General features: G+C 44.0%; 2 long non-coding RNA genes across 2 annotated transcripts; one reads left to right on the top strand and one right to left on the bottom strand.

Moving 5' to 3' along the window:
• The first annotated feature begins 27,230 nt into the window (after window positions 1-27,230).
• On the top strand, window positions 27,231-101,598 carry LOC309522204. The gene is made up of 3 exons (XR_014214976.1): window positions 27,231-27,381; window positions 70,970-71,073; window positions 101,505-101,598. It is a non-coding gene; the product is annotated as an uncharacterized lncRNA (long non-coding RNA).
• Window positions 101,599-124,902: 23,304 nt separating this feature from the next.
• LOC309522162 lies at window positions 124,903-141,646 on the bottom strand. Its single transcript, XR_014214932.1, has 2 exons — window positions 141,542-141,646; window positions 124,903-125,343 (listed from the first exon to the last, which is right to left on the bottom strand). It is a non-coding gene; the product is annotated as an uncharacterized lncRNA (long non-coding RNA).
• Window positions 141,647-144,179: the final 2,533 nt, after the last annotated feature.

Here is a 144,179-nt window from a genome sequence, read left to right as displayed (position 1 = left end):
GGCTTGGGGTTCTAATGTACAGACAACCAGCTCTTTCGTGTCAATTAAAAATCTCACTGTCCTGAGCTGGCACCAGAAAAGGAAACAGTAATGAAAAGCCCAGTAGAATGGGCCAAAAAGTAGTACCCTACTGGGAACTGCAATAGGACTGTCATGCTGGCAAGCATTGCCGCAAAACTGTGTTGCCCAGTGATGTTTAGTGAAGCAACATTCAGATTTCCCTATTTCGGGATCTTTTCCTGGCTTGCCGGCTGGTTTCGCGCAGAGGATTTGCAGAAGGATGTTTTGTGTGGCAAGCATTCAGATGGTAAGAAAACCATTTAGAAGTCGTAATTCAGCGTTCTGGCATCTGCCGCAGGCCCACAGCCTGTCTAAACGAATAACAGCCCTGCATCTCGTGGAGAGTCGGTGCCGCCTGTAATTCCTCTCCAACAAATTAGAATAGCCTTGCTGTTATTAAATGTTTCTAAGGATACAAATCTCTTTTCCATGCTCTAAACCCCAAGCTGAAAGTAACAACTGACAATGATGTAAGTGTTCATTTTTAGGTAGATTAGAGTCCCTCCTGGGCACCTCCAAACAATTTCCTGTGCTGGATTTTTTGGGATCCAAATCTTTCACTCTGTGGCTTAAATACGGTGTCCAAAAGGCTCGCTGAGAAAGCTGGGATTGCAAATATATATGTGCCTGCATTTCATCACCCCACTTACACTCACTGTGTGCACATCATCAGCCCATTGTGAATAACATTCAAGGAATATTGATCTGGGCACCATTGCTTTATCATATATAGAAATAACAAACTCAATTCTCCTAGTGTGGATTTGTATGTATGTGAACGGCATAGGGCTAATTCCGTATCCAGGGCAGCTGTATGCTTACTGGATGCTTGTGAAACATGGAACACTTATAAAGGCCATCTCCAACTCCTTGAAAAATTACATCAATGATGTCTCCAAAATTTTTTACACATCACTTGGGAAGACAGGCGAACTAATACCAGTGTACTGGAAGAAGCAAAGATCACCAGTGTTGAAGCAATGATTCTTCAACATCAACTTCGTTGGACTGGTCACGTTGTGCGGATGCCTGATTATCGTCTTCCAAAGCAACTACTCTATTCCAAACTTAAAAATGGAAAGTGTAATGCTGGTGGTCGACAAAAGAGGTTTAAAGACTGTCTCAAGGCAAGTCTAAAAAAAATGTAGTATAAACACTGACAACTAGGAAATACTGGCCTGTGAGCGCTCCAGTTGGAGAACAGCCTTTACCAAAGATGTCATGGGCTTTGAAGGCACTTGAACTCAGGACACAAGGGAGAAATGTGCTAAGAGGAAGGCACGGTTGGCAAACCCTCACCATGATCAATTCTGGCCCAGAAACCAATGTCCCCACTGTGGAAGGATGTGTGGATCCAGAACTGGCCTCCACAGTCACCTACGGACTCACTGTTAAAGCCATGTTTATGGAAGACAATCTTACTCGGCTACGAGTGATCACCAAATATAATGAAGAAGAAGCCACATGAGACCCTACCTGCCTGCGCATACTTTGCTGATTTTTTTTTGGCAGTCTGGGCCAAATATGTGCTTTTTAGTTTTATTTTCTGATTTCTGTGTGTTTGGTAGAAATTGCTTTGCATTTTTATTGTTACTTTATAGCTACTTACCTGATAACCTGTAGCTGGTAAAATGACTTCCAAGTAATTGGTCAATGTGAAGTTTTTGTAAAACTGGAAGATTTGGGTTTTTCATTATTTGGTATTCTGCAAAATATTCTGATGGGCATGCTTTGGCAGGTGGATTAATACAAATGTTTGTGGACTTGCTTGCATACAGCTGGATATTTTTCAGGAACTTATCTCTAGGCGCCAGGCAAAAGCATTCCTCTTCTCCCAAGCCTTTGGCTAATTAAACAATCTATGGCCTTTTAAGCTGGGGGGGGAGGGGAAGGGGGCTGTTGTTTTTGTTTGTTATTATGGTATGTATTTTTGTGTTTTTATATTGTGATGAGGTTTGTATGAAAAGTTGATAAATAAAATAAAATAAATATATTCATTGTTTGTTTTTAAAAAAATATCTAACTTTTATTCCATTGAAGCTGTACTTTTAAGCTGTAATTATGCTACGTTGAGAGAGTTTTGCAACAGAAAGGCTGTCAAAAAATATTTTAAAATAAATAAATAAGACTAAAACCCTTTTGCAGGTTCGTTAAACCAAGGATAACCATAACAACTCAGCTGGAGTTATAACGATTCCTGAGCGAAGCTGCTTGCCTTAGTTCTCAGAATCATACAGGCCCCGGATTAGGGGCTTGCCTTAAAACTGTGGCTTTGCTCAATTTGTTCTCTAGGCACTGCTGGGAGACTCCCCCTAACCCCAAGCTGTGATTTGGCTTCGTTCTGAGCTGTTCATGTTTTCCCCTTGTGCCCATCACGGCTCCCCTGCTCCGCCTGTTTTCAGAAGCAAAGCTGAGCTTGCAAGCTGTACTTGTGTGTGCAGAGGTGTAATACAATAACTCCAGAAGTAGCATGGATTTTGTGTAACGTGACTCTGCTATTAAAAAAAAAATCGAAATCAAAATAAAACCTGTGTCCAAGCCTGCCTTGCTAGAGTCCCTGAAGCCGGCCAGGTGATAATATTAAAAATTCCAAAGGCAATTTAAAGTAACCGCTTGCATTCCGTCCCCCTCCCTGCTTTCCTAAACTGTTATTTTAGATCCTCTCGGTGGATCAAAAGCTGAAGAGCCCTTCAATCAATTCTAGATCTTCTGCGTCCCCTTGCTGTTTGTCAGTGTTTGGAACCCTAGCCATCTATATTTCCCTGCCAAGGGTTTGTAACCAAGAGACCATTTTGGTTCCTTAACAGCAGGGGCGTAGTAACAGATGTGTACAGCTCTGTTCTCATGGGTTGCCCTAATCCTTCTCAGTTTTGAAGTGTGGAGGTGGGGGAAAAGGTACGAGGGAAAGAAAATAAAGTCCTTAATTCCCCCCCACCCCCCTACCCTCTGGAGCTATTAAATTGCAACTGTTCATACCAATCCACATTGCTGTGCATAGCTGAAATCCTCATAATTGGCCTGAATATGATTAAAGAAATCCCTCACCCTGGGGGCTTTTGACTCTGAATAAGTTCAGTTCATTTTGCTGACTGATAAGCGTTGTCACGTTTGATCTAACATCAAAAGTCTAAAGAGAGGAAAAGCAACCCAAAGTTTAGAATTTGCAGGAGGAGGGGAAGGAGAGGGAGAAACCGAGAAGAAAATGTGTTGAAGTTATGTGAGACCAAACAATTATACCTTTTCACACTGTACTCATTGAGTAAACAGCAACGGTTTTATTCCGGGGTGGTTTTTTTTGTTGATCAATGGTTGCCAGTGAAGAGGGAGGGATGGAGGGGGATTTCTCAGATGGTTGGTCCAATTCCATAAAAAGTATATAAAGGTAAAGGGACCCCTGACCATTAGGTCCAGTCGTGGCCGACTCTGGGGTTGCAGCGCTCATCTCGCTTTATTGGCCGAGGGAGCAGGCATACAGCTTCCGGGTCATATATATGTAGCTCATACTTAAAACAGAAGCACACTGATGTGTACAGCGATTTATCTTTAATTGTGAGGTGCTTCATTTCCCCACACTTCAATGCAGGTTAAGTACTGGTGGGAAAACAGACACATCTCACAATCAAGATCTTTCCTGCCTTAAAGTGTGATTTCTAAACACGGCAAATAATTGAAACCGGCTATGTGATTCTGAAAGTTGCAAACACAAATTCCTGCAGTAGGGAAAATAATGTTGTCTGCATTTGCTCTGGATGTTCCTGATGTGCCACGGTGCATAAAAAGATATGAAATGCAATGTAACAACTTTAAAAAGTTATGTTTTTGGTAAGTTTGTCTTTTCAAAAGTGTACTCTTAAAAAATAAAATAAAACATTTTTCAAAAGGGGTGGCGAACTTGATGGCTGCTGTAAAATCTGTACTGCTTCATAGCTGACAAACACAACAACTTCTAAACATGTCCCACAGTATTTTTCTGATTCATGTTACTACTGTGTGTGTGTGTGTATCCAGTTTATAATCGAATTGTGGAAACTCAAGCAATTTCCATGAAATAGTCTATCTACCTGTGCAGCAGATCCAACCCTGCTGGCTGTAGGAAGCTTTAGGGGGAGAACTGGGGCAAGCCTGAGCCATCTCATTATCTCTTTTAATGTGAGTTGGGGCTAGAGCAAGGAATCTGGAGTTTTCCAGTTGTTGCTTGGATGCCATCTTCCATCAGCTCCAGTCAGCAAGGAATGATGTGTGCCGTAGTCCAGCAACATCTGGATCTAAGTCTATGGGGCTGAGGATAGCTCAACACCCCCCAAAGTATGCGGGGACAGGGCTGAGCCCCCCCCCCCCAATCTTGAAGGCCCAGGCCTCCAGGACCTCCCTGTTGTGGTGGAGGACCCTCCTTGCACTGCCAGTGGACCCTGCGAGGCCTACCCGCAGTGTCAGGGGGCCTCATGGCCTCCTTCTGAGGCATGTGACATCAAACATGTGTCACACGTGTGACATCATGCACATTTGACAGACATAAGCACTGGGGTTGTCCACCCTGAGTCGAGGGCATATTACATAAAGGATTTCTTTGGAGGAGACCAGTGAGTATAGCCAAAGGTTGTGGCTGCTATCTCTGGAGACACAAAGAGAAGCAACCTCTGTCCCCTCTTACTGAAACTACCGTATTTTTCGCTCTATAAGACGCACCAGACCATAAGATGCACCTAGTTTTTGGAGGAGGAAAGCAAGAAAAGAAATATTCTGAATCTCAGAAGTCAGAACAACAAGAGGGATCGCTGTGAAGGAAAGCAGCAATCCCTCTTGCTGTTCTGGCTTCTGGGATAGCTGCGCAGCTTGCATTCGCTCCATAAGACGCACACACATTTCCCCTTACTTTTTAGGAGGGAAAAAGTGAGTCTTATAGAGCAAAAAATACGGTATTTGTCTCTGCCTTCATGGAACAGCTCACTGACCCTTAAACTGCTTGGTATTGCTTGCATGAAAAGTGCGAGCCCAATGGTGCTTCTGATAAAACATGGAAGGGTCTTGGGAAATGACACTGAGGACTAAAAAAACAAGAAATGACGGGGGCCTTGATTTTTTAAAAATTAGTGTGCCAAGGAAAATTTCCTTTGCCAGTAAGCATTAACATTTCACATGAGATACAAGAAGGGCGATAACAAAAGAATTGTTACCAGCTGAAGTGAAAACAATCCTAACAGCAACATCTTTTTATATACAGATGGCATAGTCTTCGTGATTTCTCCTAACAGTTCCTAAATCTGTATTTGGCAGTTTTCACTAGTCATCACTTGAAAAAGAAAAAAGAAAGAAAGAAAGAAAAACTTTGGTGTTTGCTTCTCCAGCATAATCATCTAGCATGTTGCTATTTGGAATACTACATAATTGTTTCTTTCTCCTTTAGCTTTCTTTCTCAATCCATTTGGATTGCAAGTTAGGAGGGAGTTTCACATGATGCATTACATTTTTTGTAGGGATGGCAGGATGTTTTTTACAAGGAGGGAGGGAGCCTGGGTTAGAGCAAAACAAATTATAGCAGGTGACTATAGAAAAGCTGCCCTGTGATTACAGGAAAAGTGGGGCAAAAACTGAGCTTGGAACTCCGCTATTCCTGCAAAATATTTTCGTGGAGGGAAAATCCTCCACATTCACAGCCCCAAAGTGCACGCCATTAGTACTTTTAGACCAATGAATACCGTGTCTTTCCAATAAATGTGAAGTGTCTTCACAATAAACAGCAGTTGCCTCATCCCTGAGGACTCCTGCTCAGGAGCAAGCCCCAGTGGAAACACTCAGTCCGCAGGAACCATACTAGGATTGTTCTGTAACTTTTCTGAGATATGACTTTTAACTTCCCTGTGATGGGACCATGGCCTAGTCCCTGCCTCTCTCCGTCTAGTCTACCTCATAGGGTTCTTGCTGGCAGCAGCGGAGGAAGCCACTCAGGTGCCTGGGGCGGTGTGCCCAGGGGCAGGGCGAGCTGCCCATAGGGGCAGGGCACACTGTGGGGCCCCCCCCGGAGTCTGCCTGCCTCCTCCCACTCAGCTGCCCTCAGTGGCGTAGCGTGGGGGGTGCCAGGGGTGCCAGCCACACCGGGCACAACATCTGGGGGGGCGCGAGTCCAGAGGGAAGGGACAAGTTCCTTCCTCCGCCGGGCTCCCCGCCGCCACCGCCAGCCTTGCGCCCTAGCGCGCGCGCCCCCCGCTGCCGCTGCCGCTGCGCTCCACTCACTGCTCGCAGGAGGAGCAGCCGCTGCAGCAGCGCCAACACCGCCACCGACGCCTGGCCGGGCACGGGCAGCCTCCGCACCCCGCCGCCGCCGCCATCCCCTCGGCCCAGCCACAGGCGGCGGCTGCTTCTGCAGACTGGGAGGGAGGAGAGGGAGGAGGGCAGAAGGGGGTGCCGCTGGCTCCGGCTCTCAGCCGCGCGCGGGGGGGCGCGAGGACGGAGCACGGCTGGAAGCCCCCGGACCCTGCTGGGAGGAGGGGGCTTCGGCTGCCTCGGCCCGTGGGGGCTCAGCAAATAATAAATTTAATAAATTCCTGCTGAGCCTTTTTGGGGGGGTCCTTAGCTCCTTCGCTTGCCCCCAGCCCCAGTGGCGTAGCGTGGGGGGGTGCAGGGGGCCGGGCGCAACATCTGGGGGGCGCGCTCGCACTTGAGTGCTAAAATCCACGGGTTAGGGGGCGCAAATTACTTGCCTTGCCCCGGGTGCTGACAACCCACGCTACGCCACTGGCTGCCCTACACCTGGGGGGGGGGGAGACAGCGGGCAAACCGTTTGGGCAGCAAGGAGCCTGTGGGCACCCAAGCTACTGCTTCACTCCCAGGAGAGACGCGTGACTCGGGCACGCTGCAGGCCCCACGGTGAGTGCCACCTGGCATGTCATCACCCCCCTCAGTGGTGACACCTGGGGTGGACCGCACCCACCGTACTCCGCTTTCTCCACCCCTGATTGGGATTGAATGACAAGCGGGAGAACGATGTACGCCACCTTGAGCAACCAGGAGAGAAACGTGGGGTGTACATGCAGCCAGCCAACCAATAAAATAAGGGTCTGTGGAGAATTTGCTTTGCATGCCAATTGTCCCAGCTTAGATCTGCAGCATCTCAAGGTAGGGCTGGGAAAGACTTGAAACCTTGGAGAGCCACTGCCAATCAGTGTGGGCAGGGAATGCTATGCTAGATGGAGCAGCAGTGCCATTCAATATAAGGCAACCTCCCATGTTGTTGTTGTTGTTAAATTATTATTTAAATTTGTATACCGCCCTATACCTGCACGTCTTAGGGCAGTTCACAAAATAAAACTTATATATATATATATCTATATATATATCTATATATATATAGACAAATACATAATCAAAATAAAAACAACCCAATAGGGACTTCCGGGTTGGCGCCATCGCTGAATGGCGGACTCCCTCCGAGCTCCGGAGGGAGTCTGCTCGGCAGGGGCTGGGTCCTACCGCGCCGGCGACGCGGGGACCCTTAAAAACCACGGGCACGGAGCCCGTGGACATGGGGACTCGGCTGGTACCGTCAGCGCCCTCCCGACTCGTGAAGGAGCCTTTTTAAAGGCTACGGATCGGGTGCCGGGGAGCGGCGTGGTACTGTGAGTCTATCGCTTCCCCTGCCGAGCGCAGCCGCATGCCATTCGTCGGAGAGCGCTGGCTTCTTCCATTTGAAATTCGGACATTTAACAACAACCCGTGAGTAATTGGGTAACCGGGTATAAAAGGAGGAAAAAAAGGATTTTTTTTTTCGGATTCGGCACGAGCGGGGGGGATCTAAAAAGGAAGTCAGTCCCCTCCCTGATTGTAAACATGCTAAAACAAGGACTGAGAAACCAAGATCGATTCAGAAGTTTATTGCTGACAAAAATATCAACTCCACGATGGGATACTACAAGAATTGTGCTGGAGGAGAAAAGTCGAGGGTGAGAGGGAAAAGGCAACCCCCCCCCCCTGGGAACCGGGGCGATTCGGAGAACCTGGCGGAGAGAGATGGAGAGTTTGACAGCTGTCAAAGTAGCTGTCAAATCTTGAGAATACAAAGAGGACTTTGTTACAAGTATTTTGCTGGTTAATTTTGATACAATTGGACATAAATATGGATACAAAATGTCGGGGGGGAAAAAGAAACAACAACTTGACTTTTGGATTAGAGGACACAAAGTTACTGCAACCCCCCTAGAGGGGCTTTGGGACATTACAAGTGGCGTATGTGGAAAACTACTCTGGGATGTGTACTGGTCTTAGCTTCTGGGAAAGTAGCAAAACTGAAATATTGTTTTGTCTACAGAGGTGACAACACAATAGAATCTTTCTATTGAAGCAAGGTAGGAACTGGACGTAAGTTTCTGTTCCTGAATAACAAACCTCTGTAGAGATACTAGATTTCAGAATAAGAATGGTTTTGCAGCTGAACAAGATAGAAACCTGAGAAAGTGAGAAACAAAAGAACAAAGGACCAACTACGCCACGGAAAGAACAATGGGAGGAGCAAAAATGACCAAGGGAAATTAAAGGCCTCTATTAGACTGGATTTTTGAAATTAAACATTATCAAAACAAGCAAATTTAAAGAAAACCGGCAAGATGGATTGAGAAAAATTTGGCTGTGGACTTGAGACCTCCAGGCCGACAACATACAGACTGATGGACATGGGGAATCCAAACCGGGGAAGGGAGGGGGAATTCTAGAATCCAAAGGCTATGTAACCAACTTTTGGAATCTTCTTCTATCTTCTATCTTTTATCTTTCTATATAACTTTGGTATTTTGATTTGACATGTTTTGGGGAAAAAAGGGGGAATTCGTGGAAGGAAACGGGGTAGATCTTGGGGGAAAAATCTTTGTTCTATTTTGTTAAAGATGAGGAGTGATGTTAAGATTGTAATTTAAACTGGCTAATAGGTACAACATATTAGGTTTAAATTGGGAACGAGAACTTGTGGAACCAACGTAGGGAAAGGGGAATACAGTCGGGAGGGGAAGGAGGGAGTCCCAGAAAGAAGGTTACGAAAACAAGGGTTTAAAATTGGTCTTTCTTTTTCTTTCTTTTCTCTATCTTTTCTATTTTTTCTATTTTGTTATTACTGAAAATTTTAATAAATATGATTATAAAACAAAAAAAAAACAAAAAACAACCCAATAGAAGAAGAAGAAGAGTTTGGATTTGATATCCCACTTTTTACCCCAAGGTGTCTTTTATTTGCCTGGCTGAACAGAGTGTTTTCTTTGAAGAACCAGGTATTTTTTTTAACGGGATATTAATTGTCCTGCTAAGTATGCAGCTGGCTGCTTGCTCTGCTGCTGCTTTCAACTTCCCAGATTCTTTCACATTTTGGTCTTATGAGAGCCTCATGGCAAGATTTGATCAACAGGCAGTGATAGAAATCTGTTTTAGTGGACGAATGCATGCATAGCATTAACTATGCCTGAAGAAGAAGAAGGAGGAGGAGGAGGAAGAGGAGGAGGAAGGGGAAGAGTTTGGATTTGATATCCCGCTTTATCACTACCCGAAGGAGTCTTAAAGCGGCTAACATTCTCCTTTCCCTTCCTCCCCCACAAGAAACACTCTGTGAGGTGAGTGGGGCTGAGAGACTTCAGAGAAGTGTGACTAGCCCAAGGTCACCCAGCAGCTGCATGTGGAGAAGCAGGGAAGCAAACCTGGTTCACCAGATTACGAGTCCACCCCTCTTAACCACTACACCACACTAACTCCCTCCCTCCCCAACACATTTTAAAAGGGCATCACACATCAATCAGGCCTGTTAAAGAGGAACGTTTTTTCCTGGTGCCTAAAGGTGTATGATGAAGATGCCAGGCGAATCTCCTTGGGGAGAGCATTCTGAAGACAGGGAGCCACTGCAGAAAAGGCCCGTTCTCATGTAGCCATTTTCTGGACCATGGAGGGCCTCAGAAGTTGATCTCAGGGTCTGGGTAGATTCATATGGAAAGAGGCGGCCGTTGAGGTATGGTGGTCCTGAGGCTTTAAAGGCCAAAACCAGCACTTTGAATTGGGCTCGGAAACTGCCAGTGCAGTTGGACCAGGATTGGTGTAAACACTCAAACTGTCTTGCCCCGGTTAGCAACCTGGCCACTGAATTCTGCACTAGCTGAAGTTTCCCAAACTGAAGGATATAGCTGTTGCATAGATGTTCTGTGTTTTGGGGGAGTTATAGTGACTAGAAGCATCTCTGGAAGCCCTGTTTATACATCAAGATTCAAGGAAAGCTTTTTGAACCCAGAAGCCCTCTTCTAATGCTCTGTCTGTATGCTCACTGAATGCATGGATGGGATCACTGCCCTGGCCCCACCTCCACCAATTCAGTGGAAGATACATGTGCAATGTCTTTTTGTGATGACGTTTGGTTTTTGCAAGCACAACGCAGACTAGCCAAAATAAAATTGGATCACAATATAACAGGAAATGGTCTGCTTTTGATATGCAGTAGAAAGGAGTACAGCTTCTCAGTGAATTTAGAGAACAAAGCAGCAGTATAAGCTTTCGTGTGCATGCACACTTCTTCAGATACTTAGTTGGTCTCTAAGGTGCTGCTGGACAATTTTCTTGTTTTTTTATTTATTTTGACTGCGACAGACCAACATGGCTACCTCCCTAAAGGCAGCAGTAATCCAGGTAAAGCTGGGATCATTTTTTGTGCATCACTTCAGCAAGATGAATTTCTGCAAAAGTATGGCTCATTATCTCATAATTTCCCTTTGTAGCTGAAATATGTCAAACCTGATTAGATTCCTCACGGGCTTTTTGCAGTGAAGTTTAACTGAGGGGAGAACATCTTTCCCATACTTTCCATAGCTGATTTAGTTACGTGCGTGTGTGTGTTTTAAAAAATAAGTAAATAACTAACTTATGAAAGTTATTTATACCTCAGTACTGACTGTCCTGAAAATGCCTGTCCCTTTGGAAATATGATTCAGATGCTCTGAACCGAAGAAGCATTTTCCTTTTTCCTGTGTTAAATATGAAACAAAAGACAACTGCAAAACACCTCATTAAAAAGTATTCCTTTGTTTCCCCCACTCTGCATGTTTGACAAAATAAATTATACAGTCATGGCAGTTTTTCCTATGTAGGTGGTCCATTTCATGAGCTGGCCTTATCATGACCTCCCAAATACATCAACATTCATTCGATCAGTTCCTTTAAAAATAAAAAATAAAAAGTTAGAAGGGGGAGTGTCCATGCTGTTGCATTATCAGCAATTTCAGCATGTCTGTTTAAAAAAGATTACATGTACCATAGCTAAATGCTTCCCCTCAAGGGGGCGGAGAGTTCATTTGGTTAAAGCTAATTCTTCATGCCTCTTTGGCACCCAGGTTTTGTGCTGATGAGCCTATTGTGCAATTCTGCTTCCATAACGTCCTCTTCCAACAAGAGTGTCCATGCCTATTGCTGACTTTGCACATACAGCCCTTTCCCACATTCAACTGAATGCCCTGCTATTGATGGACATGGTTGGAGGGGGCATGCCAATGGATGGGGGCTTGGCTGGCCACTCTGGCCCCACCAATTCACTGAGCACATGGGCGCTTCATCAGGAGCAGCCTTACGTATTTGATCAAGCAAGCATTGCTTTAGTCATTGACTGATGATTTTTACATGCTAGTATTTTGTACTGTATTTGTGACAAAATGAATTTTATAAAGAATAAATTGTATGGCGGGGGGACCCAGTGGTGGAGCTTCATGCTCCAGTACTGGGGGCGGAGAGCAGGCAGGGGCATGGCTGGCGTGCATCCTATGGGCGTGGTGCACATCCTGGGGGCGTGATACATCGCCTTCAGGGGCGTGGCACCCAGCGGGGGGGGGGGCAGCCGTGATGGCACCCCACTGGGATCGTGGTCCCGTGGGTGGTGCGCTCCCCTGCCCCCCTCTTCTTCCGCCAGTGGGGAAACCTATGTCATGTAATGCAAAACTTTGCGCCTCCAATTGAGGTCCCAGAAGCACTGAATTAAATTTGTTAACTCCTTTTAAAAGTGAGCGCCTCTGTGTCTTAGAGAGGACAGGTGGAAGTTGGAGGTGGACTGGTTGTTTTGCTGTTGTTTGCTGAGTGTGGACAGTTTGTGAGGACAGGCAAGGAATGGACTGATAACTTCATCCCTGCTACGAAGGAGGCTTTGAAGCAAGAAGCAAAAAAAGACCAGCTCTTGGGCTCAAGGGAGAAAAATGCATTGTATTGGACTTGATATGCATAAATACTGCTGCTTGTTAATAGCTGCCATCCTGCAGGCAGCGAGTCGTCTTGAAAGTCTTGTGTGTGGAGTCTACTTCATCACTCAGCTTTTGAGTGTGAAACCTTTGCATTACTCTGCAATAGCTAACATTGTATATACAAACGAGCCACCAAAGCTGATTCGCCATAGATGATGCTTCCATGTTACCCAGTGTTTATAATTGCACTTTCAGCTGCAATTCTGTATATTAATTCATAGATCAACATTGGTACCGCCAGCTTGTCAGTGCAAGCACCATCACTCAAACCTCCCACCCCACCTCTTTGATTATTTGCAATAGTCCACTGGCTTCTGAAGTGGGGAATGCTAGTAAACTGATATTGCCAGCTTCCTCTTTGGAAATTTTTTTCAGTACAGACTTGGATATTACAATGGATGTGCTTATAGCTACAGGAGGGCTGCAACTCAGACTACCTGGGCAGGAGATGCTGGGGAAGATGAAAGGGAAGCAATACATTGGCATTTCGTTTCCAAAGTTGCACACTAATGCCCATGTGCACTGGTGGCATGATCCCCACCTCAAATACTACATTTCATATCTAGAGCTCCTGGGAGAGGGAGAAATCTATTAGGTAAACATTTCAAAAGTCCCTGAAAGACAAAATAGGCACAGTGTTTTGCCACTCGTAGGGCTGTTGAATAGGAATAGTTGGAGGATATGCAAGGGTCAGTTGAGTACAACAAATTTCCCTAGTGCAACTGTTGCATTGAATTGCTTTGTTGGATAGAAAATGCTGGATACAACCAAATCCTTTTAACAGTATGTTTTTAATATTCCTTATTGTCTGCTTGAATTTTGTGTGTGCATAAGTTTGTGTTCATTTTCCTCTTCTCATTCTCTAAAGGAAACCACCTTGCCTCTAATAGCTTCCTTGAATCTGCTCCTTGAAACTTATTGGCATCCTCTTGGTACATTTCCTGATCTGCGATACATATTCCAGCCAAACTTCTATTATTGTGGCTTTGAATAACCCCCCAATTTTTGGCTTTCAGTTTTAACCAGTTTCCTTATAGCCAGCGGTGTGGCCCTATACCGAGAAGATGGTGCACATCTTTCCAATCAGAGAAACGATGTGTGGTTGGCCAACGTGATTGAAGGTATTAGGAATTGGTTGCAGGAGTGAGGGTATTGGTGGCGAGCATTTGGCTCGAGTGGCGGTTAGGCATTGGAGTATTAGGTTGAAGGTGAGGGAAGGTAGTGGCCATCGCCTGCCCCTCATAATTCAAGGGTATTCCATTAAAGGAATTCGGGGGGGCGTGGTCTCCATCCCAAGCCCCAGATGGGGGTCTAGGGCCATGGCACGACCCCTAGCGGTGACCCTGGGGGAGTTCCTAGTTGATGTACATCAGCAGGGCTCCCCCTACTGGTGGTTAACCCTTCCAAGACTCCTGCAGATGGGCAGGAGTCAGATATAGTCGTGTGGTTTCCAGTGCCTAAGCCAATACCACTCACATTCTGTAACCAATAAAGTTGTGGCCTTTTTTGCCCATTAACCAAAAATACTATTTCATGTGTATTTATTCCACTTCCTGGGAAGGTTTGGGACCTTGCCACACAATTATTGTGGCTTTGAATAACCCCCAAACCTTTGGCTTTCAGTTTTAACCAGTTTCCATATATTTTGTTCGACGTTTCCTCTTTTGACGTCAAATGTGATTTGACACATTTCCACTTAAATATATGTTGGATTTGATGGGATCGTGGCCATTGTTTTCAATCAGTTCAACAACACATCTCACTGAACCAGCCTCTGTCTGTATCAGCCAACTATACCTGTGCCCTAGGTGTGATATTAGAGTGCGAAAAACCTTGGCAATTGTCTCTAATATGTATAGGATATTATTTTAAAGATAACTATACAACATATTAGTCTTTAACTTATATGTAATTAACCAAGGTCTTTCTCTGCTTCTCTGCTGTATCAGATAAATCTAAAGAATGCACCTCAGTGGGTCTGTTGCTGATCATTCTTTTCAGGTTCAGTGATTCTAGAGCAACATTACCTCCCCTTTTAAGTCTTGAAAGTCAGGAATGTGGTTTAGGGGGAGTCTGTTCCTAGGGTATGTGTTTGTAGGGAAACCTCAGTTCTGTAGCACAGATTCTGCCCAGGTGTAAATCAGCATACCTGCACTGAGAATCAATGCTTTTTACATCAGCAGAAAATTCAGCTTGTAATAGTTCTTTTTTTCTTCCTGTTATTAAAGAGGAACCATCTTTATAGGCTTTTAAAAAGTGTTTCATATCCTCGAGTTTCAAGAGAGCAATTCAACACTTGAGTACACTGGAGCACTTAAAACAAAGTAAAGGAACGGTGCCTGATAATAGACATGAAAAATGTTTGCAAGGAGAAAACAGAATGTTCAGTCTGACACCAAATATTGAAATGCCTCGAAGTGGGGGAGGGAGTATAACTGGGCTGTTTTTATGTTCCAATTGAAAGCAGAAGAATTCATATTCCACTTTCTAACTCTCCCCAACTGACACTATTCATGCTATGATAATGTTGTGCGAGGAGAACTGTGCCGACTTTGGCCTTCATGTGATCTGCAAAGACTACTGGGGCTGTCATTGCCCAATGATGTAATTTCACTTGTTCATGGTAAAATTCTGGCCTTGTGATAGAGTGCTATAATTCAGTTAGCTCCATCGTGCTCATTCAGAGAAGTGATTTTGAATTTTTGATAGCATAAGCTGCATGGAACTAATTTGGGTTGGCTTATTTTGAGTTTGTGCCCACACAACCACATTTGTTTCTTTAAAGGCGAGCCAGAGGTCAGCCCACAATTCTGATGAAGCTGAATGTGATGTGCCCTGACTTGCAACTGGGCTTCCCCAGAGTAAATGAAGCTACTCATCCACTACTTGTTGAGTACTGTGGGCTCTGCATATGTTTGGTTTCGGACATCGCCAGACCTCTACACAGGGCCTATTTGCGTGACTTGAGAAATAATCTCAAGAGCAACAATGGACTCATTTATTAATGAAATATTACGAGGCCAGGAATCTGCAACACTCAAAGCCAATCTCTGCAATGTTGCTACAGGTGGGATAAATTATAATAATCACATGACTCATGCAAACGTTTGATTATATGATTTAACAAAACCTGTCATATTTATATGCTTATTAATTTCCATGGGTGAGGTGTTGGTGGTTTTCTGGAAGGGGGTAAGGTGCCAACTCATTCCTTAACCTTTGACCTTTCCCTGCCTTTTCACCTCAACATGCATTTCCCTTGCTTCAGCCTTCCCCCAGTTTCTCTCATCAAATTCTTCGTGCTTCCTCTTTTCATTCTTCCCCTGCCTCTCTGCCATCCCATCCACCACTGCTGTGGCACAGCAAGGGTGTGCAGTGAAATTTTTTGTAGGGGAACCGTTAGGGCCAGAAGGCACCAGCTTGCGAAGGCAATTGGGTGGGCATGTCGTGCACATGATGTTGCACACATGAGCATTGTGCCTCCCTCAGTAAGCAGGGCAAAAGCTGCCCGGATTTGGGAAGGAGACACCAGGGGAACATTTAGGGGACAAGTCTAGTTCCCCATGTCCAATGACTGCATGCCACTGCCAGCTAGCACCAGCCTTGGACTGTTACAAGCTGCCCCAAGTGGCAAATGCAGTGATATAAAAAAGGGGTGTGAGTGTGACAGGAGTGAGCTTGATAATGATCCCCTTTCTCCATCTTTCCAGAGCCTCTTCCAGCCTGAAAGGCTGCTCATGGATTGGAGAGATGGGACATCAAAAATGCCCTATGTTTTCCCTCTTTTTGCTCCCTAAGCTAGGACCCTGGAAGGAGGTGGAAGCAAAGTGCTTTCTGAAATGGTTGAAGTAATGGCAGTTCATTGGGAGTTACCCGAGCTGGATAGTGTCCTGTGCCGTATGTGCAAATTGATATATCAGGTGAGATTAAGGAGAGATGGAGACATTAGCAGGCAACAGGTGGGAGCAGATTGTCAGGAGTAGGAGTCATATAGGGAATAATACAAACTGGGGTCTCGTCTTGATGGCATAACCACTTCTCCTCTCATTGGGCATTAGCAGCCACAGGTTTTACATTTTTAAAAACTATATTTCCACAAATGCAGACTAGAAACAGTACTCAGTTAACCTTCTGTAGATGTTTCTGTTTTGTTGATGTGGCTTCATATTATTATCATTACTTGCTGGTTGCTTTATAAACTGTTTTCAAAATTGCTTTTCTTTTGATGTTTCTCTCTCTCTCTCTCTCTCTCTCTATATATATATATATATATATTCATATAATGTTTCCAAATTTAAATTTATTGTAAGCTATCTTGGGTTTTTAGACCCGAAGATTGAATTTGGTCCAGTATACCTGAACGAGCATCTCCACCCCCATCGTTCAGCCCAGACACTGAGGTCCAGTTCTGAGGGCCTTCTGCCGGTTCCCTCACTGTGCGAATTGAGGTTACAAGGAACCAGGCAGAGGGCCTTCTCGATAGTGGCACCCGCCCTATGGAACACCCTCCCACCAGATGTCAAAGAGAAAAACAACTACCAAACTTTTAGAAGACATCTGAAGGCAGCCCTGTTTAGGGAAGTTTTTAATGTTTGACAGACTATTGTATTTTAATATTTTGTTGGAAGCCACCCAGAGGCCTGGGGAAAACCAGCCAGATGGGCAGGGTATAAATAATAAAGTATTATTATGATGTTTGTCTTATCTTAGCGTCCGTAAGCTTTGTTCGTTGTGAAAAGAAGATGTGAAAAGAAGAAATGGTGAAGCTCCGTGAAATTGTGTACGAGCAGCAGAGTAAGTAAGAACACATTGGGATAAAACGAGGAAGCAAGAGTCTGTGATTGCATCCTGCCTGTCACCAAGGCAATGTTGTTTTCTGGGCTCCAACCAGGGACCATATTAACAATGGATCACCTTCCCAGTCTTTGTGTCTCTCACTCATCACGTTTCGTCCGACAATTTATATCGGTCCTTGCAACACTCAGCACTACTTCTGGGCAGGATCAAGTCCACTGTATTAAATTGTGCAACACTGTATCCTGTTGCACGCATGAACTGGGGGTTTCACTATTTTGCCTCGGCTAAATTGGAATCCCTAATTGTAAAATGTTTTCCCATTGGGAAGGCTTTTTCATAAACATGACTTGTAAAATGTGACTCACCATTCAGTATAAATGCTGTAACAGTTACACTATGGTCTAATATGCATTTTGTTTAACTTTATGTGACACAGTATAGCTGTTAGGATGTATGTTTAATTTAGGTTCCCAAAAGCGTATTAATTACAATGGTTATTTCGTCTTATATAAATAACGCAAGGCTATTAAAATGTGTTTAATGAGGATAGGCAATATTATAAAAGACATGGCATATAAACTACAACACTGTGTAAGACCAATAAATAAATGCCAACCAATTCAAATATATATAATTATGGGAGGTTAGCCACTATGTAATTGACAATGGTTAATCTTTAGGTAGGTTTTAATAATCACTTGATAATTATTCAACCTACAATAATACTGCAGATCAAGTCTAAATTCTCGTTCCTTTTCCCCACTTGATATTTTGCACATTAACCATACTATGGGGAGTTGTGCAGCTAAAGTGTTGAGACTTATATAATCTGAATAGGCGCCTTAATTAACTGTGTTTTCCTTGGCATTGGAAGGAAGAAACACAGTGTCATGGATCTGAACAGAAGCCCCCAAAGTTTATTGACAAATGAAAAAGCAGGCAGGTTCATGAACCGTTCCTGGCTGTTTTTGCTGGCACAGAGTACAGCTGTTGTGATTAGAATTAGAATATTCTGGATGGAAGGAGGCCTGCAAAGAGAACACTCTGCTTTCTAGAAGAACACATTGGGGTAAAAAGAAGCAGAAAGAGTCTATGAGTATATATTCTATGTGTATTACTGGCTAGGTTCCATCTCATGCATCTTGTTGCATATCACACTTCAAATCTTTCAATATACTCCATTTCTCAATAGCATTTTATGGCTTATGTGTATGCACACTTTAACTTCTAAACATCTGAATATCTGGGCTGCTTGTCATATACAGGGTACTGGGTGGAGCTGTGGTCTAAACCACTGAGCCTCTTGGGCTTGCAGATTGGAAGGTCGGCGGTTGGAATCCCTGTGACGAGGTGAGCTCCCCTTGGTCTGTCCTGGCTTCTGCCAACCTAGCAGTTTGAAAGCACACCAGTGTAATTAGATAAATAGGTACTGCTGTGGCAGGAAAGTAAACAGCATTTCTCTGTGCTCTGGTTTCTGTCATGGTGTTCCATTGCATCAGAAGCAGTTTAGTCATGCTGGCCACAGGAACTGGAAAGCTGTCTGTGGACAAACAACGGCTTCCTTGACCTAAAGCGAGATGAGTGCTGCACCCCATAGTCACCTTTGACTGGACTTAACCGTCATGGGGTACTTTACCTTTTTACCTTACTTGTGTTACAGACATCAGTGTTGCGTCCAGCAAGAATCATCCCTCCAATGACTCTAGCACTAAACCAAAAAGGGTGGAGAGGAGAGACCATTCGTGTGAATTTAGATTGTGGATCGGAAGGTTGGTGGTTCGAATCCCCCCGATGCGGTAAGCTCCCATTGCTCTGTCCCAGCTCCTGCCAATCTAGCAGTTCGAAAGCACGCCAGTGCAAGTAGATAAATAGGTACCACTGTGGTGGGAAAGTAAATGGTGTTTCCGTGCGCTCTGCTTTCCATCCCGGTGTTCCATTGCACCAGAAGTGGTTTAGTCATGCTGGCCACTTTACCTTTTAACGTTTACCTCAATATATAAAAAACTACATAAAGCAGCCTACGGCCATGGCCTCTCATGCTTCCCATGCTATAGTTCTTTTTTAAATACTAAAAGTGCAGTTGGTCTCCACTTCCATAGGGCCAAGACTGTAGCCCAGCTGTTATTTGGAGTTGCTATTTGGGGATGTACCTGACAGAGGTACAAGGGGGTTTTCTGACAAGAACCCATCCACGCCATATGGGACAGCTGCATGTTCCAGCATTGTCGGGGGTTGGACCTAGATGATTCTCAGGGACCCAACTCTACAGGTCTGTGTTTCTATTTAAAGCACATGGCTTCCATTAAAGAACCCCGAAAACTGTGGTTTGTTAAGGGGAATTGAGAATTGTAGCTGTGTGATGGGTAAACTACAGTTCCCATGATGGTTTGGTAGAAGCCAAGGGCTTTAAATATATGGTGTGGAGGCGACTGACATTTTGGAACGCTTAAATGGGTAGGGGCAATAGCGGAGGAAGGGGGTGCGGTGGGTGCGGTCAGCCGTGGGTGTCATCCCTGTTAGAATTCCTGCTCCATGACTGCAGTCATAGGATTTTTGTCCATCACACGACGGTGTATGTTTTGACTCCACAGAGTGGGAAGTGACGGAGACAGGATGTTTGTGTTACTGTGTTCCGTGAAGTATGACTATTGTCCTTTGTTCTTTTTCTCGTTGCTGTCTGATGCTAGAGAGAGAGGGAGCCATGTTGCAGTGCTCCTTGTGTTTATATGTAAATAAAGTAGATTAGCCAAAATGCTGAGTTGCTGAGGTCTGTCATGCGCATGATGCAAAAACTCTGCAGATCTCTAAGTGTGCCGGTGTCTGTTGGCATCAGTCGCTGTGATATTCGGGCAGAAGAATGCCCAAGAAGAATGCCAGGAAGGAGGGAACATGCCAGTCAGGCATGTGTATCTGCCAGGGTCCTACTCGAGTGTAGGCTGAACTCCTGACAATCCCTGAGGGGGGGTGACATCACCACCCCACCCCTAGGACGCTTGAGGCAGGCGGCTCGCCCTGCCCCCGCGGGTGGCTAGCCCCGCCCCCACGGGCAGCTAGCCCTGCTTCCTGGGAGCACAGCATGTGCGCAGCTCCGGGTACCAGAGCAGCTAGCTCCACCTCTGGGTAGGGGAGGGCACTTCCAAATCTTGAGGCAAATTTGAGCATTTATCTGGTAGACTGATAGGTGTTCTGTTATAATTCTGCATGAAAGGAAAGGATGAGTCTGTTACTAGAAGGGTAGCCTTTATTTATTTATATTTTTTTAAATGTAATCGAAACAAGAGCACAGATAATCCCAGAGTGAGTTTGGGCTGGATGTATAGTTTTGTACGTCTTGTATTATGCTTCATGCTATCTGTAACATTCCATCTTGTTTGGGGTCTCTTACTCATTTCAGAGAGGGATTTTCTATGACCATATGAATAAATTTGATAAAATCTGATTTTCAACTTTAATTATTCCTCACCATCGGATTGTAACTTAATCTAAGATATTTCATAGCAGCAAGTGCCACAATCATTTTGGGGAGGGGAGGAAAACACAAACAGATATAGTAGTAACTTATCCACAGATGGGTGAAGCAGTCTGTTCTTAGTCTGCATCGTTTTCACATGTGTCGATCCATAAATCTGTTCTGTCCTGTTTCTACATTAGACTGATTATATATATATTCCACACAGAAGAATGTGCACTTTAATAAACATGTTTGAAAAGTATTTCCTTTCAAAATAACACAGCTTAAATATGTTTCAATGCAAGTTTTGAACCAAGAAATATATTTCTTTGCCAAATAGAATAATAATGCGTCTGTCCTGCTATCCTCGCATGGCACTAACCACCCCCTCCAAAAAATTAATAATAATTCTGGTTTATGGACTGATTGAGGAAAGATTCTTACATCATTAGCCCGTGAGAATGACTGCTGGTGTTTAAAATAAAATGTTTGTCAACCAAATAAGATCACTGGATTTTAAAATAAACACACAGAGAGAGGCGGGTGGGGGAGAGAGAGAGCACATGAAACCCTGCAAATGGTTACAGTCCAAATTGTGTTGGGATGATTGCCAGGGGTTACATTAGCAGATGAAGAAACACTATACCTTAGTCCAGGAAGTGCAGAGCAGGTCAGGTCATCTGGTATCAGAACGTACAAAGGCCGTATTTTTCAAGCATCCCTCAACCCAACATGATAGTGCATATGTGGGAATGACAAAAACCAATATGCCATTACATGCCAGGACTGTATCAAACCAGGACTGAGAAGACCCGGGTTCAGATCCACACTAACCTATGCAGCTCAATGGGTGACCTTTGAGCAGTCACTACCTCTCAGCCAGGGTCGCCAACTGTAAGGAGCCCTGGGTCTTCAGCACCCACACTGTAGGGCTCCCGGTGCAAGTTCTGTTGCCTTGCAAAGCACCAGAATTCATGTCCGAGACCTTGCAAGCCCTTGGAAACTGACTTCTGTTGCCACCGGAAGATGAAGAAGAAGAAGAAGAGGAGGAGGAGGAGGAGGAGTTTGGATTTGATATCCCGCTTTATCACTACCCGAAGGAGTCTCAAAGTATGCATTCTCCTTTCCTTCCTCCCGCACAACAAACACTCTGTGAGGTGAGTGAGGCTGAGAGACTTCAGAGAAGTGTGACTGCCCAGCAGCTGCATGTGGAGGAGCGGGAAAGTGAACCCGGTTCACCAGATTACGAGTCCACTGCTCTTAACCACTACACCACACTGGCTGTCAAGTTCCAGGGGTGCGTGATGTAATGGCATCAGGGCACAAGCGCTGGGCACCCATCACCTGGGACCCAAGTCAGTGCCCCTTCTCTCAGCCAGACCTTATACAGAGAAATGTAGTGAGGATATTAAAAGGGAGGGGGTAAATATCATGCATGCTCCCTAGATGAGTGCAACAAAAAATGAACCAATAACATTTTCTTCATTATTTGGATAAGATTGTGCAGAGGACCGGTTGCCCAGGGTAAGAGAGCTTGCATTGTATAGTTGGGTCATCTGTGTGGCCCCTGCCAGGAGAATCTTACAACTCCCCTCTTCCAGATGAAGCAGAAGTGCAGGAAAGATTCCCCCTAAACCATACAGTGGTACCTTGGTTCTCAAATGCCTTGGTACTCAAACGCTTTGGTTCTCAAACGCTGAAAACCCAGAAGTAAGTGTTCCGGCTTTCAAACGTTTTTCAGAAGCCGAACATCCGATGCGGCAGTCAGCTCTTGTTTCCGGGGCACCTGCACCAATCAGAAGCTGCGCCTTGGTTTCCAAACATTTCAGAAGTCAAACGGACTTCCGGAATGGATTATGTTTGGTGCTTTTGTTTTTGCTATTTATTTTGCATTTTTGTTTTTGAGGCTTTTTCGGTGAATTTGTTTTTGTGTGGAACCCAGTATGGCCACTGATTGATTGATTGTGTGACTGCAGAAATGGATAAAAGCATCCCCATCCAAACAATGGCTATCATCAGTTCAGGTAAGAAAAAATAATAATTTTCTTTTTTATTATCTACAATACAGTCTTATTTATTTTATACTACAGTACATTGATTATTGCTTTCATTTTATGGATCAATGGTCTCATTAGATAGTAAAATTCATGTTAAATTGCTGTTTTAGGGGTTGTTTTTAAAAGTCTGGAACGAATTAATCTGTTTTGCATTACTTTCTATGGGAAAGCGCGCCTTGGTTTTGGAATGCTTTCTTTTTTGAATGGACTTCCAGAATGGATTAAGTTTGAGAACCAAGGTACCACTGTATAGCAAAATACTAAAGACAACTGGCTTACCAAGCAGCCTCACTGCCCACCACTCCCTTGTTTTGCACAAAGACCTTTTTCATCCATCCATCATCCATCCATCCAGCTATTACACACGATGAGAAGATGCAGAGAAAGCTGTGTGGGAGAGAAAGCCTGCCTAGATACTAACTGAAGCCACAAGTCTACATTTAGTCACAGCCTTAAAGTGAAGTACATGAGAAGTTGCTGACTTAATTGCATTACGCTCTGCTAGGTGCTATGCAGGTTGTGCCTAGGACTGCTAGAGACAAAGAGGTCAGTAATGGCTGATCCCCCATTTTTTGAAAACATAAAGTCCAGCAGTTACCCAAATCTGAATCCAGCCTTAAGCAACAGGTCCCTTCTGAGGTAGATAACAAAAATAAAGAGAAACATGACACTATTTATATTACCAAAACTTAATTTTATGTGGTGTAAGTTGTTGCTTTTAAAAACAACAGCAGCAGCAGAAGGGGAGAATAGGTAGCATTACGTAGTGGTTGAGGGATGTACCATAACCTTCAAAAACTGAAACCCCCATCTTCATATGATAGAAGACCATCTTCCTCCAGTTTGAGGATTCTGTTCTCCCCTTCTATACATGTAAAGGTCCCCTGGACTATGGAGTATGGCTCTCATCTCGCTTTGAGGTCAAGGGAGCCGGCGTTTGTCCACAGACAGCTTTCCAGGTCATGTGGCCAGCATGACTAAACAGCTTCTGGCACAATGGGACACTGTGATGGAAACCAAAGCACAAAGAAACACCGTTCACCTTCCCACCACAGCAGTATATATTTATCTACTTGCACTGGCATGCTTTCAAACTGCTAGGTTGGCGGGAGCTAGGAAAGAGCAATGGGAGCGGGGATTTGAACCACTGACCTTTTGATTGGCAAGCCCAAGAGGCTCAGTGGTTTAGGCCACAGCGCCACCCACATCCCTTTACCTTTTTATATATTAAGGGGGAGTGAAAAATAATTTCCGAATAGGGCTCTCACTTGTTCCAACAGATAACCATCCGCCTACCACTTGGAAATGGATCTGCACCTGGAGAAAGTCAAGTTTTTAGGTCCATGATAATTTATAGTGTACTTTTCACTGTTGTAGTGTAAAGACGATTGCTTTAAAGCCAGTCTAAGACTGACTTTTACTGTAGACAACAATACAGCGTCTTCTGCACACACTAATATACTAATGGATGTGCTTCCTAGTTTAGGGTCATGAATCTCAGCTGAATGTGATCTTGAATACCAGATCATCAAACAAAGGAGGAGTTGGTACGAACATCCTACACAGAGAGACACAGACACACCGATGCAACAATATTCTTTGTAAGCTGACTTCTTGGGCCACATCTGAGTCGCAAAGATGTCATTGTGTAGAAGCACCTAATAGAAACAGCAGGTATTTGTCCATTTGTCAGCCCTCTCTAGTTTCTTCCACAAACAATCACATGGGACTATGTCAAAGACTGGCTTTAAATCAGCAAAAGCTAAAATTCACCTCTAGGCAACGTACAACCCAGTTGTAAGAGAAAGTGCCAAGGCTTTGACTACCAATTGACCTCTGCCAGGAGAGATAAATTGAGGCAATGGAGGTTCCTTCCTTAAGAACGACCTGTTCCAAACCCAGGATATTTGAGCTGAGTCTTCAGTCTAATTGTTTAATTTATGACTTGTGTGTATATAGCATAAATCTTACTAATTACTGATCATAAGTGAATTGGCTGATAATTACCAGGTTTCACCCAGTTTCCGTATTATTTTAGGTTTACTCCAGTTTACCAGTATTCTTCATTGGTTTTTCATAGCTGTCAGCCAGTAGAGGGGCTCAGTGTGAGTTGACCATTAGCACTTCAGGAAGGAGACCTTTGAATTCTGGTTCTTTTCCTGACTTTAAATATTTTATCAGATTTTAAATGTCCATAGGTGTAACAGTGGGGATACAGGTGAGTATAGCTGAAGATCAATGAAATTTATCTCGAGCTGTGGAAAGCCAGAAAGTGGCTGAACTACCACAGTGTGACTTCTACTATTAGTAATTCTCAATATTTGCTAGTCCTATGGGCAACAGGAATAGGTGAGAGCAGCAGGAACAGGCAGGCTACCAACCAGAATGTGTTGATTGATTGGATAGATACATTCAATGGATGTATTTTGCTCTACCCTTCAAATTTGCTACTTTAAAGGCAATTTTCAAAATGCTATACCATCACAAGTGCCATAAAAAGAGGGCCGGGATCCAAAGACCTGCTTTCAAGTTTTACATGAAAAGTTTCCCCCACCTTGGTGGAACGCTCTGTCACAAGAGACTAGGGCCCTGCAGGACTTGACATCTTTCGGCAGGGCCTGCAAGACAGAGCTGTTCCGCCTGGCCTTTGGTTTGGACCCAGTCTGACTCTTATGTTTCCCTCCCCTTATGGTTTTGATCTATGGGCTACTATTAAAATGAGGCTGCATTTTAAATTGTACTTTTAACCTGTATTTTAAATTGGTCCCCCCCCATTATGTTTTTATTGTATTTTTACTGGTGTTAGCCGCCCTGAGCCCAGCTCTGGTTGGGGAGGGTGGGGTATAAATAAATTATTGTTATTACTACTACTGCTGCTGCTGCTGCTGCTGCTGCTACTACTACTACTACTACTACATATCCAATGGTAGGTATTATCCTCCTTTCTAAATACACAAACATGGATGATCAAGAGCCAGTCACCTTGGAAGCAAAATCACACAGGGAACCATCATATGCAGTGGCGGAGAGTAGGCGGGGGTGGGGCTGGCGTGCATCTCGGGGCGTGGCGCCCAGCACCACGGGGGCAGCCATGATGGCACCCCACCAGGATTGCACTGCCGGGGGTGGTGCGCTCCCCCCACACTCCTCTTCTTCCGCCAGTGATCTTATGTTGGCCCATCTAGTTCAGTATCAGGGTCACTGGCTAAATTCAGCCTGCCAAGCTTCCCCTATTTGGCTCATGAAGCTCTCTCTCCCCCCCCCCAAAAAAAAACCCCACACCCACCTGCTCCGCACCTGATGTCATATGTGACATCACATATGGGTGTGTGGAGATGCAGTTGAATCCTGCGGCTGGAGAACAGGATACAGTTCCCTGCACTTCAGCTGATTGCTGGGAAGTTCAATTCTGCTTTGTGAAGTTTTTGGGTGTGTAAGAGCTGAGTAAGGATGGTTGGGGGGGAGTCGAGCGCCGCATTACTGGCAGGGAAAACGGAGGCTTTCTTGCTGCTTGGCTAGTCTCTCCCCCCCCCCCAGTAACATTAGACACCTGTCCTTTAAGAAGGCCTTTCCTGCCTTGGCAAGTTCTAGAGCTGGTATGAATTCTTTTTTTAAAAGAAGAATGGATATTAGTTAACACTGTTAAATTAAATCTGATTTAGAAAAGAGAGGCTGTCATCATGTGCACGGTGGAGAAAATAGGAAATAAAGGAATGCAGACCAATTTGAGGGCATGTCTGAACTTCCCGGGAAGGCACTGCCATCCCACTCGTCAGGTGGGAAAGCGCAGCAGATGAAAAGATGATCTTTGTTTCCACATTCCGGGGTTGGCAACGGGTGTTTGAAGGCATGTCTCCAAATGCATTTGTGTATTGTGAAAACTTGTTGCTGTCCTTTCTTTTAAAAAATCCCTTTCTCTCTTTCTTTCTTTCTTTCTTTCTTTCTTTCTTTCTTTCTTTCTTTCTTTCTTTCTTTCTTTCTTTCTCTTTCTAGAATGATATGCCTGTTCCAGTCCACCCTTTAAAATACCATAACAGACTTCTTTAAACATTAGCATTCAAAAGTCTTTGGCTGGAACAATAGGAAAAGTTCAAAGTTCATCCCATAATCATAAGCAGACATCTTTCTCACTCCCTCCTCCCTCCTCCCACTCCCCTTTCTTCCCTATCTTTGCGGAGGATAGACTTAAGTATCTCCCCCATCCCCGCTCCTCAACCCCGCTCACTCCTCTTCCTCAAGATGATCTCTCATTTCACAATGCATTGTTTTGTCCACAGCTAACAACTTTTGGTTAGGTTTCTGACATTCCTTAAAAAAAGAAAAAGAAAAGAAAAATTAAAGCAAGAGATTTAGAAGCTCAGACTTCGAACGCTCCAGCTTACTCAAAGCATATGTTAGCTTGTGGGGACCTCACAACCACACTCCGAGGCGAAACTCTTGCCAAATCACGTTATGCTACTAGAGCTGCTTATTTGAATTTTCCCAGTGAGGCTCATGCAGTGTGCTGTGTGCTGTGCAGAGAACGAGAGGAGCTTGTAAGACTCTGTCCCTTCCACCACACAAAGCCCTGCCCACTCTTTCTTTTGCAAAACCAAACATTCCTTCTTGTAATCCACAGTTTGATATCTGCTCACTTAACACCATTGTGTTGGGTTGTGTGTGTGTTTTTTGGTGTGTTTTTTTTTTACAGTGTGCTTTCCTGATGAAATCAGTCCCCGTTTCCAAAAACAAAACAAAACAAAAAAAGTTTGAGGCACGCAACAACATTGGACTGCAGGTACAGCTGACTTGCATCGAGCTACGTGGCTTTGCTTTCGGAGGCGGCATAGACAGCCGCACGCTGTGCCTGTAAATCTGCAGTTTGAAATCTGAGCACAGTAGCCTTCAGAGACCAGAGCTATGCTAAACTAACTCTCCATGCTTTGGTTCTCAGGCAATGGAATGTTAGTACTTTCTCTGCTCCATTTCCCCCCACCCCTTTCATTTTACTGCTTATTAGCAAATAGGCGTATTATGAATACCAGCAAGCAAAGGGCTTCTTCATCCTTGTTTTAAACCAATTTTTACATTGAAACGTGTGTGTGTGCGCGTGTGTGCATGCATGCTTTAAAAAAAGAAAAGATCTGTAACAGGAAAGTAACATCTTGAAAAGGCATTTGATTGAGCATACATGCCTGAATCTAAGCAGTCCAGGGAGCATGTATGGGAAAAGGGATTAAAAGGCAGGAGATGGAGCGGGAAGCCAGGGCAATTGCCTTTTCAAGTTCTAGGCATTAGAGGGCAGTTCAAACACTCCAATCAGTTATTTTTTTTTTGTATGTGGTAGGGCAGCAGAGTGGAGTTCCCTTTAGCCCCTGTGCCTTTTGATTATTGAAAAGTGGGTGGCACACATGTACATGCACACATATATACAGACATTGTTGCTGTTGTGTAGCTGTTTAGTCATGTCCGACTCTTCGTGACCCCATGGACCAGAGCACGCCAGGCACTCCTGTCTTCCACTGCTTCCCGCAGTTTGGTCAGACTCATGCTGGTAGTTTTGAGAACACTGTCCAACCATCTCATCCTCTGTCGTCCCCTTCTCCTTGTGCCCTCCATCTTTCCCAACATCAGGGTGTTTTCCAGGTAGTCTTCTCTTCTCATGAGGTGGCCAAAGTATTGGAGCCTCAGCATCACGATCTGTCCTTCCAGTGAGGACTCAGGGCTGATTTCCTTTAGAATGGATAGGTTTGATCTTCTTGCAATCCATGGGACTCTCAAGAGTCTCCTCCAGCACCATAATTCAAAAGCATCAATTTTTCAGCGATCAGCCTTCTTTATGGTCCAGCTCTCACTTCCATACATCACTACTGGGAAAACCATAGCTTTTACTATACGGACCTTTGTTGGCAAGGTGATGTCTCTGCTTTTTAAGATGCTGTCTAAGTTTGTCATTGCTTTTCTCCCAAGAAGTAGGCGTCTTTTAATTTCGTGGCTGCTGTCACCATCTGCAGTGATCATGGAGCCCAAGAAAGTAAAATCTCTCACTGCCTCCATTTCTTCCCCTTCTATTTGCCAGGAGGTGATGAGACCAGTACAGACATACATGTACAGACATACATGTGCATAATTCAGCGAATTAGAGAAAGCTTGTGCAAAACACTGACATGTGCAGATCTGCCACATCAACAACATGTTAAGCTGCTCCATTCTGGGGTGGGGGTGGCCTGCATCTGACCACTGTCTGTGCAGGTTGTTTTCCTGGTTGGGGTGTGTGGATGCTCTTTTGCAGTGAATGTATAGGCTTGATTCATGCTCATCTCTTACGATTGCTATCAGAAATGCCTCATCCAGTTGGGTGGAGCTGCAATGCTATCTTCCCAGTCAGTGGTGGAGCGTCTCCTAACGAGGGGGTGGCATTCCTCGCCCACTGCCGCAAAGCAGGGTGCACTCACGGCAAGACTTGCAAAAATGGTGAATGAGGAAGTGGGAGAGAATGTGAGGGTGGAGATTCACTCCGGACAATCTATCAGGGTGCTGCCAATGGCTTCCAGCTGGTTGGCCAGCAAAGTATAAAGACAAGGAAAAGTTTCTTACAGTCCTTTTTTTATTTCAGTCTTTACAGAGAGAGGCTATAGAACCCAGCCTCTTAGATAACAGCGTTTTCCCATGTGAATCTCCACCCACCATCTCTCCCACTTCCTCGTTCGCCACTTCTGTGGGTGCTGCTACGTGCCCTCTGTCTTTGAGCTCTTTGCTCTCCTACTTTTAAGGCTCACTGGGTTCTGGGAGATGGAGGTTCTGGAATGCTTTCTACTGACAACGTGCCAGCCGACTGCTGCTCTGGCTCTGCTTGCTCCTCCTTTCCCATTATTTCTTACAGTCCTTCTTTATTTCAAACTTTACAGAGAGAGGCCATAGAACCCAGCCTTTTGGCGGTTCACTCACTGTGAGAAGTGGGGTTACAGGGAACCAGGCAGAGGGCCTTCTGGGTAGTGGCCCTGTGGAATGCCCTCCCATCAGATGTCAAGGAAATAAACAACTATCTGACTTTTAGAAGACATCTGAAGGCAGCCCTTCAGATGATGGTGGTGGTGGTGGTGATAATGATGATGATGATGATATTGGGAGCCACCCATATTGGCTGGGGAAACCCAGCCAGGTGGGTGGGGTATAAACAAATTATTATTATTATTATTATTATTATTATTATTATTATTCCCAACTTTTCCCCTCATCTACCTCTGAGCTGTGACCTTCCACAAACCCTTGTAAATCTATACTGTCTTCCTCTTCCTCTTCCCTGGAAGGGTCAGGATTGGGAGGCGGTCTCCACCACTCCTCTTCCCTGACACTATTTCACTTTAGGTCAGGAGTAGGAAGCCTGTGGCTCTTCAGTGACTGGCCTACAACTGCCATGATCATTGACCATGTTGGTTGGGGTTGATGGGAGCTCAATAGCACCTGAAGGTTCCCCACTTCTGCTTTAGATGAATTGCTGGCCATTAATGTAGGGATCAAGGCCCTCCTTTGTGTACATTGGATCTAAGTTAAGGAATTTTCATTTTAATCCAATCATGTTTTTAATGGATATCTTTGTTGGTTTTGCTTTTATATGTTATATGCCACCTTCTTATAATACTTCTAATGAAAGCACAGCTCATATATTTTGTAAATAAAATAAACAAGTATAAACTATTTCACCTCAGCTAAGACTTATCAACACTTACCTTTCCTTCGCTCTTTCCTGGCACAGTTTGCAATTTAAAGCTCTGTGGCTGAACACCCTCTTTCGTTCCAGAGCTTTTCCTGCAGGAACCTGCTCTTTAAAGTTGAATCGGAGCAAACGTCAATCCACCGGAAAAACAAATTGATGTTTGCTCCAATTCAGCTTTAAAGAGCAGGTTCCTGCAGGAAAAGCTCTGGCAAATGTATGGACACAGAACATTAAAACACAGACCTCTGGTTAGAAAGAACAGGGCAAGACGTAAATGTGGCTAAGATAAGCCCTGACGAAAGGCTACCCACACAGCAAATTAGGTGGGGGAAATTCTGGACTGTACCACTTCATGCTGTAGGTAGAGCCAGTGCTTTTTTTCTTTAAAAAAATGTTAAGGGGTACTCTCATTTTGACTCAAGAAAATCACCATTTTATAGTTCAAATCGTGAAAAAAATAAATACAGTAAATGGACAAAAGTACAAAGAGTCACAAAATGCTTAGGGGTATGCGTACTCCTGCGTGCCCCCCAGAAAAAAAGCACTGGGTAGAAGAATACAATTTGTGTTAACTGATTTTAATATTGTATTTTTAAATTGTTGTAACCTGCCCTGGGACCTTGTGGTGAAAGGCAGGGAAGAAAACAACATAACTAAACAAAGAAATAAATCTCTGCATAAAAAATCTGATGGGTGCTTTGGGAGAAAGAATGAGGAAGATTCCACTATAAAAGAAGATTCAGACCTGAAGCCATAGTGCCCCCCAAGTTCTCTCAAGTTTGTGACTGTGAAAGCTAGAAGGCTGGAGTTCTTCCACAGAGCCATGCATGAAATATTGAAATGCAGCTTGCTGAGAATATGGGGGCCAATGAAATCCAGCCACGCTGCAACACCCATGAAAAACCGCAAGTAAGAGAGCAGAGTGAAAGTGGATGCATTTTAACATTGGCCTGTATTTGTGGAAAATATATTTTTTCCTGTAGATTACATGCATCTCTAGCTGTTACGGAATGCAAACATTTGCTGTAGAAGAGCAAGGTCACCTTGTTCCGAACAGTGAAACATCAAGACTCTAAAATATTCCAAAGTATGGTATTAAAGTCAATACCAAAACAAGGCAAATGTTTGCCTTTTTTGTGTCAACAGCTGTGTGTATTCTATTGAAATCTTTCTAAGGGTGTAGTTACCCTATAAATGCGCATAGCAACTTGTGACAAATTGGTTAAGTAAAGAATCAGAATCAAGAATCAGAATGATGTATTGTTGATTAACGTTTTGTCATTGCAATTTAGAAAAGAGCAGAGATAATAATGAGACCTTCTCAGCAGGATCTGGTTAAGAAACAACTGCATCCAGACTCTATATTACAGAAGGATGAATGCTAAACGTAGCCAACCTCCCTCCCTCCCTCTCCCTCTCCCTCTCACACAGAATTCATTTCCTTTCTCTGGACACAATTGATTCTTACACTGATACTTTAAGAGTACATTCTGCATCTTGAGGGAGGGTTCATTGTTGCAAGGAATTTTATTAAATAATGCAGGGAGGAAAATCATTTTGAGTCTCTCAAGATGTAACTAATGTGAATCACAAAGAGATGGCTGATTGCTCTAATTCACATCCAAGGACTCTTCCATTTTTTATCCTCACAACAGCTGTCACTAAGGTGGGTCAATCTGTGGGAGATGGTGATTTGGCCAAGGCTGTCTGATTAGCTTCATGCCCGAGTAAGAATTTAGCTATGAGGTGCCATAGTCTACCTTCAAATCTGCCCACTGCCCTACAGTTTAGGAAAGGAGGCTGGGCCCACGAACACTGCCTCAACACTACTGGCACATGATATATGTTTAATTATTTCATGAAAATTATACATTGTTCAATTATTGTTGTTGTTTTGAAAAAAGAAAACTTCTCCAAGTGGTTTACAGTGACAAAACCCAATGAAATCACCATTAAAATAGTTTAAAACAACTATTTAAAACATTCAACAAACCAACAATAGTAAGGTAAAGGTACCCCTGCCCGTACGGGCCAGTCGTGTCCGACTCTAGGGTTGTGCGCTCATCTCACTCTAGAGGCCGGGAACCAGCGCTGTCCGCAGACACTTTCGGGTCACGTGGCCAGCGTGAGGAAGCTGCTCTGGCGAGCCGGCACCAGCACAGCACACGGAAACGCTATTTACCTTCCCGCTATAAAGCGGTACCTATTTATCTACTTGCACTTAGGGGTGCTTTTGAACTGCTAGGTGGGCAGGAGCTGGGACCGAAAGACGGGAGCTCACTCCGCCGCAGGGATTCAAACCGCCAACCATACGATCGGCAAGTCCAAGGCACTGAGGTTTTACCCACAGCGCCACCCCCGCCCCCAAACCAACAATAAGCTTTAAAAACCATCAATAAGCTTTAAAAAAGTTCAAATACACATCAGTGTTCTACGCATCTTGTTTAGAGAAAAATAGTAGCTGCTGAAAATAGCAGCTGATGAAGAGCAGACATTCTTTCTAAGGAATATGTTCTTAAAAGATTTAGTTACTTCTACAGACAGCTACACAATTTGAGATCATCTGTGTTCTGAGGTTCACCTTTTATAATAGCAATATGTCTAGTTGCGTGTTGAGGTCCCCCAAAACCCCTTCCCCAATAACTCACACATCACACGTAATTTTTGTTTAAGGTTTTTGGCATAATTTTGGTCACAACTTTATTTAAATACAAATTGAGAGTGGTTGCTTAGGCATTGGTTGACTATCTGTCACCCCCCGCCATGGGGGACAGCACTGACTCCCTAGTCAGTCCCGGAGGAACAAGGGACAGAGTCAGCTGGAGCTGCGTCACAGGCCCTCAGCTACTCCGCGCTTGTCCCTTGAAGCTTACGCGGCCCGCACCCTGCCGTCAGGGTTTGGACGAAGGGGATGGTAAGCTTCAGAATTCCTTTAACGGAATACCCGTCAGCAGCAGCATTGGAGGGGCAGGCACAGCCAATCCATACCCCTCCATCAACCAATTTTTAACCAATGCCTAACCGCCAACCTTACAAGTTGTGACGATTTGCTAAGCAGTAGGCAAAACCCAAAAGGCACGCACTAATCAGCCGATTGGAAAAATTCCTACTGGGCCCCCACACCAAGGCGGACGACCCCATGACAGGCAGAGCAAGGTCAAGGCGCAAGCCCCAGCAAGGGAGGGCGGGCGGGAGATCTGGTGTCCACAGCAAAAGAGAAAGAGAAAGCTGTGGACCCTGCTTATATAAGGCCATTAATCCCACCCCTAAATTGGCAACATCAAATTTGCCCCAGCAACAACATCCTCCCATCTGATCCCAGGCCTCTAGCTATCTATGGCCTGGCCACTAAAATGGGGTTTTGTTCGGCCCCAACCGCAACACGTGCTCTCTTTTGATGTGAACACGCTTTATAGAATGTCCAGTGTCAAAACAACTCTGTTAAATGCAGAGGTAAGCTGGAAAACTCCAAAAACAACGAGATAATGTTGGGCATTCCAGCAAACCCAGGTTTTCTACAAGTGTTCATTTGACAGGGCGCTGCAGTTAGCACTGACTCATATACTCATATACTCATATAAGAGTATATTTGCAGCTGGTCTCATTCACACATTACATTTTAATTTTTACATTTAGGAAACCTTAGTTGTGCACCTAAAAGTGAGATGTTAATGACATGACCCCGGAGACAATTCCTGCCAACCTTTGGTAGTATCAGCACTGTGCTACAACATGGGGAAGAAATGACAGAAATCTTTCTCTCCAACTGATATTTCATTTTCAGACACACCAAAATTGAAGGTTATTATGAAATGAAATGAGGTGCCAATCAGGTCATTTAGTGCAGGAATTAGCAAAGATCAGATTTTTCCCAACATCCCTAGCAAACCACTGTAAAACCCATTCATTTTAGCAGGGGATGTACAAGATAACTTCCCTTGTAAATTATGCCCAAAGTTAGTGTAGTGCAAAAGAAAAGAACTGGCTTCTGCTCAATCACTTGGCATTTTAAATTTGCTAAAAAATGCAGCAGGATTTTATTTGGCAACTTCTGTTTTTACCTTTCATTTCAAAATCTCTGTCAAAAACCGAGGAGGCCATTGACACTCAACTGGCTCAACTCCCAAACAATCATTTCTATATTGAGGCTTAAAAAAAGAAAGTAAGTAACTGAAAAACATGATGATAGGCTGTAGAACAATTCTCAGTGTGAAGAAAACTGTTAACAAATGTCCAGAACACATTGCAGAAGCTAAGAATGCACAGCTGGAGAAGTGTACTTGTCTCCAAGCTGTATATTCATAATTTGTGAATTTGGAAAGCATTGCAACGGCTGAGATTTGCTAGCAGCTGATATTCGCCAGCTTTGCATGTATTTCTCTCCATTCATTGCTGAGAGTTACAGATGTTCTCTCCCACATGAATCACACCTGCAAGCCTTAAAACAAGTTTTTTGTTTTATATATAAAAATGGAGTAGCAGATGCACCAGGCTTGAAGGCTCATGAAAAACTGACAGAAAAACATGCCTTAATTCCACCCTCCCCCCGGTTCCAGACATTATTCTTGTGATACCATTGCAATGACCGCCAAAGTTTCAAAGTTTTAGCTAATTTTATATTCTAATACAGGCCAGTCCCTTGAGACGAATGGGGGGGTTGCTGAACATGTTATGGCTGCTGAGTAGAAACTGCATGAAATTGTTCCATGTAGCCAGCCATTTGTTTGTTCTGACTAGAGCTCAGCCAACATTTCTCATAGGAAATTTGGGGGCGGGGGTGGAATGCCTAGGATTCTTATTTTCTTACCTTAAATAATAAAGAAGGCTACTTCATAGAATTTCCCCTGAATATGCCCCATCTTTTGTAGCTGCTCTCAACTCCCTGCCCCGCAAAACTAACACGCAGTGCCTCAAAATGGTGCCAAGGTATGGGCTGTGGTGGAGGATACAAAATGGTGGCCAGGCTGCCAAAGCAGTTTTGGCTTATGCGGCAGCACACACAAAGTCCTTAGGGGAAAAGAAGCTTGCTACTACCACTGCGAATGGTGCACCCCATCGCTGAGAAACCCTTGGGATAATTTCTTCTCCCCGTGAGAAATTTGGTAAAATGGTTCTCTCAGCTATCTTCTCAACAACAGGGTGGAGCATGTCAATATGCTATTTGTGCAGAGAAGTCCAGATTTTCCGGGCCAAATGCCCTTTTCCAAAGACCCGCAAAGCGCGCAAGCAGCCCATGTGTCATGGCCCAGGAGTCAGCTTCGGCTGCTGAACAGCAGCCTGAAGGGGGAGAAGGCAGAAGGACTCTTCCTGCAGCTGATCAGCCTCCACAGAGGAGAAGGCACTGCGGAGAACTAGCTGGCACTGATGAGAACCAGTGGCAGAGCCAGCTGATCTGGTGCCTGGGATGGCACACATACCCTGCTCCCAGGGGCGGGGCCAGCCACCCATGTGGGCGGGACCAGTCGGAGCAGGATGCTCCGTGGGGCCTCCAAGGGGTCTGCCTGCCTCTTCCCACTCAACCACCCTACAGCAGAGGGGGAGGCAGCGGGCGGACCGTTTGGGGCAGCATGGAGCCTGCGGGCGCCCAAGCCACCCCATCATTCGTGCCACCCAGCATTTTATCACCCCCCTCGGCAGTGACACCCAGGTCATACCGCCCCCACCACACTCCCCTTTCTCCACCCCGATGAGGACCAGCTGGCTTTGGGCGTCTTTTTTAAAAATATTTTTTATTAGAAATTTCAACACAGTAATTTATCCCAAATACATCATCCTCATCCCCCCCCCCATTTTTCCCTCCCCAAGAAAAGAAGACCCCCTCCCCCTAGACTTTTCTCAGCTCCTCTTTCTGGTTTCTCGGCACATGTTATTCTCTGCATTTTATAAAATTGTAAAGATCCTTAACTTATCTATCTGTATATTACCAATAAAAAGTTTGTAAATGTTTATTCAAAAGCCTGCCAAGGAGTCCAGTTCATTTTGTTGTTTCTTTAAGTACTTTGTAAAAGGTTCCCATTCTTCTTTAAAGTCACAGTTGTCCTTATCACGTAGTTTGTGTGTCAATTTCACCAATTCTGCATAGTCCATCAATTTCTCTTGCCACAGTTCTTTAGTCGGGATTTCCTCCTTTTTCCATCCTTGTGCTATTAAGACTCTTGCCGCCGTTGTCACATACATAAAGATATTTTTCAGTTTCCTTGGCAGGTCTTTTCCTACAGAGCTTTCAGCAGCAGTCAGGTGCCTATGTTTCCCAGCCCGACCTTGCTGCTGCCTGCTCTCCATCTGGACCCTTGGCTCTGTGGCCATCCAGATTCCCTGACCTCTGGGCTGGATCCTTGGCTCTGTGAACATCTGGATTCCCTGACCTCTAGACTGTCTGAATCCATATGCAGATTCTGCTCTCAGGCACGTGTTCCTCAGAGGTTCCTAGCCGCTGCTTGCTCGGCAATGGGACTTAGGCAGGGCTGTGACACCTTGTGGCAAAGTTCTCTGCATGCATGGATAACATAAGACCACAAGAAGAGCCTGTGGGGCCAGGCCAATGGCCCACCCTGCTCTTACAGTCACTAACAAGATGCCTGCGGGAAACCCACAAGTAGAACCCAAGCACATACTTGCCTTCTGGGTGGATGTGAAATGGGAGATGGCGGCAGCTTATGTTGTGTTGCTCTTATGATTCAGTACATGGGTTTACTCATGACTGCTATTTCACTATGCCCGTGGATGGCGACTAAGAAGTTAGGTAGTCCAATGCTCCCAGTTTGTCTCTTGTTTCAATGTGAAAATACTTACAGTCAGGCCTGTTGGCACCAATCCAAAGCAGACCATTTGAAAAGTGGCCCAAACCACCACAAATCTTGCATTTCAGAAATGGAGCACATTTGCTCGATGTCTTCGTTACAAATTTAAACAACCGTTTCAAAACTGGTTTAGCTGCCTTAACTCCCCAGGTAGCCAAAACAGTACTGTGGAGGGCTAGGAATCTCTAATCGGAAACCATTGAGAATGTCACAAACTGCATGTCTTAGTGTTCTTGTACAGAGGGGACAATTAAATCAGTTTTGAGTTTGTGGTGTTGAATATTTTTTTTTTTGCCTTGCCTTGGAACAAGGAGTCGTCACCTCACATCTGACAGAGAGAGGGAGAGAGAGATCCGCTTCTGTGTGGTCTAGAACCCGGCTCATCAGAAAGGGAAGAGTGTGGCTCGGCAGCTGCTAATTTATTTATTTATTCTTGCATATGTATTCCCTCTCCCCCCTTTTCTTTGGTCCACCAGGAGCTCTCAAAGCAGCTTGAGGCCTTAATGGAGTGACTGAGTACGTCATATGTTTTGCTTACCAGGGAACCTCATTACACCTTCTTCCTTTAGCAGCTGAGCAAAAGCAGCTTCTCTTGCCGCTTGCATGCTCCCAGTTTGTCTCTTGTTTCAATGCGAACTTTGAAAAAGATAAACCAAGGTATGCCACTGCAGAGCTCACAAAACCATGTGCAAACAGGGGCTTCTCTGTTAAGGACAGAGCCTGGGGATTCTCTGCATGTGAAGACTCTTAACACACACTGGGATTTCCTGCAAGACAATGAGCAGGGAATGTGTTGTGCACTTTGAGAATGCATACCTTCCAACATTTCTCCGACGAAAATAGGGATGTTCTATTCCAATAATAATAATAAAATAATAATAATAATAATACCCCACAGATCTGACTGAGTTGCTCAAGTCCTCTGGGTGGCTTCCAACATATATAAAGCACACAATAAAACATTTACAAACTTCGCTATACAACACTGTCTTCAGGTGACTCCTAACGGTTGTATAGTTCCTTATCTCCTTGGCTCAGGGGTCGCATAACTCCAAACCCTCCAACTTTCCTCCAGTGAAAATAGTCCTAAGGAAAAGCAGGACATTCTGGGATCAAATCAGAAACCGGGATGGCTTCTGTAAATCTGGGACTGTCCCTTGAAAATAAGGGAAACTTGGAGGGTCTGAGAATGGTTTGCAGTGTTGGCATGAAAGCAGGAATGACTTTAGTGCAGAGATTTCCTTTGACGTTACCTTCTCTCATGCAGTGGGAACTCGGGGCTTATCTGTACTACAAACATAAGGAGGAATTCAATGTAGTGCTAAGCAGATTACTTCATAAGCACAAGCATTTCTGCTTTCCTGATGGGATGATCTGCCCTCATCTCCCCCTGCATGCTCTTCTGGGGGTTTTCCCCAACAAACACCCCCAAACACAAGCCAGTTGTGGAAGAGGGGGCATGTGGAGGGAGGAGAGAGGCAGGAAGTGGAAGTCACTCCACTGGCTTCTGCTGCTGGAACCAGTTAGTACTTCCTTCCCTTGTATTGGTTTCTGGCTGCAAAAGTGTCATGTCTCTCCTCAAAGAATCCTGGGAATAGTGGCTTGTGGTGCTAAAAATTCTCTGTTCTCTGTGGTACAGAAGAAGGAATGACTGTTAAACTAGTTTAAGTCTGTGCAGATTCCTCCTGCAAACTTAACCACAGTCTCCAACATATTCTCCAATGAAAATAGGGATGTCCCATTCCATAATGATAATTTTACTATTTACACCCCACACTGGGCTGCCCCAACCACTCTGGGCAGTGTCCAATATATATAAAAACATAATAAAGCATTAAACTTTTCCCAAAAAAAACTTCACTATACAGGATTGCCTTCAGACAGCTCAGGAGTCAGATAACTCCATACGCTCAAACATTTCTGCAGTGAAAATAGGGGCACCCTAAGGAAAAGCAAGTGGAAGGACAGATCCTGAAGCTGAGGCTCCAATCCTTTGGCCATCTCATGAGAAGAGAAGACTCCCTGGAAAAGACCCTGATGTTGGGAAAGATGGAGGGCACAAGGAGAAGGGGACGAGATGGTTGGATAGTGTTCTCGAAGCTACCAGCATGAGTTTGACCAAACTGCGGGAGGCAGTGGAAGACAGGAGTGCCTGGCGTGCTCTGGTCCATGGGGTCACGAAGAGTCGGACACGGCTAAACGACTAAACAACAAAAGGAAAAGCAGGGCATTCTGGGATCAAATCAGAAACCAGGACGGCTTCTCTAAATCAGGGACGTCCCTGGAAAATAGGGACACTTGGAGGGTCTGACATAGATATTCCATGTCACTTCCGGTCTCCGAAGCCATTATAGTTCAACAGGACTGCTCCTTTGTCCGCCTGCCTGCCCTTATTACCTACCTTACGGATGCCTGAAATGAAACGAAACAGGACAAAGCTGAGAGTTATTCATGGGATAGATAAGAACATACTCTCAGCAGAGGCAGGCTGTGAAAGAAACAAGGGGTGAACTTATCTGTCAGAAACAGGAAGTTCTGCTTCATGTCTTTTCAGTGCATTTGAGGGAGTGAACTTCTTTTCCTTAAAAAAAATAAATGAGGAAAAAAAACAATATATGTATGCACTCTTAGTTCAGGGGGTGTAGTATATTGTGGTGTGGTTTAAGACTGGTCATGCAAGCCCAGCAAGTGAAATACGCCTTCAAGCTTAGCTGAGGGGAAAGTGATTATCATTGTGGCAGGCAACTTGTAGCAGAAGCAATTTTGCCCTGTCTGGGCACAAGACTCTGGGTACAATTCAATACAGTGGTACCTCGGGTTAAGAACTTAATTCGTTCTGGAGGTCCGTTCTTAACCTGAAACTGTTCTTAACCTGAGGTACCACTTTAGCTAATGGGGCCTCCTGCTGCCACCATGCCACGGCTGCACAATTTCTGTTCTCATCCTGAAGCAAAGTTCTTAACCCGAGGTACTATTTCTGGGTTAGCAGAGTCTGTAACCTGAAGCGTCTGTAACCCGAGGTACCACTGTATAGCAGACTCTCCAAGTGTCCCCATTTTCCAGGGGACAGTCCTGGATTTACAGAAGCCATCCCGGTTTCTGATTTGATCCCAGAATGTTCTGGGTTTTCCTTGGGATGTCACGTCTCTGTTTAAATTGGAGAATTATTGGAGGGTATGGAGTTAAGGAGATAAGTAACTCTACAACCTTTAGAGGACATCTGAAGACTGCCCTGTATGAGAAGTTTTTAAATGTTCCATGTTTTGTTATGTTTTTATGTATGTTAACGTTGGTAGTAACACACATGCATGTTATGTATGGTAGTTGCTGCTCTTGCCCTCTCGTAGGGGGAAGTTTATTCTTCTTGATTTGCTGTGTGTTAGGTCCTTTGCCATTTTATTGCTCTGCTACCCTGTCATGTTCTCACTTGGTGCTCACATGATTTTAGAAACTCTGCAGATGTCCTCCATTTGCAAACTCAACTCAGATTCTCTTAGCGCCAGTTCCTTTTGTTTTAATCAGACACAAACTGAAAACAAATCAGATCATCAACATGTGATCCTCACTGTTCTCCAATCCACAATTTCTTAACTTGGGTTTTTTAAAAATAATATTTTTATTTAAACAAGACAGGCAAAAGGAAAAAAGATCGCACCACTATTAACACAGTGCAAAACAGAGTCTCAGACAACAACAACAATTTTATTATTTATACCTCGCCCATCTGGCTGGGTTTCCCCAGCCACTCTGGGCAGCTTACAGCATATATAAAAATATAATAAAAGCATGAAAAACCTCTCAATACAGGGCTGCCTTCAGATGTCTTTTAAAAGCCATATGATTCTTTATCTCCTTGACATCTGAAGGGTGGGCATTCCACAGGGAGGGCGCCACTGCTGAGAAGGCCCCTCACCACAAAACCTCTCACCACAGAGGGGAAGGAGGAGGAACCTGGAATGCAGAACACATCAATCCAGAGATTTAGATACAATATGAATGTTCACGGAGGGGAGTGGGCAACATAGATTGTTATAGGAATTATATATATATAACATAAATGTTCAGAAATATACAAAGCAAACACATACATAAGTATGTAAACCATCTGTCTGAAATAGTACAGGATCCTGAAGCCATTTTGACTCTCCCAAATTGACCTCAAATATTTCTCTACAAGGAGGAAGGAAATGGAAAAAGCTTTCCAATTGTCTTTGGACTGTAGGAGCTCACACTTCCCTGTAAATACAGTCTGGCAAGTATCTGTTAAGCTGAGCACACTAACAATATGCGTAAGAGATTCAGGAACTAAGTATTTACCATCTCAAAGGAATGGCCAGGCAACCCAGAAATGGCAGTCAGATAAGGCATTATCAGGTATCCTGGCAGACAGGAGAGAAGCAACACACTCAAATTTCTGCTGGGGACCACCTCTTTCTGTGAAGTATGGATGATGTTTTTTGGGGTGGTCTTGAGTTACAGGGTAGGCAATTTCAAAAGTCTATATAAGAGCTTGGACACCAATGTTCTGGGTTCCTCTCCTCCATCCATGTGGGGGGGAGTGGGGGACCCTGTTGCAACAGTTTAATAAAGATCATGCTTACTAGTTGCTTTGCTTCTCAATATTCTCCAGCTGGCCTTTGTTATTTTCTCCTACCAATAGAGAACCTACTTAAGGACTCTATACGGGCTCTTAGATACCCCATAAGGGAAAGGGAGCAGTATTTTCCTTACAACTGTCACACACCGCCCCTATCTGCACCACCCCAATCTCTGAGCAATGTGAGGTTCCAGGGGTTCCAGGCAGTTGACCCAGGGACAGCAGAGTCTGTGTTGTCTTTATGATATATGGTTTTTATACACATATATGCAACCTGAGCCTACGATGGAGGAGCTCACATTAACACCGTATTACGGGGTCACCAACCTAAGGCCCATGGACCGGAAGCAGCCCACAGAGGTTGTTTGACCAGCCCACAAGCTGCCCTTGAACTGAGTTGCCTGTTTGCGTGCTGTGCTAAATTGGTGCGGTGCGGGAACTCGCTTCCCCGACGCCGAAAATCGCAGGTGCGCACGCTCCATGGGACCGATTCAGCCCAAGCAAGATAAACCTTGCTGCCATAGAAGGTTTTGTTTCTCTCATCAGCACAGCCTTGGATTCAAGCATAAGTCAAGCATGGTTCTCACTCCTTATCTTCGGCCTGCTTCTAGCCCAGTTCTCTTACACACCCGGCTCTGGCTTTTGTCCTTCTAGTTTCCAGCCTTTCTTATATTAATGGCCGATACTTAGGGGCCATTATGGCTCTTGCCTGGCTACTTGAACAATGGGATTCTCCATTAACCCTGGCTGGATCCAGAAATTAGAAGGGACTCATGCAGCCTACCCCACCAAACACACAACACAATTTATATTTATCTCACTACGTAAATAATACAATATTTGAGTACCCCTCACTTGTTCAGGGAGAGGGGGGCTAGTTATTTCTTGCTTTCTAACACGTTTGAGTGTTAGATGAGGGTGAGACCAGGACACCTATTTCTAAATAAATAGCCACACCTCTGAATGTGTGCCACCCATATTGCCTTACAAGGGAAACACAAGTTGATGAAGAATCTTTGGCTGCTCATATGGATTTATTCCCATTATTCTGAAACCAAATAATTGGTTCGTTGAAAGGACCCAGACACAATCCTAGGCACCAGCTCTTTACAACAAACACAACTTTTTCTTTAAATATATCATTTCTTGTATTCTCTCCCCCTCCTTTTTAGCCTCCACCCACATTTTGCTCCAGTCAACGAATCTGAGACGCATCAGATCTTGAGCGTTTGCTGGGATCACGCCAACATTCATAAAGTCAGACCGTGCCTGCCTCAATATGACTAACATATGGTCTTAACAAATTTCAACAGCACTGTATATAAAAAGAGAGCTGATCCAGAAACTCTTTCTGGTGTGTGTGTGTGTGTGTGTTGTTTTAAATCTCTTTTCCCCCTCCCCCGCTTCCACCCGTCCCCCCTGCTGGCTTTCCGTGTGGCACTGATTGTTGCTAGGATTTGGTCTTCTTTGAAACCGCTAGAGTAAATGCTTATTATTTCTCCAAAATGAAGATTTTTTTTTATTTGCAGATTTATGTCTTTACTGTTAGATTTTGTGTCATTGTCTCCCAGAAACAGGCTCTGCACATCTTTGTGGTGATTATAGAAAATGCAGTCATGCTTTTTTCCTTATGTGAAAAGGAGCTATAATATACTCTTGGCTCTGAGTCTTTTCAAAAACATTTTCCAGTAATAAAAACCCTGTAGCAATATCCACAGAAAAGCACTCAACTTCTATTTAAACATGAACCCTACATAATTCTCTCTCTCTCATATATATTGCTTAAATCCATTTTTATCCAGAAAGGTACACTATTTTGTAGGGAAAATGAGTTGCAAATGTTGTTGCAGTGGGTAGATTAAGTTGTTTAAATACTGGTTCACATATATTCTCTTGCACTCTTTTGAATAACCAGAGCTACATCTCTGTCTGTACATACCACTACTTCATAAAAAGCACTTCTGTTCATTAACTTAAGTCCTACCAGACAGCCTCTAGTTTTAAAAGCCATCTGGTGACTGATAAGAAATGTAAATACTTATCTCCCTTCCTAAGGCCAGTGGATCATAGCCAAATGGAGGATGAAAGCTTTAAACATGCTACCATCTTGGTTGTAATCTGCTGTTACACTGGAAGCGAGATTAATAATGCAATGGGGTGGGGGGTGGGGGAGATGTCCAATTATCTTTCCTATTCAGCCTTTTGAAAAACTTCTGGATTGGAGAACCTGTAGTCTTAAGGCAAATGCATGCTTTCCCTCTGTGCCCCTGGGTTTACTGATAACGACTAATTATACCTGCACAAACAGAATATGTAAACAGTGCTCGGAAATTAAACATTTTTCAAACAGCATATTCTGTAATATGCAAAATATGTGGAGGTTCCCTGTTTTCTGCCAAGGCGGTGGGGTGGTATCAGGTGCTGCTTGTTTCTAGGATTAGACTGATGATTGTTTACCAGACCAGGAGTGGATTTTTATGTGTGGAAGGAATAGACTGTTGACATCTGGAAATCCTGTACAAATGAGTGTTCAAGTTAGTTTTCATGGTTAGGGACTGGGTGGTACATCAATATATTGTTCAAAAGGGGTTTGAAGCCCATATCGTGAGGTCGGTTTCATAATTTTTGACCTGGCAATATATTGCAAATCATGCTCTGTGTGTGTGTGCAATTTTCACAATGTGGGAAAAACTGTGAAGCCAGCCAATGCCTTTACATAGCTCTATCCAGTGCTATTTTTCTGGGGGATATGCAGGGGTATGTATACCACTAAAGATTTCGTGAAGCTAACAGGAGAAGAAACTATTTTTTTAAAAAATTAGTTTCTTCTCTAGCATGGTGAATCGTCAGTTCCGTCGCTACCCCCAATGACGTCCTCATTCCCTGTCACAGTGTTTCTTGATTCTCAGACAGAGGCGAGCGTTTAATGTGTGAAACAGTGTGGAATGTGGATGTATGGTGTTTTACTGATGAATGCTATTGTGAGCTGTCAGCTGTATAATATGAGGTAATGCATGTTCTTTGTACTTTTGTCCACTTACCTTATTTCTTCCCCTCAATTTGAACTATAAAATGGTGATTTTCTTAAGTCAAAATGAGAATACCCCTAAACCTTTTAAAGAAAAAAAAAGCACTGGCTCTATCCTTATTTCAGACATCATAATATATCATGATGTTTACCTGGTGATATAACACAATGTTGAAAACCAGATATCCCTCAGCCCTACTAGGGACTTCAGCAGGTAAATTTTCTCTCTCCTGTTGTGGTCCATTTTCTCTCCCACCAGTTGGCCCCTAACTAACATCTCCTGGTCAGCTGCCTGACTTGTTCTCTTAGACTTTATTCCCCCTGCTGTGAGACAGAAACAAGAGAGTAATACAGTGGTACCACCAGTTACTAATGGGATCTGTTCCGGAGGCCTGGCCGTATCCCGAAATCCTCATAACCGGAGGCACCCTTCTGCGCAAACGCACGGCGCACAGAGCACTTCTACCCATGCGTGCGCGGCGAAACCCGGAAGTATACAGTTCTGGGTTTGCCACATTCAGAACCCGAAAGTTACGATACCCAAAGGTGATGTAACCCGAAGGTCTACTGTACAGGGTTTTGATGTAGAAAAAACAAAAGGCAGCAGGAGTTGCCTGAATGAGTCTTACAATGCACCATTCAACTGTCTTAGGTACTCCACTCTTGATTTATGTAGTGTTTACTCCTCATCCTTTTCTTCTCCTAAAGATATCCCACCAGGCAGCAGAGGTTTGGCACCAGAGTTTTCCCTCTTCCTGATGGGCTCCCTTCCCAGGTTGACAAGCTCAACCCACTAGAGTCCATCTTCGCATGCATGGGAAGTCACTAACTCAATGAGGGTTTAAGACCCCTGAGCTACCCCCCACCTGGTTTAGCTGGCCGGTCAAAGCTGTTTTCCGGGGTATGGTTGCTGCCACATGCTGGCAGTTTCTAGGAGCCACAGAGAAGTGAGTGCAGGGTGGGGACCAAAGGTGGACAAACTACCCCTGAAGGAGCACAATGGGTCCCCCACCAGAGGACCTATAAACACCCTATGAACTCCCAAGCTGACTTTACAACAATAAAACCAGTACACATGAGAAGAGTGTTCAATCCACACTAAGACAGCTAATTAAAGTATAACTAGATAAATGCATTTACATGGAACAAAAGCATCTTAGCCATCACCTAAAACCAAACATTTTGTGCCAATCACTCTCTACGCATTTCATCTTTTGACATTTTACTTTCTGTTGTTGGCTTTGCAATTAATTACCTTGAAGTGTGTTTACTTCCACTCCAAGATTATTAGTGGTTGCAATAAACCAACTAGGTGCTGTACGTTTCTTGCTGCTGTTTGCTTCCCAGTCCATTTATGGTTCTTATCTTATGATCACATGTTCTTCCAAAGAAGGAAATTTTTCAAGTAGGCTTCTGATAATCCTAACCCTTGAATGCAATGTCAACAACAATGGTCTCATCTGGAATCAAAAATTCTGCGCAGCTTTTCTCATATTGTGTGTCCAAAGCTGAATCAAGTTTGATCGTTTCCCAAAACCGTTCCCTAAAACCTGTCCTATTTTTATTTTATTTTTTATATTCTGCATTACTGTTATTCTTAAGGTTACTGTTCCTTAGTTTGCTTCAACCTTCTAAGTTTGTTATTTATTTTCGTAGTCCAGAGATAAACTGAAAAGCATTTTTGCCACTCGTTTTTACCTTGGGCTAACAAACAGTGTCTTGGATTAAAAAAACATGTGAACAGAACTCTGCTTGTGAAACAGGGCTCCCAGACCTCTCCCCTCTGAAAAGCTGAGAGTGATGGTCAAGGAACTCTCTTGAAAGATACTGGATGTAGTATAGAGAGCTGCGTGGAGGGAGGGATAATTGATGGAATTTAAGAGAGTGCGCCTGGCTCATGCAGAAGTGCCGTCTTGCAGACCACCTTTGGGCAAATGGATTCCCCATCCATATCAAACACTGATAGTGAAGGCTATGGCTTACAGGTTTCAGCTCACAACTTCTGAGTAGATCCTTGTAGCAGGAAAGGTGAAACCTCCTGAATATCTGTAGAACACATTTATAGGGTGTGTGTATATGTGGTTGATTGGGTAAGAGAGAGAGAATGAGAATCCTTAATTCATCAACAGCCTTGGCCCTGTATACCTGAAGGAGCAGCTCCACTCCCAACATGCAGCCTGGGCACTTGAGATCCAGCTCTGAAAGCCTTCTGGCTGTTCCCTCATTGTGAGAAGTGAAGTTATAGGCAGAGGGCCTTCTTAGCAGTGGTGCCCATCCTGTGGAACAACCTCCTGTCTGATGTCAAAGAGGTAAACAACTATATAACCTTCTGCAAACATCTGAAGGCGGCCCTGAATCAAATTTTTTAATGTTTGATGCTTTATTGTGTTTTTATATGCGTTGGTAAGAACAATAAAATTGTTGTGGTTGCTGCTGCTGCTAATTTCCGTTGTGGAGCTTTTAATATTTTGCTATAACTCTCCATGGATAAATTGCTGACTTACAATTAACATTTTTTGCTGTTACAAATTATACCTATGGCACCTTTTTCTTTTGATTCCTTTATTTCAAATTTGTAATAACAACAGCAGCCAAAAGAGCAATGAGTTTGTACTATCATGCTCAGAGTATTCCATTTAAATTAATGGGCATGTCTAACTTGCATCCATTAATTTCAAGAGGTATGCTGTGAAAAGCATTTAGTTGGAAACACTGAACCACACAGTTATTTCTCAAACCTTATGGGTATAGTTTATGAATCGTGAGTAGTTTCTAAGCTTTTTTTGCTGTGTCCTACAGCAGGGAGGAATGATTTCTATAAGGAACTAGTCAGCTTCACCAAAATGCTAAGAACATGCAACGACAGTACAGCTCGCTGGGTCTGAATCTGCAAACAATGATAAGTTGGGGAGAGGAGGGGGAAACCCCAGACATCACAGACCCCGTGACAGGTTGAGGAGACATTTATTTATAATGACTGAGAGGCTCTCATTAAAATGGAACCTCTCACCATCTGGGTTTGGGTTTTCCTGATGTGGGGTCAGGATCCTTTCAGTGCTCGAGATGAATAGCGAAGCGTAATTTGCGTTGGATATTGTGGCCAAACTGCAAACATTTTGTAGTTACATTTGCAAGAAAACCAACTCTAACCACAGTCCCAGGGCACAACAATGAGCAAACTCTCTCCAGCTGCACTACTGTCTGCAGTAACCCATCTGAGCGGAGCACTGACAATCTTGCCACTTTAATTCTCAGTCTTGTCTCGTTGCTGGATGGCTGCCATTAGAAACAGCAGTGTAACTTCATCTGCAGGAAAATGTTTCCCTCTGCCATATGGGGGAAACACACAGAATCAGATGAGGAAGAGCCTTTGGAGGGCGGGGAGAGGAGGAAATCATCAAGGTGGGGGTGGGGCATAAGGGAAGAGAGGGTGGTAAATTTGTCCAGATTGAGAAAGGAATCAAGATTGACTTCAGAATTTTTCATGTTATGCTACTGAGAAAGGGCTTCTGCTTCAGCAGAACTGTCTGAGGCGCAATTCATATATTACTACAAAGGGAGCCTAAGAATGTTTAGATGGAAGAAACTTTGAGACCTTCCCAGCCGCTGGGAGATGTGATGTTTCTATGGGAGGAATCTGTGCTATTCAGCACCCCATGATTCCTTTATTGAGACAAATAGTGCACAAAGTGTGACCTTCAAGCTGAGTGTTGCATCCATCAGTCATATATTGTGGCTCACTTTCTGATTCCAAGACCAAAAAAGAGAGGAGCAGTAATAGGTTGTGCACCTGGCTCAGCTACAATACCTGCCTGCTAGGCTGCATTCAGATTGCGGAATGGAAGTCCAGGACTGATCTAGGTAAGATTGGAGTGAGGTGGGGGAAAATAATGGGGCAGTTGCTCCCACACTGCTGTCATCAGGTTGCAGGATGGCTGGAAGGGGCTTCTGACACTTTAAGTCACTTGGTTCCTTGCATTTCCATTTGTCAAGAAGCAAATTTTCTTCTCTTCTTTGGCAATCACTCATAGCCCAGTAATATCGTCTTCCATAAACATGGTTTTAACAATGAGTCCATAAGTGACTGTGGGGGCCAATTCTGGATCCACATGTCCTTCCACAGTGGGGGCATTGGTTTCCGGGCGGGAGTTGATCACGGTGTGGATTTGCCAAGCATGCCTTCCTCTTAGCACATTTCTCCTTTGCGTCCTGAGTTCGAGTGTCTTCAAAGACCATGGCACTTTTGGTAAAGGCTGTTCTTCAGTTGGAATGCTCACAGGCAAATGTTTCCCAATTGTTGGTGTTTATGCTACATTTTAAAAAATTTGCCTTGAGACAGTCTTTAAACCTCTTTTGTTGACCACCACTTCACTTACTGAACTCAAAGTAGCAGTGTCTCAATGAAAGTTCCATGAGTCCGGATGTCAGGGCCTGGACTGAGGAGGAATGGTGGAGACTGCCCTGCCTCCTTCTGCACTTTCTGGAGAAGAGGGAGACAGTATAGATCAGGGGTCAGCAAGGCTTACCTTGCCTGGACTGGTTCACTGCTACAGTGCCCCCTCCATGGGCCGGATTGCGGACATGCAAGAGTGAGCGTGTTGGCAATTTCCGGCGTCTGCACAGACACAATTTCTGGTGCTGCGAAAGCGAGTCCCCACGCTGTGCTGCATTGGTTCAGTGCAGTTCACAGGGACTCACAGAATGGGTGGCTCAGTTCGGGGGTGGCTTGTGGGCTGGTAAAACGACTCCCATGGGCCGCTTGTGGCTCATGGGCCTTAGGTTGCCGACCCTTGGTATAGATTTCCAACAGTGGTTTGCAGAAGGTCACAGTTCAGAGGCTGCAGAGGGGAGAAGCTGGGAAATATTTGGAGAGGAGCAGGAAGAAGAAGAGGCACCAGGGTAGAGACAGCAGACAGGCTCGGTGTCTTTAGAAAGCATTCCTGACTCCCCCTCTCCCAGGACCAGATGGGCATTGAGCATGGGTAGGCAAACTAAGGCCTGGGGGCCGGATCTGGCCCAATCACCTTCTAAATCCGGCCCGCAGACGGTCCAGGAATCAGTGTGTTTTTACATGAGTAGAATGTGTCCTTTTATTTAAAATGCACCTCTGGGTTATTTGTGGGGAATAGGAATTCGTTCATTCCCATCTCCCCAAAATATAGTCCGGCCCCCCCCACAAGGTCTGAGAGACGGTGGACCGGCCCCTGCTGAAAAAGTTTGCTGACCCCCTGGCATTGAGAGTAGTAGAACAGAAAGTTTAGAGGCAGACAGCTCAGATCAGCCAACGTAGGGATGACGTATAATAGGAGAGACGGAGGGGGTGAGGCTTTACTTGGAGTAACACCATTATCCAAGAGAGATCACATTTCTATGTCTCTCTCTGTGAATATTAAATAAAAGACATTGGTAAGAGCTTCTTGTATTTCCATTACTGGCAGACTGCCGTGAGGGAGGGAGATCGGATTCCCTGAAACCTGGCACCAATGGTCCTCTTGGACAGGAAGGAGTGTCAAAGGACTTCCTGTTTCAAGTTGAGCCTTGCTTAAGGATGGGCAAATATGTCCATTTCAATTTCTATGGTATTTTCACAAAAGTATGTGTTTCTATGCAATACTTTACCATAGCTTAGCATTTTTGTTTATATTACTGCATTGCAAAATTCAGACAAGTATGAATTTCAAAGGACAGCTATGTTTCGGTTCGCATATTGTTTCAGAAAATGCGAATTTGATAAGCTGGCCTTGGGCAATGTTGCTCCTAATTCTACACTCTAGCATCTACATTCCTGCATCTGTTTTCCAGATGAGCATATATCTTCTTCTTTCCATTTGACACTATTATGTAGTAATCTGTTGGGCCTACTTGTCACGGTACCTTAAACAGTCCCTGCCATTTTACTAATGTTTTGCTGTTGGGAGTGGTGGGCAGCTGCAACACCTTACTTTAAATATTAAATAATACCACCTGATCTCTGTCTCAGTTCTTATCCCCAAGTGATCACCCCTTTTTTTTTAACCTCAAAACTGATCCCCCGGTTTCTCTCCTTTTAAAAATTCATCTCTTCAGATTACACACAAATTAATTTCCCTCTTTACTGCTTCCTCTCAAATTTGTCAAAGCAGAAAAAGGGGGAAATTCCCCCCTTTGGTTCCCAAAGAGAAGATACCAAAGAAAGTTATTTTAAAACAATTAATGCTATCAATTCTATTTCTTTTCAACCTGATCTGTAAGTTTGACTCTTCTGCATCATTCAGAAGAAAATGTACATATTCTATACATAATTTTGCTAAATATACATTTTTTTGCAAACCATTTTACCTAAAGTAATGCATTTTTGTATGTTACTTCCTCTAACATCCAAATTACATGCATTTCCCCCTAATACAGAAGTTGCAAACCTTTTTCAATTTACAAATTGCTGCATTTTTTGTATGTATATTGGCTCAGGACATGGGTGCCCATGAGGTGAGAAGGCGTAAGAAGGCATCATTTTCAATTCCTCCCTGTATTCATCACCCGAAGCATGGTTTCTGTTCATTTTATTATTATCATGGAAGCACTGTTTCTGTTCTGCTGCAGTTCATCTGCTAAAAACATGATTTGTTTTGCTGTCTGCTGTGGTGAAATTACGTAACTTATGTAATTTACATAACTAATGATGCAATTTATGTCACTGTTACATTATTCCACACTGTTTCAGTGTGGAGAAAACACAATGCAAGTGTGGGGAGGCGGGGAGGCAAAAAAAATATGTTTTGTTTGTGTACTGATGTCAAGGAAATAAACAACTATCTGGCTTTTGGAAGACATTTGAAGGCAGCCCTTTATAGAGAAGTTTTTAATATTTGATGTTTTGCTGTGCTTAATGCTTTTATTTACTGAAAGCCACCCAGAGTGGCTGAGGCAACTCAGTAAGATGGGTGGCATATAAACAATAGATGATGATGATGATGATGATGATGATGATGATGAAAGCAACAACAACAGCAAATACTGATCATATTCATTGGGTTGTATTCCATCCTGAAGAAGTAATTTGCAATTTCCGCTGCTATTTCCATTTTTGTCAGATTTCTTGGTTATCCCTAATTAGTTGGTTGCACAATAAAATGCAAATTGAACAAATTGTTCTCTTCCCCCATTCCTAGTTGCAACTGGTAGCCTTGTGACTATATTAGACTAGATGTCCCTTTTGAGCCCCACATATCTATGATTAGTTGGTACAAGCACAAGTCAGGGGGTGGGGCTTGTTGGAGGCAACAGTTAGTGGTAAGGTGGCAAAGGTATTATTTTCAGAACAGTCCAAGGACCAGATCCTACATTCATTGCTAAATTACGGAACAAGAAGCATGCTCTTCAAGGATTCGTTATGCTGGTTTTTGTATCTCTTCATAAATATAGTAGCATTACTCCTACAGCAGACCTTTAACAATCTTTTCAATTTTTAAAGCCATAGGCATTGAAAATTATGTTTGCCAGTCTGTTTCCCTTTGTTTAATGGCATTTTCTCGTACCTAAAAAGATAAAGGTAAAGGACCCCAGACAGTCCAGTTGCAGACGACTCTGGGGTTGCGGCGCTCATCTCGCTTTACAAGCCGATGGAGCCGGCGTTTGTCCGCAGGCAGTTTTTCCGGGCCATGTGGCCAGCATGACTAAGCTGCTTCTGGCACAGCAGAACACCAAAACCAGAGCAGCACACAGAAACACTGTTTACCTTCCTGTCGGAGAGGTACCTATTTATCTACTTGCATTTTTTGGCATGCTTTCGAACTGCTAGGTTGGCAGGAGCTGGGACCGAGCAATGAGAACTCAACCCGCCACAGGGATTTGAACCGCCAACCTTCTGATCAGCAAGCCCAAGAGGCTCAGTGGTTTAGACCACAGCACCAACCGTGTTCCTTTTTCTCTTACCTAGTGCCATTTTACTTTTCAGTTCATTACATGGCAATAATATGCTCACAGGAAATACAGATTTAGGTTCATTCCTTCCCATGGCAGCAAAAATAGAGCTTGTGGAGGGGAAGGGGAAGTCTAATAAAATCCCATTGGTGAATCAATGGCTGCACAAAGCGTGGGAGCTCCCTGACACAAACTCTCGCATCAAACCGAACCAAAAGAAACAGTGGGCATTACCAATTTGGACATGGACTATTTTTCTAGTCTACAGACAAACTAAAAACACACTGTCTGGTAAATCCCCAATTTTGGCTCTGTATTTATGAATAGAAACCCCACCCCCATTTAAAATTTATAGCAGAGGTGACTAAACCTTTTTGGTGCTAGGGTCATGTCGACCTAATGTAAATTCTCCTAGTTTGCAGGATGAAAAATGTGTGAGGCCAATGTGATCGGCATCATCCATAATAAAGCACAACCGATCCCATCCTGTAAGATACTTAAAGCAGAGATTATATACAGTACAAGCAGGCCACACATGCATGCCCAAACTACCACATGCTAGTCTGAGATGGAATTGCAGGAGGTTGGACGAGAGTACCCTTGTGATCCCTTCCAACTCTACAATTCTACCATTGTAAGAGTAAAAGTAAAAGGTAAAGGACCCCTGGATGGTTAAGTCCAGACAAAGGCGACTATGGGGTTGCAGCGCTCATCTTGTTTTTCAGGGTGAGAGACCTGGCATTTCTCCACAGACAGCTTTCTGGTCATGTGGCCAGCATGACTAAACCAGTTCTGGCACAACAGGACACCATGACGGAAACCAGAGTCCACAGAAACACCGTTTACCTTCCTGCAGCAGCGATACCTATTTACCTACTTGTACTGGTATGATTTCGAACTGCTAGGTTGGCAGGAGCTGGAACAGAGCAACAGAGCTCAGCCCGTCATGGGGATTTGAACCACCAACCTTCTGATTGGCAAGCCCAAGGGGCTCAGTGGTTTAGACCACAGCACCACCCATGTCCCTTTCCATTGTAAGAGTCTACCTTGTGAGGTGTTGGTGTGTCTTTGCCTTTTCTGTCCTGAAAGCCACTGAAGCCAGGAAACAGTAGAGCTGACTGAAGCATTATTTTCTGTTTCCTGAGGGCATCAAGAAGCTCCTGAAATGGCAGAAATAGCAGCGATGCAGCCACAGTCTGTTCTGGTATTGTTTTGCCTCTGCCAAATTCTTGGAGGATCTTGCAAGGACAGTTAAATATCACTTGTGGGGCTGAATCTGGCCCATATGCTGGAGGTTCACCACCCTGATCCATAGTGATGATATGTATCACATCAGGGCTGATCTTAAATCAGTGACATAAAGCTATTATATATTGTTCATATTTTATATGAATAAAAGCTTAGCATACAAGCAGCGACCATTTTACACAAGTCTGATTGACGTGTAATCACACACACTGGTCATTGCAGACCTGGAAGTGGCCTGAAAACGGGGTTTGTTTCTCTTGGACAGAAAGCCATAACTACTGATGTATTCCAGTAGTGGAACAATTCTTTTGGCCCTCCAGATGTGGGAGTATGGCCAGCTGTCAAGGAAGATTGAAGCTGTAGTCAAACATCTGGAGAGCTGCAGGTTCTTCACCTCTGTAGGTGGTTGGGCACAAAGCTAGGACATTGCTGAGTAAACTGGGATGAGTCAAACTCACCTATGGAGTCTTCTCTGTTTTCCCCCCTGAAGGACTACAGTATTGGCTGCAATAAATTGTCTGTCTCTTTTATCATTCATAGCAATAGGAAATGGTAGCAAATATACATAACAGGAAGACTCTAACAGAACTCTGTGCCTGTTTGCATAGAAAGGGTGGCGTTCAAATATCCTGCTTCACATAGGAGAAAGTGACTGCAGTGCCTAGCAATTGAGGAGGGGGGAATTCCTTGGAACAAGAGATGGTGGAAAGGACCATACAGGAAATCCTGGGAGCCAGGACAGCCTCTCCTTTCTTTAAGTACAGTGGTACCTTGGTTCTCAAATGCTTTGGTACTCAGACACCTTGGTTCTCAAACCCCCAAAACCCAGAAGTAAGTGTCCTGGTTTTCTAATGATTTCCAGAAGCCAAACGTCTGATGCGGCTGTCAGCTATTGTTTACAGGGCACCTGCACCAATCAGAAGCTGCACCTTGGTTTTTGAACATTTCGGAAGTCAAACGGACTTCCACAACAGATTAAGTTTAGCGCTTTTGTTTTTGCTATTTATTTTGTGTTTTTGTTTTTGATGCTTTTTCGGTTAATTTGTTTTTGTGACTGTGTAAAATCCAGTTCAGCTACTGAGTGATTGATTGTGTGATTGCGGAAATGGATAAGAACCCCCCCCCCATCCAAACAATGACTATCATGAGTGCAGATAAGAACAAAATTTAATTTTTAGTTTTATTATCTACAATACTGTCTTATTTATTTTATAGTACAGTACTTTGATTATTGCTTTCATTTTATGGATCAGTGGTCTCGTTAGATAGTAAAAGTCATGTTAAATTGCTGTTTTAGGGGTTGTTTTTAAAGGTCCATTTTGCATTACTTTCTATGGGAAAGCACACCTTGGTTTTGGAACGCTTTGGTTTTGGAACCAACTTCCGGAACGGATTAAGTTTGAGAACCAAGGCACCACTGTACTAGGCTAACCAATGAAAGTATAAAGGAAGGGCAGATTAACATTTTAAATATCATACCACACTGATTTTTATAACCCTAAACATCTTGGCTGGTAAGGATGTGTATTACGCTCTTTTTAAAAAATTATACTGCTGAAAAATAATTCAGGGAGGTTGTGGAAAAATGCAGTAATTAAAATGCTGTAGGTGATTCAGGTCCCTGAATCATAAATTCTTCAGAGAAAAAGCCACAGTGGAAACCTCCCCCTATTCACTTTTTTTTCCACAATGTCCCAGTGGATACCACAAAAATTAAGTTTATATGTTTACACAGCCAACCGTAATGACTCATCTCAATGCAATTTATGCACCTATTAGCAACTGTCAGAATATTTACTCACACAAAGGGGTGATTATGCCTAACACAGCTTTCCTGGAGTCCACAGTAGGCTGTAAGGACCATCCTGCCAAAAAGGGAAAATAAAAGTTGGAAGATCAAGATGAGTGATTGTGAATTATAGGCTCCTTTCAGACATATACACATGAGCTAGACCGAAGATGAAAACTTTTGTAGTTTTTCAGCTCATTTAATTCAAATGGCCCACATGCTGAGTTACATAGCCAAAGTTAACATCTGCACTTTAGCTGGTACATGCTTTTGGAATTGGCATTTACCCTGTGACCACAGTGGCTTCTATTGCTCAGCTATTATAATGGCTTGGCACCTCTCTCCTTCCCTCAGGCTTCAGGGGTACAACAAGAGGACAACCCACACAGGCCACTAGGAAAGTCATCTTAATGAATGACACATTATGAGCTTCGTGAAAGTTATTTGGATGACTCCACAGGGTTGTTGGCCAAACTATCTTCAAACTCAAATTTCTCAGGTTAAATCCAGCATTTAAATCCATATACATCTGTTCCTCGTGGGCCCCACACAACAACCTGAATTTCTCTTTGGGTAATGCTTTCTGTAGTTTTGTCTACCTATGTTATATACCGTATTTTTCGCTCTATAACACGCATCTGACCATAACACGCACGTAGTTTTTAGAAGAAGAAGAAGAAGAAGAGAAGGGTTTGGATTTGATATCCCGCCTTTCACTCCCCTTCAGGAGTCTCAAAGCGGCTAACATTCTCCTTTCCCTTCCTCCCCCACAACAAACACTCTGTGAGGTGAGTGGGGCTGAGAGACTTCACAGAAGTGTGACTGGCCCAAGGTCACCCAGCAGCTGCATGTGGAGGAGCGGAGACGCGAACCCGGTTTCCCAGATTACGTGACTACCGCTCTTAACCACTACACCACACTGGCTCTCTGTGTGGAGGAGGAAAACAAGGAAAAAATATTCTAAACAAAACAGTGGATGTATGATTTTTATGGTTCATGCTGTGGCCACAGACATGTGATCTGACGGTGAGTTTGGAGTAGCCCAATGCAAAAATCCTGAGGATCCATGTGGATCCGTGCTTTGTAACCATGTTTTAAGTGGGGAAGGAAGGAAAAGCACTCAAGGGACAAGGAGCACGCGTGGGGGTGTGGGGGTGGAGAAGGAGCTTTTCGGTGAGCTGAGTGGGGAGGAGGGAGGGAAAGAGCACTGTTGCTTTAAAGGTATACTTAAGGTATTTGCCCTGTGCCTGGGTTTTTTTTCCCATTTAACAGTTTGCAGCCTTTTCCTTCCGCTCCTTGTTTTGAGGCAGAATAGATTTGAGCAAGTGAGGAGGACTTGGATTGCAGGGGATTCGCCATTAGCTGTGTAAAAGCACTCCTCCTTGCAGCCTGAATGATAAGCAGCCACCAGCAGCAATAGAATGGAGCACAAAAAAGCGGTAGGGGCACTAGGACCCAGACAATGCTCAAATCTATCCTGCCTGAAAACAAGCTGCTCCGTCCCAGGGGGATTTGCGAAGTTTTCCCCTCTCCCTCATGCCCTCCCCATCCTTTTTTTTTTTTTTACTTCCTGATTTTCACTGCGCTGGCTCAGAGCTCGAGGTTGGTTTTATTTTGCTGCTGGTTGCTTAAATTTTATCTTTCCTGCCATTCCTCTGCAGCCTCATTCCTCTGTTTAGAGAGCACACAGACCTTTGCTAGCGTCTGTCCCTCCTCCCGTGTAAGCAGCTGCTGCCCGCTTTGCTGCCATGGCTCTCCTTCCCTCCCTCCTCCCTGGCTCCAGGTCGCTTTAAAGCAAGCAAAGCGAGAGCCTCGTGGAGCGTGTAAGCGGCTCCCGCTTTTCTTGACTGACGGCAGCCATGGCTCCGATCCGTGCATTCACTCCGTAACACACACAGGCATTTTCCCTTACTTTCTAGGAGCAAAAAAGTGCGTGTTTTGGAACGAAAATTACGGTACGTTTGTCCCTATTGAAATTTGTTTTGTTAGCTTGGGCCCAGTTCTCCAATCTGTTAAGACTATTTTGAATTCTGCTTCTATCTTCTACAACATTAGCTATACCCCTCCCAGCTTGGTGTCATCTGCAAATTTGATGAGCACCCCCTCAATTCAATTTATAAAGACATTGAACAACAACGGGCCCAGGACAGAACCCTGCGGCACCCCACATGTCACATTTTTTCCACGATGACGAGGAACCATTAATGAAAAATCTTACTTCTCCAACCCCTGAATGTTCTCACTTCTTCTTCTTTTTATGTTTCCCCATCTTTATTAATAATCTTGCAATACATTACATATATATAGAACAACTCATAAATAAATTAAAATTTCAATCATATACAGTAGTACCTCAGGTTAAGAACTTAATTCGTTCTGGAGGTCCGTCCTTAACCTGAAACTGTTCTTAACCTGAAGCACCACTTTAGCTAATGGGGCCTCCTGCTGCCACTGCACCGCCGCTGCATGATTTCTGTTCTCATCCTGAAGCAAAGTTCTTAACCCGAGGTAATATTTCTGGGTTAGCGGAGTCTGTAACCTGAAGCATATGTAACCTGAAGCGTATGTAACCCAAGGTACCACTGTACATAAAAAAGAGAAAAACAAAAACATATACGTATCTTTTCTTATACTTGTTCTCACTTCTAACCACCCCTAATCATAGCACATCAGCAGGCAAGTTATTAAATACAATTTGATACTTCCCAACCTCTACAGGGTCCTCATACCTGCAATATTTCCTTTACACAAAAAGCAACTTCATACGTTATGTCCATTTGGGTTGTGTTTTTTTAAAAAATTGTACAGCCATAGATATTTTCAGACATGTATATTCTGTATGCATACATGTAGCCTGGCTTCGCTGTGGCTCCCTATTGAACAATGTACATGGTTTGAAGCAGGAATTTGCTCCTGGGTAATGAATGGGTGGGAAAACTCTCAGTGGTCTTGCTTGTTTTCCTTTCCAGCTAGATTGCTAAGTGATCCCAAACATTTCAGGAGGACTTCCCCCTCCTAGCCCTGCCTACTGCAGCCTACAGATTTCGCAGTGCTATTCTGCAATATCCATTTGCCATCTCTTGGGCCTTGGTGATAGACAATCCAAAATGGGAGTGCATCTTCAAGCACCATGTTATGTATGATGTAGCACTATCTAGCAGGTCACAAAAAGCAACAGTATAACAGAAGCAGCAGAATTTGCCAACAGTTCTATGTGTGAGAGAAGAGATCATGTAGGGTCTCTTTGGCCTTTGGAAAAGATACTCCCCTCGGCCAGCACTAGAGTAAGAGTAAAACTCTTACTAGCTCTCAAATCATTTCAATTGCACTTTCAAAAATAAAATAAAATAAAAATGCAACGTTATTAAAAAATGTAAACTGTACACAAAGTATAAACCACTGAAACGCGAAGGAATAAATCTTTTTTGCCGTTCTGCACACATGCAAGGAAACTGAACTAAGACATATGGTCACCATCAGCCTGGATGATTAATTTTGAGATGATGCACTTATTAATCCATGTGGAAAGGGGGAAGCTACCATAGAACTGGTTGCAATTAGCTAACCGCAAATAACCTGCTCCAGCTCCAAACCCAAAGCCAAAAAAATGGCATTTTGGAATGATTACATCCCACAAGGGCTTGCATTTTGTGATGAGTCCCCCAAGGTTAAGATCCACACCACAGTGTAAAACCAACCCTCAATTATACTTTTTTTTTTTTCGGAGAGGGGAAGATCAGTAGCAGGTGGCGCCTGCTATAAAAGCCTCATTAAAACACCTTCTGGTTGAAATTCACAAAAGAAAACCACCAGATGGGTGCCCATCTCTACATGGTCACCTTACCACCAAATGAGTTTCACCTGACACAAGAGGAAAGTGCAGTCAAACCCCACCCCACCCCCACCCCCGCTTCACCTACCAAGAATCTTAGGTTCAAAAGAGGATGTATTAGGATTAATAGCACTTGATTACTAATCCATTGCTGTACCATATGCTAGTGGAGTTGTTCATTGTTAAGCTTCGAGACAGGTAACCCCACCCCGTCAGTAAAGGATACCCCCTCCCCCATTTCCACGAAGCTAATCTAATTCCATCTCCTCCCAGACCTCGGATTCCAGTAAAAGATATTTAGCTCTTCCTGCGTTGCCTCTTGATGCATTTTTGAATGGAAGCAAATCTGATATAGAAGCTAATGATGCTGAAACTTGCTGACAAATTGGAAACTGTTTCCCCCCCCCTCCCTGCTTGCCTCCTCCTGCACTGTCTGATAACTAGATGAGCCAAGTGTGCGAAAGGAGTGTTTACTACATGTGGGTGCTGAGCACATGGATCCCAAAGGAGAGAGAGATTGACTTTTCACACCTCCTCTTTTTTACTTGTCCCCCTAGCACTTTGGTAGAAGTTGTGATTTACAGCGGGAGAACAAATTGGCAAGCTGGGAAGTGTAAGCAAAGTTTATGTTTTTGAGAGGAGGCTTTGTCACCTTCTGCAACCCCTGCGAGTGGGAGCGTTTTTTCAGTGGCTTGGCTTTGGGCTGGATCCAAATCATTAAGTGCCAAACAGTGCAACCGGAGTGATCCCCCCCCCCATTTCATTTTTTTACGGTTCTGTTGTGTATTTTGTGTTAAGCTACTTTAAGAAGAAGAAGGAATACCACCCACGAAGTCTGTTTCTCAAATCAAGAAGGGGTCATGCTTATTTAATGTTGAGTAGGAGAGAGAGAAAAAGAAGTTACAAAAATAAAACCCTTACACAGAAACACATTGGAGAAATCAACTGCAAATGGAGGTTGTTTGTAGATCCAAATTTTATGTGACCGGGAAGGATTTTTCTCCCCCTTTCCTGGCCACCAACATTCCTGTCAAAATCCCCACTAGCTCCCCACACATTGTACCTCCCCTTTGGTTGAAAACTTCATTCTGAAGTTTCCCTAATGGACCGATGGGTGCATTGATTCTGATTTGCTGAGAAACTGGAATACTAAGGTGCATGAAGAAATACCTGAAGTACAAGGAATAAATGGGAATAATATATGGGGGCAGAGAATTAATCAAATTGTTCTAGTTTTTTATTTTTATTATGTATCTTGTGTTTTTATCTTGCAATTTTATTTTGTGAACCACCTTGAGACCCGCGGGTATAGGGCTGCCTACAAATTTAATAAAATAATAATAAATAACTGGACTTTGTAGAGCACTTTTGGAGGATTGTGGAGACAATGACAAATAGCATTCTGTCTGTCTGTCTGTCTGTCTGTCTGTCTCTCCCCCCCACCCATTGTGTCTGATCAGAGTTATCCAGCTAAGCTGCTGTGGGTGCTAAAAGGGTCTACTGGAATCTGAATATCATACTCAGAATATCTGCAGCCTGCTGCGAATTATTTGTGTGGTGCTTTCCGGATAAAGTCCCTAACATCTGATCCTACTTAGACTCTATAGTTAGAACAGAGACCATGCTGAGGAGTCATTAGTGAACTTCTGTTGGGGTTTGCTTGTATCAGTTTCAGATGACTTCTGTGTGAGGAGGCATACACAACCACATGCATGGCAAATACATAGCACATACAATCATGCTGCTTGATAGGGGCCGTCCGGGGTGGGGAAGAACTAGGAGGAATCATGAACTCATGAGCGAGTGTGTGTGTGTGTGTGTGCACATTCACTTAATGGAAGTGAATAATTGCTTCTGGTTTTTTATCTTTCATTTTGTGGCAATGAAACTTGAGCATGTGGCTGATCCTCAGTTCCAAATGGCTCTTGGTCATGCAATTAAAAACAATCCTTTCCAGTCCGCCTGCCAGCTTGGATGGAAGCCCATTCCACAGCCACCTCAGACTCTGGCACTTGAGAGCTGCCCCCCCCCCAAGTCATCTTGTACAGACTTTTGGTACAAAGTCACTAGTGGAAGTAGCCATGTAACAACAGAATAGCTTCTCCAGAATTCAACATGGATTGGATTTTACGCTTTGCTTGCATTTCCTGGGTGGGGAGGGCCAACAATGGACGTTCAACTGGAATGGCGGTGCTGTTGTGTCTCAAATCGTGTGAAGAGCATGTCATCACTGCAGTGGCGTAGCGTGGGTTGTCAGCACCCGGGGCAAGGCAAGTAATTTGTGCCCCCTAACCCGTGGATTTGCGTCCCCTAACCCTAACCCCCAGATGTTGTGCCCGGTGCGGCCGGCCCCCCCTGCACCCCCCATGCTACGCCACTGCATCACTGTGGCCAAAGATGGAGTTTGGATGGCTGGTGGCTACTTCTTAATGAACATGGCCCAGCCATGCTTGTGAAGAAAGCAGCTTGGACATATGAGTGTAGCCAGCGAAAGAAACAGAAGGCTCGAGTCTTTGCAGATGGCAAGAAGAATCCTTGGCAAGGGCTGCCAATGGGGGCTGCTGCTTCAGGGGAACGAAAGCTGCTTTGAAGACAAACACTGTCTCTGCGTGTGTCTGCCTCTCCCCTTCAGGTTGTAATTCTGTAATTAAACAGGTATTACGCGAGCAACATACGTTTCAAACATTCCCTTTCCACAAAGCAAATTGCATTTTAAAAGGCTGTCTCCAAATAGAACTCCATTCTGTTCAAGAAAGCGGGGAGCGTGAAATATGGATGAATGCAAAAACCTTATGCGCATGCATTTCCACGCATATCGATTGCCATTTTCATGTCCACCTTGACTGTCTCAGCGTCTCACCCAATCATCATAATCTTTCCTGAACATGACAGTTCAGGAAAAACCCTGCAGCAGCGGGAGGACCCGATGAAGCCCGCTGCAGCAAAGTACTGAGGGGATCAGGGCCCCTCTTTGAAATTTTTAGGGATGCCTTGGCCCCCATGGTCCCGCATGGATGGCGACCCTGAATGTACATACTGTATTTTTCGCCCCATAGGACACACTTTTCCCCCTCCAAAAATGAAGGGGAAATATGTGTGCGTCCTATGGGGTGAATGCAGGCTTTCGCTGAAGCCTGGAGAGCGAGAGGCATCGGTGCACACGACCCCTCTCGCTCTCCAGGCTTCAGGAAGGTACCCGCAAGCCTTGCAAGCCCGGTGGGAGTTCCCACGGGCTCACAAGGCTTGTGGGCAGCAGCCTGCAGCCCTGCGAGTGTCCGCAAGCCTTGTGCGCCCGGCAGGAGGTCCCGCCGGGTGTGCCAGGCTTGGGGCGGCAGCCTGTCGCCCAAAGCACGGGGAGCTCTCCGGAGGGCTCCCCGTGCTTTGGGCGAGTGTCTGCAAGCCTTGCGCGCCCGGCAGGAAGTCCCGCCAAGCGTGCGAGGCTTGGGGCGGCAGCCTGTCGCCTGAAGCACGGGGAGCTCTCCGGAGGGCTCCCCGTGCTTTGGGCGAGTGTCTGCAAGCCTCGCACGCCCAGCAGGAGGTCCCGCCGGGTGCGGGAGGCTTGGGGCGGCAGCCTGTCGCCCGAAGCACGGGGAGCCCTCCGGAGGGTGCCCTGTGCTTCGGGCAGGTGAGCACAAGGCTTGGGGCGGGAGCCAGGGTGGAGGGGGGAAAAATAATTTTTTAAAATTCATTTCCCCCCCCAAAAAACGAGGTGCGTCCTATGGGCTGGTGCGCCCTATAGGACGAAAAATACGGTATTTACTGCACAGTGGTACCTCGGGTTAAGAACTTAATTCTTTCTGGAGGTCCGTTCTTAACCTGAAACTGTTCATAACCTGAGGTACCACTTTAGCTAATGGGGCCTCCAGCTGCCGCCGCGTGATTTCTGTTCTCATCTTGAAGCAAAGTTCTTAACCCAAGGTACTATTTCTGGGTTAGCGGAGTCTGTAACCTGAAACGTATGTAACCTGAAGCGTCTGTAACCTGAGGTAACACTGTATTGTGTTTAGTGGTCCCCACCAGTGCAAAACATTCTAGTTTTTTATTTTTATTATGCATCCCCCCACACCACCCAGAAACACAATTCTCTTCTTCCTTGCACCTTTTGCTTTTGCCACTGCATTATCAGTTCCAGTGCAGGCATGCCAAGGGCTTGCTACTGGGTGATGCCTCTCTCTAAGGGACCCTAGGGAAGGTGTACCCTAACAGTGCCTCCAACTCCTGCTGCTTTGCCACACGGGCAGCAAATACTGTCCGAAGGTTAAGAACAGTAAACAGTTAAAGACTTTAAAGTTAATTGAATTTCCTACTTTGTGAAGGGAGCAAAAGCAGAAACAAAGTGATTTCTTGCCACTGATCTCTAACTGCCTCATGGTTTGCCAAGCTAAGCTAAGTCCAGTCAAAGGCACCTATGGAGTTGCGGTACTCATCTCACTTTCAGGCCAAGGTAGCTGGTGTTTGTCCACAGACAGCTTTCCGGGTCATGTGGCCAGCAGGACTAAACCACTTCTGGTGCAATGGAACACTGTGACGGAAACCAGGACACACGGAAATGCCGTTTACCTTCTTGCCACAGCTGTACCTATTAATCTACTTGCACTGGCATGCTTTTGAACTGCTAGGTTGGCAGGAGCTGGGACCGAGCAATGGGAGCTCACCCCGTCGTGGGGATTCAAACCACTGACCTTCTGATCAGCAAGCCCAAGAGGCTCAGGTGACAGTCTGCGAAGCTATAGGAACAGCTAGGATGAGAATAGCATTTCTATGAGCCACTTGAGCTTCAACGTGTTTCTTTATCCAACATTTTGCAAAGCTGTGCCATGTTTCACTTGCTTCCAGGGAGGGGCTTCCCATTATAGGCTCTGGTTGTTCCCTTTGAAGCTGGATTCTCACTTCCCCACAGGGTTCACCCAGTTCCAGCATGAGCACTCTGCTTTATCACACTGTTCATTTCTACAATACGCAACTGGCCAGCTGCCTGACTGCACACGCTCAGCAAAAATGCCTTGCTGGGTCTCCATGATTCGTTATCGTCCTGCATCGTACAATGGTCAGAGGAGGGGGGTAAATCACTGTTCTGTTAGATTTGGGCTGTTTTGTGTCATGTTGATTGCATTTCAACATGTGGTTTGAAACCACAAATGAAAGCAAAATCAATAATAGACCTGGAGAGTAGACTCCCTAGAGGAGTGGAAGCTACACAGAAGGGGCTTGATGGCTCTGTCTCACAGCCAACCACTCTCTGATTGTTTTAATGGTTGGCTATTCTATATAAATCGCCTTCCCTTTATTAACGTAAGTACATAGACTCAGGTGTTGTGACCTCAAACCATCCCCCCCCCCAGTTCCCAGTTCCCAATAAGTCATCTAAACAGTTTTTTTGAAAGGGTTTTAAAACTCAGAGATCATTCGCCCCACTCCTAACATATTGGCTGTCTCTGTGTAGTAGAGCTGTTTTTTAAAAAAATCATTGTGAAAGTGATGAGACAGGACCCAGCGATCCTAATCAAGCTAGGTAAAATGTTTGAGTGGAGTTGTGAAGCTGGGCCTGTAGCATGGCTGAAGGATGCCCTGAGACTTCATTGCATCTGTCTTCAGCCCAGCAGTGGGGAAGATAACAGGTGTGGAAGAAGAGAAAAGAGGGAGGGCTGGAATAGCAAGGGGTGGATGCAAGTGAATGCAGTTGTGCATATTTAGGTTTCCTTAGGGTCAGCTTGTGTCTGCTGTGCTTGGAGAAGGGCTGTAGCGTAATGGTAGAACATTTACCTTGCATGGTGAAGTTGAAAACCTGTCATCTCCAGGCAGGTAGGGATGAGAAGACCCCTTGTCTGAAACCCCGGAGAGAGCTGCTTCTTGTTAGTGTGTGCAGTACTCAGCTAGGTGGCTCAATATTCTGACTCAGTATGAGATAGCCCAATGTGTGTGTGTGTGTGTGTGTGTGTGTGTGTGTGTGTGTGTGTGATCTACAAGGTGTGACCGGAAAGTTTGGTGCATGGTCACAGAAATCGGACAGTGAGAAACATTTAAACATACAATTGGCATCGGAAACCCACGAAATGCTCACAATTGGAGATGAAGCTGTAACTCAAAAGGCAGTGTATGACTGGTTTAAGCATTTCTGTGAAAGGCGGCAAACCATCGAAGATGACCCTCGGTCTGGTAGACAGTCGACAAGAAGGACGGTGACAAATGTCAACAGAATTCGTGTGTTATTGATGTGGGATCGGCGTTTGTCTGTCCGAATGATGGCAGAAGAATTGCATTCCACCCTCTATATTCTCCCAATCTGGCCCCACCGGAATTCTTTCTTTTTTCGAAACTGAAATCTGCACTGAAAGGGCACAGATTTTCCAACATTTCACACATCCAAGCTGATGTGACGAGGGAACTGAAAGCAGTACAAAAAGAGGACTTCTCCAGAAATTTCCAACAGTTCTACAAATTGTCAATTGTATCAGAGGGGACCTACTTTGAAGGCCTGTAAGGTGTATATGTTTGAATATTTCTCGCTGTCTGATTTCTGTGACCGTTCACCGAACTTTCCAGTCTCACTTTGTATATATAACTTGATAAAAGCGTGCCAGTGCAAAATGGCTGCCATAGTCATTGGTGATAGTTTGTTCTGGTGAGTATTGTCTCAAGAAAAGCAGTGGAGTTGGTCACCACTGATATTGCAGCCTCTGAAAGATTACACCTGAGGGAATGTGATCCTCAGAAGGAGTGGGAAAGGTTCTCTAGCAGTAACCTAGAATTTCTTCCTATCTGCTCTGATTTTAGCCAGACAATGCTGGAAACTGCTATCATATCCTCAAATTATGCAAGAAAACCATTTCAGGACAAAAAACACACCAAAAAAACCCATCCTCCTGAGGCTCCTTTTCATTTATTAGGGTGCTAGTCCCATGGACAGAGTAGGCCTTTCTTTCCCAAGAAAACACACACAGGAGTTCTGTGTAAGAAGTGAAGGAGTGTTGTTATGAAATATAGAGGAATGGAAACATACAGTGACCGAACTCTTTAGAGACACATGGGAAAGATGCCACACCCTCTTCTCGTTATTTGCTGGAATCCCACCCAAACACAAGAACAAACACACATTGTTTTGCCTAAGATCTATTATTATTTGCTTTTTAAAAACTATTTCGCCTTCCCTCAAAATTCCTCAGACTTATTTAGTTTTTTGCCTGAAGAGAAAAATTCACATTGGAATTGATTTTAGGATAGTTTATTTTGGTGGTAACATTAACCTGGTAGGTGCAGAACCCTGATGAAAAATTTTTATATCTATACTAGTGTTATCAAAACTTTTTTCTTCTCTCAAAATTCTTTAGAATATTTCCTCACCTGAATTTTCAATGACATTTCTCTTAAGGTGAAATTCCGTAGCAACTGCAGACCCAATTTTATCAGTTTTGTTCACTATATGAAGATTTTTTTTTCAGCAGCTCCAGACTTTCAACAGAACTTCTGGTGCTGGTGAGAATCACAGGACACCGGTAGCACAGCAAGGCTTTCAAAGTGCAACAGCACTTTCCGTGGTCAGAATATGCAGAGATTCTCTGACACAGAATCACAATGTTTTCCTGAGAAAAGAATTAACCTTGAAATTTCACTGTTGGTGGGATTTGGATGTAGCTCTAAATCAAGACCAAACATGGTGTGATGACTCCCCTTCTACTAATCTTTCCTTCGTGTACTCTTCCTGACCAATTTCCTTGCTGTTGGAAAAGAATTCATTTAATTCTGGGACCATGAGTAGATATACACAGATATTAAAAAAACGCTGTGAAAATGCTTTTTTTTAAAAAAAAAAAAAAGTTGCAAAATATATGTGGAATTTGCCATTAGATCATCAGCGACAACTACAGTGGTGCCCCGCAAGACGAATGCCTCGCAAGATGGAAAACTCGCTAGACGAAAGAGTTTTCCATTTTGGAGGTGCTTCGCAAAACGAATCTCTTATGGGCTTGCTTCGCAAGACGAAAATGTCTTGTGAGTTCCTGCAGGTTTCCCCCCTCCCCCTTTTTCTAAGCCGCTAAGCCGCTTATCAGCTGATCCGCTAAGCCGCTAAGCCGCTAAAAGCCGCTAAAAGCCGCTAATAGCGCTAATCCGTCAATGGGCTTGCTTCGCAAGACGAAAAAACCGCTAGACGAAGAGAATCACAGAACGGATTCTTTTCGTCTTGCGCGGCACCACTGTAGAGTCACATTTGTATAATGCACTTATAACGTTATATTTGCAGCTTTATAGCTGAGTCCCATGCCATTGCTCCAAACTCCCCAAATGTATGGCTTTTTTCCTACGATGTGGGGAAAAGGAAAGTTTTGGAACTCAGAAGGGCACATTTTAAAGGTCTAACTGCCTATATTTCCATGCTTAGCTTCACTGCATATTTTGTGATTTTAAATCTTTGCCGGGGTTCTCCCACCAAATAGTACTTGCCCCCAACCTGAATCTTGGCATCTAGGGAATTCTCCTTTTATACCTTTTCTCCCTCTCATTCACCAACAAAAAACATCAACTACTTGCAATAGATTGGTGGCCTTCGCTGACTTCTCTTTTCATTTGTTTTGTGTGCCTTTACTGGGTTTGTTGCTAACTACTCTGTGATGTTTGCAGTTCTTGGAAATCTGTGTCTTTGTTATTTATGTTAACAGAGATATGATCGAGGTCTGCGTCAGAAACGTTCCAAATGTTCTCAGGTCCTCAGTTATTAATTATGCAAATGAACAGATTGCACAAACTTTCCCCCCTTATGGTTACATTCTGGAGAGCTGCTTCTTTTTCAAACATGAAATTAGTGTTGCAGTTAACTGGCTGGGTCTTCTAACATTTTTTTACGTGTGTGATGTTTTACAAATGTTGACATCACTGATCCCATTAATGGGAAATAAGGAAGGTAAAATCTAGTCGTTGGATCTTTAGGAAATGACACAGCTACAAATAGGAAGTTAAGGATAGATGAGCTTAAGCTGAGCAATTCTAAAGTTAGACTAGTCACCAGATGACATTCAATTCTCCCAGAGGATCTGGAGCTTTCATTGTTAATGAGCCAAAGTAGTTATTAGTGTAATTCCGATGATGTCATTAAATTTACAGTGTATGCCAGAAATGGGTTTTGTCTACCATGGTAAGAAGATACTTTGGCCTACTTCTCATTGAGGTGATAAAAACCTGATTCTGGGTTGTTCCACTTATTAGTGCTGTTGGGGTGAGAAAAGAGATTTTTCATCATCAACAACAACAACTTCCCTTCATCTACATGTCAGGGAGAATTCTTTCTCCTGACATACAGTCTTCTATATGAAGGGAATTTTCTTGAGTGGTTGTGTATTCAATTATGTGAACTTCAACCTCTAGTAAAAAGTGGTACGGTCCAAATAAAAGTTTACCACATCAGTGATAATAATTACCTAGGTTTGAGCACTGGGTAGAATATTGACTCTGGAAACTGGTTCTACTTACTCTTATATTCTAAGTTCCTAAACATTTTTTTTTTCTTAAAATCCATACCACTGATTTTATCATGAGGTTATTGTGAAGATGGATAAGGATGGAGGGGGGGAATGCTTTGTATATCGAAATGGCTCTGTAAAGAGTCATTGGAATCAATCTGATTTAGAAAGCAGGCTGGATGTTGCTGTTTGATAGGATAATTGAATTATGTATTGATGGCATTAATTTCTGATGGACTTCTTAGGAAGCCATTTGATTAATGCAAATCTGATGTGAAATTATGCTATCAAAATTGCAGCTCCTGAGCTTTGAAGGCAAAATTTGCCTAGCTTGTAATGTTCAGAAATAGTAGAAATATTTCTGGGCTACAATCCCCAATATGCTGAACACGCTGGCTATTGTCACTGATTGGAGTTGGAGTCTAACAACAACTGGAGGGCCTCAGGTCCCCAACACTGTAAACTAAATATATAAAATATATAAATATATTTAAAAAGCAAGTGCATTTTGACTGTAACTTGCCCTCCCTAATCTTTTCATTGCTTTCTTATTTATTTTCAAAGGTAAAGGTAAAGGACCCCTGGAGGGTTAAGTCCAGTCAAAGGGTACTATGGGGTTGCAGCACTCATATCTGCTTTCAGGCTGAGGGAGCCAACATTTGTCCACAGACAGCTTTCTGGGTCATGTAGCCAGCATGACTAAACCTCTTCTGGCGCAATGGAACACCATGATGGAAACCAGAGCGCATGGAAATGCTGTTTCTTGCCACAGTGGTACCTATTTATCTACTTGCACTGGTGTGCTTTTGAACTGCTAGGTTGGCAGGAGCTGGGACAGAGCAAGGGGAGCTCACCCAGTCGCACAGATTCACACTGCCGACCTTCCAGTCGGCGAGTCCAAGAGGCTCAGTGGTTTAGACCACAGGGCCACCCACGTCCCCTGCTTTTCACCTGCTGTCTGACAACATACAAATAAATTTATAGACTTCCACTCAAACCACTCCAAGGTCTACATAAGGCTTCCTCAACCTCAGCCCTCCAGATGTTTTGAGACTAGAATTCCCATCATCCCTGACCACTGGTCCTGGTAGCTAGGGATCATGGGAGCTGTAGGCCAAAAATATCTGGAGGACTGAGGTTGAGGAAGCCTGGTCTACATAAAGTCTATGTGTAGCCACAGAACCATTTCCTCCCCGACTGTTTCTTTGCTCCAAGTCTCCTCCCCATGGCTTCCCCCTCCCCGGAATTTCAAGTGCTTGTTCACACATGTTTTGAACCTGGGCACCAATGAAGCCATGGAAAGGGGCCTTGTCAGGAGTGGATAAATTAGCGTGTGGAGAAAGTGAGATGGAGACTGCATTCAGCACCACTTCTCCATTATAAATTTGGTCACCACTCTGAAACCAAATCCGTTTTTTATTTTGTTTTTAAATGGTATTGGGGAAGTATTGCATGTGTAATGTGTCCAGACCCTCCAAGTGCCCCTATGGTTTGCCAGGGACAGTCCTGGATTTACAGAAGCTGTCCCGGTTTCTGATTTGATCCCGCTTTTCCGTAGGACATCCCTATTTTTATTGGATAAATGTTGGAGATTATGGTAGGGCATCCCTAGTTTCATTGGATAAATGTTGGAAGTTATGGAACAGGACATAATTATTTCCATTGGAAAATTTTTGGAATGTCTCTATTTTCACTGGAGAAATGGTGGAAGTTATGGAATAGGACACCCCTATTTTCATCAGAGAAAAGTTGGAGGGTATGTGTGTAGCTAGTTTCCTAGACCTAAGTCATATGTAGGTGGAAAGCTAGGTCTTGTAGCTTGAGAACAGTTTCTTAATAAGGATAATTAAGCGCAGAGTTACTCTAGTCCAACTTTGGGATGGTATGCATGTAAGTAAAATGGTGAGGAGGCCCATAATTGTTGTAGATATTTATGTGTTCTTTTGCCTTAAAGTTGAATTGTGCACTTCAGCTATTAACATTTTAAACAGCTCAATCATATTTTCTTTTCTTTTCTTTTACAGGCTCCTTCCACTCCCAGGTGCCAAGCCAATGTAGTCACACATCAAAGGGATGAAGCATATTCTGTGGAAAAAGTACAGAGAATGTAAATACCACTTCTGTAAAGGTAAATATGGATTAAGTAGGGGACAAAATGTGTCTTTCATGAGTGGAAAGAGCAAGATTTAAAATGAAAAAGATTTATGAGGTTATAGGAGTGCATTTTATGAGCGTTTCAGAAAAGATATATTTTGCACTGACATTGTGAGTAGGGAGGGGGTGTAACTTTTGATTCTGCTCTCTGGTGCTCAGGCTTTGTGGAGCTTGAGGGAGGGGCATCATTTTTTCTGTTTCAAAGTTGAACTTTTGAAAAAGTTTGAAGTTGCAATGATTCCTTCTGAAGGGACGTGGCTTGGATAGGTGCCAAACTCTAACCAAAATAGCACTTGAACAGCTTCACCTACATTAGTCTCCATGGCTGCTCTTCTCAGGAAGAGACGGGAGGTGAAAGGAACCCAGAAAACATGTTCTTAGCAGTGTTTGCAGATGGATCAGAAAGGAAGGAACAGGAATCTCACATTTTAAGGAATGATTATTAGGAGATTTCCATTTCACCGTTGCACACTCAAGAGGTCAAGGAGGGGATAATCTCTCAGCCATATTAAACTTTTGATTTGGCCATCATTGTGAGACGGTGGAGACCAGGATTGGGAAGAGAAAGAATCATGCAAAAGCAATTTGCAGTTGATTCCACTCTCTCTTTCCTATGGCCTCCCATGTGGAAGCATATCTTATATAAGAAGTCACCGCGAAAGAATATGATCTGAGTTCCCTCGGAAGTGGGGGGGGCAGAATAATAAATACTGTACATGCTAAACAGAGGATGTGTGGTATAAAGAATGAAAACCTGTACAGTTCTGTTACGACTCATCCAGAATCTAACAAAGGGGAGTGCTAGATTTATTTATTTATTTGCCCAGGAAGTCTATGTACTAACATGAATTTGCAGCTCAGTTCTCATCAGACACATCTGTGCATTTAGAAATGGAGTAATAAGTGCCAAGAATTAGTTGTGCATCTGGTGCGAGTGGTATGTGCAGTTTGCATAGCAGCTAAAGGTCGTCCACTGTGCCGTACCTGAGTTTGTAGTGTGTCAGGTTCAATGCCTGTTCTGCACTGACTGGTGTCTTTTTATTCCATGTTCTGTTTCACAATAATTTATAAGCTTAAAGGGAACACATGCACCACACTTTAAAACGGTTCCCCGTTGCACCCTCACATAGCAGCTCCACTAGATTAGGCTGCATACTTGCTGCTTACAAAGAAATGATGGAAAATGGTGGTCCTTAATCCACGCTGCTAGATTTTGATTTTGCACTCAGCAGATAAATAACATGTTTATGGTTGGGTTTGTTCTCAGAGTAATACACCTACGTAAGTGCAAGCGCTGTTCAGAACCTCCTAACCTGCCCCCCACAAAATCCAGCTACTTTATTATGTCTAATTTGACTAAAACTGAATCTTTTGGAAGGGATATATGTGTTTTATAAATACATAGTGGAATTAGTAAAGTCTTCAATGTTCAGGGGAAAAAAACACAGCTGCAATATTTCCCCCCCAGCAAAAATGGCATAAAATATAGCACTCACATTTTTTTTTAATCTCCTAAGAGCTTGATACTTTAGCCTTTTCTCTCCCGTTTTATGGAATCTTAAAAGCCTATATTTAGAATGGAGTAATCTATCTTTAAAAGATTTGTTTCCTCAGCATACAAATGCAACATTCCTCTTATTTCTTGTTCTTACATGTTTTAGTGCCACGGAGTTCCCCCTAAAGTTTTGCATTTTTCAGGCACATTCTTGAAAGAATATGACCTATATTACTCAAGAACCATGTTATATCCGCCAGTGGAGATACTAGTAATAAATATAGATGTGCCTTTTTTAATGTGCTTTTTAAAAAATGGGACTGTAATTTCAAGCCACTCAAGTTCTTTCTTAGGCCAAGGCTCTATTCCAGTTTATTCCACGACAGATTTACAGAGGCTAATTCATTAGGGCAATTTCCATGTAAATAAGGCTGTGCTGACTGAGGCTGATGGGAACTGGAGTCCAAGAAACCCAGGAGGTGCCAGGTTGGCAAGAAACTGAGTACAGTTCTTAGTATAGTGTGCTTGATGGACAACCAGATTAGAAGACAGTAATGAAATGAGCATTCACCAAGATGGACCCCAGACATGATTCTTTTACAATGGTACCTCGGATTACATACGCTTCAGGTTACATACACTTCAGGTTACAGACTCCGCCAACCCAGAAATATTACCTTGGGTTAAGAACTTTGCTTCAGGATGAGAACAGAAATCGTGCAGCAGCGGCGCAGCGGCAGCAGGAGGCTCTATTAGCTAAAGTGGTGCTTCAGGTTAAGAACAGTTTCAGGTTAAGAACAGACCTCCAGAACGAATTAAGTTCTTAACCCAAGGTACCACTGTACATCAAACCATGGTTGCAGAGGAAGATAATTTGCATTGCCAGTTTCAATTCAAAATGGTGGTGCAAATGAATATTTGTGCTTATAGCAAGCACCGATCCCAAGTGTCCTGATTTTCCAGGGACAGTGCTGGAATTATGAAAGCCATCCCAGCTTCTGATTTGATTCTGAAATGTCCCTGTATCCCCCACCAGTGCTGCTGAGCTTGGGGAGGAGGAAGAGGCTGTGTTTGTTCTGAGCGGCGGCAAGGGAGCACCCCGTTGCCTCTCCATGGATTCTGCAGCTGTCCTCTTCCCTTGGGCAGCTTGTAGCTGCTGCTGGAGAGCGGGCAAGGAGGAGAAGAGGCTGCCTCTGCCAAGGCCCAGCCCCGTGTGATATGCCAGCTCTGAGGGGCAGTCAAAGGGCAGGGCTGCCCTGGGCAAGAAGATAGTGGGAGCAGAGAGCAAGGAGTCTTGGTTGTTGTTGTTGTTATTATTGCTTTATGTCTCTGCATCTAATCTTGCCCCTTTCTAAAGCTTAATTGGTTCCCAGTACGTTTCCAAGCATAATTCAAAGTGTTGGTGTTGACCTTTAAAGCCCTAAACGGCCTCGGTCCTGTATACCTGAAGGAGCATCTCCACACCCATCATTCAGGTGTTTCATGGACTATAATGGTCATGATTATGGACCATGTCTTTCTTGGTATTTCGACAGTGGCCTATTCTCCCTCCTGCAGCATGCTTTTGCCACCTAGGCAAGAGGCAAGGGCATTTGAGGGTAAAGGAAGGGTGATTGTGGCCTTTAGAGGAACATGCACGAAGAAAACCTGATGGCCTTGCCTGAACTTGCCTCCAGGTCAGAGCAAAGAACGGAGTGGGAGAGTTTGCGTACAGATGCCTGGGGCTGCTGCAATACAGTCAGGAAGAAGAAGCTTTTAAACAAATAATCAGAGCTTTAACAAGATTAAATGAATAAATATTGCTGTTAAGCATTGACAGCTTTGCAAACATAGCAAACCAAAGAATGAACGAGATGCACTCTACATGAGGTGGCATGTGCCCTTCAGGTATCCTCTTGTTGACTTTTGGTGGGTAGGCCTGTCTGGCTTCGTAGGTTTAGCCACATCATGTTGATGGAAATTGCAGAAGTGAAAGGCAACTGCAGGTCTCAGGGGGATCTGCACAATTCTTGGGTGGACTGTGGACAATAGCATGCTAAAAAAAAAACCTCTACTGTTGCCATGAGAAGATGCTTTCCAGTATACCAGAAGGAGCGTTTCTACCCCCATCATTCTGCCCGGATACTGAGGTCCAGCTCTGAAGGCCTTCTGGTGGTTCCCTCAGTGTGAGAAGTGAGGTTACAAGGAACCAGGCAGAGGGCCTTCTTGGTAGTGGTGTCCACCGTGTGGAACACCCTCCCATCAGATGTCAAGAAAATAAACAACTATCAGATTTTTAGAAGACATCTGAGGCAACTCTGTTTAGGGAAGTTTTTAATGTTTGATGTTTTATTGTGTTTTTAATATTCTGTTGGGAGCTGCCCAGAGTGGCTGGGGCAACCCAGCCAGATGGGTGGAGTATTGGAGCCAGTGTGGTTAAGAGCGGTGGACTTGTAATCTGGTGAACCAGGTTCGCTTCCCCTCTCCTCCACATGCAGCTGCTGGGTGACCTTGGGCTAGTCACACTTCTCTGAAGTCTCTCAGCCCCACTCACCTCACAGAGTGTTTGTTGTGGGGAAGGAAGGGAAAGGAGAATGTTAGCCGCTTTGAGACTCCTTCGGGTAGTGAAAAAGCAGGATATCAAATCCAAACTCTTAATAATAATAATAATAATAATAATAATAATAATAATAATAATAAATATCTGCCATACATTGCTCTGGAATCTTATAAATCTTATAAATGCAGATCTCAGGGTTGTTCACCGAATATGAAAATGAAAAAGTTGCATTTTTAATTTGGGTGTACATTAAGCATTTTCTTTCACTCAATGTAAATTACAGAAATGGGGGCAGGGGGCGGGAAACAGCATGCAGGCACACATCCCTTCTGGGAACTTGGATGGACTGAACATTAATGGGTCTGACCATCCTTAGTTTAATGGTCTACTGTGTAAGGCAATTCCTATGACTAGCATAGTAACCCCAACCAATCAACCAGAAAAGAACAGAAAAACCCCCAAAACACTCTTGGAAGTCCCTTGTGGGAAAGCTATGGACATAATTCTATCACATACCTCAAATTGTTTTAAGAGTTATTCCCACTCCACAGGAAAAACCTTGGAAATAGAGTTCTGTGATCTCTAAAATACTCAGCACACTCCCTGCAAAAGCCAGGGAGTTGAAAGAGGCATAAGAGTGACAGGCATTTGTAGTGTAGATGTTCCCCTTGGTACAAGTAACTGTAGAACTTCGCATTGCCATTCTAACAGCAGTGTGCTTTTCCCCCTTTTCCTTTTGGTCAATCTCTGCCCCAGCCTCCTTGCAATAAATACATTTGGTTGAATATATGTAACTAGTAGACTAGAAAGAGACCATAAATGGGTACAAAGCTATTATGGCCAAGATGGCTCCCAGATGGGTTTCCAGGTGTCTAAGACAGAGCTTAGTGGAACTTACTTCTGAGTAGATGTAAAGATTCTCTGCCTTGTCCCTTATGCCCACATGCTACATAATTGAATCACTGGTGCATTTGCACAGTAACTTCCCAAGGCAAGATATTATATTTTCTAGGCAGACCATAAATATTGCATTTAGTAATTAGTACTAATCACGCAGTAGGTGGTCTATCATACTAGTTTGGCGTCCTATAGTGAATCTGATTTTATTTTCTTGCATATTTTAATGCTTTTGACATATTTGACTGTGACTAATGTATGATTTTCCTCATAACATACCATATCAAAATCCCAACCCCAATGCGATTCCACATGATAAAACCATTGTGCCTACTGCTACACAGTGTGGCAGAAATGCCTCTTTTCTCTAACATTTATTTGTGGTTGTGTATGTGTGGGGTAGAATGGGGGAGAGCTTCACCCCTGGAGAGGCGTTGTTCAAAGCCAATGCAGTACAGAGTTTCTGGTTTAGCCGAGCTCTCTGGTAGGCTGAGGCCCACTTTATAAAACTGCCATATTTAATATATCACAACCCAGTTGACACAGTTAACGTCTCTCATTCCCATAGAGAATGCTGTGGCCATGTGGTAATGATCTACCGTCAGCTTAGAGTCACTGACAAGACCAAGTGACAAAACTTACATTATGGCTGTCTGCACCATACCTGAGGCAGCAGAGACTAAACAGAGGAAGTCATTTTTAGAGCTGTGTACCTCAGAACTAAGAGCTGAAATGTGTGTGTGTGTGTGTGTGTGTGTGTGTGTGTGTGTGCATGCACACATCTATGCTAGAATCAACACAGAGAGGAAACTGATTGTGTTTAATTTGACCACAATTTTTTTTAGAATTGCAAGGATCTACTTTAACACTTGATTTTCAAACAGCATTCTAAGGCAAAACTCCAGCCTACATATGGAGCATGCAAGAATAGTGGTTGTTTTGGTGAATTACAAGACATTCAAATATTGAAGTGTTGGAATAAGAAAGTATTGATTTTGGTCATTAACATAGTTAAAGAAAGGGGTTCATGTTTCTTGGAAGGTGTCTCTATTCATTATGCCGTTAATTGCCCTCTTGTGTCTGATGAGATGATCAAACACTGCTGTATCCCAAATATTATTTTCCCATATGTTCAGGGGTATTTCTGTCTGGTTCTTCCATTGGTGAGCTAATGCTAATTGTGCTGCAGTTAGTAAGAAGCTTACTAGTTTGCTGTGGCACAGGGTGGAGCCTAAGTATGTCCAAAGTTAGTATGGCTAAGGCTGCTTCCCAAATATACAGCAATCTGTTAGATCATGAAGCAGGGAGTGCTGGAGGCCTTCAAATTGGCCACCCAATTGTTGATCACAAATGGGAGGGTATCTGGACCACTTCCCCACTCAAAACCATCTCTGCTCGCTTACAGAAGGCCTCTCTCAAGGTCCTCTTCCAATGGCACTGGAAGCTGGTCAGGCTGGCAAAAAACCCTCCCTTTTCCAATCTGTTACCTCCGAGGATGTGGACAGGCTGCTTGGACGAGTGAAACCAACCACCTGTCTCCTGGATCCTTGCCCATCCTGGCTTATAAAAGCTAGCCGGGAAGGACTGGGCGATGGGCTTCGTGGGGTGGTGAATGCTTCCCTCCGTGAGGGAGCCTTCCCAGACCCGCTGAAAGAGGCGGTTATTAAACCGCTTCTTAAAAAACCATCTTTAGATGCGGCCACGATGGCCAACTATCGCCCAGTCTCAAATCTTCCATTCCTGGGCAAGGTGATTGAGCGAGCGGTTGCCGAACAACTCCAGGCACGCCTGGAAGAAGCGGACCATTTGGATCCCTTCCAGTCGGGATTCAGGCCTCATCATGGGACTGAAACTGCCTTGGTCGCACTGGTTGATGATCTCTGGCGGGCTAGGGACAAAGGTGAGAGCTGTTTCCTAGTTCTGCTGGATCTCTCAGCGGCGTTCGATACCATCGACCATAGCATCCTTCTGGACCGTCTTGAGGGGCTGGGAGCTGGGGGCACTGTTATACAGTGGTTCCGCTCCTTCCTCCTGGGCCGTGTTCAGAAAGTGGTGGTGGGGGATGAGTGTTCAGACCCCTGGGCTCTCACTTGTGGGGTGCCTCAGGGTTCTGTCCTCTCCCCCATGCTTTTCAACATCTACATGCGGCCGCTGGGAGAGATCATCAGGAGGTTTGGGCTGGGTGTTCATCAGTATGCGGATGATACCCAGCTCTACCTCTCTTTTAAATCAGAACCAGTGAAGGCAGTGAAGGTCCTGTGTGAGTGTCTGGAGGCGGTTGGAGGATGGATGGCGGCTAACAGATTGAGGTTGAATCCTGACAAGACAGAAGTACTGTTTTTGGGGGACAGGAGGCGGGCAGGTGTGGAGGATTCCCTGGTCCTGAATGGGGTAACTGTGCCCCTGAAGGACCAGGTGCGCAGCCTGGGAGTCATTTTGGACTCACAGCTGTCCATGGAGGCACAGGTTAAATCTGTGTCCAGGGCGGCTGTTTACCAGCTCCATCTGGTACGTAGGCTGAGACCCTATCTGCCGGCGGACTGTCTCGCCAGAGTGGTGCATGCTCTGGTTATCTCCCGCTTGGACTACTGCAATGCACTCTACGTGGGGCTACCTTTGAAGGTGACTCGGAAACTACAACTAATCCAGAATGCGGCAGCTAGACTGGTGACTGGGAGCGGCCGCCGAGACCATATAACACCGGTCTTGAAAGACCTGCATTGGCTCCCAGTACGTTTCCGAGCACAATTCAAAGTGTTGGTGCTGACCTTTAAAGCCCTAAACGGCCTCGGTCCAGTATACCTGAAGGAGCGTCTCCACCCCCATCATTCTGCCCGGACGCTGAGGTCCAGCGCTGAGGGCCTTCTGGCGGTTCCCTCATTGCGAGAAGCAAAGCTACAGGGAACCAGGCAGAGGGCCTTCTCGGTAGTGGCGCCCGCCCTGTGGAACGCCCTTCCAGCAGATGTCAAAGCGATAAACAACTACCTGACATTCAGGAGACATCTTAAGGCAGTCCTGTTCAGGGAAGTTTTTAACGTGTGATATTTTATTGTATTTTTGGTTTTTATGGAAGCCGCCCAGAGTGGCTGGGGAGGCCCAGCCAGATGGGCGGGGTATAAATAATAAATTATTATTATTATTATTATTATTTTCTCTCTCTGTTGGAAGGGCTATGGAAAGCTTGGTTCATTTATTCATGTTTGGTGGGAATGCCCTTACGTTAAATACTTTTGGAATGGAGTATTCTCCATTATATCCGTAATTACAGCTCAACCTCTTTCTCTAAAGAATACAGTGGTACCTCGGTTTTCGAACGTATCGGAAGTCAAACGTTTCGGTTTTCGAATGCTGAAAACCCAGGAGTAAATGCTTCCATTTTCGAACGCGCTTCAGAAGTCAAACAACGTCCGCTGAGTGTTTCTCAATTTTCTCAATTAAAATTGCAGACCGCCCTTTGCACCTCAGTTTTCGAACGTTTTGGAAATCGAACCGTCTTCCAGAATGGATTACGTTCATTAACTGATGTACCTCTGTACTTTAAAAAACTTAATGTGGAGCAGAAATACTTTGTAAACCCATAAATCTTGAAATGTGAATGTGGGGAGAAGGATATCACCTTGAAGACAACAAGTACTGGGAGGCTGACAACACACAGGTGGTGCTCAGCAATGAACAGTATGGAGTTGTTCTTATAGATTCCTCATAATAGGGGCAATCTAAAGAAGTCTACTTTGCTTTTCAGTGCTAGCCAAGAGTAGGGAGTGAGTAGTTAAGCAGTAAGTGCTTCTAGCAAGCAGTATTCACCTCCAAGGAAGCCTAACTTCCATGGAAGGCTTGGGACTGTCCTGGGGGTGGACTGCACCCAGAGCTGGTGCCTGCCCGCCCCATTTTAAAAATCTGAAATGATCCTGCCAACTGAGAAGTTTACATGATGACAGTTTTTGGAACCATAAAACCGCTTTATAATTCCCGTGCAAAGGAATACTTATTACACTTGGGAAATATGCATGCTGTTTGTTTAAACGAAAAAGAAGCAATTTCCATCTTTATTTAGAAAAAAAATAGTTCAAGGATGAGGTGAGCATTCAGCACCAGTTGACAGCTGCAAGAGATGTGTATTCCCCAGCACAGCTCTGTTCTCCAGATGCGAACAGAGGAGGGCAGTAACAAAGCCACAATTCTAGCTACATCATACCTTTAGAAACCTGTCCTTAATAAATGGCACCAAAATTAGAGGGCTGAGGCAGGTTAGAATAACAAGGCTTTAAAATGTAATGGCCTCTCATTTTCTGCATTAACTGGCTGGGGTTCACGTTTTCGGGGGGGGGGGAATGAATTTATTAATATGTTTGAATGACTGTTATTCTGGGCATAATTTGCCTGCTTAAATCCTACTGAGGGAAGTGGGATTTCATTTACATAGCTTAACGGTGTGCAGGATTGCAGCCAATATCTGTCCAGTTTACAGCTAGAAATGAATGGGCACAAAATGGCAAAAAAGTTAATTCAGAAGTTAATTTTAAGTTTTATATGGGTAATGAAGTGAGAGGTGGTGGAAAATTATTTTGGAACTCTTCCTTTTCAAGAAACATCTTTTATTTCATTGGGGTTCATATTCCCTGCTCTAGGACTTCTGATTTTATTGTCTTTGAGCACAGCATATTGTCTTGGAAATAAACTGTATAGTTATATTATTCCTTTTGAAAACCAGAATTTTAAAGATTATTTCTAATATATTTTACTTGCCCTTCACCATAAGGTTTTGGGGTAGATTACAGCAAGGGAATATTGCTACCTAGCTTCCAATGATAGTGTTGTACCAGGAGCACCATAGAATCATGGAATCATAGAATTGTTGGAAGAGATCCCATCCAGATAAGGTTGTCTCCCCATCTCCCAGATTAAAGAACACATAACACTTCTGTCTTTTTATAACTCAGTTGCAGTTCATTGGCCAACAACCAGCACAGTGGCAGGTTCAAGCACTAGTCTGGCACCTCAGCCTTCTCACCTGAGTCAGATGAAACAGAAAGCTAGAGCTGATTGTCATCCATGTATTGGTTGCACCTCACTCCATATCTCTGTAGAACTCCCAGCAGTTTCAGACGGATGTTAAATACCATGGGGGACAAGATGGAACACTATGGGATACCACAAGACAATTCCCATGAATTCTTTTGCCTTTCCTCAAAATTACTCATGTTTTTTTCTCCTTAAGAGAACAATTCAATTTTGCTTTAGGATAATTTATTTTGGTGGAATCGCCCACCACCACTCTCCTCACAAATGCCATCAGTCAAGGCAACCAGGGCGGATTCAATGCCATGACAGCGCCTATATGAAATTAGGCCAAGAGGCAACATCACCTGCTAAGAATTGTTGTTGTTATTGTTGTTGTTACCTGAGGCTTTCCAACAAGCTTCAGAAATGTTGTTGCCAAAAGCCTGAGCCAACTGCACATGCAAATTCTTTATTGCACAGTTGGATGAAGACACTTTGTTGCCTGGGGTGGGTCACAAATGGCACCCCCTGCGACTCCTTCAAGTCAAGGTGCGTGGCACCCAAGCCTTTTCCAGCTCTTTTGACACCTGTGGTATATAACCTTATAGGTCCCTCTTCTCCTCCCTCACAATAAAACTACAGCAATGATAAATTAGATAAGCATGCAACTTCTAAAACCAGCTGCCCGAGGTGGCTGCCTCACCCTGCCGAATGGTAGGGCCATTGTTCATGAACCCAAGTTCCCTGTGGAGCTACCACACGGTGATCATAAACAGTTAACATGTGGTGAAAAAGTAAGAAAGAAAAGACGACCCATAGTTTTCCTGTTTGGAAGCTTAGAAACACATCTGTTTTCTCTCCTCTCTCTCTCTCTCTCTCTCTCTCTCTCTCTCTCTGGTCTTTCTGTGCTTTGCACACTCTTGATACAGCAAACGAGTTTTTGCTGGAGGAAAAAAATAATCCCCATTTTGGTGCCTCTCTGCCTGTGTGGATTCATTTAGCTTGCAAGTCAAACAGTGGTAGCAATGGTGTGGGAATTCTTTCTGCCTGTAGCCATAAAACTTTATTTGCACTGAGGAGGAAAGGGGGGAAAATTGGAAGCAGCGGTTATGCCAGAATCGCTGTTGAATGTTAAATCTGCAGCAGATGCCTCCCTCCACGTCAAATGTGGGATATCTGAATGGAGATGAGGTCAGTACAGGTCTGTCCGTCCCCCCCCCCCCCCGCCGCCCCCATCAATAGAATACGTTTTGTTCAGAAATCCCTTGGTTTTGGAGAAGCTGGACTAATGGCAACCCAGGCATATAATTTCTGTAAGATTGTTGTCACAGTAATGAAGGAGGCTCCAGCAAGAAGCGCAGAAACATTATGATGCCCTGGGGGCAGCGGGGAATAAGTTAGAGCTGCAAGATAGTTAGGTAACTCACAATTATCACTGCTAGATGATTAAGATTGTCCTGGAAAAGCTGGAGAATGGCATAGCGTTGCAGAGAAAAACGGTTGTCCTGTGTGCTTAATTCATGCAATATTAAAAATCACCGGAAACATTTTTGCTTTTCAGATAGAAGTGGGTTGTGGCAGGTTAGAGACCATTGAGGCTCAGAAGGGCAGGATCATGCGCTTGCCTTCCACGGACCATTGCCCTCCAAAGGTGGGCCAGAGAATACACAGTGAGCTTTCTGTTGTGCTCAGAGGTCTGTTGCTCTTCAGAATAAGAATCTGAATCCAGACTATGGTTAGCAGACCATTCCTTGCACACAGCTGTATGCAGAGTTGTGTTTTTTCCTTCCAACATTCTCTTTGTCCTGTCAGTCTGCTGTAAGTTCTGGGCCGGAATAGTCTGTGTTATAGCTCAGGTCATTCCGAAATCCTGGTCTAGATCAAGGAATGGATCAGTCACAAATGTTGCACACCTTCCAGTATTGATTTTGCTTCATTGCAGAGCAGGACAATTGATAGCAATTCCTCAGTGAAGCTTTCTAAGGCTGCATTCACTCTATTAGTGTTCTTATTTATTAAATTTGTATACTACCCTTCATTTGAACATTGCAGGGAAGTCCACAGCATAAAAATACAAAATGAAAATACAAAATACATAACAAAACCAATAATCTCCCTCCCACAAGCACATTTAAAAGGCCACTGAACGGGAATCAGCCCAAAGGCCTGGTTATAGAGGAACAGTTTTGCCTGGTGCCTAAAGATGAGTTACGAAGGCTCCAGGTAATCTTCCCTCAGGTGAGCAGTTCACAGATGGGAAGCCACAGCAGAAAAGGCCCATTCTCATGTTACCACCCTCAGGACCTCTCATAAAGGGGGGGGGGACATGAAAAAGGGCCTCAGTTGATAATCTCAAGATCTGGGGCGGTTGCCCTGCCACTGCCATCTATGCTGCCCATCCTGCCGCCTCCGCCACTGGCAGAGAATCAGTGCCAGCATTGGTGCCGATTTCACCCTACCCTGTGCTGGAGTTTTAGGCACCGTAGTTCATCCCTCACACGGTTGCAGTTCCTAGTTTACAATTCTTTGAAGTGAAAAATGTCCTTTGAAAATGCTTCAAAGAGGTATACTGTGTATGCGGCCCAACTCTGGATGTTCTTGGAGCAGTCATAGAAGGAAAACCAGCCCCGTGCCCCATTTGGCATGTTACAGAGCAGGCTATGGCGAACTGGGTGCCAATTGTAGTCTTCCATGTGCCAAATGTAGTCTCTGCCAGGATGCACCTTTTCAGGGCTGTCTTACCCATAGGTGCTGGGGGTGCAGGGCACCCAGGCGCCGGGCTCTCAGGGGCAACCGGCCGAGAGTCCGGGGCCCAAGAGTTGAGTCTGGGGAAGAGCCTGCCCTCCCATCAGTTGGTCAGAGTGCCATAGTGGGCTTTTCTGCTGCGGGCAGCTCTGCACTGTGAGTTTGGGGGCATCGAGACGCTAAGGTGGTTGGCTGGCTCTGCCCTCCTGTGCACCTGGACTGAGCAACCGGGAGGGGAGGCGCCAGGCGAATCTTTGCACCCCGGTGCCACATATGCTTAAGACAGCTCTGCACCTTTTGCCAGACCTGCTTTGCACCTCAGGTACTACTGCATGAGTAGATTGTGCCCTTGAACTCTATGTGTGTTGTTTGTGTGGACTGAGCTGGGAGTAGAGAGAGTATAGAAGGCAAAATTTGCGTAGAAGGTAAAATCCTGTACAAAGGTAAAATTTGCATTCATTGTTTCACCCTATTTTTGTCTCTGGCTTTCATTAAGTTGTCATTCCCCCCTCCCCCTTGACATTATTAATCTTCACACCTATTTTAGATTTGCCACTTTGACGTTCTCCCCCCCCCCGCCTTATCATGGGATTTTTTTTATATCAGCACACATTTAAATGAATTCATGTGTGCAGGGAAGCTACAGTCTATCTCTCTTCATCTAGATGAGCTGGTAGCTCTAGAAACTGCCTGAGTGGCTCCTATCAATTAGGTTCTACTTTGTGTATTTCTCATCTCAAGATGTCCATTCTTCAGCCAAGGTGACAGGTTTCTCTCTCTCTCTCTCTCTCTCTCTCTCTCTCTCTCTCTCTCTCGCCACTGAACAAGAAGTAGGAGTTTCTTCAGAGCTGAACATGGCTCCCCCCAGTGTTCAAAAGCAAAGCTGAAGACTTTTCAGCCTCTCCTACATCAGGCTTAAGAAAAATGAGAAAGCTCTTCTAAACTATACTACCTACAGCCATTGTTCTTAAGGAGCAATACTTAGTGCCCTGGGATGACTGTTGGCAAATATACTGTGCATCGCTTTTCTAATCTGAGATTCTCAATAAGATTCTCACTAGTTAAGGCTGCCAATCAGGGAGCCAAGCCTCTCTAAAACAAATAATCAGTTGTTGTTGTTTGGCACTTGAACCCCTTTGTACAATCACGTACGTATTCAAACTTTCTAATGTAGCCAGTGCATGATACTAGTGATATACAAGTCCCACCCAGCCAGTCTTATGAATGTTTAAGAGGATTTCAAGAAAGTAACTAGAAATGAATAGTGCCATCGCCAACAAAAGCAATGCTATGAATTATCCAGAACTAAGGTCCAGAAAAGAGAGTTGATCCGGCCTTATGTCATCAGGGTTGTGTATCATTTGTTACTGTGCACAAATGCTTCGTACAACCACAGAGCTGGTTTCTCCACCAAAGGTGCTCATAACATCTATTTTTAACTACATTTTCTAACTAAACCTTTTCAAACATGTCAAGCAAAAAGGAAACAAGGAACTAGGATATTACACTGTAATATGATAGATCCTTACTGTATCTCGAAGTAGCATTGATTACTAAGCTGCCATTTCCTAGTTTGGGGCAGGCGGTGAACTGTTGACCTTTATTTTGTCATCTGACCCTGCTGTTGCAAGCTATCTCTGGAGGGTCCTGCCTCATAAAGTCTGAGAATGTCCGTATCATGGCTTTGATCCAACTTAAGTTCGGGAGCAATCCAAACCCAAGATTCCCTGGGATGAGCGGAGACTGGAATTGGAGAATCTCCAGCTCTGCCAGCTCAACAAGGGTTAGACCAGCTGAAGTCCCTCATCCCAGCTCAGTCAGAGGTATGTCCTCCATCCCAAAGGGGGTGTTTTGGAGGGTGAGGATAATTGCCACTATTTCAGAATTTGTTCAATTGAATCATGTGACCTGGTGGGGTGGTGAATGCCCATCCTGCCGCCTCTGTGACTGGCAGAGAAGCAATGCCAGCATCGGTGCTGATTTCAGGTGAGATCTCACTGATTTGGGGTGAGAGCTCTCATGCTGCACAAGAGACCTTGCCCGAAATTGGCAAGAGCTTGCCCAAAACCAGAGCTGCTGCTACTTCTGTTCCAGCAGTGGAAGTTACAGGACAGGGGGGCTCTGCCTTAGGGGCTTCTACTGCCTGAGTTGGGAGCCTCATTCTGCTTAATGGCTGCATTGGTTCTGGGTGGAGATTGTGTTTTTGTGGAACACCGAACATGCCCCATTTCTGATCCCAGTGTGACAGAACTGTCAGAGGAATAGTGATGATGGCTTTCTCCTGCTGCCCTGGAGAGCCCCCCAGTGCTGGACCTCACTCTCTGCCCCTGGTTAGGGAGGTCTACAGCACCTTCAGTTGCCATTCTAGGGAACATAGGATTGTTTCCAACCCACACAAAAAAAGTGAAGGCATCTCCCGGTTCTTGTGCACACCTATTTGTCCAAAAATGTAAAGCAGTCCTGATTCTTATCTGCCTTATACTGTACAATAATGTGTTGTGGTTTTTGTGTGTGTGTTTTTAGAAAAATTAAAATAAAATAAAAATCTCAACATTTTCTTTTGAGAAAAATAGATCAGGGCTATTTTTCACAGCTGACAGCACCTTATGCATATATTATTTCCCTTTATACTTGGACACCTTCAGTTCTGCAGTTCCAAGCATGAAGAATTAAGTGGTGTGTCATTAGATGATATGTCTAGTAATTCATATCCCTTCTGGCTCTTGGTTTGCAGCAATGCAGCACACATCTCCTTAGTGTCCTCTTCAAAGGTTATTCCATGCCTCTTCACGAAGAAGTGAATGGAACTGTATTCACCATCACTAAATAACGTCTCATTCACATAACCCTTAAGATGGAAAGGTATTCTGTCCCCGTGACTTTTCTTTTGATTTGGGACAGGTGGAGTCATGTTTGATTTGGCTCTCCCTGAGGAATGGCATGCAAGTGCTTTTTGATAGAATTCTAGAGACGGTGGGAAATTTAGTTTCATGTCAAAATGGACTGATTGAATGAGAAAGGCCAATTGCATACCAATTGCTCCATGGCCCAAAGGGCTGCAACTATAATGCATGTCTTTTCCAGTTGCATTGTGGGTTTTCAGTGCTGGATCAGGCATTGTCAGAGAATGGTCTGAAGATGAGAACTGGAGGAATGCATTCTATGACAGAGCAGCTTCTCTCCGATGGAGAGCTAGAGGGGGAAGAGTCGCCCCCCCCCTTGTCCACAGCGTGTTCAGTGGCAGAGAGAGAGAAAAAAACTGAACAGCTTAGGGAGGAGTTACCCAATTATAATATAATGACAACAGAACCAGAATGGAGGGGGCAGCTAGTTGAGATGTCTCTGGAGAGTGTGGGGAGACCCCCCTCACCACGGACTCGGAGGTCCGAACATATCAGAGAGCAAAGGAGTCAGAGGGAGGGGGGAACTTTCCGTTGGCGCCCAAAATGCAGCAGAAGTTGGAAGGAGGATTAACTAGCCAACTGCACCCCTTGCAGAGAGCTGTGTATTTGTGCTCACAACATGATGCTGTAATAAAAGGACTATAAATATATCAACTGCTTGTTCATTCTTATCTGTGAAGTTACTGAAGGGAGCGGATGACTCTCCATGCCTGACAGGCATGTTAATGGATCCTTCCTGGCAGCAGTGGCGCTGAGCTCATAGGGACAGAAATGGGGCAGGGCCAGACTGGAGATCTGTAGGGTGGCTTCAACCCAGAGTTTCCTTGATCTCATTGCCACCACATTGTACTGCCCCCATTCTCATCCTGATGATCAAAGCACTGCAGCTTGCCCCTTGATTTTTTTTTGGGGGGGAGGGGGGGTTAGGAGTACATTATCTAGTGTTGTAATGTTGAAATATATTTATCTGCAAGCTCTTTAGATGTTATGTAAAATATAGAGAGTAACAGGGAGCTATCCCACTTCCTGAGTTTCACTTGTTTGTTGAGTGTGTGAATGGGCTTGGTATAGCATGTGATGATAAAGGAGCTAAAAACATTTCTTGGCTCCTGTGACTATGATTGCTCTTAATATGACACTGTAGGAACTACTTTTGCGTGGTTCTCTGTTGTTGGAGATATTTCAGCTTCTGTTACAGCCTGAGTTACTTTGGGTTAGCTGATACGGGTGTGGGATCCCAATTTAGGCAGATGGCACAGCATTGGATTTCAACCAAAAGGTTGTATTATTTTAGAGGAATGTTCATTTTAGTTACTTTTAAAGCAAATATACGTGTGAAATCAAATGATACTGGGCTATTTATCAAAAGTTCGAATTACACCTTTGTGATGAAGGTATGAGTAATAGCTCAACTTGCACTAACATCACTCATGGGATACTCAGCAGCATATTCAAAGATGTTTGTTTGCAATCATTCAAAGCTAATTTGCTTCAAGACCCTCAAAAAGAGCTGTCATGACTCTGGTTCATAATATCTCCACCTGCAGGATTTTAATTATACCCCTAAGCCACTCATTGGCCTGATTCTCATGTTACTTTTTGATGTGCTTACTTTTTCCTGGGACAATTTTAGTGTGCGTCAGTTTTGTATGGTGAGTATTTCAGTTCAGCTGTGCTCTCACTTGCTGGCATTTGGTGTTTGTCATGTTCAGATGAGTTGTGGATTTCAGTGGATTTTTTTTCTCTTATAGGAAAGAGCAGGTTTTCCAGTCCTAAAACGAGATGCTCACCATGTGAAAACCGATGCCGAAAAAGTGAAAAAGGAACTATTTCAATAAGTAACATGAGATCTGGGCAAAAGCCTGGCTGCTTGAAAATCAGGTTGAACTTCAAAGCTCCTTACAATACAAAGGAGTAATGAATGAGCAGGCAGCATGATATACTTGTAGCGAGTTGGCTATAGTTAGCATACCAAAGAGAAGGCAATGCCACTAGGTTTTTCCTGGCCTGCACAAAGAGGAAATTTGAGACAAGGGGGAATCATTTAATCACATGACCACCCACCCCCAGTCTGTATACCAAAGTAATACAGCCCTAGTCAGTGTAGTGAGTTTTTAATATTTTTGTACTCACATTGATTTCTGCCAGGAGTTTCGTGAAGGCATATTGTAAATTGGACTGGATGAAACAAAAACCAGAAGAGGCCGATATTATCAGTTATGGTTGTGTGTGTGCAAGCAAGGAAGGTGTAATGTCAGTTCATGAAAACATACTGTATGGTGCTTAAGTGTATATTTCCAGAGGCAGGGAGAAGGAATTAACAATGAAAGAATCTAAACTTTCAACATCAAATGACTGAGTCCCCAGTGTCACTTAGGGACATCACAGCAGAGCCCTTCATCTCAAACCACAGCAGTAAAGACTGAAGTGGCCCCATTCAACCCAGTGTGCGCCAAATTAAAATGGGGAGATATTTAAGAATATTGCAATATGTTGGCCAAAAAGACGACAACTTTTGAATTATAGTGAATTAAAATTTCGTTCTATGGACATAAACATTCATGCCTGCATAATAACACATATATTGAGCATGGGCAAGTACATGTGAATTTGTGGATGAACATTAGTTAAGGAACAAGTAGGATCAATATGGATGGCACAATCTAAATCCACACAAATGGTCTCTCCTCTCCACCCTTTCTGGTTTCGTGCTAGAGTCATTGGAAGGATGATTCTAGCTGGACGCAGCACTGATGTCTGTAATACAGTGGTAGCTTGGGTTACAAACACCTCGGGTTACAAACACTTTGGATTACAGACTCTGCTAACCTGGAAGTAATACCTCGGGTTAAGAACTTTATCTCAGGATGAGAACAGAAATCATGTGCTGACAGTGCGACGGCAGTGGGAGGCCCCATTTGCTAAAGTGGTACCTCAGATTAAGAATGGTTTCAGGTTAAGAACGGACCTCCAGAATGAATTAAGTTCTTAACCCGAGGTACCACTGTACAAGTAAGGTAAAAAGGTAGAGGACCCCTGGATGGTTAAGTCCAGTCAAAGGCACCTATGGGGTGTGGCACTCATCTTGCTTCAGGCTGAGGGAACCGCTGTTTGTCCACAGACAGCTTTCCGGGTCATGTGGCCAGCATGACTAAAGCACTTCTGGCACAACAGGACATTGTGACAAGTGCCAGAGCACAAGGAAATGCTGTTTACCTTCCCATCGCAGCCGTACCTATTTATCTACTTCCACTGTCATGCTTTCAAACTGCTAGGTTGGCAGGAGCTGGGACTGAGCAACGGGAGCTCACCCTGTTGTGGGTATTCGAACCTCCGACCTTCTTATCTTAAAGCCCAAGAGGCTCAGTGGTTTAGAGCACAGTGCCACCCGTGTCCTTTGTCATACATGTAGACATTTACAGCACTTATTAAAACATTGTATGGCATTAGGGAGGTTCCATCATACATATAGGATAATTCAATATTCACATATTTCAAGGGGAAGGAGTAGGTCCTGGGGCCAATGATTTCTCCTTAGTAGCCAGTGATTTTGCTATAGCCATAAGCTCTCATGGAATTTTCCTTTCTCAGAGTTGTTCAGCCAATTTTAATTTTGCCTAACTGCATTTTGGCACAACTGCACATCCTTACTGCTTCTTATAGGACAAGCATTAATTTTCTAGCTGGATTACAGGAATATGCCAATCGATCCATCTAAAAGTGAACATGCAGCCCTTCTAAAATTGCCTTTAGCACAAAAGGCAATGTACAGGCGCTTGTTCATTCATCCCATTATGAGGCACTTGCCTGAGGCAGCAGAATTTGCCTGTCTTGGAAGGACAACAATTTGTTATTTAATTCGCAATTATTGTGGTTTTTTGCTTCCAGGGAGTGGGAGAGGTACTTGTGGGTTTTTCTGCCTCAGTTGACCAAAGAACTTGGTTGGTCTTGGGAATTTTGCACCTTGACTTCCCTAGGGGGAACAGGGTGTCATTTGATCACCAGACTCAGGCAGCAAACTGTCTTGGTCCAGCCAGGATGGATATCTCTTTAGAATGCTAGCAATGCGGTTCTAAAAGGGAAGTGAGATGCTCCTAATGCACTGTTCTCATACTGGCCAGGACTCCATGGCAGATCTGGCTTGCGATCCTTCAGGGTCTTTTATATCAGATAGGTAAAGGTAAAGGGACCCCATTAGGTCCAGTCATGGCCGACTCTGGGGTTTTCGCGCTCATCTCGCTCTATTGGGCGAGGGAGCCGGCGTACAGCTTCCGCGTCATGTGGCCAGCATGACAAAGCCGCTTCTGGCAAACCAGAGCAGCGCACAGAAACGCCATTTACCTTCCTGCCAGAGTGGTACCTATTTATCTACTTGCACTTTGACTTGCTTTTGAACTGCTAGGTTGGCATGAGCAGGGACTGAGCAACGGGAGCTCACCCCATCGCGGGGATTTGAACCACCGACCTTCTGATTGGCAAGTCCTAGGCTCTGTGGTTTAACCCACAGAGCCACCCGCGTCCCTTTTATATCAGATACGTACACTTAAAATGGGATTGGAAAGAAACTGCAATCTTGTTAGGTTATGGGTTTTTAAAAATGAGCCCCAGCTCTTTGCCTTTCTACAAGTTAGCTATTTGGCTTATAAAAGCCTTATATCTAGGAGTTGTGCTTTAGCCATAGGGAACTGATTTTAGGCAAAGGCAAATATATATATATCCCTCTCTTTTAAGCATTTTTATTATAACAACCACATTTGTCAAATACTATATTTAAACTTGCGTGCAAGGATTAGCATTTCCAAGAACAAGTGTGGTCTGGGGTTCTTGGATGCAATCCTAGGCACCCTTAATTGGGAGCAAGTCCCATTGAATCACATGAGCCTTTCTTCTAGAGCTCACACATAAGATCTGGTTGCATGCTTGTAATCCTTAGCACAATTCTTTGGAACCATACTCTGTTGAAATGAGTGCAGCTTTCAGAACATGCCTGAGAATTGGGTGGATTTGGGCACGTCATTCAGTCGCAGTTTCGAAATCTGTTGCCATGGGATAAACACCTCAACAGAAACAAAATTACATAAAGCACCAGCTGGAATGCCATAGTCCAGGGTAACCAACATGGTGCTCTCCAATTGCTGTGGACTACAGTTCCCATTTGCCTCAGCCAACATGGCCAATGGCCAGGGATGAGGGTAGTTACAATCCACAGGAACTGGAGGAACCTATGTTGGCTACCCCTGCCATAGTTTCTATGTTAGACCTACCAATGTTTTTAATAAAACAAGAAGGTAGCTTCCTAGATGCCACAGCAAGTGGGACTACCGTACAAGCAATGTAAAAATTATTATCGACCAGTAGTTCCACCACTACATCCTGAAGTGTTTGGTCTATATGTTACTTGGGAATATATAGACCTTTCGGCACCTATCATTTCCCGAGGTATAGGTGCTGTTTGATAGGATGGTTTTGGTCACAAGTTGCTGTTTCTCCTTTCCACAATAATGGCAGGTTGAGCCCAAATGGAGAAAAGTTCAGTGACTGTATTCACACTGCCTACATGCCCTCATGCTCTTCTGGACAGTAAGTATCCATGTTTTGAGCACAGTCTGCCATCAGGAAGACCAAAAGTACCTTAGATACAAGTCACGAACAGATACAGGAAGTAATTTTATATCCCCCCCCCCTATTAAGATGTGAAGTCCCTACACACCTAGGACTGCCACGTTTGTAGTTTTTATGGTGTTTTGATTTGCTGGAAGCTGTCCAGAGTGACTGGGGCAATCTAGTCAGAGTGGTGGCATATAAACAATAGCTTCTTCTTTTGCTTCTTCTTCTTCTTCTTCTTCTTCTTCTTCTTCTTCTTCTTCTTCTTCTTCTTCTTCTTCTTCTGGATCTCCCAAAATCCACTGCTTGCACGCAGCTCCATTCACACATTGGCACAACACAGAACTATGGAGCTCAGCAATAGAGGAAGAGCCATGGCTCAGTTGTAAGTCATTTGCTGGCATCTCCTGGTAGGTCTGGGGTTGGGCAGGAATCCCCATCTGAAACCCCCGAAAGCTGGTTCCAGTCTAGGATTGCTATATCTCTAGAAGTAAAATTCAGGACATTTTGCCAAAATTCTGGGCGTCTGGCAACCCTGCAGTAGACACTTCTGAGCTAGAGAAGCCATTGGTCTCACTTGCCTCTGGTGTCCCTAAGTAACAAACAGGTTCCCAAGGATTGTGAAATCTTTAGAACAAACAAGACAGCTCACAATTATTTGGAGCAGCGAATATAAAATATTGTGGGATTTTTTCCCCCATTGCCGTGTAAAAATGTAAAGTCACACTTATTTACATTGCACCCAGAGAGGGCTTCAGAATGGTGTGCACTTAATACTGTGTGTGTGTGTGTGGTGTGCATGCATGAAAGACATTATTAAGCCCCCCTCTGCTTAAATAATGTGAAGGGTCTGGCTCAGCCAGACAAAAACCAGGAAATTTGCAGTTCTGGCTGGCACTTCATTCTCTGCTCACCCCTTTGTGCTTTCCTTTCCTCTCAACAATGGGCATGATATGGGGATGAAGCTTTAGCCTTACCTTTGAATTTCCTGGCTTTTGTCATGTTTAAGCCACACTGTTGGCGTTATTTAAATGCCGGGCTTCTCCTTGCCCTCCACCCCCTTATTTAATGTTATTTTTAACTGACCTATCTTGTTAACCTTGGGAGGGACATTGCTCTGGAGCTGAACACCATTCAAGTAATAATAGCTCTACAACTCACTCCCTGTGGACAGCTCTGCAGAGGCTGTCTGGATTTTTTTTCTTCCCCTATTTTATTTTATTATTTTTTTTTAAAAAAAACACCCATCCCTATTCAGAGCAGAGTCACCGGCTAGTCCTTTTCTTTGCATCTGTGCATGGAGTTTCTCTTCTAAGGAGCAGTTTTAGCAGAGGGAGTCCCAGACAATTGAAACACCCAGAGTCAAAAAGAAGGGGCTGCCTGCACACTAATTAAAACAAAGCTCGTTTGTATAAACCAGGTCCCCTCCCTCCCTCCCCACACCCCCAAATGAAAGTGGGCAAACAAACATTAGGCTTTTCTCTCCGCACCGAGCCCTTTAAGCTGCATGGAGCTATATTTTTTTAAAAATATAATTAAAGCAAATGCCCCTTTTGTTTATTATGCTGCGCTTGCCAAAGTTGACTCCGGCAGAACCTGCCAAATGTGAACTTTAAATCTAGTATGTCCAGCCCGTTTCCAAATGTTGTCATGCTCTCCTGGGTGGGTGGGGGGAAGCAAGCTCTGAACGCCCCACGTCCAAAGCATTATCAACTTGCACAGCTATGATAACCTTTCCACAGTTTCTATGTCAGCATTTCAATCAGGCTCGGACAATCTGGGACCAATTTTTGGAGGCTGACCTGTAGTCTGACTGCGAAATGCGTTTAAAATAGAGAAAGGCAAGGAAGCCTGAAAATGTTCATTTGAGTAACAATACACCACTTAGCAGATGCGCATGCCTGCTACTAATTCAAGATGTTCTATCAAAGGTATGAGAAATGCGCAAACACGCCTGTGATATATACGTTCTTTTGTTAATAGCATATTGCGTTACAAAGGACAGGTGAGGTTCATTCCATTTATCTAGGCCTCTCTCTCTCTCTCCAGTCTGATTTACTGGTGTCCATGCTGACTTCTAATTAATGAACACTGTGCTCTTGGTTCTTTTATTAGTCACTGTACCTCTTTTTATTATTTTGTTTTTTCGTTTCTGTTTCATCTGATTCCTTAATGTAGATTTATTATTTCAGCCTCGTTTCTGGTGATCAAGAGGAAGCATAACTCAGTGCAAAAGGGAGCAGAGGCGAAGCCAGGGGCAAAGCATAAAATGAAATTAGAAACTTTAAGGCTGGAATGAAAGCCCCCCCCCCATCCCCATTAGGGTTGAAATCATGCTTGCAAAAACTTTGCTTAAACGTGAGTTGGACTCCCACCAGAACTTTGAATTTCAGACTCCTTTGAACTTCTGAGGGGGGCTGAATTTGAATCCCAGGGTCCAAACTTGCCTGGAGTTTCTTTTCATATATGTAACTGGTTTTATTTTTCCTCTCCCAGCTGAATTTGATTGTCAAAGAGCTCAGGAGTTATCAATCTTTTACAGCATCGCCAGTCTAGGAACCTTCTCTTCCCACAGGGCAATATATATGTTCAGAGAACCCTTGCATTCTTCTCTCTCCCTTCCAGAGATGCTTCTGCAAATAACCTCCATCTGTGTCTGCACCTTTCCACTCTTCAAAATCATAATGCAAGATCACTTGTGTCAAACAGTCGTTTCCTCATGCACCTGAGGCTTCATGAGGAGTGGAGCCATTTCAGAAGTCACAGGATAGGGAAACATATATAATAATTTTCTTTAACTTTTTTGTTTTCATCCTTTGGTTTTAATAGGTAGAGGTAAAGAAGAAATTCATTTGAGATCACCTCTTAATACTAACCTAGTTTAGACTTCCCAAAACAATATGTGAACCAAAATGCAGCCGTCCTTCAAAGTTCCTACCAGTCTGAATGCTGCTGTGGATTTCTGCAGCCCTCAGATTCATATATTGGGGGAATTTGCATGAAAATACAAATATTAGTAAACAAAACCAAAACCCATGTGTTACATTAGGCATTAGGTAGCAGAAATGTCTTCTTCTTGGTATCCATCTGTATCTAAAGACAATGGAGTTTACGTCTGGGGGTGAAGTCAAACTGCTGGAGAATCACAGTGCCTGCTGTGGCTGCAGAGAGCAGTAACTTGTAGCTGCTACCAGCCCTGTTGCCTTTTCTGAATTTGCAGTGACCTCTCTGGGGTGCAAGCCTGGACAGTATGTATGGAGGTCCTGGGTTCCCCCCACCCCCACCTTGGCCTCGCTGATGTGATCCAAAAGAAACCTGAACGATACATTTGGCACTAGCGTGGCTGCAGGAGTTGTCAGAAGGAGGCGTACAAGTCACCATCCAAGCTTATATTAAGAGAAATATGTCAAAATATCTTACGAATTTTCACGAGGCCTTTTATTGTTGTTGAAAAACTCACAAACTGCTGGCGAAATGACAGACCTTATGCTCTTGGCTGAGTTTGACATCCAACAAATATCCGGGTAATTGAAGTCCCCCATTACTACTATCTCCCTTCCTTTTGCATGCTTGGCCATCTGTTCCAGGAAGGCATCATCTATGTCCTCCGTTTGGCTTGGGGATCTATAGTAAACTCCCACAATGAGGTCTCTGTTATTCTTCTCTCCTTTAATTTTGACCCAAATGCTCTCACTTTGGCTTTGAGGTTCTAAATCTTGGATCTCTTCACAGGTATACACATCCCTGACATATAACGCCACTCCTCCTCCTTTCTTGTCTGGTCTGTTTCTCTGAAATAGATTGTATCCCCCCATTATTACATTCCAATCGTAGGACTTATCCCACCAGGTTTCAGTGATGCCTATTATGTCATATTTAGTTTGCTGTACCAAGAGCTCAAGCTCATCTTGTTTATTTCCCATGCTTTGCACATTAGTGTACAGACATTGAAGTTCATTAATCATTCCCCCGTGTCTCTTATTTAAGATTTTTTTCCTCCCACCACTAGGTCTGCGTGCTGTTTGCTCCATTTGGTCTATGAAGTAGCTATCCTATCTTTAAAAGATATCTGAAGGCAGCCCTGTTCAGGGAAGTTTTTAATATTTAACGCTGTATTGTTTTTAATACTTGACTGGGAGCCGCCCAGAGTGTCTGGGGAGACTCAGCCAGATGGGCGGGGTAATAATAATAATAATAATAATAATAATAAAAATAATAAAAAAAATAGTTAAAGGGAAAAGGATAGAGCCCCACAAACGTTTCTGGAAATAACTTAAAGAAAAATCATTTCAAGAAGATATTGGTTATCCGCCCCGCCCCCAGGCCATGTCTGATTGGATCATAAGCATGTTAGGCTATCCGCCAAAATATAGGTAAAGTGTTCTGTTTATTTATGAGTTAATCTAACTTCAGAAATAAGGTACCCAGCAGCTGTGAACACATAATCCCAATTTCTCTCCGGTCAGAAAAGCAGCCCCATTCTTTCTCGCTATCCTCACTTCAACATGACCTAGCAACAGCAATGGCAGAAGCAAGACATGAGAGAGGGAGGGAGGGAGGGAGGGAGAGAGAGAGAGAGAGAGAGAGAGAGAATGCAGCCTGGGGAAATGTAGTTTTTGCAAATCCCCTGGGCACACTACATTTCCCATGTAGCAGATGGGAAGCCGGAGAATGGTTGTAATGGGGCCTGGTTCTAGTAGGGATGGATGAATTTGTCAATTTGTGTTTCTTTCAGTTACTCATTTTCCCACACTTGAGGATAGTTTGCCACATTTTCACATCACTTCATAAATTCGCAAAAGAAGTCCTCACGTAAATTCAGCCGCATTTTCATGCAGATTTCTTCCCGCACACACGTTTGCATGTAATTTTGCCCCAAACATCTATTTTTGCAAAGCGATTACCCTTAATACATTTAGTATGGTATATTTATTTATAAAAATATTTATAGACCACCCTTCATGCAAAATATCAATACCATAGTCACTAAGACATGAGTTTTTATGCACACTTTCACAGCAGTACAGTGGTGCCCCACAAGATGAATGCCTCGCAAGACGGAAAACTCGCTAGACGAAAGAGTTTTCCATTTTGGAGGTGCTTCGCAAAACAAATCTCCTATGGGCTTGCTTCGCAAGACGAAAATGTCTTGCGAGTTCCTGCGGTTCTCCCCTTTTTTCTAAGCCGCTAAGCCGCTATTCAGCTGATCTGATAAGCCGATAAGCCGCTAAAAGCCGCTAATAGCGCTAATCCGCTAATCCGTCAATGGGCTTGCTTCACAAGACAAAAAAACCGCTAGACGAAGAGAATCACAGAACGGATTCTTTTCATCTTGCGAGGCACCACTGTATATGCATTTTCATGCACAGTACTTGATGATAGAACTGCATTGCAAAATTCAGAAAGCTGCAAATTTTGTGGGGTGACTGTGTTTCAGTTCTTGTATTGTTTTGGAAAGGGTGAAAGTTCACCTTCAAATATGAATTGAATAAAATTTCTTCTCTATCCTTTAATTCAGGTGTGTGGGGTTGTGTGTGTTAGAGGGGAATTCTCTAAATTAAAATCCAAGCTGGAGAAGAATTTGGGACCTGTAATACTCATCTTATAGTTATATTGACTATTACCAGCTTCTTGGTACCCAAAGTCACTTCCAAGATTGATGACCTGGTTCTGCCTTAATTACTCCAGCAAGATACCAGTATATTTGCTGGGGAGCTCTGGCGTCGTTTCTTACCCACGAGTATCTCTACTGTCACAACAATTTTTGGCCATTTCTGCCGGTACAACTTTGATTTCTTTGCCTCTTCTAAAAATAGGGGGACTGGTGTAGGGGAGAATTGCTCTTGCTGCTTTAGCGATTGATTTTATTTAAAATTGATGCCATGCTCAAGTCCATTTAGGAAATTTGTTTCCTTTCAGTGAATTCTCTGAATTATTCCTTTTATGCTAAGCTCACGGTGTACTCTCATTCATGCTGAATAAGCAAGTCTGGATAGACGGCAGCAGTTTTTCTGTCACTCGGTGATTGATAGCAAGCACGACTTCCAGGCGATGCGGACTTTTCATTGACCTCTGCTAACTTTAGGTACTGGATTTGAATTCTAAGTCACGTCCTGCACCAGCAAGCATTTCAGAGCCTTGAATTATGTAACTGCGGTTGCTGCCGCCTGCATTTAAGGTACCCTCACGTAGATGGGCTTGGATGTACAATGCATGCACAGTATACGCACACAGAGTGAAGACTGGTGTGCTACCTATAAGCCAGGGACATTTAATTTACTTGCTGTTCTTTGGCAGTGACAGGATGTTGTCATGTGTGCACTGCAGAAACCGGGTGTGCCCTGAGTGCTTGTCCACCTCCTTTAAGGCCATTGTGTGGACTCAGGAAAGAGATATTCCTACACCAACATTTCTGCCCTGCAGGATGGGGTTGGAGAACCCTTTTCATCCCTAGGATGACATTCCCTCATGGGCAGCTTTCCAGGGGCTGCATGCCACTGATGGCTGGAGTAGGACTGGGCAATATCTGGTTTTCACAACATCATGATATACCACCAGCTAAACATTGTGATATACCGATACATCACAATGTCTGTAATAAGGATGGTGCTATGTAGAAGCATTGGCTGGTTTCCCAGTTTTCCCCGCATTGTGATTTTTTGCTGGCAACTGCTCTTGTGATTTGCTGCCCCCCCCCTGCAGGAGGCAGGGGAGAGGTGAGCCAGCAGAGGTCGCAGGAATCTAGAGAACCATTGGCTGGCTTCATGGTTTTTCCCACATGGTGATTTTTGCATAGCCCTCCCCCATCATGATTCACGATACATTGCTGTGAGTGGCTGTGAGGCCTGGAGGCCACTCCCTGCAAGGCCCTTTCCACCTGGCCAGACTCACCAGCCCTACTGAAGAGGCTCCTCATGAGGCCTGAGGAACATCACCCAGCTATTGTTTTATTGATTTAATATACTGTACACCGCTTTGAGGGGGTTTTTTAAATTAAAAATGTAAAGCAGTATAGAAATTGAAAAAATAAATAAACAAATTGCCAGGTCAAAAATTATGAAACCTATATCACAATATGGACTTTAAACCAGTTTGGGATGATATATTGATATATCGTCCAGCCGTAGGGTGGAGCCAGAGGCACAAGTGGACAATGCAATGGGTGGGACTCTTACTGTTGTAAAGTGTCATGGATTGGACTCAAGAGGTGAGACGGATGAGGAGTAGTGGAGAAGGCCCACCTCCCTTCTCCTGCCGCTGCAGGAGAAGAAGAATGCAGCATTGATTTACAGCAGGGGGCTGAGGAAGGACACATCTCAGAGAAAGACAAAGAAAATAGTTGGGAAGTGTTAGAAGAAAGGGAGGGGAATTGCGACAGAGTAGTCAGGTGACACGGGTGGCGCTGTGGGTTAAACCACAGAGCCTAGAACTTGCTGATCAGAAGTTTGGCGGTTCGAATCACCACGACGGGGTGAGCTCCCGTCGCTCGGTCCCTGTTCCTGCCAACCTAGAAGTTTGAAAGCACATCAAAGTGCAAGTAGATAAATAGGTACTGTTCCAGCGGGAAGGTAAGCATCATTTCCATGCGCTGCTCTGGCTCACCAGAAGCGGCTTAGTCATGCTGGCCACATGACCCAGAAGCTGTACTCCCTTGGCCAATAAAGCGAGATGAGCGCCACAACCTCAGAGTCGGTCACGACTGGACCTAATGGTCAGGGGTCCCTTTACCTTTACCTAAGCAGCTGACATGTTGTCACTGGAGAGTATTTCTGATCCCCCTTCTCCCAGAAGTCAGCGTTAATTAAGGGCGCAGGGACAACAGAATCAAAGACGTTTGGCCACAGGCAGCCACTGCAAAGGGAGATGCTGTTGCTAGGAAAGAGAAGGGAGGAACCCAGTTTAGAGCAACGCCATGTTAAGGCTTGTTGCGTTCTTTTGTCTCTCCTTATTAGGATTGAATAAAACTTATTAAAAAGGACTCTCCTTGTTTTCTCTGCTCTTGCTGCAACCGGGGGAAGGAACAGCTTCCCCAAAACCTTGGCAGAGCCTTGACATAAAGTATGCTAATTTCAGCCACACAAAACTGGCAAATTTCTGCATACGCACCTCTTCATCTTTCATCCAGGCAAGCACGATGCATTGCCATAGTTCATGGACACATTCCAGTTGGCAAACTCACTCAAGGAGGATGCAGAGCAGGACTGGTGAGGGTGGGGTCTGGCCCAAGGAGACCCCTGAGCTCCTGACAGAGAGGCCGGAAAGGCAACATTTAGCTCCTAGGCCTCAGGTTCCACATCCCTGTTGTAGGCTGCGGCCTGCATCCCATCTGTACATTTCGAAGTGTGATGAATGCATATACGGCTGCCTTGCAACCATCAGCCTGACAAAGTGTTGTCAGTTGTGAATGGTATGTTCATGGTGAAATGAACTCTCTGTTCTACAGGAAGCAGCAAAAAAGAATGGATATGGGTAGGTAGGGACCTGCTTCCCTGTATTTTAAGAGATATCCCCTTATTTCAAAACATGTGTGTCATTTATGGCAGGTGGGACCTAGATGCATTTTGTAGCTGCATTCAAACTGTAAACTGTGTGTGGCAGAGGTAGGCATAACTCAGAATTGGATGTACTTGTATATCCCTGTGTGATGTGCAGTACATCTGCAAATATATCTCACACACACACGTGCGTGCGTGTGTTTTAAACAAGAGAAGCAACAAAATGGCTACCCATCACCACCATTATCCTACATAATTCTTCTGAAATGAAGGAAGCTTGTAGTGACCACCAGTGTATTTTTGTTTGAACAGAGCTAGGAGCCTCAGAAAACATTGGCTTATAATGAAGCATTGGTAGCTGTACCATTAGTATAAAATATAACACAGGGTGTGTGCATGCAAATGTGTGTATAAGTTACTACTGGACCAACTAGCGGAATAAGAATAAGCAAGTTTGTCTTTTCCTGCTCTGGAAGGTAGGACTCAAACCAATGACTTCAAGCTGCAGGAAAGGAAATTCCAACTAGATATATGGGAAAACTTTCTGACAGTAAGAGCTGTTAGAGAGTGGAACAGTCTCCCTCGTGAGGTTGCAGACTTTCCTTCCTTGGAGGTTTTTAAGCAGAGGTTGGATGGCCATCTGTCATGGGTGCTTTAGCAGATATTCCCATATTGCATGGGGTTGGACTGGATGACCCTTGGAACCCCCCCCTTCTATCTCTTTAGATTCTATGATTCTAAGACTTCACAGAACAGCTCTGCATTAATTTACTGCGAAGAAAACCACACTGGAATTTTACAGAATGCAGAACCAAATAAGCTAAAAGAAAAACAACCCCCTAACTTTAATGAAATTATTGTTATTCTGTTCTGTAAACATATTACGTGATCAGCAGGAAGTGATGCAACGCTACACCGAGTTATCAGCGTACAGGGAATTCTCCCAGGGTGAGAAGTGGCCGGTGACAATATCCAGCACTGTGTCCTATGCAGCTTACAGTACAGTTAGGCAAACTTACTTGGTGTGATATCCTCTATAAAACAGTGTCTGCTAGTGGAGTGAAACAAGCTGTGATTTCAGTGCCTCTTGCCCCTCTCCTGAATATGCCTGTCAGCTACACACACACACACACACACACACAGCCACATGCCAACATTTAATAAAAACAAGAACAGAGTTTTGGGGTACCCTCCTATCCCAACAGAGGTGTGAGTGTCAAAGCATCTTGCAACACATTGCAGGTTACAGTAGAAAGCACGGTTTTAATGGACCCGAAGATACGGTGATCACAAGCGGTATCTCTTCTGCTCCAGCCAGAATTACTGAGATCCCAGTTCCCATTACAGCTCTTTAGATTGCAGCCTCTACATTTTGATGTAAACCTACCAGGGTAGCTGAAGATATCTAAAGCTTGAGGATTTATTAGATGTGAATATACATTTGTGTGTGTGTGTGTTTTGTTTTTACTGGTCTGGTGCCAGTAAATAAGCCACCAACCCCCTGGCTGAGTGTCATTTGATAGGAAAAGGCTGGGATCACAAGGAAGCCTTCTGTCTTTTCACACAAAAAATAAAAAAAGAACAGGAGGGGGAAAAGTGCTGAGGTAAGCAGTGTCAACCCCAGCTGCATCAACATGATGGTGGGAAGACAAATGAGAGCTTTCACTGCTGGATATGGGGGATAGAGAGCCCACAGCTCTGAAAACCCTCTTCATATTCCTGAAACAGCTGTCATAACTGAAACTGCCAGGGACTGCTTTTTAAATGACTCCCTTTGATAAGAATTCTCTCACCAGCCCTTTCTTTCAGCTTATAAACACACTTGCAGCAACACGTAGCTCATCAGAGAGGTAGCTGGAGACTTGAATCGCACTTGGCTCCTCTCTTTCTCCTCTCATCCTGAGCCACAATTATCACTGCCTACTACAACGGCGGCTCCTGCCTTCATTTCCCAGGGTGGTCATCTTTGGGGCTTAAGGTCTAAAATCAGATGTCCTAGAAACCAAGCTTTCTTGGAAATCCATCATCCTTATCCTTAAGGCCTGTCTATTGCATCTCAGAGATGTAGGAGCTGGTTAGCCTTTCTTACTACCTCACATGTGCCAGGGCTGAGACCTTGACACTTTTAAGGCTTAGCTCTGGTGACACTCCCCTGCTTACATGACAACTGTGCTCTCCTGCGATACATTTAAAAGCCCCCCCCAAAAAAATCTGGGAACTGTAAAAGGTAAAGGTAAAGGACCCCTGGATGGTTAAGCCCAGTCAAAGGCGACTATGGGGTTGCGGCGCTCATCTCGCTTTCAGACTGAGGGAGCCGGTGTTTGTCCACAGACAGCTTTCCAGGTCATGTGGCCAGCAGGACTAAACCGCTTCTGGTGCAACCAGAGCACATGGAAATGCTGTTTACCTTCCTGCTGCAGCTGTACCTGTTTATCTACTTGCACTGGCGTGCTTTCGAACTGCTAGGTTGGCAGGAAATGGGACAGAGAAACGGGAGCTCACTCCATCGCGCGGATTTGAACCACCGACCTTCCAATTGGCAAGCCCAAGAGGCTCAGTGTCTTAGACCACAACGCCACCCATGTCCCCCCCGGGAACTGTAGTTTACCCATCACATGTAGTCTGCCATTTCCAGCACCTTTAACTAACTACCATTCCCAGGAAGGGAAGATATGTCCTTTAAATGTATGGTGTGTATACCTCCTAAGATCCCGATAGCGTTAATTTCTCTCTGGCGTCAACCCTACCCTGTGCAGCCCGTCCTTAAATGTGTTAAATGACCTACCATGCCTTTTGTTATTAAAGGCAGTGACTCATTGAACAGACGACAATGGAATCGGCAAAACAAATGAATGAAAGAAAAAGCAATGTAAGTTTTTGCAAAGTTAGATTGGCCCGTCCCAGTGTTCCTTCCCAGGAAGGCGTGTGGTGGTTTGCTCAGAGACGAAATGTGATGGCGTTCGTTTTGCTCGGTGCCTGTGATCATGATCCGCTAAGTGGCAAGAAGCGGCGGAGGCAAAGGAAGGTGATGTGTGTCTGGGCAAGCACAGTGAGGTGTTTTGCCAGCGAGACAAACTTGAGACGGGGGCAGCTTTCGTGCCACGGGGCCCGCCAGTTCCTTGTGCCTGTTGCCTGGGCAATGACTGGGGGATTATGAGGAATGCTTGGAGACGATGGCCTTCTTTGGGGCTCATGGATAGGAGCAGAAGGGGGTGGATGGCTTTTGTCTATCTGTTTCTTCTTCTTTATATTCAACAGATTAGACAGGCGGGTTGCTGTGGCGACGACACGGAGGAGGTCTCCTGCACACCTGCACCACAAACAAGGAGTCCCGCCAACATGGGACTTACAGAGTCCTGGAGGCAATTTTTTAGCTGTGGGAAACACAGACAGGAAAGAAGTGGGAGGAGGAAGGAGAAGAAGGAGAGGTACACAGACAAGAAAAGGGAAACCAGGGCACTGTCTGCTGAGGTCCACAACGTACTCCTTGTTTACAGCACTGCCTTTTGCACACAGACTTTGCACATGACCATCCTAAAGCTACTGCCCCAAACAAGTCATAGGTCAGAGCAGCAAATGAGCATCTGCTCGGGCCAATGCTTTCCACAATGTGGTGCTTTCATTTTATTCTTTTAAAGAAGGAAGGAAGGAAGGAAGGAAGGAAGAAGTACAATGACTGTGCAGACAGCAAACTGGACACCAGAAAACCAAAAGTGCAGGAGGATTAAAAATGAAAGGGGGGGCTGCATGTGTGCGCACACACAAATGCTGTTTCTGAACTTAACTCACATCCTTAAGAAAGTTAATTACATTGTGGTGGGAAAAGGTGAGGTGGGGGTTTATAAGTCTTTTGAGCTAAAAGCAAAGAAATCTTGGAGAGAGAGAGAGAACAGGAAAAACGTTAAAACCAGTGAGCACCTAAAGGCAAACATGCCACTCTGGAATGCTCTGGCTCCCCTCCAAATGTTGCTAATGAACCAGCCAGCCCTGTACAGTGTCCTTGCCTCACCTCTCCTGGACAGCCCCCCCCCCCCGCCTTCCAGGGCTCCCCCTCACCCATCACCTTCCTTCCCCCGCCCTCCCCTGATGGCATTCATTGTGATCGTGTTTCACTGCGAGCTGAAATTACTGTAAAGGAAGCCCAGGTTCAGGGACAACAACTTGGAGGCATTCATAGACCATTCTATTACTGCCGGGAGCTTACACAACAATGTCCTTTGCATAAGACAAGGGTTTGTTGCCTCTTCCCATTCAATCATTTATGTGGCTCTCTAAGTTTCCCACCCTTAGGAGTATTAGATGGGAGCACAAGCTCTGCATAGTCCAACGCGATGTTTCTGCTAAGATAGCTGTTGTCGCTCACATGGCTGCCAGTGGGTTGTCGCCACTTAGCAGCAACTCAAGGGCGCAATGTAAAACATGGATTCTGCAGAAGCAGACACTATTTCTGCAATGACCATAGCTAGCAAACTGCATCAGTGAAACTGATGCCCCCAGATAAAAGCCAGGGCTTTTTTCTTTTTCTTTTTCCAGCCAGAGCTCAGCGGAGCTCAAGTCCAGCACCTCTCAGGTGGGTGCCATGGCCATTCTAAGAGAACAAGGGAGAAGTTCATGGTGGGCTCCGGCACCTCTGTTTTCCTAGAAAAATAGCACTGAAAGAGCCTGTGGTGTTTCCTATTAATCACTATGAATTAAGAGTGGGGAAGAAATTTGGTTCACTTTGCCAGTGAATGCGAACCTACCTCATTTGCCCTTCTCAACACAGCACACGGACTGAAACACAGCTGTCCTTCAAAACCTTCACTTCTCTGAATTTTGAGATGCAGTTCTCCAACCAAATGTGGTCACAGAAATCCATTTAGTAAAGTGTGCTTGTGTGCATGAAAACAACACGGGTGCTGCTTGCAGAAATATGTATATAAGGTAAAATTTCATATAAAAATATGTATATTTGAAGCAATGGATACCAAATGCTCAAACTGATGTGGAAATGTGGCAAACTGAGCTCAAAGCTAGAAAAAAAAGAGTGAGAGAGGAACGGACATTGGCAAATGCCTCCCTCCTGTACAGGTGTGTTTAGGCAGCCTGGCTACCAAATCATCATTGACTAGATTCAAACTAATTTTGTCACCCACAAACCAAACCACTATGTCACTCTGTTAAAGGTGATGGAATGCATGGGTTTCTGGTAAGGCTAGAGCAGGGGTTAGCAACCTAAGGCCCATGGGCCGGAAGCGGCCCATGAGGGTTGCTTAACTGGCCCATGAGCTCCCCCAAACCGAGCTGCTTGCTTGGCGAGTCCCCATGCGCTGTGCTAGACCAGTGCAGCGCAACGCGGGGACTATCTTCCGCGGCTCCGGAAATCACTTCTGTGCAGGCCCAGATGCTGGAAATCGCATCTGCGCAGGCACAATTTTTTGTGTCTGGGCATGTGCAGAAGCGATTTCCGGCAATGTGGACATGTGAAGACGCAATTTCCGGCGTCACGCTGCGCTAGCCCGGCCCACAGAGGATCTCCGTGGGAGTGATCCGGCCCATGCCCGGTAAGCCTTGCCGACCCCTGGGCTAGAGCAACTGAAATTTCAGCTATATCATGTAACTGTTTGATAACCTAACTTTTTGTGCGCCTTCAGGGAAAAAAAGAAACGCTAATTTTGCCACAAATCATCATTTACTGATCCTGGTCTGTCCAAGGTGCTTATACAAAATCAATATGCATTTGCAGCTCCTGCTAGCAACACCCATTTAACATTTCCAGGAGGATGACAAGGCTAAGTGACTGCATATGTTTCATCCTACTTTATAGCAATTCCTAGCAATTCCTACAGCAATTCACCAGATTCTTGGTGAATCTGGAACAATACGGGCTATTTACATAGGCTATATTTCCACAGCAGGGGGGCACTAGTTCAATGAATGTCTTCTATTGTGCTGACGTTTAAATAATATTCCGTACCAAATTCTATCATGAAGGGCCAAACTATATGCAAGGCGAGATCAGATGTCCCATCTTTTTGATTTTTTTGCTTAAAACAGCTGTTTGTGCTTCCAAATTTGAATGAAGCAAAATCACTGGGGGAGGTGGGCTAAACACTCATACCCAAGTGGAGATAGGTTTATCATAACCAAAACCCCAACTCCACAAGACGTCCGGAGTTATTAATGACTAATACTCACCGAAACCCATGGAACAATTGAGTCACAATTAACCTGAAGTCCCTTTTTGCTTGCACAGAACTTAGTCACAACTAAATTTAGCTGGATTTTGGTCAATGGGCTTTCTAAGGCTTCCAAAGTTTAGCTTAATGGGTGCTTAGTCAGACTCTGAACTTGCACCATGACATTCCCAAAGGTTAGTCTGACAACGAGGCTCCACATTTTGGCAGGTCTTACTTCTTTTCTGGGATGAAAATTTGGAAATGTGATCTAGGTGAGGAAATTAGGCACACATCCCTGTGTAGCTGACAAAAAAAATGAAGAGTGGCAAAGAGTTATGAATGTTTTGCACAGGAGGTTCAACTCTGTAAAGAGGGGTTGTGGCATGAGATATGTGTGGAACCTTATTCTAAATGTGCAGCATATTCCATAAAGAATGCTGGGTCATGTTCTGCAGCATGAGGCTAGAGTTATTACAAACTGTTTTTTTTCTTTTTAAATGACTGACTTGAAATATTTGAAATGTGGCTTTTTTAAAAGAGAGAGAGAGAAGATGACTGTTGCCAAAGATTTAGAGGCAGAAATCCAACACTTCACTATACTTCATGAAGTATAGTTATTGTGGTCTTAAAGACCAGTAAATGAGATACAGTGGTACCTCGGGTTAAGTACTTAATTCATTCCGGAGGTCCGTACTTAACTTGAAACTGTTCTTAACCTGAAGCACCACTTTAGGTAATGGGGCCTCCTGCTGCCGCCGCACCGCCGGAGCACAATTTCTGTTCTCATCCGGAAGCAAAGTTCTTAACCTGAAGCACTATTTCTGGGTTAGCAGAGTCTGTAACCTGAAGCGTATGTAACCTGAGGTACCACTGTAATTCTTTTTAAAAGGTTTAACTTTATCCCATCCCATGTACCCTTGAAGGAACTGAAGTTGGGAATTGCAGCAGGAAGAAGGAGGCAGTAAAGGACGATTGGTGCCTTGAGATTCTAACCATGTGCTAAAATGAGGTTTCATGGAGGCCACTGCAGAATATTGCAATCTACTATCAGATCATTTTAAAAACTCCAGGCATGGTATCTGTAAGGCTTGGGTCTTTCCCACACACACGAGACGCCGCCAGCAGTTAATTATCTAAGATTTATTGGTTCAACAAAAAGCCCCGGTTGGAACTCCGCTAATTTCAGTCTTCCTCCGATGACACAGTTGCCTTCCCCCCCAACAGGAGAAATGCCACCCTCTCTTCCTGTCCGTTTCGTGCTTCTTGGCTAATCTTGTGAGTCTACAAGATCAGAGGGATTGCACCCCCCCCCCCGTATTTCTGTGTCACTATCTGAACTTTGCAACTGAATTCCTTCTTCTCTGTATTTCTCCGTTTTTCTGTGTACAAAGGTTGAATTCCTGTGGCTAACTGCTTCTCCCCCCTCCCTTAGGAATTCTCTCTCTCCTTCCGCTGTACCTGTCTCTTCTCTGACAGTATTTGCATTTGGTCTTCAGAAGCAATAACATGACCCATGAGAAAGTGGTATACGGCCTCTGCCCTGTATACCTGAAGGAGCGTCTCCACCCCCATCGTTCTGCCCGGACACTGAGGTCCAGCTCCGAGGGCCTTCTGGCGGTTCCCTCACTGTGAGAAGCGAAGTTAAAGGGAACCAGGCAGGGGGCCTTCTCGGTGGTGGCGCCTGCCCTGTGGAATGCCCTCCCTTCCGATGTCAAGGGAATCATTGTTAATTATTGAATTTGTATACCACCCTATACCTGGGGGTCTCAGGGCGGTTCACAGAATAAAATCAAGATATAAAACAACTACCATATTGGTCCGAGTATAAGCTGCACCTGAATATAAGCTGCACCTTTAAAATTGGAGGGGGGGAAGAAAAAATACACAAATATAAGGCGTTCCCTTTCTTGTGAGGACTCACCGAGCAGGCGGCTCAGTTCAGGGGCGGCTTGTGCACTGGTTAAACGACCCCATTGGGCCGCTTGTGGCCCATAGGCCTTAGGTTGCCGATCCCTGTTCTATATGTTAGGTCTGCAAGCTGCGCATATTCCATCAGTTTAAGTTGCAATTCTTTTTTGGTTGTGACTTTGCTTGTTTTCAATTTTTGCGCTAACAAAACACGAGCCGCAGTAGTGGCATATGTAAATAACCTTTTCTGACAACTGGGAATTTCTATCTGATTATCCCCAACAAAACGGATTCTGGTTGTTGTTTTTTTGAAAAGTACTTTTTTCAATTCATTATGAATTATTTCCCAATACTCTTTTACCATTTTACAGGTCTGCCACATATGATAGAACATACCCTCAGTCTCATTGCATCTCTAACACTTATCTGATTCCGTCTTATACATCTTAACAAGTCTACTTGGTGTTAGATACCATTGGCCCATTGGCCCCAAAGACTTTAAAGGCGATCACCAACACTTTGAATTGTGCCTGGAAGCAAACGGGCAGCCGATGCAGATGTTGCTGTCCAATCAAGGATGTGTTTATGAGTGCACATTTCCTCCAAGAAATACCCAAGGCTCCACTGCAGGGAGAAATGTGGATCCTTTGGGATAGGTGTTGAAGACAGTGTACACAGCACAAGCCATATGGTTTTCTCTGGGCTGACAAAGAGCACAACAACATTCTGCCTTTCTTCTCCCTTCTAAGAAGAGCTGCTCTCCCAAGGAGGTGTGAGAATGAGAGTCTACAGAAATACCCTGCCTTGCAGGGGGAGTTCAGAGATAGTTCACTGAGTCAGGGGAAACTCTGCCTTTACTCTTGTACCAGGTTTTATGGAAGGAAATTAAAATATATATACTGTCTGACACCATGGTGGAATGCTTGGAATCTGAAATATATAAAGTCTAATAGGATTTTGGCCAAAGCCTAGTGCATGGTCCTACATCACGGTTTTACAGATTCTTTTTCTTTCTTTTGCTATGCTTTACTACAGGTTAAAGAGGTTTACTGCTGTTTGGTTTCCAGAACAATGGCTGTATAACTTCTGATTTGTGTGGATATTGTGAACTGCACTTGTTTCCTGCATGTTTGAAAACCCCGACATTCATTACTGTCCTTCCTCAATAACCTCCCGACTTCTCTACGCAAGGCTATATAGCAATGCAAGCTCGCTTTAAGCACACATTTATATACTGAGAGCAGCTCTGCTCATTTTTATATCTTTAAATGCCATCTATTTGTGCCGTGCCTTGGAGATGTAAAATGCTGCGTGCGGTAAGTGCTAAGTTATTATGGATTCCCTCTTTCTCCAAAGCACTTTGGGAAATCAATATGTTACTCGGAAAGACAGCATTGTCTCGGGCTGATCTGCTCTCTCTTACAGCTGAATGATATAGGTCTAAGGGCTTGCCATACCATCCTGACTTTCCAGATAATACAAATGGCAAATGGGTCTAATTTATATTTTTTTTCCTGGGTTAGCTCAAGAGCATAATTAAGGGCTGCCTATCCGTTCATTTACTTTTTTCAAAAAAAAAGAGCACACCATCATCTGAAATTATGCAAAAAATAAAATAGAAAAACATCACCCAGGATTTATCTCTAGGGGAGAACCAACAACATGGGAAATGGGTTCTGCAATCTGGTTATATATGAGCTGTGTCTTGGTGAAAGATTGTGCATAGTTTTCACCATGACTATTTCCACCTATATATTTCTCAAATAGCATGTAGCAGACCCTCCAAGCGTCCCTATTTTCCAGGGACAGTCCTGGATTTACAGATGGCGTCCTAGCTTCTGATTTGATCCCAGAATGTTTCCATTCCCTGCTCATCTGTATCATACCCTCCAACATTTCTTCAATGAAAATAGGGACGTGGTGTCTCTCACTAAAAGGAAAGCTCTCACTAAAATAAATGAATAAATGCAGGTATAATTAACACACACTGAAAAGAATGATGGGCTTTTTGTCTGACAGGAGTCGAGTGACTCAAAAAACCAAACCCAAGAAAGTGCCTGTCAGCAAGCAACTGACAAGCTGAGCTAGCATTGTAAATTTCAAAATGTTGTGGTTGTCAGATTTCTGCCTCTTACACATTTTAATACCACACAAACTTTTAAAGAAGGTGGGTTACAAAAGAAAGGCACGGCTTCCTTCACTGTTTTTGGTCTCTGTGCGAGCAGATTGGTCTGAGATGAGGGTGGGAATCTTCTTCTGCCAGGTTTTAATATATTTTCCCCCTTACAGATAACAAAACAATTAACACTAACATATTCCACCGAAAGAGCTGCAGGAGAGAGGCATAAGCAAAATAGGTAAGGATCTGTGTTCGTCTGATGAGGGTCAGGATTGGCTGTGAAGCCTGATGATGTCATCCTTGCACTGGTTTTATTTGACTAGCATGACGAGAGAGGCTGCAGAACAAGAGATGAAATGTGGCTGTATAGGAATGACGGCATGAATTGGCTGCTCAGTGCATTGAGATAGCTGGAATTGTGCTCAGCAAGCTGTCTGCTATTCTGAAATGTAGGCAGATTTCAGGCCCATGTTCATTTTGTTTTTACAAACTTTCTGAATTCCTAAAATGTCTGAATGCTCTCAACTATGCTCAGAGTCCTGAGTCTTTTATTCTGAGCCTGTATCTGTAGGCTGGGTCAAAGTCTTGAGATTTACGGAGCTGCTCTCCTCGCGGAGCTTGTGAAAATTGCAATCTAAATCAGCTCCCCAGATGGTAGATCATTAACAACGCAGGAAGACAGGGTGCATGCCCACTGGTGTGTAACACCATGGATATAAACTCCAGTGCCTGAGAGGGAGATGCAAATAGCTTTTCCTCTGTCTTGTGAACCTACAGCCTGCTGCCACCCATTTATTTGTTTGTGGCACCATTTGCACTTCATCATGTGTCCATTGAAAGATCCTCGAAGAATTACCTTAATGTACGAGAGGAGAGAACCAAAGTTGCCAACAGCAGTATGGAAGGCGCACACTTGCAGTACATACTGGCGATGAACGCCACAGTCTCGACTGCTTCGATGGGCTCCATTTTAAAGCTCTACCTGGCAGCCCAAATTCATGAAGCACTGTGTGGCAAGGCATTCCCTCCTAATCTTTACTGACAGTATGACTTTATTGACAACAGGTGTTAGAGGTTTGGCATAGGCATTGGGTAGAGTCCACCCCTTCCGGCCCACCAGCCAGAAGAACTTGTGTTTTGGGGTCAAATGGAAATGAAAGATTCCCTGAGCTACATCAAGGGGTAACTGCCCCAATGGATTGCACCTGGGGAGTGCTGTGGCCCTTGTCTGGACAGAATCATCTCCCATGGTTCTTCTGATAGGCGGGGTATAAATAAATTATTATTATTATTATTATTATTATTATTAGTTACAGATAGGTAGCCGTGTTGGTCTGCCATAGTCAAAATAAAAAAAATCCTTCCAGTAGCACCTTAAAGACCAACTAAGTTAGTTCTTGGTATGAGCTTTCGTGTGCATGCACACGAAAGCTCATACCAAGAACTAACTTAGTTGGTCTTTAAGGTGCTACTGGAAGGAATTTTATTATTATTATTATTATTATTATTATTATTATTATTAGCCTAGGGTGCACAGTACACCAGCATTGTGACCTCACACCTGATGTTTGAAAGAGCTCCCAATGTGAAAATTCCATTTTAAGAACAACTACATAGCATGTCTGAAAACCCCGCTTAAATGCTTCCGAGCACAACAACAAATCTGTTCCCTAAGTATTCCCCTTTAGCATTGTGAGTGCTGCCCAGCTCCCAAAGAGCCGAGATAGAAAAGAAGTGCCTTGAATGCAGAAAGCGTCACTTATCCCACCATCTGCTGAGCGAAAGAGCAAACCCCTTTGCCATCCAATAGCAATCAAGAAGAAACGGCATTCTGGTTTTATGTACCCTGTAATGTCATCGGGATGAGGCAACAACAGCGGCAGCAGCCGTACTGCCACCGCCACTGGTGAACAGATATGGCCAGGTCTTAAGATAAGCCACCGCTTGAATCATTTGCTGCCATTTCGCAAGGCGAACCTGAGCGATGCTAAGAGATAGGGAGAAAGTCCTTGGGTTAAGCTGGCATGTGCCAGTGAATTAAAGGCTGACGCTTGCGACGCTGCATTGCAGGGGAGCTTTTAGCTGTTCGAAGCTGCCAGCTGATGTCTCTCTAAGCATCATTGCCAAGAAGCCAAAACTGGAAGCAGGTGCGGGGGTAGAGGAACTGAATGTGGTGGTTGGGAGAGCACGAGGGAGGGAGGTGGCGGCCGGGAGGGGTGTGTGGAACGGATGAACAGAACTTCTGTTGTTAAAATTCTGTTGCCTTCATTAAGGCCTAAACAATGCTTTGCTTTAAACTTGGAGGATATTTTTAGCCTGATAGACTACTGCAAACCCAGTCTGACAATCCTCTTACATTTATGCACTGAACTAAAAGGCTCCCCTCCGCCCCCCACTCCTCCAGCAGAGCCGCGGATTGTCTAGCAGAATGTTGTATGCTGATTATAGCAGCTTTGCTCAGGAGACAGAGAGCATCTGCTACTTAATGTGCCCCCATCGTCCCACCCAGCCTCCCCCCAACCAAACTGCTCTTTGGGAACGTCCACCTCCCTTAGCCCAGGGCCTGGGAAAAGAGCCTCTCCCCAACTCAAGCCTCCGTCTTCACCGTGCCATGTCACCAGTTCAGCCATCGTAGCATACCACCTCCTGATAAGAAAGAAGGCAGGCACCAGCAATGCCAAGAATTTGCATTCCTTTCAGAGGCAGAAACAAGATGTGCCACTCATGTTTGCAGCCAGAGAGATTCTCCATTCTCCCTTACGCTCGGCTCAATGGCACTCACATGGCGGGTGGAGTGAGGGGGGGAGGCAAGGGGAAAGGGCAGGTATATATGTGTAATTATAGCAATTGTACTAGACAAGTAGTACCTGCAGCAGAATGTTGCAGCACAGAGGGCTCGTGTTCAGCATTCCATTCTACCCTTAGCCCCCTTTTCACACCCACTTCTGAACAATCAGCGTCCTATGACCACTCGGGGTGCCCAGTCCTCACTGAGCTATTTTCCCACCTGAATTTTGATTTTAATGATTTTGTGTGTGTGTGTGTGTGTGCGTGCGCGCGTGCTTCTGCAAACCTCCAGTTTCTCCCGAACCTGCTAATGCTTCTCCTGTGTGCATGGGTGCTGCCATTTTGTTTAGATAAGGATCCATACTGACAGGAATGCATAATGAATATTAGTAGGGAATCTATCACTGCAGGGAAACGGGTGGCACTGTGGGTTAAACCACAGAGCCTAGGACTTGCCGATTGGAAGGTCGGCGGTTCGAATCCCCCGACGGGGTGAGCTCCCGTTGCTCAGTCCCTGCTCCTGCCAACCTAGCAGTTTGAAAGCACGTCAAAGTGCAAGTACATAAATAGGTACCGCTCTGGCGGGAAGGTAAATGGCGTTTCTGTGTGCTGCTCTGGTTCGCCAGAAGCGGCTTAGTCATGCTGGCCACATGACCCAGAAGCTGTACGCCGGCTCCCTTGGCCAATAAAGCGAGATGAGCACCGCAACCCCAGAGTCGGCCACAACTGGACCTAACGGTCAGGGGTCCCTTTACCTTTACCTATCACTGCAAGTGGCCAGTGTATTTCCTAAGCTTCATGCCCATCACTTCTTGGGGACTTCCAGCTTTCATTTTGTTGGCCAAATAAAACGAGGCCCTTCTTTAAGTTGCCTGTTCAGCATTTTGTTAGTTTGCAACATGATGCCTTCCATGAAAATTGAGGTATTAAAATGACATTTGCTATGCCTGGTGGAACGCATTATTGCAGGAGACCAGGGCCCTGCAGGACTTGACATTCTTCCGCAGGGCCTGCAAGAAGAAGAAGAAGAGTTTGGATTTGATATCCCACTTTATCACTACCCTAAGGAGTTCTCAAAGTGACTAACAATCTCCTTTCTCTTCCTCCCCCACAACAAACACTCTGTGAGGTGAGTGAGGCTGAGAGACTTAAGAGAAGTGTGACTAGTCCAAGGACACCCAGCAGCTGCATGTGGAGGAGCGGGGAAGCGAACCCGGTTCACCAAATTACGAGAATACCACTCTTAACCACTACACCACACTGGCTGTTCCATCTCGCCTTCAGTCTGGGCCCTGTTTGACCCCCCTCTATGGGACCCTGTAAGTTACCTCTTTGGCTCTTTTATTGGCTCATGTGGGACCAACATGGATAGCTGGCCCTCGTGAATACTTGAGGTTCCCGACCCCTATGGTTTTAATTTGTGGGCAGTCATTTAATTTTATCCTGATTCTAATTTTTAAGCTGTATTTTAGTCAATTGTTTGATTGTGTTTTAATGTATTTGATATTTGATGTTAGCGGCCCTGTGCCCGATCTTGGCCGGGGAGGGTGGGGTATAAATAAAAAAATCATATAAAACAATTATTAAAATGACTGGCCACTCATAGAAGTATCAAACAGCTGCAGAGGCCTGTTGGCATACAAAATGTCTTCAAGAGTTGACACAAAGTCACAAGCAATCATGCCTGCCAAATCTCTGTGGGAAGAGTGCTCTGCAAGATAGCACTGGCAACTCTAAAGGTCTGGCTTCTGGTTGAGGCTAGTTATAGAATCATCGAGTCATGAATTGTAGAACTGAAGGGACCCTGAGGATCATCTAGTCCAATCCCCTGCAATGCTGCTTCTTCTTCTTTGGCGATCACTTGTAGCTGAGTAAGATTGTCTTCCATAAACACAGTTTTAACAGTGAATCCGTAGGTGACCGTGGAGGCCAATTCTGGATCCACACGTCCTTCCACAGTGGGGACATAGGTTTCCGGGTGGGAGTTGATCATGATGAGGGTTTGCCAAGTGTGCCTTCCTCTTTGCACTCTTCTCCCTTTCATCCCGAGTTTGAGCGTCTTCATAGCCCATGACACCTTTGGTAAAGACTGTTCTCCAACTGGAGCGCTCGCAATGCATGTGGGGATTGAACCTGCAACCTTGGCATCATCAACACCATTCTCTTATCAACTGAGCTATTCAGTGGCTGGGCTTCTGTAATATGGGGGGACAGGTAACAGACCGTCTCTAGATGCTCTTAGTGATTGATCTGGGATATAAGGCTTCAGGTTGTCCTTAACGCTATCCTGAACCCAAGCTGCTCTTAGCTAATTACAAGCAGGAGTAGCTCTTGAATCACTTGTAATAACAGGAGTGGGATTTCTAATATCTTTCTTTTAATATTCTTTCATGGGCAAGGGTTTTTGGCTGAGTGATGGAGTCTACGAACCACCATGCAAAAGGGTTAACCTGCACAATGTATGCAAATGCGACCATGTGCCTTTAAATGCTAGTCTTTTATTTCACGGCACTCAAGGAAGCATTCGGAACACTGAGCACTTTGCAAGGGTGTCGTCCCCCCCGTGCACATGAATGAGGTTGATTAAAAGCTTCAAACAATGAGTGTTCCAATATATTTTTTCATATATAAAATTTAAAACCTCAGCAAAGTACAATAGCTTGGTAATAAAGTCATGAAACTGCTAATGGGATAGGTTTTCTACAAATGAACTGACTACCAAGCACAGTAATAAGAAGGCAAATAATATAGTTATAAAAGAGAGAGAGAGGGGGGGGGGGTAATGCAGCCAGGGCCTATTAAGTGAAACTGTAGATGAAGAGGACTTATGTCATCAGTCTTTGAATTTTGTACATTTTGAACATCATCCAAAAATTATAATCCACCGTTTGAAATATTATAGCAGTGACGAGGGAGAAGTGGTCTCCCCCACTTGGCCCTATTACAACCTTATGGCCTCAAACATTCACATCCTACTGTAAATATATCATGTTCCTTATGGAGAACCTTTTAATTCCCCCCCCCTAGTTCTTTTTTGTTTTAAAGGGTCTCTTGCTAAAAGGTTGGTGTCTGGGCAAAGGAAGCCTCTGTTTGATCTTTCCTTCAATGTGCGTTATTCCACACTAATGTCCTGATTGTGTTCAACTGGACTTTCTCCCTTATATGTGTGTATTGAGGTTCTACCCTGAGCTGTTTGGTATACAACCAATATCTTCCAAACACACTGCAGCATAGGTATTTCATCATTTGAACAACCCACACCTTTTGAAGATTTCTAAGGAATCATGCTTCTTTTTGTCACCATGCAGAGCTATGTCAGCGTCATGCAATGGGCTCTGGAAATAGCATCGGACAGCATTGCTCCATGACTTGGGACTCTGTAGTTGGAGGGGGATTTCACTTCATGGAGTCTTGCATCCTTGTCATTCATGTGCAATGCAGTATCTGCCCTGACTCTGATCAATGGTGCAGGTTACAGGAGATAATACTGCTTTGCCTTGGGTGGGTTGAAGGGATCATATATGTCAGGGGATGGGCTGGATCGGAAGATTGGGGAATGCAATCGCAGGAAGATCGGTTCCTAACAGATTATTTGCACCCCCCTGCTTCCAGTGTTTCCAGAAGCAGAGAGACAGGCAGACACAGAAGTTGTACAATTGAGAGAGGAACTATCCAGCTATGAGATAGTAGCTAAGCAACCAGAAGGGAGGGAGCAGCTGGGCGATACATCAATCAAGAGTGGGGGGGGATCCCCTCCCTTCCCCCGAACTCGGAGGTCTAAGCATGTCAGAGAACAAAGGATAGGTGGGAAGGGGGAAATAACTTTCCGTTGGCATGCTTCTTGCTGTGGAATTGGGGAGGAGTCAGTGTAGGCAACTGATATCCTTGCAGAGGGTTGCCTTTTTGTGCTTGTAACAGAATGCTGTAATAAAAGGACTATAAATTTGCCCGATGCTCATTAATTCTTATTGGTGAGCCACTGGAAGGGGAGGCTGGAAGGGAGAGGGGAACTCCCAGACTTGACAGTATATGACCTTTAGTTGTAACATGCTATGATTGCTTACTTCGAGGGTCTGCAAGAACAGGGCAGGCCACTGAAAGAAGTGTCAACAATGTCTAGGCAACACGATGACCATATACATACATAATAGACAATCTTTATAGAATTCCTTCAAACCATAACAAGTTCAAAATGAAATCTTTAGTCTCAAAGTCTCTGAAAATCTTTAAATGAAGCGAGGTACCAAACTTTATCCAATGAAAGACAAGCTGTGAAGCTTTGTGTATTCAGCAAATATGATGTCCAACACTGAACAGTGATTCCGGATATTGACTACTGTTTTGTAGAATTCTTTGTCAGCATGGTGGGAAGATATAGAATTGCTTCATAAACCCATCTTATAATAATGACTACATTACTACATGAGCACTGTTCCACAGCATTTGATATTTTCATTTACATACATTCATTCAAAATAAGATGGGTTTATGAAGCAATTCTATATCTTCCCACCGCGCTGACGAAGAATTCTACGAAACAGTAGTCAATATCCAGAATCACTGTATAAAGTGATTATATTTATATTATATTTTATATTTCATCGTATAAAGTTTGGTACCTCGCTTCATTTAAAGATTTTCAGAGACTTTGAGACTAAAGATTTCATTTAGGAAGCTATTGCAAGGCTTGCGGATAGCTTCCTGAAGCCTGGAGAGCGAGAGGGGTCGGTGCGCACTGACCCCTCTAGCTCTCCAGGCTTCAGCGAAAGCCTGCATTCGCACCCACATTTCCCCTTCATTTTTGGAGGGGAAAAGTGCATCCTATAGGGCGAAAAATACGGTATTTAATATTTCCTGTTTGTGTCCAGAAATAGCTACTTCCATGAGATTTAGCCCATCTTACTCTTTTCTGGGGAAAAAATGTGAAAGTAGATATCAGTATATATAAATCTTCTGAACTCTTTTCTTGCTTTTTATAGTCCGGATAAGCCTCCAACTATGAGTTATTCAGAAATATTAGACGAAAGAGAACAACTCTCCTTCTCTAACAGGGTCTGACTTCATATTTATTGAGACAATGGAAGGCAATATTAAAGTTTTTACAGTACTGAACATTTCTTCTTGGCTCCTAACCAAAGGAAAATGTGGCTTTAATTCTGTACATTTTGTACAATGGGCCTTGCTAGCGTTGCACGTCATGTTTCCTGCAAAAATGCTTTGTGTTACTTTTACATCATTAAGAATTTACTTTTGTCCTTCCACAGTCCATGGAATTCCATCAACACCTGGTGTTTGTTCATCACATTTTACAGAATGATTGGAGGGGGGGGGGAGGCAGCGGAGAGAAACAAGGTATATTCTATAAGCAAACAGAAGAGATATGGACAAAGTAAAGGAATGCAAACAGGATGTGTAAATTCTAAAGCCAGAATTTCCTGTTAGCGAAGATATATAGAACTAGAGTCATAGTTTCAACTGGGAAGAAGCCAAAAGGAAATAAATAATGGCCTTTCAGATTAGTGCATTAATGAAAGTGGCAGCCGAAATCAGTAAGGTTACATAACTCTTTGCTGGAACATAAATAAGAGCTTCAAGGAAATGTGGATTCACAAAGAGTCCTCTCGTTTAGATGTTCTCAAAGCACACCAGCATTCAAATTTAAGACTGTACATTTAAAAGAAGTACGTGACAATATGTGGCAGGCCCTTGTTCAGTTTCCACATTGTACTGTGCCAACTGCTCCCAAAATGCAGAAAGGAGTTGGGGATTTTTTTTACTGTTAAAAAGTGGTCAGTGTTATGTTTCTCTGTTTCCAAGCTTAAGTTCCGTTCTCCACATTTCAGCATCTTTTTTTAAAAAAAAGCCCCCATGAAATTTTTAATGTGAATATCCCCTAATATAGCAGTTTTCCCCAAATATAATACATTTTTGCAATCGTTTCCCCATATCCTAATGCATTTCTGTATGCTTTTTTCACTACTGTAATGCATTTTGGACCATAAAGAAAGCTGATCGCCGAAGAATTGATGCTTTTGAATTATGGTGCTGGAGGAGACTCTTGAGAGTCCCATGGACTGCAAGAAGATCAAACCTATCCATTCTAAAGGAAATCAGCCCTGAGTGCTCACTGGAAGGCCAGATCCTGAAGCTGAGACTCCAATACTTTGGCCACCTCATGAGAAGAGAAGACTCCCTGCAAAAGACCCTGATGTTGGGAAAGATGGAGGGCACAAGAAGAAGGGGACGGCAGAGGACGAGATGGCTGGACAGTGTTCTCAAAGCTACGAACATGAGTTTGACCAAACTGCGGGAGGCAGTGGAAGACAGGAGTGTCTGGCGTGCTCTGGTCCATGGGGTCACAATGAGTCGGACACGACTATACGACTAAACAACAACAATGCATTTTGTATGTTGTTTTCATGAATATATGCATTTTTGTGCACCCATTCCCCAATACACACATTTCTGTAAACATTATTTGGCTGGAAAATCGCACTGCAAAATTTTGAGAAGTGTGCATTTTGAAGGATGGTTCACATATCTGAGAAGGATTTTGAGATGTGTGAATTGCAAAGTCTCCAGTTTTCACTATTTTCTAGGAACAGTCCCAGATTTTCCCAGTTTTCTATATGATCCCAGAATGTCCTGTTTTTCCTTAGGCTGTCCCTATTTTCATCAGAGAAATATGGGCCGGTATGTTAGGATGTCCCTACCTTCATTGGCAAAATGTTGAAGGTTATGGACCCTCGAGTCCAAGAGATAAGTAACTAGAAACCTTTAGAAGACATCTGAAGGCAGCCATGTATAGTTTTATTATAATTTTTTTATATGTTGGAAGCCGCCCAGAGTGGTTGGGAACAACTCAGTCAGATGGGTTGGGTATAAATAGTAAAATTATTATTATCATAATGGATGAGGATGTCCTTATTTTCATCAGAGAAATATTGAAGGGTATGGAATTGTGGAGAGGAGGGAGTGCATTAAAAGGTGAACTGATCTGAATTTCTCTCCCAAGGACTCACAGGGACTGCTGCGCTCTGCTGCCCAGGAGGACTCTCCTGTCTTAAGAGGCCTCATGAGGCACCGGGACACCACTGCTGCGGCTTCACCGTGGGGGCTGAGGAAGGCCGCTCCCTCCTGTAGGCACACTCCTCTCAGGCCTAGGGGGCGGGGCCCACACTCGCCACCGCTACTGTTTTAAGGACACTGGTGTTGCCGTGGCAAATGTTTAAAATGTTTTTATATATTTTAAAATGTTTTATAGGGGGTTTTACTTTTTACTTTGTTGTACCACCATGAACGGTGGTTTTTATTGATGTATTTCTATTTTGTTCTGTTTTATTTTGGTTTGGGGTTGGCTATTGAGTGGGGTGGGGATTTGTTGTGTTGGTACAATTGTTTTTGATTTGACTCGTTTCTATTCTGTAAATGGAGGTTGGTTTGAGGCTTGGGATTGCGACCGTGGAGGGGCGAGGGAGGTATGGCGGTGGGGGCAGATGTTATAGGCGAAGGGGATCGAGATATGGATATGCTCGTACCCCTTCCAATCTGCGCCCCATCCCGAGGGACGAAGGTAGGGTGAGCAAGGATTACTCACCTCCGTCACTGGTGTTGTGCAATTCCAGGTCTATAGGCAAAAAAACCGCCACCCTGCGAGACTTCTTCACCTCGCAGGGGGTTGACCTGGCTTGTGTGACGGAGACCTGGGTGCGCGAAGGGGAAACTGTTACCTTACGAGAGATGGCGCCCCCGGGTTTCTCCGTCCTCCACCAGTCGCGGACTGTGGGCCGGGGGGGAGGGGTGGCATTATTAATCCGAGAAGACTGTTCTTTCAGGGCTCTACCATCGCCATCGATCCCCGGCATTGAATGTGTTGGCCTAGTGTGGGGCTCCGAGGAGAGCTTGGCTGTCTGGCTGGTGTACCGGCCACCTAGCGCACCAGCAGCCACCCTGTCAGGCCTGCTGGAGGCGGTGGCCGGCTGGGCCTTGGAGTTCCCCAACCTATTGGTACTGGGGGACTTTAACATCCATGCTGATGCCACTCCCTCCTCACAGGCTCTGGACCTGGTGTCTTCCAAACGACACTAGGGCTCTCCCAGTTTGTTTCGGGCCCCACACATCAAGCAGGCCACACGCTGGATTTGATCTTTGGCGCCGGTATAGATGTGATCATGTCTCCCTCGATGAAGGTGCCATGGTCTGATCACTATGCACTGAAAGCCAGGATTGATTTTCCACCCCCACCCTGCTTAGGTGGCGAGCCAATTTGGGCTCGCCCGCGGAGGCTGATGGACCCTGATAGATTCCGTCAGGCCTTGCGGGACCTTGCTCCCCCTGGCGACTCATTGACTGAGCTTGTTGAGGGCTGGAATATCCAGCTCCTGGCAGCCATCGATGAGATCGCACCTAGGCGCCCTCTGCGACCCCGCAGAAACCGGGCTCCCTGGTTTACCGAGGAGCTTCGGAAAATGAAGCGGGACCTCAGACGGCTAGAGCGAGTATGGCGGGGTGCCCGTGACGGAGCTTCAAGAACATCTTATAGGGTTTTTATGAAAACCTACGAGATGGCAGTGAAGGCCGCTAAGAAGTCCTACTTCTCGGCCTCCATTGCCTCCGCTAGCTCTCGCCCGGCGCAATTATTTAGTATAATTAGGTCTTTAACGTCCCTCGAAGGACAGCCAAATTTAAATAACAATTCGGCACACAGCTGCGAGGCATTTGCGAGCTCTTTTGCGGAGAAGGTCCTGTTGCTCCGCCATGACCTCCCTGCCAATTTGGATACAATGAAGGAACTGGAGGCCCCTCGACTGTCCTCGGGTCCAGTATTGGACCACTTTGACCGGATATCCCCAGCTGATGTGGACAGACTCCTCCAAGCTGGAAAGCCCACCACTTGTCCTCTTGACCCGTGCCCGTCCTGGCTGATTAGAGCGTGTCCAGACGAGGTGCGGGGCCCCCTGGGGGAAATCATCAATTTGTCCCTTGGCACCGGGATATTCCCAGGGGAACTGAAGGAGGCGGTGGTGCGTCCGCTCTTAAAGAAAACATCATTAGATCCTTTAGATCTATCCAATTACCGCCCGGTTTCGAATCTTCCATTCCTGGGTAAGGTGATTGAGAGAGCGGTTGCTGAACAGCTTGGTAGGTTTCTGGATGAAACATCTGCTCTCGACCCATTCCAGTCCGGCTTCCGCGCTGGTCATGGGACCGAGACGGCTCTAGTCACCCTAACAGATGATCTCCGCAGGCAGCTGGATCGAGGCGGGTCGGGGCTGCTGATTCTTCTAGACCTGTCAGCAGCCTTTGACATGGTCGATCACGAACTCCTGGACCGCCACCTTGCCGACGTGGGGATCCAGGGCACAGTCCTTCAATGGCTGCACTCGTTTCTCTCCGTTCGGGGACAGAGGGTGGCGCTTGGGGGGGAATTGTCATCGCGCCACTCCTTGGTGTGTGGAGTGCCTCAGGGTGCGATTCTCTCCCCGATGCTTTTTAACATCTTTATGCGCCCCCTCGCCCAGCTTGTCCGGAGTTTTGGGCTGGGTTGCCATCAGTATGCCGATGACACCCAACTCTATCTGTTGATGGATGGCCATCCTGACTCGGCCCCAGATACACTGACCAGATGTCTGGAAGCTGTGGCTGGATGGTTACGTGGGAGCCGGTTGAAGTTAAATCCTTCGAAGACAGAGGTCCTCTGGCTGGGACGGAGCGATATGGGATTGAGGGGGCAACTCCCGTCTCTTGCGGGGGTGCAATTAGTGCCAGCATCATCCGTGAAGAGCTTGGGTGTAATCTTCGATACCTCCCTCTCTATGGAGGCGCAGATTACAGCTATAACAAAGGCGGCATTTTTTCATCTCCGCCAGGCTAAGCAGTTGGCTCCTTATCTCTCTCGCCCTGACCTAGCCACTGTGATCCATGCGACGGTCACCTCCAGACTGGATTATTGTAACTCGCTCTACGTGGGGCTGCCCTTGAGACTGACCCAGAAACTCCAGCGGGTGCAGAATGCCGCGGCGAGACTCCTTACGGGGTCTTCGCTGCGAGATCATATCCATCCGGTGCTGTACCAGCTGCACTGGCTCCCGGTGGAGTACAGGATCAGGTTTAAGGTGCTGGTTTTAACCTTTAAAGCCCTATACGGCCTAGGACCCTCGTACCTACGGGACCGCCTCTCCTGGTATGTCCCACAGAGAAATTTACGGTCTGCAAATAAAAACACCCTAAAGATCCCAGGCCTCAGAGAGGTTAGGCTGGCCTCAACTAGAGCCAGGGCCTTCTCGGCCGCGGCTCCAATCTGGTGGAACGCTCTGTCACAAGAGACTAGAGCCCTGCAGGACCTGGCATCCTTCCGCAGGGCCTGCAAGACAGAGCTGTTCCACCAGGCCTTTTGTCAGGGCGCAGCCTGACCCCCTCCTCTGGCAATCTGCACAAAAATTTGCTTGATGGTTGCCATTAATTTGATTTTAATTTGATTTAATTAATTTTATAATGAATGTTTTAGAATGTTGAACTATTTTTATTGTTGTTAGCCGCCCTGAGCCCGGCTTCGGCTGGGGAGGGCGGGATATAAATAAAATTTATTATTATTATTATTATTATTATTATTGTCCTCAGTTTGGCAGTTTGAGTCTAAGGCTATAGCTTCAACCACATTACGTTAGCTCTTATAGCATATACACAGTAACGCTTATTTCTGAGGCATGCCTACATCACTGGCCTGAACCAGGCTGCTTCCTGAGATCCAAACATCCTGCCCTCAAAGTCAAATTGATTAAAAGCAAAGGCAGACATGCAGGCACAGTCTCAGATTGCTTGGGGAGGGGGAACCTGGGAGAGGAGGAGACTTAGGACTCAGCTTCAGTTGTAAAGATTTGAATGCGCTATAAACATGCAACAACAGATGGTGCCAGAGAGCAGGAAATTTTAAAATGCAGTTTTTCATAGAGATATTTTTTCTCTTTTGTTATAACAATCTAATTTCTGACTTATTTATAGCGGGGGTTTTCCTGTGTCTAGATCCACTCTTAGGCAGTTGTGGGAAGGCAAGGACCTTGAGTCTTGCAACTGCCTCATAGAGACAAGACCTACCAAAGAAGAGTTGCTGTGCTCATACCCTGTACAGATCCTGGTCCAATAAAGAGTTAACTTCACCTGTTCTGTGTGATTTACTGCTGGGTTCCTCCTGACAGCAATGAAAATACACCTGAGCACAATGCAAATCCCTTCCCAGCTTCTTCACACTGATTCTTGAAACTCAGCGCCCCTATCCATATTGTTAACTTTCCAAACTGATTAAAGCAGAACAGAAATTAGTAAGTAATCAATAGTTGTAGCAGATCCTTCACAATATCACACATAGATCACACATTCTACATTTGCTTAGGCCCTCTGAGAGCTTCTGGCCTGTAGTACTGGGAATATATGATTATCTTCTTCTTCTTAGTCTTTTCATTGTTAGACACCCCACTGCTGATATCAACCATTTCAGATATTCAGTCTTGTCTACGTCTTCCAGAAACTGTTTCTTCTCTGTTTCAAACTTCTTTCACTCCAATGATTAATAGTCTTGAAATGCTTTGCTTCCTCACTTCCTAGTAAATGAGAAAATAGGGGAAGGAATTGGTGAGATACGGTATTCACTGTATCCAACCCAGACTAATTAGCAAGGCAACCACAGATTCAATACAGATGAAAATATGTCAGAAATTTTGAACCAGTACCAAGACCTTTACCACATCTGCAGAGGGTTCCAACAACTAGATTATTATTTTTAACACAGTTTGATCCAATTCTGAGGGATGGTGAAAAAAATATGCTAGTTTGTTTCAGGGGAATTTGGTCCATATACAGTCTAGAGATCAGATCTCCATATGGATGTCTATACCTAACATGGTGTCCTTCAGATGTTGTTCAATTTTGTCCGGCTGCACCCCCTTCACTCCATGTTCTAGCCCAGGTCATAAAAGAGATTTACTCTTACACATTCCAGTTCCCACTAGCCCCAGCCATCTTTGCAATGGTCAGATATGCTGAGAGAAGCTGCTGTTGTTGTTACATAAAATTTGAACCTTCCCAAAGGAGCTCAGGGTGACTAACAACAAGTAATTCCAGTCACAGATACCGACTGGGAAAGATCTCAGCTTAAGAGGCTTGCTTGAAGAGAAAGGTCTTCAGAAGGAGCCCAGAAGGCGGCAGAATAGTGCCCGCCTAATATTCAAAGGAATTAAATTCCAAAGGCGCCACAACACTGAACACCCAGTTGCTACATTGTGCAGAATGGACCTTCTGATAAGAAGGTATCTGCTGGAGGCCCCCATCAGCAGAGCACAATGAAGAGACAATCTGTCAGGTATCCTGGTCCTGAGGTGAATAGAGCTTTGTTCACCCCCAACCAGCACCTTGAACTTAGCCTGGTAGCTAATTGGCAGCCAGTGCAATTTTTTTTCAACTGACGGGTAACTTGTTGGTATTCGAGCCGCCGCATTTTGCATGAGCTGCAGCTTCCAGATGAACCCTAAGGGCAGCCCCACATAGAGGACATTGGCGTGATCCAAGCCTAGAGGTTAGCAGTGCATGGATCGCAGTGGTCAGGTTATCCCAGTCCAACAAAGTTATAGTCAGGATAGACCCACTGAAATTAATGAATCTAATTACAGGTAGGTAGTCGTGTTGGTCTGCCGTAGTCGGAACAACATTTAAAAAATCCTTCCAGTAGCACCTTAGAGAAATACGTTTATTATTGGTATGAACTTTCGTGTGCATGCACACTTCTTCAGATACCTTAATGAATCTAAGTCACTCATGTCCATTATTTTCAGTGGGAGGAATTGAACGTTGCACTATGGTGACTGTTCCATCATGCCAGCACAAGCTTTTCATCTTGTAAGATGGAACAATCCCCCCTCCTCCCTCCCATTCACTATTCAAGGGGTTGTCTCAACCTGCCAGCTAATTGGGGGGGGGCATGGAGCAACAAAAGGAGAAGTGGGGGGGGGAGACTCATTGCACTAAGGGGACGTCCTTGTGTGGATTTTCACTAGCAGGACTAGCTAGCTGAATTTCACCCAGTGGGATTAATTGAAGTAGGACTAATGCTTGATACAACCAAAACGTGTGTGTGTTTAAAGAACTCTCAAATACATTTTATCTTTCTTGACTGTGCAATTTGCGTGTTGAGTCCCACAATGCCACCCACCAAAAAATTCACACTTCACACATCAATTTTTGTTTAAGGTTTTTGGCATAATTTTTGGCCACAACTTTATTCAAATACAAAAAATGTGAGTGGTTGCTTAGGCATGGGTTATGACTATCTGTCCTTGCCCTCAGGGACAGAGCTGGCCTTCCAGACACCAACGGAAGCCAGCGTGGGAAACAAGTATTGGGTGAAAAATGAAGCTGGGAATCAGACCCTTACTTCTCACCCTCATGTTCCTGTGGGGCTTGCACGGCCCAAGTCCGACGCCACGGACAAGGACGAAAAGAATGGCAAGCCCCTGGATTCCTTTAACAGAATTCCCTTTCCGCATCATTTGGAGGGATAGGCACTTACCCCTCCAAGCACCAATTTAACCAATGCCTAACCGCCAACCTTACAAGTTGTGACGATTTGCTACGCAGTAGGCAAAAACCAAATGGCACCAGCCAATCAGCCAAATGGTAAAATTCCTACCAGGCCCCCGCTCCAAGGCGGACGACCCCATGACAGGCATAGCAAGGTCAAGCGAGCAAGAAAAATCACCCTAATAAAAGGGAGGGAGGGTGGGTGATCCGGTGCAAAATGGCCAAGAGAAAGCCCCAACGTCTGGCCCCTATATTTAAAGCCTCTGACCCCTCCTCCAAAATTGGCAACAATCAAAAATCCCCAGCAACCCAATTTTAACCCTTAAGGCTTGGGTTCCTTGCCAAATCTGCCTAGTCACTTCAGGGTGGCTTGTTCCCCCAACCGCAACACGTGCTCTCTGTTAGAGAGAACACGCTGTGCAGAACTTAACTCCACCTTTTGAGTGCCTCAAACTTCAAAATGCAATTGCATCCCAAAGATTGAACACAAGCCATTGCAAAATACTTTTTGTCTCATTTGCAGGGAATGCAAGTCTGCTGAGACGTTTTCCCTTCCACCTTGACTTTCTTGCAGAGGAAGATGCTGCAGTTGCACACTCTGAACAACATCAAAGCACTTTCCTTCCTGGCTGAAAAGCTGATGGACATGAGGGGCTGAAATCCAGCCAGTCTTAAATTTTATTTTGGAGTTGTTGTATTTACATGTGGTGATAAGATAAAAAAAAAAAATTGTTAAAAACAAGCAAGGGATTTCAACACTGGTGACTTAATTCAATTTTCTTGGACACTGTCAATATTTCTCATAGCAAGAGAGAAATGGATCTCCATGCTGTCTTTGCACTGAAAGGGAGTTTCCAAGAGCTGTCCAGTACAAAATTGTTTTTGGCTCTTCCCTAGCCACAAAAAGGCTGGCCAAACCAATTTCATTCACGTTTTATTTTAATAAGACCCAAACAACAACAAGAAAGTCCCTCTGAGGCTCACAACTTGTGGGCAAATATCTAACCTGAAGATGATTGAAAATGCCTGGTTTATTGCTATCCCCAACTGGGAGTTTCAGAATGGGAAATACTGCTTTGAAAGCAACAGAATAAGAGTTGGCTTTGTTATGTATTCCTTTTGGAGCTTATTCCCATTCACTATGTTTCTACTTCCTTGCAGCTGACTGTGGGCAAAGGCCTAAAGTTTATTTGAACTCAGCTTAACTTGTATCTAATGAGGCAGCATATCCTAAAACAGTGGAACCTCGGTTTCCGAGCGTCTCGAAAGCCAAACGTTTCGGTGTTCGAACACTGAAAACCTGGAAGTAATTGCTTCCGTTTTTGAACGCGCCTCGGAAATTGAACAGCTTCTGAGGCACATTTTTCACTTTTCTCCATTGAACTTGCTGACAGCCCTTTGTGCCTTGGTTTTTGAATGTTTCAGAAGCTGAACAGTCTTCTGGAGCAGATTGGGTTCAAGAAACGAAGTTCCACTGTAATGGCCTGCTTTTTGGTGTTGCTGAAAAGGAACCAAATCCCTCAGGTTTTCTTCTGCTTGTGGTTCACATATCCCCTGGTCAGAAAAGGAATAAAGGGAAGAACTGAATGTGCTTTTTTTCTGTCCTTTGGTGTGGCCCCAAATTGACTGGGGTGAGAGGCAGAGTCTGTTTATGCCCATTTGTTTTAAATAGAAAAGACCCTGATCCGCTTTATATTTAAGGGTACAACTACTCTCTCCCTGACGATTCTTAGAATTTGCCACTCTTCAAATGTCACCGAAAGCCTCCACTTTCACAGGGGATGAATTGGCCCAGTTTAAGCATAGACACCAAAATTCTATTTTGAGGATGAAATGGAAGCATGGGATGAGAACAGGAAGCACAAAACCCTTGTACCATAATTCTTTCCCCGCATTTTGTAATGTTGAGAGTGACTCAAGGATACAGGTTCTTTTCCTGTAGCCTCCAAATCTTCAGTCTTCCTGAAAATTATCCTCAGAAACAAGAGGCATTGGGAATATTGCACGGGGCTGGGGGTTAAATCTCTGGTTAGTGCACAAATACATATACATAATAAAAATATATTACAGTGGTACCTCAGGTTAAGTACTTAATTCGTTCCAGAGGTCCATTCTTAACCTGAAGCACCACTTTAGCTAATGGGCCCTCCTGCTTCCGCCACGCCGCCAGAGCATGATTTCTGTTCTCATCCTGAAGCAAAGTTCTTAACCTGAAGCACTATTTCTGGGTTAGCGGAGTCTGCAACCTGAAGTGTATGTAACCTGAAGTGTATGTAACCCGAGGTACCACTGTAATTTCAACCAATGAAAAGATAAATTTATGTGGGCGAATTATTTTTGCAGATACAAGAAAAGTTTGTACATCGTAGCAGATTTGTGTTTCCATTTTAATACCAGTGATTAGAATTAAGCTTTCAGGCATTTCTTCAAGGTCGCTACCCTGCCATATATTTCCCAGTTCTGCATGACACCATTGAGTTGCACTGATGAATTTAACCTTCCTTGGAAAACTGCCTCTATGAGACAATCAATAATACTAATTATACATAGACCACACACAATAAGAATCCTACTGGGATAAATGTATATATTAATAGAGGTCATGTAATTAAATCTCCCTAACATAGGCTAGAAATGTACCCAATTAAAATGGGGAAACTTAATCAGGAGTGGCATTAGTAATTGGAAGAGAAGATAAAGGCTAATTCCGGATTGTGGGTGAAAACTATTGTGTGTTTGTTGCCATAAAGAGCACTTTAAGATGACATTTCACAATGATCTCCCCCCCCCATTGGTGTGATTCATTGTTGAATGAAATGAGGAGTATTGTTGCTAATACTACATCTGTAAATTGGTCTTGAACTTATATTGCTTTTTTCAAATGAAACTTGCTTCAACCCCAAAAGCAATCTACTTCCAGCCAACAAGGCAATCCAATATTTTGTGAAGTGCCACATGCACAAAATAGATTGAATTAAATTCTGCTGCCCATTTCTTAATTATGGTTAATTGATTTGGAGTGGGCTACAGGTTTGTGCACTCACTTTCCATTGCCCTTCCTCCTCTCTTTTCCATGGGAATTCTGCCACCCATTGGCTTCTCTGCATTAGGTTCAACACTTCCAATATGAGTTGCCATATGGACATCTTCGTGATTTTCAGAAATTTTGCCCGGACATTATTTCCGACGGACAAATCCCAGATATGTCCTGGAAAACCTGGACTTATGGCAGCCTTGGAAAGAAACCACAGGCATATCCATAGGAATAACTTGTACTTGCCATCCATTTCTGTGTGCATATCCACGTGAATGTGAAGAGGAAAACAGAAGAGGAACAAATAATTTGAAAGGTGGGAAGTACTATGCTCTGGTTATGTTAACTTGACAGGTACATTTGTATTTCCCCCCGTTGCACATTTGACTTGAAAATGCTGTATTTTTTTTAAAAAAAATATTATTATTTTACAAGGCAGGCGTTTTGCACACTAAAGTAATTCTAGCTAGAGCAATCCTGACAAATTCAGGTCTTGTTTAATTTCTGACAGGTCTTGTTTAAGACTAACAATTCAGAAAATTACTGCAGTCACTGTTTCGGTAAAAATACAGATTATATCATGGTTAAGACATACAACCTTAAGGAGGAGAATATGCTGAGGATCTTCAAAAATGGATATTAATTCACTGAATATTCATGTGATGTACAAAAGAGACCACTTAATGACTTGACAAGCACCTGAACGGTGCAAAGATTATCTTCCTTGTCAACTATATTTAGGCTTTTATTATATTACTCCTCCGAGTGCTGACTCATCAGAGCAAGTTAAAGATTCCTCTTTTCTTTTTTCTTTTCTTTTTTGCAGTGTAACTGTGGAATGCTAAGAATTGGGTGTAAATGTTTTACTGCCCACTAAGTAAAATTGTGATTCTTGAAGGCAGAGCTGGCTCCAGGTATGTATGATAGACTGACATGCTATTTACCTATCACGGCTAGGACCCACCTGCCATTTAAATTTACCACAATTCCCTGGAGTAGTGCAAAGCCAAGGATATTCTGTGTAATTTAAATGGGGGGCGGCTTACAGACCCAGGCACACTTTCAGGGACCCCAGGAATGGGGCCAGTGGCAGACCCTTCTAGAATTCAGAAGGCCCTGAAAATATTCACCTTTCTATACCCTCTTGATTCCTTGCTTCTATGGTGGTAATTTACATCAATGCCTTACACCTTTAACACTATATATTCAGGAGTAATGCTGTGCTGATGTTACTCTGACAATACTGTGACACTAGACAATATCATATCCATGAGAATGATTAAGAAGGTTACATGCAAGAGAATCGGGTATATTATAATGGAATGTGTTGATGGATACTCATTGAAGGAAAATTGGTACCTCTCTCACATTATGATCTGCATATATTTTTTCTACATAGATATACTGTCTGAAGGGACACTGAGAATATAGACCTGTGGAAACTCAATTGTTGGTCTGTGTTGTTCTACTCAGAAGAAACGCCTCATAGTGCAAATACCTTAGGTACAATTATCCATTCTATGTGATGCTTCATTTTGTGTGCCTAATGTTCTAACCATGTGCAGATCTGACAGCCAAGTAAGATGCTGTAGGGTGGGTCTTGACAAACTGCATTCATATGAACTTGTATGTTTCCCATTATATACCCTCTCATTTAATCCTTTCTTCTCAATTTGCAATGCCTTGCATACTATGCTCAATATTTAGCATCAATAACGAATTGATGTTAAGCACAGGGTTTCCTTTATTATTCATTTACCAACTGGTAGCTGTGCTGTACATAAACACTGCCATTTCAGATGAATGGCAATTCTAGCAGTTAATACACCTATGCCCAATCACCTCTGAACTATCTAATCGTTGCTTGGTATTTGGTCATTATTTGTGGAGCTAGATAGACACAGTCAAGCTTTCCTGTTTAAGATGCATTGTGGAGAGGAACTGAAGGTGCATACATTTTGTTTAAATGAAATAGTAAAATAGATGGGGTAAAATAAGGGAGAAGGCCAGTCTAAGAAGGGCTCTTCCCTGTCTTCTGTGTGCAGGGAGGATATTTATGATAAATACGTGATCCTCTCCTGCCTGAATTCTGAAGTGGTACAGTCCAACAACAGCCACACAGCATTTATTCTACTGACTGTGTATAGACTTTGTAAACAGCTTAGAGACTTCTGTAGTGAAGTGGTACATGCATTGTTTAAATAAAAATAAAACAGATAAGCTCTATAAGGAGACAGGAGGTGTGGAATGCATTGAAAACTGCTATTTGCTGCAAAAAAAATAGGAATATAATATGTGAGAAAAGTATACAACATAAAAGAAATTAAGAAAAAATCACTACCACAAAGCTAGGACTTTGGCAGGAATATCTTTGTGGCCAAAGAATGAACCAAACACTTTTTGCATTTTTGGTAAAAGGAGACAAAACATGATGAACTGTAAATATGACAGCAAGATGAGAAGCGGAAAGTTCTATCTGATATTTTGTGGAAAACAGAATTGTGGAAGTTAGTACATGACTTCTTCTTTTTTGAAAAGTGGCTGTAAATTCTTGCGTACAACAGAAACTCAGGGCTATGTAGGGTGACTACTTATACATAATCAAAAAAGAGTAAGCAAAGGATCAAAAAGAGAGAAATGTATACTGAAAAGAGGGGGTACTGGCTTGCCCCAAAATTGTATATGTTAATTTTGAAATAACTACTATAATTGAGATTTAACTACATTGATGCTTTTGAATTCTGGTGCTGGAGGAGACTCTTGAGAGTCCTATGGACTGCAAGAAGATCAATCCTATCCATTCTGAAGGAAATCAGCCCTGAGTGCTCACTGGAAGAACAGATCCTGAAGCTGAGACTCCAATACTTTGGCCACCTCATGAGAAGAGAAGACTCTCTGAAAAAGACCCTGATGTTGGGAAAGAAGGAGGGCACAAGGAGAAGGGGACAACAGAGGACGAGATGGTTGGATAGTGTTCTCGAAGCTACCAGCATGAGTTTGATCAAACTGCAGGAGGCAGTGGAAGACAGGAGTGCCTGGGGTGCTCTGGTCCATGGGGTCATGAAGAGTTGGACACGACTAAACAACAACAACAAAAAGGGAAGACTGTGGGGAAAGTGACCTGTGTTTGTTCAGTCTGTTGTTGATGGGCCAGTTCAAGGACCCTGATGTTCCTTTTCTTATGACTTTAACCTGAACATGGACTGGACAGCCTTCAAACAGAGGGCTTCCTCAAACAGGGAACTGTCTTCTGCAAAATAGGACACATGTCTACCACAGAAGTAGAAAATAGAGGATGAAAAGCGCAGGCCGTCCAAATATCCCTGTTTCCTAAGGACAGTCCCAGTTTTACAGAAGCCCTCCCAGTTTCTGATTTGATCCTGGAATCCCCGCTTTTCCTTAGGACACCCGTATTTTCATCAGAGAAATGCCGGAGTGTATGGAGTTATGCGACCCCCCCCCCACACACACACAAGTCAAGGAGATAAGTAACTATGCAACCTTTATCAGATATCTGAAGGCTACCATGTATGGGGAAGTTTTTTAATGTTTCATGTTTTATTATGTTTCATGTTTTCTTATCAAGACAGAAGTACTGTTCTTGGGAGACAGGGGGCAGGCAGGTGTGGAGGACTCCCTGGTCCTGAATGGGGCAACTGTGCCCCTGAAGGACCAGGTGCACAGCCTGGGAGTCATTTTAGACTCACAGCTGTCCATCGATGTGCAGGTCAAGTCTGTGTCCAGGGTAACTGTCTACCAGCTCCATCTGGTATGCAGGCTGAGACCCTACCTGCCCACAGATTGTCTCACCAGAGTGGTGCATTTTCTAGTTCTCTTCTGCTTGGACTACTGAAATGTGCTCTATGTGGGACTGCATTTGAAGGTGACTCGGAGCGGTCGCCGAGACCATATAACACCGGTCCTGAGAGATCTGCATTGGCTTCCAGTAGGTTTCCAAGCACAATTTAAAGTTTTGGTGCTGACCTTTTAAGCCCTAAACAGCCTCAGCCCAGTATACCTGAAGGAGTGTCTCCACCCCCATTGTTCAACCCGCACACTGAGGTCCAGTGACAAGGGCCTTCTGTCAGTTCCCTCACTCCAAGAAATAAAGTTACAGGGAACCAGGCAGAGGGCCTTCACAGTAGTGGTGCCCGCCCTGTGGAACACCCTCCCATCAGATGTCAAGGAAATTATTGAATTTATATACCACCCTACCAACTATCTGACTTTTAGAAGACATCTGAAGGCAGTCCTGTTTAGGGAAGTTTTTAATGTTTAATGCTTTATTGTGTTTTTAACATTCGGTTGGGAGCTGCCCAGAGTGGCTGGGGAAACCCAGCCAGATGGGCGGGGTATAAATAATAAATTATTATTATATTATATTAAGACTGCACCCTTGATTTGTGACCCTGGCCTGCAGCAGTTTTATAGGCCCTACTATTCATCTCAAGCATTCACATTCTTGCAGCCCACTGCCATTTACAACTGACCTATTCTTGGAAGATGACAAAGAGCTCTTTATTTAGCCATCCCGACAGGTGAAATACTTCTGCATTCCTTTCCCATTATGTCTTAAGCCACTGCTGGGAACAGGAAAGGTGCTGAGTTGCTTACATACCTGGCCAACGCCGTGCAATTTTGAACCTTGACAAGCTAGTTTAGGGCTTCAGCTAAGCAGCCAAGAATAATGTCTCCCTTGTAAAGCCACAGAGAAGAAGCCCGCAGCTGCTTGGTAAACGCAAGGGAGATTGTATGCACCGTGGAAAAAAAAGTGCTCATTCATGTTCCCCTGCCATTCCTAGTGCAGTCACGTCAAACTGCACATGACATTGTGGAAAGAGGAGCGCAGATTTCAATTGTGGTAATGTATATGCAGCAGGAATAGAGCAGGGGAGCATGACCGTGACAATCTATCTCCTGTAGATTAATGTCGGGAGCAGGCAGGTATGTCATAAAGCATGGCTTGATAATGCAAAGAAACCCTCTCAATGTTTTCCTCATTTTCCATTAATGCTTTGTGCCTGCCTGCAAGAAATTCTCAGGAGACGTAAGGGCCTATTGCTTTCAAATGTTCCCTCTGACCCAGAGAGTGTCAAAAACGTCTGAACGCATGCAATGCTCTTGTTAAAAAGGGGGGGAGCACCCCTAATGCAATGCAAATGCAGATTGCAGGGAAATTCCAGCTGAGAAAATGAGGCCTCGTATTTCTCAAACCATATACATGTCAATGGGCCATTATTCTCCAGTTTTAAATGTAATTGCAGCACAGCTTGGAATGGGTTCCCGAAATCATAAAATATACCGAGGAGCAATGACTGAATCTTCCAGAATATTTTATATTTCCCTCCCTGTTCCACATCCTCCTCCCCCAGCAGAAGAATAGAAAATGGAAGAAGCAGGGAGGGAGGGAGGGAGGGAGGAAGGAAGGGGGGCAAAGATAAAAATGAAAATCATATCCTTTAGTTCAACTTTCAAGGGAAATACATATCGGTCTGTTTCTTAACAGCCATTTCATCGTCAGGGGTTCTGAAGTCTTTCTTCAAAAAATAAATCTGTCTTGGTGCAGTTCTGTATGACAAATTATTTCCAGGCAATTAGGAATATTTATAATTGTTTTCTTTGCTAGATGCTTTCTTCCATTTCCAAATTCTCTTTTCAAGCTGATGTTTCCTATAAAGCCTGTGCAACATTCATTTTGAAAGGATTTTCTTTTTTTAAAAAAGTCATGTGAACCACGGCTGCAACCACCTTTTTTTTTGATAAATTTAACATGTCCGTAGTGCAGCCTTTATCACCAGAACTGGTACATTTTAAGGTATCATTATTTCATTGTGGCTGCCTCCCTCCCTGCTCAGTCTTTCTTGGGAGAACTCCAAGAAACAGCTCCTATGATTAAAAACAATGTAGATTAATACTGCAGTAGTGTTGAGCGATGGTATCCTTTCTGTTTTGCCCCCTTCCTCCCTCTCCCTCCCATCTCTCCCAAATCCATTCCTTTCTGCAAATAAATATGCTTGGTTTGGTTTTGTACTTGAGCCTCTAAGATGGAGAACACAAAAAACAGAAGGTTTGTTGAAGGAGAATATTTGGCAATGACCAGTTTGGAGCCAGGATCATTAGATGGCTTATATTCTTCACTTAAACCTAAACTATAATTTGCTTTTTTATTATTTTATTTACTAGACTTATTTACCACCTTTCATCACAAGATCTCAGGGCAGTTCAGGGGATAAAAAATAAAAGGCAAGACCACAAGTAAATAGTTAAAAACAGAAACAACAAAACAACTAGCCCTCTTGCTCCCACCAGCCCATTTAAAAGGCTGTAGAATATTAATCAGCCTTATAAAACCAAAAATACAAATTAACGTATAACACTTAAGAACAATGTGAAACAACCCCGCCCCCCAAAGCCCCCAACACTCACCCAAGTTAAAAACCTCATTAAAACCATAATTTTAGCACAAGGGGGCTGTGATCCATGCCTTCATTCCACCCCCATTGTTGTCCCCAAAGGAACGAACCCCTTTAGTTTCTCCCCTTTCCGAATAGTCATTTCACTGTTTAGAAACATGACGATGTGTGAACAATGTACACTTTGTGGAGAGTTGGATTCCAAAATGCTTCTTTACAAAGCTATTGTACTACCAACTTTACTGGATGCTTGTGAAACATGGACCACTTATATAAACGCCATCGCCAACTCCTTAAAAGATGCCATCAATGGTGTCTCCTAAAATTATTACACATCATTTGGGAAGACAGGCAAACTAATACCAGTGTACTGGAAGAAGCAAAGATCACCAGTGTTGAAGCAATGATTCTTCAACATCAACTTCGTTGGACTAGTCGTGTTGTGTGGATGCCTGGTTATCATCTTCCAAAGCAGCTACTCTAGTCCCAACTTAAAAATGGAAAGCGTAACGCTGGTGGGTCAACAAAAGAGGTTTAAAGACTGTCTCAAGGCAAATATTTAAAAATGTAGTATAAGCACCAGTAATTGGGAAACACTGCCATGTGAGCACTCCAATTGGAGAACAGCTTTTATCAAAGGTGTCATGGACTTTGAAGACACTCAAACTCAGAACGCAAGGGCAAAATGTGCTAAGAGGAAGGCATGCTTGGCAAACCCTTATTGTGATCAACTCCCGCCTGGAAATCTATGTCCCCACTGTGGAAGGACGTGTGGATCCAGAATTGGCCTCCACAGTCACTTACGGACTCATTGTTAAAACCATGTTTATGGAAGACAATCTTACTGGGCTACGAGTGATCACCAAAGAAGAATAAGGGTTCAATAACCCAGAGGGTAGTACTGTAGCTAATTTTGCCTTTTATCAGAGAGGGTGGTTTTATAGAAATGTTGTTTAGAGAAAACCTTGCCCAGTTTTACAGATAGTAGCAGCAGCATAGGTGAGGCGGGTAATTGCATTAGGCATACCTCACCTTTTGTTGCTTTACTGAGGAGAGTATGGGGTCAACCCTACGCTGCTTTCAGAAGGGCTGTTAACTACCTGGAACCTTCATCTTCCTTTAATTTATATCATAGCATAAGCATAAATTCCAACCTTATCTGTTTTTCATCGAATTAAATTTCTGTCACTGTAACCCTGAGGATAGACAAAACTATGAAATGAACTTCACTCTAGTCTTTGAACGTGTTTTTTTTTCCCTTATTCTTTTTAAGCACACAGATAAAAACAGTCTCCTCAGGACTTAGAGCCCTGTGGTAGTTGATTAGTCCCTGCAGTAGGGAAAATTAAATTCTGTGGTTGAGACCCAGCATGCTTTGCTGGTTTAATAATGCGATGGCCACCATCCAATGGCTGACAACCAAGAACGAAGGTACTTTCTGTTCTTTACTCCCTGGTGCAACACCTGAAAATCCCGGGGCGAATCAAACAGCAAATTAAATCTTTCTTTTAAAAAAACACATATACACACATACACACACAAAAAAACCCACCCTCACCTGCAGAGCCTGTATAAGGAACTAATTTTAATTCTTTCAAGCTGAAGTCATTGGGATAGAAGCCCAAAAAACAATGACAAAGGTAAGTTCTTAAAGCACCTTTCCAAGTTTTTTTTAAAGTCAAAAACAAAAAAAACCCCACACCTCCCAATGGCTCTTTACAGTTTAGCTTGTTTATTTCTGCTTCCTGCTCTGCAGAAGCCAAGAAACTCACTAAAAGCAATCAAATCCCACTTTTTTAAAAAAGAGAAAGTCAGTCTTCATTTATGAATGGAAGTCTGTTGCTGCTCAAATAGTATCAGTAATGTTTTTATTAGTTGAAACTTCCCTTATCCCCTTTAAATATCTTGTGCTCCTTCTGCATCAAGTGTTGACAATGAAAGGTCCATGGGCCAAATTCAACTCGCCAAGATGCTCCCCACAGAAAAAAAACCTCTCCCCATTATCTCGTTGTACAGCTATGTGACTTGGTTTCTGTAAAAGCCTTTGGCCTGGGAAGACAGACTTGGTGGTCTGGATACATCTTACCAACCTTAAACTGTTGATCTGCCTCACTGCATCCCATTGCAACGATGTATATTAATAAACTCAGTACAAATACAGTGCATAAATGAATTACTTTATGCTAATGTTCAGTCACAGGAACAATCACTTCCATTCGTTGCTATCTAAAACATGCCTTGTGCAAACTAGGGGAATGATGGGGAAATAAAATTTCCAGCTACTCACGCCATGAAAACATGCAGACGTGTGGGTTATATAAATGGGGGTCGGTAGGGCAACATTAAAGTGAAAGGGGGAATTCGGTCTACATGCTGGTTGGAGATGCGTGGAAAACATTTGCTCAACATTTTTGTGGCTTCCATAAGATTTTATTTATTTATTTATTTATTTATTTATTTATTTATTTATTTATTTACAAAATGCTTCATTTCATATCCAAGACACATTTCACAGGAGGAAAACTCCCACTCTGACTCAGGAATTATTTTATGTTCCTGAGAAAATAGTGTATTACTTCCTAAGAAAAACATGCTTGTTGTTTGGTCTACGGCATAATAATTTGCCTCCTTTTCCAAGGAAAGTCATGTTCTTGAATGGAAACGGGAACATTTTGTTCTGGGTATCATATGCTTCCTGTGAAAACTGGAAATTTGTGGCAGTGTGATTAAGTGGACTGTTAATTGTTGCGAAGGTTGTGCTGTTGTGTTATGATGTTGTACTATGATATGGTTTGCAAAATTGTTCTATGACTGAGAATGTGCTGAGCATCTTCCAACCTCTGAACTCAGAAATCAGAGCAGAAACTTCCCAAATGCCGAATGCTAGTCATTGTAAAAGATCACAGACATTTTCCATTTAACCCTCCAAGCTGGTCCCATAATAGGATATACCTTTTACGAATATTCACAAAGGTCTCAGAGTCTTCTATACATCTCTCAAATGTTTTGTTTTCTATGCATTCAGCTTGTCTATCCAGCACCTTATTAAACTATTTATTTCTTATTTATTTGTATAAGCATTCCCCAATGGGAGCTTGGGAGAGTTAAGAACTGACCATGTTGTAAACAACAACACAAGCAAACAAAAACTATTTTTACCACCACCTTCTTTCTTGATTAAATGTAATGTAAAGTTCCTATTACAGGACTAGCCAATGTGGTGACCTCCAGATGTGAAGCCAGCATTGCTAGTAGTCAGGAATGATGGGAGTTGCGGTCCACAACATCTGGAAAAGACCATATTCGCAGCCACTGCAGCACACCAGCAAACACACAATAGTCACAGTGGTTCTCAACCTGTGGGTCCCCAGATGTTGTTGGACTACAACTCCCATCATCCCTGAGCTCTGGCCTTGCTAGCTAGGGGTGATGGGAGTTGTAGTTCAACAACATCTGGGGACCCACAGGTTGAGAAAGACTGCTCCAGTGGCTAGTTTTCTGAAAATTCAGGATATGAGAAGAGGCTAACTGATAAGAGGAAGTGTTGCAGCATATTTTGTAATGACTTTCTAAGCGGAAATGACTGCTTTGGAAGAGAAAGGGAGCACTTCAGCAAAGGTATAGCAGTCGAGGGCTATGATTCTGATAGAAATGTTTTAGTGCCTTCTCTATGGAAGTTGGTACTTAATAATGCGATCGCAATTAATTGAAGGATCATCTGAAAGGCTTCTCATTATACTGGTCCCTATATGACACACATTCCAAGTTTTCCTTTTATACTGGTCCAAAATGTTTGGATTTGAACTATGGGTTTATTTGTCAACCTGCTTTATAGCCCAAGAATTAATGCAACTCTGCTAACACCATCACTGTGGAAAAGCGAAATATCATCTTTTGCAAAGGGGATATGAGACACACAGAGAAAACAGTGACACTAGTTTGACTCACTCAAGTAGTTTGTGGCAAAGCCAAGAGTTTGAAAGCCGATCTTTTGATTCTTCATCCAGCACTCTTGTAAAAACAACAACACACCAACACGTCTTTCCGTTTTAATCCTCTAATTGGTTTCAGTATCTGTGCCTTGCTTCATAACTAAAGCAAGTGAGACTTTTTTCAATATTCTATTCAGGCATGTTTTGCCCTGCTTAGGTGGTGTCCTTTAAGTTTGTCCTGTCAGCTTTTCCTTCCCTCCGTTTAGACTTAATGGCAACATCAGCTTTCCTGCCAGCTTGAATAGCTGGAGTTAGACATACTCTCAAAGGTGTTTGTTAGTGCAGTCATTCCTTGAACTCTCAGACCTACCGGCAATGTTGTTTTCACAAGGGTGATTTGCATTCATTCTGGAATGGCGTCCAGTACGTGCCTGCGACTTAAAATGTGCCTCTTGAATGAAATAGACGCCGAACCTCTTAAGAATTCACCCAACATAATTAGATACACCCAGGCTCCTCTAAATGTTATCCAAAGGCTAACTATCTGATGCTTAAATTGAAAAAGCTCATTAACTTTAAATACTGCTAAAACAAGTGGGGGGTGAGTAGAGGGAGACTCAGTGGAGATAATAGATTGGCTATGAAGTGTTTGTTGAGGCTAAGGCTAATAATCTAAAGTTGACTTGCCCATTTGCACAGCTTTGGGATTCTCCCTACCCCGGAAGGGAAGGTTCCATGGTAGGAGCGATCCTGCTGATTTGCTGCATGCCGCATACTCATTCAATGTTTAGCAATAAAACGGATACAATTGATCCAGTTGTTTGCATGATAACGGAGCAAAACCAGCCTTGCATCTACTTTGCTGAAGCTCAGTGGGTCTGGGTGTGGCCACTGCCCAGCTGGGTGATCACCTGGGAAACACAAATACACTCCCCTGGGTTTTATGATGGAAAATAAAGGTAAGAAAATAATTTTTTTTAAAAATAATATGTAGTATAAAATAAGTTATGCATGTCATAATAGTGTCTAAGTTTTTCTTTTTCTTTTTTAAATTTATCTATTTGGTTTTTCAGATTAAATTTTTACAGAGATATATCAAACATAAATTGCAAAAAAAAAAACAAGATTCCAAGGAATCTCCTGGATTTCCATCCTCTCCTTTGTGGGTCCTATTATTAATCATTTCCTCCTGCATCTTTTATGATGATCCAAATCTTTTACATCTCCATTGTGTCCAAAATTCAGTCTTAATCTACCCTACTCACAATTTTAACTGTTTAGAATGGTCTTTTAAGGTAAGTTATAAATTTTCCCCATTCCTTGTTAAAATTTGGGTCTTCCTGATTTCTGACTCTTCCGGTCATTTTAGCCATTTCAGCATTGTTCATTAACTTCATCTGCCATTCTTCTCTGGTAGGAACTTTATCTTCTTTGTCTACGTTTTTCTACACCTGTAAGCTACATGCAATGATGTGAAGTGGAAGCCTGGGAAATTCAGGATATAATGGCTGTTCGTTGCTTTGTGGTGTGTTCCTAGAGAGAAATGAGGAGTGCAGGCTGTTTTCCAGGGCAGCAACACAGCCAAAAATGCCTAGTTCCTCCTGACTGCATCAGCCTTTTGACTGTGCCATGAAATTGTGTGCCATGATTTCTACAAATGGAGCCACTTTTTGAAGACATCCTGAGACTACAGGTAAAGGAAACAGGATGAATGAATGGGGTTGATGTGGTGATGCACCCTTCAAATAATTGCCATGGGTATCTGGGGTCATAGCACTTGTTATTGCTTCGCAAGCCATATGCGCTAGATGTTTTGAATGCGTTACATATTGCGGGTGTTTGCAGCTCATCTTTCTCATGTGTTTGAACTGTAGTGCTTGCCTTTAAGGAGTGGAAAGTTACACATAAAACTTCCCAGAGGAATTATTTATAGATAGATCTCTCACCTTGCCCCCCTCCCCCTTGGAGCGTAGGTTATTATTATTACCTTTCCAATTAAGGCCCAAATTGAGAAGGAACAGGGTGTGATATCAGCATCACTTAAGTGAAACATGCAGCAAACAGTTTCGCCTGGAGGAGAAAGGCTTCACTAACTGGGCCAAACACGTGCTGAAGGCATAGAAGAAGCAGAGGCTATGTCCTTAAAAATGCTGACTTTAGAGAACTCTTCTGACAGCCAGAGAAGCAATTTTTCCTCTCTGACTAGTTACTAATTAGCATTCAAATACACAAGACCTTTTTCAGACAAATCTTTCAATCTAAATTGCTCAAAGCATCGCGTGAGATGGATTTACTTGTATAAATAGTCAAGCTACTTTTTAAATGCACATATATTAATGTGTGTGCACTTGAAATGGAAGGTGCTTTTCTGCTGTCTAAAACAGCCCAAGGAAATTATCTTTGACAGGACAGAGGAGATTTATACTCACAAAGAATTATTGCTTTTCCTAAATTGGTGACCTTTTTTGAAGATGTTGACATATGGATGCCACAACAGAACTTTTCAGAGATGCATATACAGGGGAGTGAAATTATTCCCGCTGCATTGTATGTTCACAGCATAATGTCTGAATGAGTCTCTATGTGTGCAAGCTGTATGCACGTAGATCATAGTGAGGGTTTGCCAAGTGTGTTTTCCTCTTGGCACGTTTCTCCCTTTTGTCCTGAGTTTGAGTGTCTTCAAAACCCATGACACCTTTGGTAAAGGCTGTTCTCCAATCATAGCGCTTGCAGGCCAGTGTTTGCCAGTTCTCGGTGTTTATACTACATTTTTTTAGATTTGCCTTGAGTCTTTGAACCTCTTTTGTTGACCACCAGCATTACGCTTTCCATTTTTAAGCATGAAAGCTGCAGCCTATATTATTCTGCCTATATTATTGGCTGCAGTACAATGCTTTCATAAGGCTGAATTTCAGCATGGCGAGGGGACCCTGGCATGCCAAAGAAGGCCTCTGCGGGCACATATGTACCTGCAGGTACCAAACTGATGAACCCTCATTTACAGGGTTCTACAGGCCTTTTAATCAGGAACAGTAATCCAGACCGAAAAAGGGGGAAAGCTACAACTCCGTTTTATTGAGTACAAAGCCATGCACATGTCCACAATCCTAGCATGCATCAACAGGGGTATAATTACTGATGAAAAGTGGCTTACTGAAACCAAAATTACTCTTTCAGCAAAGATTCAGGCAAAAGTGAGTCTTGAATCTTTTATGGTCAGTCCAGGACAAAGCTTCACCATAGAGCAGGTCGACCATCCTGAAGTCTGTTGTCGAGGGAGAAGTTCTTGAAAAACTCTTCTTCAGTTGACGGAACTGGAGTCAATTTTATTCTGTGTCCTGTCACTTCCCACCCCCCTCTGTAACTCTCCATTCTCTCCTCATGCTAGAATCCTCCATTCCCTACACTTGTCTGATGACCTCGTGGAACTCTTTGCTATTTTTTTGCATCATTCTTTTTAGCTACATGGTGTGATACCTGC

This window comes from Podarcis vaucheri, assembly GCF_965113315.1.
Source record: "Podarcis vaucheri genome assembly, chromosome: 17".
Taxonomy (NCBI): Eukaryota; Metazoa; Chordata; class Lepidosauria; order Squamata; family Lacertidae; genus Podarcis; species Podarcis vaucheri.
This window is presented reverse-complemented; position numbering and strand designations above follow the sequence as displayed.